Source organism: Acipenser ruthenus, chromosome 39 (genome assembly GCF_902713425.1).
Source record: "Acipenser ruthenus chromosome 39, fAciRut3.2 maternal haplotype, whole genome shotgun sequence".
Lineage (NCBI taxonomy): Eukaryota > Metazoa > Chordata > Actinopteri > Acipenseriformes > Acipenseridae > Acipenser > Acipenser ruthenus.
The window spans coordinates 7,990,653-8,104,307 of record NC_081227.1 but is presented as its reverse complement, the minus strand read 5'-3'; the positions used below and the strand labels follow the sequence as shown (position 1 = coordinate 8,104,307).

The following is a 113,655-nucleotide window of genomic DNA, read 5'->3' as shown; positions in this document are numbered from 1 at the left end:
ACATTTAATTTTTTCAGTGTACCGATGACAATAACAAATTTAGTGAAAGCCTACTTTGGAGATTTGCAATTCAGTTTTTCAACTTCAGAATTCAGCACTACATGGCAACGCCTAGAGGTTGGAATAATGGCAGAATAATGGCACCATTTCTCCACTGGCTTTTACCATGGCAATGGAAGTAATCATTAGGGCATCAAAATGGGTAGTAGGAGGAGAGCGCTTGGCTTCTGGAATGCGACTACCACCAATTCGAGCATACATGGATGACATGACAACCATGACTACAACAGTAGCCTGCACTAATTGGCTACTGGGCAAATTAACCAATAACATTGAATGGGCACGAATGCAATTCAAGCCCACTAAATCAAGGAGCTTCTCTATAATTAAAGGTAAAGTAGTAGATAAAACATTCCTCATTAACCAACAGTGTCTGAGAAGCCAGTGAAGAGTCTTGGGAGATGGTACGACGGGGATCTAAAGGACACAGTAAGTGTGGGAGAAGTTAGACAACAAGCAGTGGAAGGGTTGAAGAGCATAGACAGCAGTGCTTTACCAGGCAAATTAAAACTCTGCTGCTTTCAGTTTGGTCTACTGCCAAGGTTGCTGTGGCCACTAACTGTGTACGAGGTTTCTTTGACAACAGTAGAGAAGCTGGAAGCTTTAATCAGTTCACACATCAGGAATTGGTTGGGAGTTCCACGCTGCCTCAGCAGTGTGGGACTTTATGGTAAAGGAATACTGCAGCTACCTGTCTCCGCTCTAACCGAGGAGTTTAAGTGCGCCAAGGTCCGACTGGAAATGACATTAGTAGAGTCACGCGACAAATGCGTAAGGGAGGCAGCACCTGTGTTGAAAACTGGAAGTGGGTGGCAAAGAAAGCTGTGGAGAATGCAAAGACTGCCCTTCGAATTGGTGATATCATGGGTCAAGTTCAGCATGGAAGAGGGGGTCTTGGTCTCAGTTCCGCTCCTCCTACATGGCACAAGGCAGCCCAAGCTCAACGGAGGAAGATGGTAGTCAACGAGGTGCAAAAGCAGGAGGAGAGGATGAGGTGCATAAAGGCCATTTCCCAGGCCAAGCAGGGAGAATGGATGAGATGGGAGAGTGTGGAACAACGCAAGATTGGCTGGCAAGACCTATGGACAATGGAACAGAGCAGGATCAGTTTCCTCATCAGGTCAACATATGATGTTCTCCCATCACCACAGAACCTAAACCTCTGGGTAGGAGAGGATCCCTCATGTCCTTTGTGTTCATCAGCTGCAACATTAAGGCACATTTTGACAGGATGTAAGGTGGCTCTTAGCCAAGGTCGGTTTACTTGGCGCCATGACCAGGTGCTGCGATGTTTGGCCTTAGAATTGGAAGACAAGCGTAACATGACCAATAAGTTGTCACCTGTTCCATCAAAACATTACACACAAAAGACAACATTCCTCCGCCCAGGAGAGCAACCACCAAGAAAAGGTGTTAAAACCAATCCTCGCCCAGGACAACTGGAAGCTGCTAGAGACTGGAAAATGCTGGCAGATGTTGGTCAACGGCTTATTTTTCCACCTGAGATTACCACCACTAACCTTCAACCAGATATTTTCTTGTGGTCTGGATCAGCACGTCTTGTTCACCTGGTAAAGTTAACAGTGCCATGGGAGGATACTGTAGATGAGGTGTATGAGAGGAAGAAACTGCTCAACTAGCCACTGAAGTGGAACAGCGAGGATAGAGAGTCCGGGTTTACCCAGTGGAGGTGGGTTGTCGAGGATTTGTGGCACACTCTACAACCCGGTTTCTCAGAAACGTCGGATTCAGTGGCCAAGAGTTGCGTCGCACAGTGGAGAACTTATCTGAAGCAGCAGAGAGGAGCAGCAACTGGCTGTGATTGAGACGGAAAGATTCTGGCTGGGGATCTCAAGCACAATAGAAAGAAAGAAACGCTGATGTACAGGTAAGTAAGCTGAGCTGAGTTGAGTGGGGAACGGAAGGGGGTGATTCTGGGATGCCAGAATCACAGTCGAGCCCTCTTGAGGTGTCGTGGACTAGTCGACGAAACACCGAGGCTGGAAGGTGCCCACTTGAAGACCCCAGAGATGTACCCTACTTAGCTCAATCCAGACGGTTGTCATGCTGATGCGCTGGGGAGGCCGCACTGTGGTTGATCCCCGGAGCCAGCATCGCAGCCGTGTGTGCTGATGCGCCAGGGAGGCAAAATAAGCTGATCCCTGGAGCCAGCATTATTATTATTATTATTTGTTTATTTAGCAGACGCCTTTATCCAAGGCGACTTATAGAGACTAGGGTGTGTGAACTATGCATCAGCTGCAGAGTCACTTACAACTACGTCTCACTCGAAAGACGGAGCACAAGGAGGTTAAGTGACTTGCTCAGGGTCACACAGTGAGTCAGTGGCTGAGGTGGGATTTGAACCGGGGACGTCCTGGTTACAAGCCCTTTTCTTTAACCACTGGACCACACAGCCTCCATTACACTTCAGCCATCAACACCAGACAGAAGGATATCTACATCATCATATGGAAGGAAACGCAAATGGATGGAGACACAGATGGATCACATTAGTTTACTGTAAAGCTGCGTCTTAGTTGGTGCTTATCTTGGCGAGAGCCGAGTTCAAATCAGCATGAAGTTTTAACATCTACTCTCGTGTAATGGAAATAATTTTTTAATGTCAAGTGTCTGTCGTTTACAGTGTTCCAGTGAATTTATTTTGTTAGTTATTTCTTTACATGTTTTGTTTCGTAATGTTTTTTGGCCCTAACAGATAAATGTCGTCTTTGTGGAAATGTGTTTTCCTTTTCTTTTTGTCCTGTGCCATGTTTGCATCAAGGTCAGAGTCTGCAGAAGCCAAAGCTCCATCCTATTATATTTGCCTACTACTTCTTTCTGTTCACGATACTTATCTTTGCCAGAAGGAAGTTCTAAATCTTGACTTTCGGCGTTGCAAATCTATTTATAATGAGATGCAAATTCCGATCTCTCCTGTATAATGAGCAGTGATTTATGCTGTTTGTAAACTTGCGGTGATATTACTGCAGTTGTTCATGAAAAAGAGCTGTTTAGTACATCACACGTAAAAATGCTATGAAGGACGGAGGCTACGAATTTGCAGTATTTATGAACACGTAAATACTGCAAAAGATTAGCACCCAGTTATTTCCAAGAGCTGCTGATCCCATCCATTCCTAAGCGGAATGTCAGCTCTCAGGATGCAGGGCTCGTGGTTATTCCAAAGGTAGATACTAATAGTGTGGGAGGAAGGGACTTTTCTTATGAGGCTCCTACATCATGGAATGCTCTGCCTTTTTTAGTCAGAGAAGCACGGAGTCTTGCTGTTTTTAAGACAAGATTGAGACTTATTTATATACACAGGCCGTTTTATTATAGTCTTTATTATTACTGTTTTTTTTAATATGATTGGAAATGTATTTACTTTTATTTGAAACAGTCTTTTTATGATCTTTTTTTATGCTATTTTAATGTTTTTTTATGCTGTGTGTATTATGTTTTTTTGTAAAGCACCGTGGGGTCTATGACGTAAGGTGCTATATAAATGAAATAAATAAAATCAAATAAATAATAGTATTACATTGAGGCCATCAAGTGGACTCAATCTGGTACAGTGTAATTGACCCCTTGAGTCTGCCGTTTGTTCTCAGTTTGTTTAGAAGTCTGACAGGATGGTGACGTCACTGTAATCGATGACAGGCCACGGCAGTGACATCACAGTCTGATTCCACACACTCACATGGCAGTGGTAAGACTGTAAGCTTCACCAAGCTCTGTCTCCATATATAATAGGACTGTTAACTCTGAGACTTCTAACATAATGTATAGGACTGTAGACAGCTACTACTGATGATGATAATAATAATAATAATAATAATAATAATAATAATAATAATAATAATAATAATAATAATATAAAACCTCAACCAATATTTATTTAGAAAAATCATACATCTAAAAAAATCCACAAATCTGATGTTGAAAAATCAAACGACAAAACTGTCAGGTGGCAGTGCAGCACACACCATTATTGACATGCAAATACTAGAATTGAGGCTGCTGGTATTAATGATACAGGGGCCCTGGGGGGCTCTATTAATGATACAGGGGTTCTGGGGGTCTCTATTAATGATACAGGGGTCACAAAGGCTCTATTAATGATACAGGGGTCCTGGGGGGCTCTGTTAATGAAACAGGGGTCACAAAGGCTCTATTAATGATACAGGGGTCCTGGGGGGGCTCTGTTAATGATACAGGGGTCACAAAGGCTCTATTAATGATACAGGGGCCCTGGGGGGGCTCTATTAATGATACAGGGGTCACAAAGGCTCTATTAATGATACAGGGGTCACAAAGGCTCTATTAATGATACAGGGGCCCTGGGGGGGGGGGGGGGCTCTATTAATGATACAGGGGACCTGGGGGCTCTATAAATGATACAGGGGTCCTGGGGGATCTATTAATGATACAGTGGTCGTGGGGGCTCCATTAATGATACAGGGGTCCTGGGGGCTCTATTAATGATACAGGGGATCTGGGGGTCTCTATTAATGATACAGGGGTCCTGGGGGCCTCTATTAATGATACAGGGGTCCTGGGGGCTCTGTTAATGATACAGTGGTCCTGGGGGGCTCTATTAATGATACAGGGGTCCTGTGGGCTCTGTTAATGATACAGGGGTCCTGAGGGGGGGCTCTATTAATGATACAGGGGTCCTGGGGGGCTCTGTTAATGATACAGGGGTCACAAAGGCTCTATTAATGATACAGGGGTCCTGGGGGGCTCTATTAATGATACAGGGGTCACAAAGGCTCTATTAATGATACAGGGGTCACAAAGCCTCTATTAATGATACAGGGGCCCTGGGGGGGGGCTCTATTAATGATACAGGGGTCCTGGGGGGGCTCTATTAATGATACAGGGGTCCTGGGGGGCTCTGTTAATGAAACAGGGGTCACAAAGGCTCTATTAATGATACAGGGGTCCTGGGGGGCTCTGTTGATGATACAGGGGTCACAAAGGCTCTATTAATGATACAGGGGCCCTGGGGGGCTCTATTAATGATACAGGGGTCACAAAGGCTCTATTAATGATACAGGGGTCACAAAGGCTCTATTAATGATACAGGGGCCCTGGGGGGGGCTCTATTAATGATACAGGGGTCCTGGGGGGCTCTATTAATGATACAGGGGTCCTGGGGGGGCTCTGTTAATGATACAGGGGTCCTGGGAGGCTCTATTAATGATAGAGGGGTCACAAAGGCTCTATTAATGATACAGGGGCCCTGGAGGGGGGGGCTCTATTAATGATACAGGGGTCCTGGGGGGGCTCTATTAATGATACAGTGGTCCTGGGGGGCTCTATTAATGATACAGGGGTCCTGGGGGGCTCTATTAATGATACAGGGGTCCTGAGGGGGGGCTCTATTAATGATACAGGGGTCCTTGGGGCTCTATTAATGATACAGGGGTCCTGGGGGCTCTATTAATGATACAGGGGTCCTGGGGGCTCTATTAATGATACAGGGGTCACAAAGGCTCTATTAATGATACAGGGGCCCTGGGGGGGGCTCTATTAATGATACAGGGGTCCTGGGGGGCTCTATTAATGATACAGGGGTCCTGGGGGGGCTCTGTTAATGATACAGGGGTCCTGGGAGGCTCTATTAATGATAGAGGGGTCACAAAGGCTCTATTAATGATACAGGGGCCCTGGAGGGGGGGGCTCTATTAATGATACAGGGGTCCTGGGGGGGCTCTATTAATGATACAGTGGTCCTGGGGGGCTCTATTAATGATACAGGGGTCCTGGGGGGCTCTATTAATGATACAGGGGTCCTGAGGGGGGGCTCTATTAATGATACAGGGGTCCTTGGGGCTCTATTAATGATACAGGGGTCCTGGGGGCTCTATTAATGATACAGGGGTCCTGGGGGCTCTATTAATGATACAGGGGTCACAAAGGCTCTGTTAATGATACAGGTGCTCTGGCAGCTTTTTTAAGCTTACAGGGGGTGTGTTCATGGACAGGTATTTACTTTTATGCATACCCCTGTAGCATGATCAAAGCTGAGGGGATAATGGTCGTTGGATTCACTCCAGACAGCTGGCCATGGTAACAGACTAATCCAGAATTCCACTCAAATCACAGTGTGGTGTTCAGCTCAAAAGATGGACAATTTGCAGCTTCCGGTCACTGCAAATTCTGTGTGGTTTGCTGCTGCTACCGCTCAGTCTTTCCATCTGTCATTTTCACCAGCGAGTTCAGATTTATCATCAGATATTATAATGACCTCTTTTATACGAGATGTCTTCAAGAGCTTCCGACGTTAACAATAAACGATGTGCACAGCATTGCAAAAGCCTCGTGCAAAGATCCATCAAGCAAGTTAGAAAAGGGGTTCAAGCTGTATCTCCAGCTACCTCTGTGACTATGAAGCGGAGTTATTACATTTGTCAATGTATTTATTTATTTAATTCAACATTGCTCAACTGAATTGTAAACTGTTTCAGTTAGCATGTGTTACTTCTTGTCTGCCGTGGTGCATAATGTGTTTATAACTAAGTTGACAATCTGCAGGCCATTGAACACTCTCCCACAGGCGAGCAAAGACTCTGAAAATGTGGACATTTTTTAAAAACGTTTAAAAACATTTTTTGTCCGTAACGTGTGTATTTTTATTATTTCTATATTTGTCATTTTAATATTTTTTGAGAAAAAATGATATTCCTCATATTTTAAGTTGGGGTTTTCCATTTTGAAGCGACTGAAGGGGTGAAAGGGGAGGAGTCGTCTACACGCTAGCCTTGTTCAATACCAATTAGCAATGACCAGTTTGTGTTTCTTTCTTTAAACAGTATATGCTGCACAAAAAAAAAAAAAAATCAAACTGAAGAGCAGCAGTAGTAATTACAGAGTATTAGACTTAAGGATTGAAAACATAAATAAATATAAATAAAAAAATCAGTTATATCGGTCTAAGAGAAAGCCACTGAACGGCACAGCTGCAGAATGATCATAGTTAGTAACAGTGCTATCAGGATTACATTCTCATCCTCACTGTCACATTGAAGATCTTGTAAAACATTAAAAACAAAAGTGTTTTCAGTCATTGAGAAAACCAGAACTTTTGTGTTCTCACTGACGACTTCCATTTTCAAACCGTTTTAGGTCGTTCGAAAACTAAAGAAAGAATTGCCGCTCTGAAGCATTCGGAAGAGATTTCTCAGACCCTCAGAGCTTCAGATTGAGTTTACAAATGAGTGTGGTGTTGTGTTTTATATTGTAAAGATTATTATTATTATTATTATTATTATTATTATTATTATTATTATCTTTTAATAGTCTAGACATGCTTATATCTGGGATGTTGGTGGTTTTGAGTTACTTCAAGCCTAGATGTTATAAACTGGTTATGTTATCAGCACTAGTTAGTGCTTCACAAATGCTAGACTTGAACATGATGACTTGATTTTTATTGAAAGGTTGTTTTCAGTTAAAACAGCAGATCTTCAATTCAGAATTACTTTATTAAATCAGAGACGTGCACGTGTGGCTGAAGCCACCGACATTTAAGAAAGGGCGGGAGTAGGAGGAGACACAAAAGCAGAGAGGTTACAAAAATATAAAATGCTTTATTTACTTTGAACACACGAGTCCAGTTTATTATGAAGATTGAACAGAGGTTTACTAAAGACTAAACAGTAGGAGGAGACACAAAAGCAGAGAGGTTACAAAAATATAAAATGCTTTATTTACTTTGAGCACGAGTCCAGTTTATTATGAAGATTGAACAGAGGTTTACTGAAGACTAAACATCTCCACTCACTTCTACTATGAATGAAACAATGAATCACACAGCAAGCAATACACAATGCAGCAAAAGAAACATGGCAAGAGAAAGACAACAGCGGCCTCCTGTGAAGATACAAACAAGCAATATTAAACTACATATCAAATAACCACAAGTGCTCATAGCAAACAAACACATGCAGTAGACCTCAGAGTTATATACATATCAAATATACACACTACAAGAGTGTTCAAAGCAAACAAACACATACATGCAAGTCTACTCAAGTACTGCATTCAATTTATAAAGTTAGATATTGTGCAAACTGTTTTATTAGAGCCCAGATGAGATTTATTCAAGGGTGCGTAAGGAAACCAATGTAGACCACTGGCTACTATCATGAATTGCTCTATAGAAACATGTAGACCACTGGCTACTATCATGAATAGCTCTATAGAAACATGTAGACCACTGGCTACTGTCATGAATAGCTCTATAGAAACATGTAGACCACTGACTACTGTCATGAATAGCTATATAGAAACATGATGTCCCTGAAGATGGGAAGCTTGCAAAAAAGATTGCAGCTGAAAAACTATTGCAGCAGGTTATGAACAGGATACAAAGATTTGAACCAAGAAAATGAAGCAGGCAATGATCTAATGTGAAAAAAGATCGTCTGTGTTCCCCTTGGATTCTTAACTGTTTCCAAGAATTGAAGACAAACTTTGAATTGAAAAAGCAAGTTTTACTGTTCTTATCTAAAAAGAAAAAGGGAGTATATTTGAACATAAGGAAGAATTAATTGACAGAGCAGGTGTATACCAAATAACACCTCTCTTTATAAGCTTGTATCTTAATCACTAATGAAAAATGTGTTGCACATAAAATGTGTTAACAGAGGCGTAATGCTGGTCCGTCCCTTGCAGAGCTGTTCTGTGAATCTGCCTGACTGAGGCGCTGAATCCTAGAAAACCTGAACTAATAATCATTTGGTAAGCATTATGTTTAGCTTTTGTCTCTCATATACTGTGTGTTTGATTGGAATAGGATCTTTATTATACTTAGTTATTGAGAGTTGGTATATTGGCTGCTTTAGGACATACTTGTAACCATTTTTCTATATAAAATGTATGCTGTTAGTTTGTAAAGACACTGGAATGACCAGACTGTCTATGAGCTAGGATCTGATGTGGCCTGTAGCTGCCTGATCCAGTTATCAAGCGTTTAATAAACTGAAGGAGTACCTATATATACTCTGATTCGTTAAAGCAAAAATGCTGTCTTAAAAGACAGATGTTTCAGCTCAGCTGAATGCAGGGGCTCAAAGGGCAGCTTCATGAGGTCATTAAGCACTACCTTCAGCCTCCACGGAGGAACATTGCCCTTAAGGGGAGGGTGCAGCCTCTGTGCCCCTTTCAAACATTGACCCGCCAGGAAGTGAGCTCCTGGGGAGACCGAGTTAATTTTAACATGGCAAGCTGAAATAGCCTATCATCAAACAGGTCCTGCAAAAAATTGCAGCATAACTGCCATGGGACAGGTCGTGGGGTCAAACCCTTAAGCAAGCACCACGTCTGAAAAACGCCCCACTGGTACCCACACTGGGAACGCATGGACGCTGCTCTGGCATTCTGCAGGGTGTCAGTAACCCTGCTGGAAAACCCCAGACGGATCAATGTTGCCATTCAGAGACCAGAGCTGCAGGCTCGATGGGTTGGGATGCCTGTCCCCCGCGCCTGGCTGAGCAGGTCACGACGTTCAGGCAGGCTCCACAGCTGGCTGCTCCGGAGCTGCATCAGAGCTGAAAACCACACAGTCTCCTGGGCCAGTAAGGAGCTACTAATAGCACCCTGGCCCAGTCCTGTCTGATTTTCTCCAGACACAGTGGGAGCATGGGAGCAGTGGGGCGGCATACAGCAGCTGACTCGGCCACTGGTGTGTCAAGACGTCTATCGCTAGTGGGTCCCCGGCTCCTGTTATAGAGAATTAGCAGGGACAATGCCAAATGAGGCTCACCACCTCCGGGTGAAGCCTCCATTCGGAGGTACTGGGAACAGCAACAGCTTGCGGGCTACTCGAGGGAGACTGGGGGACCTGAGGCCACCCTGGTGGTTTATATAAGCCACCGCGGTAGTGTTGTCCGTCCGGACAAGCACATGTCTCCCTTGAACCTCCTGTAAAAATAAATAAATAAATAAAAGGCTAGTTAACTGCCTGCAGTTCCAAACCATTACGTGCTGGCTGGACGCGTTCATGGTGACGGCCTCCCTTTTGGTGACACTGCCAAACGCTACGCTGAGGCGCAGATGGGCAGGCTGTTTGCACCAAGAGAATGCCTGTAGACAGTGTGGCGGAGTGTCCCGCCCCTATGTATTATTATTTGTATTTTTGTTTGCGGCGCGGGTAAAAGCGCCGCGTCTTTTATTATATATTTAAAAACCCTGTGAGGATACATGGCTGATCAGCTACTGATTATTTAACTAGCTGACAGTCATGCATCCTTACCAAACGCGTGCAGACTCTGGCCGAGGGATAATAAGATCATTAACAACTAGTTAATCCCTCGGCCAGAATATATAAACCTGCAGCTCTCTGCACTCGGGGTGGAGTGTACAGAGGAGAGTACGGGGAGCGGAGAGAGCGAGCAACATCTAAAAACAATTGCTAAAACGTGCTGGAGTATCCAGCACGACACTTACTTGTTTGTTTGTTTATTCGTTTGGCCCTCGCGCCTTTTTGTTTTGTTGTTTGTTTAAGTATTTTATTTTTGTTTTGTTTATTAATAAATTATTATTATTATTATTTATTTCTTAGCAGACGCCCTTATCCAGGGCGACTTACAATCGCAAGCAAATACAAATACGCTGAGTGCAATGGCATTCAGCTTCACCCGCCCATCCACTGTTTTGGTGTCAGTTACTTCCTGGTCCGTGACGTCATCCACCTCACCACTGCGAGCCAGACTGCCACAACAGTGATGAACACTGTCAATGGGCAGTCACGGTTCAATGCAGGCTGAAAAAGCCCTGCTATTGGACCAGGCTTGCACAGGTCGCATGCGCAGGAGACCCAAAGGTAGGGTCTGAGAAGCTGCTGCCCTCAAGCCCAGAAGTTCTGGACCGTCATACCATGAGTGCTCTGCTGAGCTGAATACGGAAATAGGCACCGTGGTGAACCAATCGTCTGGCCTGAACGACTGCAACAGCTGTTGCATCGTCAACATTTTGAACCTCCTTCAGCTCAGAAGAGGTTGACCTGTCTGATGTCCAGATTTGGTCTGAGGCCACCATCCCGCTTGGGCATGGAGTAGAACCCGTCCTCCAACTGCAGGTAGTAGAACCCGTCCTCCAACTGCAGGGAGTGGAACCCGTCCTCCAACTGCAGGGAGTAGAACCCGTCCTCCAACTGCAGGGAGTGGAACCCGTCCTCCAACTGCAGGGAGTAGAACCCGTCCTCCAACTGCAGGGAGTGGAACCCGTCCTCCAACTGCAGGGAGTAGAACCCGTCCTCCAACTGCAGGGAGTGGAACCCGTCCTCCAACTGCAAGGAGTAGAACCCGTCCTCCAACTGCAGGGAGTAGAACCCGTCCTCCAACTGCAGGGAGTAGAACCCGTCCTCCAACTGCAGGGTGTAGAACCCGTCCTCCAACTGCAGGCAGTAGAACCCGTCCTCCAACTGCAGGGTGTAGAACCCGTCCTCCAACTGCAGGCAGTAGAACCCGTCCTCCAACTGCAGGGAGTAGAACCCGTCCTGCAACTGCAGGGAGTAGAACCCGTCCTCCAACTGCAGGGAGTAGAACCCGTCCTCCAACTGCAGGGAGTGGAACCCGTTCTCCAACTGCAGGGAGTGGAACCCGTCCTCCAACTGCAGGGAGTAGAACCTGTCCTCCAACTGCAGGGAGTGGAACCCGTTCTCCAACTGCAGGGAGTGGAACCCGTCCTCCAACTGCAGGGAGTGGAACCCGTTCTCCAACTGCAGGGAGTAGAACCCGTCCTCCAACTGCAGGGGGTGTACCATATGAGCAGCCTGTTTTTGTAAGTCGATGTGCATAAAGGTAATAAAAAAAAAGATTTGAAATGATTTTGTATTTTACTCATTTTATTTTCCTGATCAGCCTATGGAAGGAAGTCCAAGGAGGATGGGGTTTACAACCACATAATGTAAAACAAAACAAGACAATAACAATCAAGCAAAGCAAACATGCCAAATGTCTGTTCTGATCGATGTGTTCTTCAACCATTGCGTTAATGTGAAGTGGTGATTTTAGAGGTGCCCTGCCGTCAGGTGCGAGTGGTGTGGGGAACAAAGTGACAGTCCAGACAGTATTACTCCCAAACGATCTGTGTTTCATTCAATAACAAACAAAAGAAGCCGCCCCTCTACCAACAGTGGTATCGGGGGGACACGGCGGGCTTGCAGACCCAAACAAATAAAAATAATAATAATAAAGGACTCTATCCGTCCCACGTCCTCCATGCACGAAAGTGTGCGTGCTCAACCCCGGGGATCGTGGTGCGTGTGTGTGTTGTGCCGTGAAAGGAAGTACTCAGAGATTAATGCTGGCTCTGAAGTGACAGCTCCTGGACGCTCACTCCTCTTATAAAACACAAAAACAACTCATAACAAAACAACAAACAGTCCCGGCTCCGGCCGTGTGTTACGCTTCAGTGCAAGGGGCTGTACTCCCGTAGCTGCGTCCTCTTTGTACTGCCCAACTCCTCCCTGCAATCAGCCCGGAGCCCCGGTGTAACCAATCACTGCCTGGCCCGCAGCTGATCACATGGGAATCGCTTTGAGTACTTGCTGCTACGCGCTTCCTCCAAGATGGACGACTTCCTGTTTCCGCCCACCATCGAGTTGACCCGTCTGTGGGGAAGTGTACTACCATCCTTACACAGCGCCCCTTCAGGTCGGGAGGGAGATTTACAGCTTCGATTCGTTCTCTCTTTATCACATGCCCCCATATATCTACTTAACTGACCCCTATACCAGTTTCTGATGCTAGATTAAGTGGTCTACTGTATTGTCACAGCACGTTACTGCAGTCCAATTAAAAAGCCCTCATAAACTACTCATACACTAATGAGTTTGGTAATGAAGTTTTGTAGAAATGTTCAGGTGTTTTTCAGCTTCATTATAATATTGGAGTTCATGTTAGACTGGTGCAGAACCCTGAGAATAGAGCCCTAAATGTTCCAAGACGTTCCACACAGTCTCATAGTCAGGAACACACATCTCTTTAGGAAAGTTGTTTAAACTGTTACATTCCTGTTGACAGTAGCTTTCAGCTGACTCTTGTATATTTATTTTGGTTAACTGCTCTTTAGGAGTAGATCTGTGGCTAGACTTATCTGTGAAGCCATGGCTAAGGCCTTCCACAGCATGGTTTTTAAAATGCCCTTTTAACTGCTAATTGTAAAGAGATTTGGAATGCCTTTTCATGAAAGGCAATATATAATGCTGTTGTTGTTGAAAGGAGTCATCTTTAATTGGATGCTTGTGAATGCAGTGCTCATGAACCATGAGTGGAGATGGTAAAGTGATGGATACAGCCAGGCAGTTTCTCATCTGACTTTGAGATATATTGATGTATTTATTATTTACAAAAATATTACAGGTACACTGAAAAGTTCACATCAGCTACAGTCCCTCTAGAAAAACACGATTCTGCAATCGCGGAAAATAAACTACTATTGCTATTAGGTGCCACTAGAGTAGCGCATAAACCCAATCTGTAGTGTAGTGAGAAGTGTGGTGGGATTCATTGCAAGTGCCAGCGTGAAGCAACTTATTATATATACTGTACAACCTAATATAAATAAGCAAGGAGTCCTGATTCAGAGGGCATCACCAGGCATTATAGACTGTATGGGTAATCGCTATCACATCCAAACGGTCCTTAATGTCTGGTAATGCCTGATGTGGAGGGTCTCACTGCTTTTATACTTCAAGGTTACAGCACTATTATCATTTCTATTTATTTTAAATGTATTATTTTTTTAAAGTATTCTTCCACATAAGCACTCTAAATTGAATGTTCTACGAAATAGTCCTACATTATAACAGCATTGTCTATGAGCTTCTCTATAAAATGTGTACAGCTCTTTTAAAACTGTATACTTTTATTTGAATATTTTTTTTTAATAAAGTGTTAATTATTTTTATTATTCTTAGTGTTTTCCTTGGTAATTGTTTTGAATATTTCCAGATATTGAGCTGTTATTAAAGTGCTTCTGGGAAGCTGTCTTGTAATTGGACAGTAGATGGAAGTGGTGCTGCTTGCTGAAGATGCTGATGGACCGTCTCCTGCAGCACACAGAGTGTGTGAGCAGGTTTTGTGCTGCTCTTTGTTGATGGTAGGGTTAGGGTTTTTGAGCTCTTCTCTTCTCTCTTTGACCGTCTCCTGCAGCACACAGAGTGTGTGAGCAGGTTTTGTGCTGCTCTTTGTTGATGGTAGGGTTAGGGTTTTTGAGCTCTTCTCTTCTCTCTTCAATTGTCTCCTGCAGCACACAGAGTGTGTGAGCAGGTTTTGTGCTGCTCTTTGTTGATGGTAGGGTTAGGGTTTTTGAGCTCTTCTCTTCTCTCTTCAATTGTCTCCTGCAGCACACAGAGTGTGTGAGCAGGTTTTGTGCTGCTCTTTGTTGATGGTAGGGTTAGGGTTTTTGAGCTCTTCTCTTCTCTCTTTGCCCGTCTCCTGCAGCACACAGAGTGTGTGAGCAGGTTTTGTGCTGCTCTTTGTTGATGGTAGGGTTAGGGTTTTTGAGCTCTTCTCTTCTCTCTTTGATCGTCTCCTGCAGCACACAGAGTGTGTGAGCAGGTTTTGTGCTGCTCTTTGTTGATGGTAGGGTTAGGGTTTTTGAGCTCTTCTCTCTTTGATCGTCTCCTGCAGCACACAGAGTGTGTGAGCAGGTTTTGTGCTGCTCTTTGTTGATGGTAGTCTGCTTTCACACTGATGCCCAGTCACAGACATGACTTACCTGCTTTGTAAAGCGTTGTTGAATAACTGGATTGCTGTGGACCTAATAGAATGATGTTTGTTGTGACGGCTCAAACCTGCAGCAACACTCATCTTTGCCATCATGTTACCGATTTTATGTTTTCCAAATGGCCTGCAAGTATACCAGATATTTGATCGCTTCCATTGGCTGGCTCTAGTGTGGTTCATGGATAAAGACAGAAAGCTGGCAGATTCTTTGGGCATTATTATATATTTGGGCAGCAGTGTGGAGTAGTGGTTAGGGATCTGGACTCTTGACCAGAGGGTTGTTGGTTCAATCCCAGGTGGGGGACACTGCTGCTGTATCCTTGAGCAAGGTACTTTACCTAGATTGCTCCAGTAAAAAAAACAACTGTATAAATGGGTAATTGTATGTAAAAAATAATGAGTAAAATAAAAAATAATGTGATATCTTGTAACAATTGTAAGTCGCCCTGGATAAGGGCATCTGTTAAGAAATAAATAATATTTCTCCAGTGAATTTAGATCATCGGGGCTCTCAGACATTATTATATATTTCCACAGTGAATTTAGATCATCGGGGCTCTCATACATTATTATATATTTCCACAGTGAATTTAGATCATCGGGGCTCTCACACATTCTCCCTGTGATTTGCAGTGTGGATCATCAGGCTCTCACACATTCTCCGTGTGATTTGCAATGGGGATCATCGGGGCTCTCACACATTCTTCCTGTGGTTTGCAGTGTGGATCATCGGGGCTCTCACACATTCTCCCTGTGATTTGCAGTGTGGATCATCGGGCTCTCACACATTCTCCCTGTGATTTGCAGTGTGGATCATCGGGCTCTCACACATTCTCCCTGTGATTTGCAGTGTGGATCATCGGGGCTCTCACACATTCTCCCTGTGATTTGCAGTGTGGATCATCGGGGCTCTCACACATTCTCCCTGTGATTTGCAGTGTGGATCATCGGGCTCTCACACATTCTCCCTGTGATTTGCAGTGTGGATCATCGGGGCTCTCACACATTCTCCCTGTGATTTGCAGTGTGGATCATCGGGCTCTCACACATTCTCCCTGTGATTTGCAGTGTGGATCATCGGGGCTCTCACAGATTCTCCCTGTGATTTGCAGTGTGGATCATCGGGGCTCTCACACATTCTCCCTGTGATTTGCAGTGTGGATCATCGGGCTCTCACACATTCTCCCTGTGATTTGCAGTGTGGATCATCGGGCTCTCACACATTCTCCCTGTGATTTGCAGTGTGGATCATCGGGGCTCTCACACATTCTCCCTGTGATTTGCAGTGTGGATCATCGGGCTCTCACACATTCTCCCTGTGATTTGCAGTGTGGATCATCGGGCTCTCACACATTCTCCCTGTGATTTGCAGTGTGGATCATCGGGGCTCTCACACATTCTCCCTGTGATTTGCAGTGTGGATCATCGGGGCTCTCACACATTCTCCGTGTGATTTGCAGTGTGGATCATCGGGGCTCTCACACATTCTCCCTGTGATTTGCAGTGTGGATCATCGGGGCTCTCACACATTCTCCCTGTGATTTGCAGTGTGGATCATCGGGGCTCTCACACATTCTCCCTGTGATTTGCAGTGTGGATCATCGGGGCTCTCACACATTCTCCCTGTGATTTGCAGTGTGGATCATCGGGCTCTCACACATTCTCCCTGTGATTTGCAGTGTGGATCATCGGGCTCTCACACATTCTCCCTGTGATTTGCAGTGTGGATCATCGGGGCTCTCACACACTCTCCCTGTGATTTGCAGTGTGGATCATCGGGGCTCTCACACATTCTCCCTGTGATTTGCAGTGTGGATCATCGGGCTCTCACACATTCTCCCTCAGTAGTTGGATCTCAGGTTTCCGTGGGGTTGTTATGATTTTTTGTAGCTTCATTGAAAAGCAGATTTGCAAACTTTAAAGCATTTTCATGGGTTTCAATCAGGAAAGCATTAGGAGGTCACTCTCTTGAGCTTCTCTAAATGTATTTGAATCTTAAACCACACTAAACCACACTTTACAGCGAGTGAGTGTTCATATTTAAAACATTAGGAGACCGGTGGAGGGATATTGTTTGAGTTGTTTTTGTGATGCGGTTACAAACATTCTAAGGGCATTGTGACAGGCCAGGAACACAAACAAACACAGGCAGTACTGCAGTTCAAAAAGACGCTGTGGCGCCGTTTATTTAAACAACAAAACGACTTGCTCACAGAGCACAAAAGAAAAGGTGTAAAATAAAACAAGCCTCGAAACACAAAATAATCCTAAAGGTCCGGCTGGGCAGTAGCCTTCACGGTTCCTTGAAGCTTCAGCTTTGTTTTTAAATTTGCTCACTCTCTCCTCTTGCTCTTGTTCCTGCAGGTTTATATGCAGGTGACCATCTCCCGATTTAGCAACAAATTAAATCACTTAATTAATTCGGGAGATGGCCTCCTTCTGCACGAGGTTTTTAATTACTGTGGATGGGGCTTCCCATCCACGCTATTAAACAATACAAAAATAAAACAAAACTCGGCTTCTCCGTCAATACATTTAACAAAACAACACGGCTCTCGTCGTCATATTTACAAAACAATAAACTATAACAATAATAATAATACAACAATAATCATAATAATAATAAAAACCACAAATACAAAATAATAAACTGCACAGGGGCGGAGGGGGAGACCCCCGTTCTACAAATAAACAACAAATAAATGTACAGGGCTCTGTACCGCCCTGCTACAGGCATATACCAGAGAGTATATCCCTCCAGCTCAGCGAATCAGAGTGCAGGAAATCATTCCACTGAAGTAAAAGTAACATTATAAAATGGCTTGGATAAATCAAACGCTGTGATTAGCTGAACAAGATCACGTGACCGTGCAGTAAGAATTGTCTTATGCACGACTAGGGGCGAATCACCTCTGAAGATCAATGAATTTCCATTAAAATAACAAAATCTCGATCTCTTTGGCCTTGGCGATAGCTCCTGTAAAGCCCTGAGCTAAAGTACTAAATTCTGAATGCAGGATCGAAAGCAGTTAAACTAGTGTTGAGAAGAGACGCAGGCAGCGCGTCTGGAGGAATAAACAATGAAGCTGCACAGCGTGATTATTGTACCAGGGAAACAGTGACTTCAAACGTCTACTTTACTTACCAAAGTGTATAAAAAGTTTTTCAAACTGCACTTAAAAAAAATAACCTTGAATATCTAAAAAAAACATTTTAAAAAAGAAGAAAAACGCTCTCAGCAGTTATAAGTTTTTCCAGCAAATCTGTAGCTTCTAAAGACAAAGTATAGGAACTGTTCTGCACTGGCTGATGGATACATTACATCACACTTCAGTTTGAAATGTTATTGTTTTTTTGTATTCTTTTTATAAACATAGAGACATTTTATAAGTGCAGTAACCCACTCCAGGGAGTGTGGTAAGACATATCTTACTGCACTGCTCACAACACGCCCATGCATGTGGAAGACAGGCCTGTGACTTACACACTCCCTGTCGTGGGTTACTGCTGAATTAACTCAAGCTTACTTTTGCTTATTTATTCATATTTCATTAAAAAGTCATTGCTGCAGAATTAGACAAGTTGTTTGCAGAAAATATATTTTTCTCTTTGCAAAATGGCCTAAAGACAAAGTATAGGAAATATTAAGGTACAATGAAGTGTAAAAGATGAGTCGTTTATTCTGTCTGTCATCAGCTTCTCTGCAATGGAGTCACACCTGGAACAATACAGACATGGAACAAAGAGACTGTGGTTAGTAAAGCACATGGGTGAGAAAAGCACAATGGAGCCAGACTGTGTTTGTGTTTGCACCCTCAAAACTAGCAAGAAACAACTCAAAATCCTAACTGCTGCTCCCTGCACCTCTGTTACAGTCACACCGTTTCATCCTTACAGAAGATGGAGGCTCATTTTACTCTGCTGTGAACAGAATGAAAATTATACCCAATAATGTATAAGCTGTGATGGGATTAAAACAGATGAGATCAGTCAGAAGAGTCCGACATAGATTTTAGTCTCAATAACACAGAAATGTGTAACACATCCCTGTACTTTAGCAGTGGCCAAAACAGATGAGATGAAAGACTGTGAAAGGAATGATCCCAGAACTGTGAAGCAGCTCAGCTCTGAGTGTCCCCAGGACTGAGTGCAGCAGGAATGTGAGAAGCAGGAGCGCTCTCAGGCTCTCCTCTGAACTCTACCCTCCTTGTTGGTGTGCTGTGCTCTGTCCTATCAAGACAATGCTGGAGTATCAGTGAGAAGCAGGAGCGCTCTCAGGCTCTCCTCTGAACTCTACCCTCCTTGTTGGTGTTCTGTGCTCTGTCCTATCAAGACAATGCTGGAGTATCAGTGAGAAGCAGGAGCGCTCTCAGGCTCTCCTCTGAACTCTACCCTCCTTGTTGGTGTGCTGTGCTCTGTCCTATCAAGACAATGCTGGAGTATCAGTGAGAAGCTGGAGTATCAGTGAGAAGCTGGAGCGCTCTCAGGCTCTCCTCTGAACTCTACCCTCCTTGTTGGTGTGCTGTGCTCTGTCCTATCAAGACAATGCTGGAGTATCAGTGAGAAGCAGGAGCGCTCTCAGGCTCTCCTCTGAACTCTACCCTCCTTGTTGGTGTGCTGTGCTCTGTCCTATCAAGACAATGCTGGAGTATCAGTGAGAAGCAGGAGCGCTCTCAGGCTCTCCTCTGAACTCTACCCTCCTTGTTGGTGTGCTGTGCTCTGTCCTATCAAGACAATGCTGGAGTAACAGTGCACGTCACTGGCCAGGTTTACATGCAGTTCCAATTTTCACAAGCTGTTATCATCTTTCTCAAGTTTAGCAGGAAGATGTCACATGAAGCATGAGAATAGATTTACAATCATCACATTTGATTAAGAAGGGGACACACAAGCGTACTTTTGACACTGGTGTCCATTATTCATGTCAGACTCACAGGAAACACAAAATCTCATGTAGCTCAGAAGAGTCAGGCAGCTGTCAACTTAAATAACAAACCATAGGCTATAGAACCAATCTTAAACCACAGGTTACAGCTGGTTCTCAAGAGAATACTGTGAGTTCAAGTACAGAACTTTAAAAAGCCCTTCATTCAATTGAACAAAAACAGTACATATTTTGAAATGTAAGCAGTGCTGTTTTAATACATCTTTCTGGGGTGATAATTGATTGATTTAGAAAAAGAACAGAAATTAAAAGTGCATGAAAATGTATCTTCACCTGTCATTGGTGGAGTTGGATGAGTTGGATGAAGCATCACTTTGTTCCTTTGCTGAAATAATAATAATAATAATAATAATAATAATAATAATAATAATAATAATCAATAAAAGCAGACACCAGGAATGAGGAGATCTTTCATAGAAGAGCCTGTAAAGCCCTTCTCACTTGGGTTTATATTTGAATGTTACTGTAGTTTAGTATCTAGCAGGTGTGGCATTAGAAAACAATGAGCTCCTAAAAGCAGAGCAAACCAGGTAGAGACAGCTCTGCAGAAACACATAGATTACAACTCTGAACCATAGAAAACAATGAGCTCCTAAAAGCAGAGCAAACCAGGTAGAGACAGCGCTGCAGAAACACATACATTACAACTCTGAACCATAGAAAACAATGAGCTCCTAAAAGCAGAGCAAACCAGGTAGAGACAGCTCTGCAGAAACACATAGATTACAACTCTGAACCATAGAAAACAATGAGCTCCTAAAAGCAGAGCAAACCAGGTAGAGACAGCTCTGCAGAAACACATAGATTACAACTCTGAACCATAGAAAACAATGAGCTCCTAAAAGCAGAGCAAACCAGGTAGAGACAGCTCTGCAGAAACACATAGATTACAACTCTGAACCATAGAAAACAATGAGCTCCTAAAAGCAGAGCAAACCAGGTAGAGACAGCTCTGCAGAAACACATAGATTACAACACTGAACCATAGAAAACAATGAGCTCCTAAAAGCAGAGCAAGCCAGGTAGAGACAGCTCTGCAGAAACACATAGATTACAACTCTGAACCATAGAAAACAATGAGCTCCTAAAAGCAGAGCAAACCAGGTAGAGACAGCTCTGCAGAAACACATAGATTACAACTCTGAACCATAGAAAACAATGAGCTCCTAAAAGCAGAGCAAACCAGGTAGAGACAGCGCTGCAGAAACACATAGATTACAACTCTCAACCATAGAAAAGATATTAAGAAGGTACAGGCAGTTTCTACAGATCAGTTTTCATGTAGCGCAAGTTAAATTGTTCACAAGAACAGTATTTAAAGAACTGCATTCTAACCCCTATAACAAATTCAGAGTCGTCTTTTAAATTGTAATTCTTGAATTCAATTCTGTTTGTTTTTCTCCAGCCTTGATCTTCAACACATTAGAAGTGTTTTATTTCTTCTACTTAAATCTATACAATTAAAACACATCTAAAATACTCACTCTGCGCTGGTGTGTAGTCAGGGCTCCTGGCACCTAGGAGTGAATTACAAAACTCAGGGTTACTGTATTTACAAGTGAATCTATCAGCAGCTTCATATCATTGAGAAATGTATTGTCATTATTCCAGACACTGGAGAAGGTTGTGATTGCACTCATGTTATTAGAGCACACATGCCAGGGCTGGATTCACTTTCCCTGCACCCAGCCCTGCTTTATACAACTATAGGACCCTGTTGAGATTCATTGCTAAAAGCATTCCCTAAAATCACACAGAAACTCTGACCTCGTGCACTAAAACCACAGCAGATATTTTTCTGAAGATTCTGCCAGTTACTCTCCTTCATGTGCAATTTTTATTTTAAACGCATTAAAAGAACAAAAATAGTAGCCCAAGTAAAGTCATGACTGGGGGCTCCAGTCATTTCTGCTTTAGTGACCAGGGTGACCCGTCCAGCTTTGGACAAGACTGCCCTGAAATTGTGGGTCAGTGTCTCTGTCCAGGGTCTCCCAAAATATCCCGGTTTCCTTGAGTTCCACCGACTGCAATGAGATAAAGACTGAGAGAATGTACAGCAGGTCTAGCTATATGCTGCATTCAGCCTCTGTGTCACTGATGTGTGGGTTCTTGTTGTAAAGCACTTCTAAAATACTAGATTCATGTCCTTATCGGCACCTGGAAGAGTCCTGTTGAGCTTATAAGCACACATTATCATCATGTGGTTTTCCAAGAGCATAGCATGTGTGTTAAACTCATGTTGGGTAACGTTTCCAGTACTCTGCAAATCTGGATCCTTGGGTAGCTGTTTCAGGAGTTAGGGATCTATCCATCCTCACTGCCCCAGTGCTGGCAGCAGTTTATTCACCTAAACTTTAAGGCCAGCTGAAAGCTGAGTCCAGAGAGGACTGTGGAAGACATCTCTTCAGATTCCTACATGGAGGAATCAGCAGCCCAGTGCAAAGACTAGTACAGGCACCTTTTACACATTTACTGCAGGAGAGACCAGCGGCATTAAAAGACTGTGATAATCTAGAAATGGGAGTTTGTTCATGTTAATCTCATAAATGTGTATATTTCATGTCTCCATCATGTCTATTCTGTACATACAGAACACAATTCATAAAGGAATTAGAAATGCAGCATTAATAAAGCAGCTCTTAACCCCGCCTCCCTCTCTCTCACCTGATGCTCTTTTCTTCCAGATGAGAGCTCCTATGATCACTGCGATGATCAGACCCAGAGCAGCCAGCACACCAGCAGCAACAAACCCCATGTTGAGAGCAGCCTCTGGAACTGCAAACACACAGGAGACTGTTTAGCAAAAGCAATCAGTGAAGATAATGACCCACATCCCTGCAGCGGGAATCAGGCTCTATTTAAAGCACAGTAATACCAGTGCTGTGAAAGTTTACCACAGTCATTTAGCATTTCCAGTAAAACCAGTCTAATCCGGCCCCTCTACAAACCGGCATTCTGGGTAATTCAGCATGATTTACAGGTCCCGACCAAATCCCTTTTGAAATGAATGGTGTGCTCCCCTCTACAATCCCTATTGAAATGAATGGTGTGCTCCCCTCTACAATCCCTATTGAAATGAATGGTGTGCTCCCCTCTACAATCCCTATTGAAATGAATGGTGTGCTCCCCTCTACAATCCCTATTGAAATGAATGGTGTGCTCCCCTCTACAATCCCTATTGAAATGAATGGTGTGATCCCCTCTACAATCCCTATTGAAATGAATGGTGTGATACAGTCCTCTACAATCCCTATCGAAATGAATGGTGTGCTCCCCTCTACAATCTCTATTGAAATGAATGGTGTGCTCCCCTCTACAATCCCTATTGAAATGAATGGTGTGATCCCCTCTACAATCCCTATTGAAATGAATGGTGTGATACAGTCCTCTACAATCCCTATTGAAATGAATGGTGTGCCCCCCTCTACAATCCCTATTGAAATGAATGGTGTGCTCCCCTCTACAATCCCTATTGAAATGAATGGTGTGCTCCCCTCTACAATCCCTATTGAAATGAATGGTGTGCTCCCCTCTACAATCCCTATTGAAATGAATGGTGTGCTCCCCTCTACAATCCCTATTGAAATGAATGATGTGCTCCCCTCTACAATCTCTATTGAAATGAATGGTGTGCTCCCCTCTACAATCTCTATTGAAATGAATGGTGTGCTCCCCTCTACAATCCCTATTGAAATGAATGGTGTGCTCCCCTCTACAATCCCTATTGAAATGAATGGTGTGCTCCCCTCTACAATCCCTATTGAAATGAATGGTGTGCTCCCCTCTACAATCCCTATTGAAATGAATGGTGTGATCCTCTCTACAATCCCTATTGAAATGAATGGTTTGCTCCCCTCTACAATCCCTATTGAAATGAATGGTGTGCTCTCCTCTACAATCCCTATTGAAATGAATGATGTGCTCCCCTCTACAATCTCTATTGAAATGAATGGTGTGCTCCCCTCTACAATCTCTATTGAAATGAATGGTGTGCTCCCCTCTACAATCCCTATTGAAATGAATGGTGTGCTCCCCTCTACAATCCCTATTGAAATGAATGGTGTGCTCCCCTCTACAATCCCTATTGAAATGAATGGTGTGCTCCCCTCTACAATCCCTATTGAAATGAATGGTGTGCTCCTCTCTACAATCCCTATTGAAATGAATGGTGTGCTCCCCTCTACAATCCCTATTGAAATGAATGGTGTGCTCCCCTCTACAATCCCTATTGAAATGAATGGTGTGCTCCCCTCTACAATCTGTCTATTCTGGAATCCGGCATGATTTTTAAGTCTCTTCTTTCATAAGGGTGCATCCATGAGATAAACTAATCTAGCACCAGCTGTTCTTAAAGCAGACCCCTTTGTGAAGTGCTATCAGGAGGGAACTTCAGCTGGGAAATCCCTGTTGCAATAAAAAGCTTTTGAATTGAAGAGTGTCTGTACTGTTTTTTGATTTCTCGTTGTATACTTCAGGTACAGCCTCCCTCCCTCCCTCCCTCCCTGCTCACACAGTCTATTTCAGTACCAGGGTCTTAGGTACAGCCTCCCTCCCTCCCTCCCTGCTCACACAGTCTATTTCAGTAGTAGGGTCTCTCTCTCTCTTACCCCATTTCACATCCATCTTCTCATCCAGACTGGCGTGGTCCACCTGGCAGGAGTAGCTGTGTTTCTTCTGGTCCTCAGGACTCACTGTCAGGGTCTTTCTCAGCTGGTAGGTTGTGTCCCCGTTGGGTAGCACCTCTCCACTCCACACCCCCTCCTCCAGCAGAGCCTCACCGTCTCTGATCCAGTTTACCTCAACCTCTCGGGGGTAGAACCCCGTCACGTGGCAAATGACATCCGTTCCTGCAGATTCCCGCGCTTTCCTCTGTATCAGAGTCACTGCAGGGCGGACTGGTGAAGGAGAACATCAGTACTGTTACAGTTACACCCCAGGATTGTTTCATGCAGTATTCAATCACACTGCAGAAACATCCTGCACTCTGATTGGCTGAGAGGGTATATGTAAATGGAGCTAATGTATGGCTGATCTGAGTGTAGCTCTAGCCCTGGCATGCTGGTCAGTTTGAATTGGAACTGATCTCATCAAAACAGATCAGCTCAGCAGTGTCTTAGTTAACAGCAGAACAAACAGGCATTGTGTTTTTACAGGTACCTTTGTGTTTATAGTAATTGAATAGCACAGTCTGTGCATTATCAGTGATCTTAGCATAGCAACACATTTCTTTACTGTTTCTATAGAGGGTTTGTTCTCATGTTTCAGAATGCTCTCCAGCTGTAGCTAAAACACTTTAAAGAGAGTGAGCTTTCTAAAATGGCCCGTGTGATTAATATATGTTTATGTGTCACAGTGTTTGCTGTGATTTCATTCATTTCGATTTCGTAATGGTTGTTTTTTTGTATTTGTTTCCCAAGTGATGAGTAATGTAGCTTATTTCTTTCTGAGCTTTTCTGAATGCATACAGTAGTACCTCATTATGATCTAATTGAGTCACTTTCATAGCACTCAGGTTGTCGATATACAATGCAATACAAAAGCTCGATACATGTGAGCAACACGCTGGTTACCAGCTCAATGGATTATTAACATGCAGCAGTGCAGGTGAAAGCAGAAAGCTGAACATGAAATCAAATCTTCACAGTTTATACAGATGGGCAACATACAGGCCACATTCATCACATAACATCAGGGTTACTAGACTACTTTACCAAACTTCCCAAAGCTGAACAGCACAAATATAAAGAATACATTGTGTAGGAAGAGATGTGAGGAAACTGAATGAATGGGCTCTACACAGACATTTCCAAATAAAGCTCACTGAATAAAGACTTGTCATAGTAATGCAAACACCAGGCAGTGTTTACAAACTGGTTAACCCAGAATACAACTGCATTTGAACAACGGACAATAAAAAATACAAACTATAGATTATAGTTACAAAACACAAGGGAAATCAAGGACACAGATAAAGTCAGTGTGTAAGTGCTTTTTCAGATTGATGTTTGAGGGACCTTTTAAAGAAATCGCTTCCTTCTATCTTCTCAGAAGCTGCACACAATGATGTCACACTCTATTAGGAATATCACTGTATCTCTGCCATATCAACTCTATTAGGAATATCACTGTATCTCTGTCATATCAACTCTATTAGGAATATCACTGTATCTCTGTCATACCAACTCTATTAGGAATATCACTGTATCTCTGTCATATCAACTCTATTAGGAATATCACTGTATCTCTGCCATATCAACTCTATTAGGAATATCACTGTATCTCTGTCATATCAACTCTATTAGGAATATCACTGTATCTCTGTCATATCAACTCTATTAGGAATATCACTGTATCTCTGTCATATCAACTCTATTAGGAATATCACTGTATCTCTGTCATATCAACTCTATTAGGAATATCACTGTATCTCTGCCATATCAACTCTATTAGGAATATCACTGTATCTCTGTCATATCAACTCTATTAGGAATATCACTGTATCTCTGCCATATCAACTCTATTAGGAATATCACTGTATCTCTGCCATATCAACTCTATTAGGAATATCACTGTATCTCTGTCATATCAACTCTATTAGGAATATCACTGTATCTCTGTCATATCAACCCTATTAGGAATATCACTGTATCTCTGTCATATCAACTCTATTAGGAATATCACTGTATCTCTGTCATATCAACTCTATTAGGAATATCACTGTATCTCTGCCATGTTGAAACTTTATCTAGCTGCTTGTGAGATCTCTTCTGACATAAGCAGGCAGCAGGGTCTTCATGTAGTTGAAAGCGTGTGTAAATCCCATACCGTGTAAATCCAGGTGTGTGATTGTGGTTTAAAAAAACAAGGTCTGATTTCACCCCCTGCAGGTTCATTTATTAATGCAGTGTTTGCATCTAGAGATTGAGCAGCAATGCAAATAAGATGAACAAAACTAAACTATCTGTACCTGCACAATTGAAACTATAAACACTCAGTTAGTATCTGATGAGTTAAACACAAGGAATACTGTATGAGATTGTTACTTTACCTTTAAACTATAAACACTCAGTTAGTATCTGATGAGTTAAACACAAGGAATACTGTATGAGATTGTTACTTTACCTTTAAACTATAAACACTCAGTTAGTATCTGATGAGTTAAACACAAGGAATACTGTATGAGATTGTTACTTTACCTTTAAACTATAAACACTCAGTTAGTATCTGATGAGTTAAACACAAGGAATACTGTATGAGATTGTTACTTTACCTTTAAACTATAAACACTCAGTTAGTATCTGATGAGTTAAACACAAGGAATACTGTATGAGATTGTTACTTTACCTTTAAACTATAAACACTCAGTTAGTATCTGATGAGTTAAACACAAGGAATACTGTATGAGATTGTTACTTTACCTTTAAACTATAAACACTCAGTTAGTATCTGATGAGTTAAACACAAGGAATACTGTATGAGATTGTTACTTTACCTTTAAACTATAAACACTCAGTTAGTATCTGATGAGTTAAACACAAGGAATACTGTATGAGATTGTTACTTTACCTTTAAACTATAAACACTCAGTTAGTATCTGATGAGTTAAACACAAGGAATACTGTATGAGATTGTTACTTTACCTTTAAACTATAAACACTCAGTTAGTATCTGATGAGTTAAACACAAGGAATACTGTATGAGATTGTTACTTTACCTTTAAACTATAAACACTCAGTTAGTATCTGATGAGTTAAACACAAGGAATACTGTATGAGATTGTTACTTTACCTTTAAACTATAAACACTCAGTTAGTATCTGATGAGTTAAACACAAGGAATACTGTATGAGATTGTTACTTTACCTTTAAACTATAAACACTCAGTTAGTATCTGATGAGTTAAACACAAGGAATACTGCATGAGATTGTTACTTTACCTTTAAACTATAAACACTCAGTTAGTATCTGATGAGTTAAACACAAGGAATACTGCATGAGATTGTTACTTTACCTTTAAACTATAAACACTCAGTTAGTATCTGATGAGTTAAACACAAGGAATACTGTATGAGATTGTTACTTTACCTTTAAACTATAAACACTCAGTTAGTATCTGATGAGTTAAACACAAGGAATACTGTATGAGATTGTTACTTTACCTTTAAACTATAAACACTCAGTTAGTATCTGATGAGTTAAACACAAGGAATACTGTATGAGATTGTTACTTTACCTTTAAACTATAAACACTCAGTTAGTATCTGATGAGTTAAACACAAGGAATACTGTATGAGATTGTTACTTTACCTTTAAACTATAAACACTCAGTTAGTATCTGATGAGTTAAACACAAGGAATACTGTATGAGATTGTTACTTTACCTTTAAACTATAAACACTCAGTTAGTATCTGATGAGTTAAACACAAGGAATACTGTATGAGATTGTTACTTTACCTTTAAACTATAAACACTCAGTTAGTATCTGATGAGTTAAACACAAGGAATACTGCATGAGATTGTTACTTTACCTTTAAACTATAAACACTCAGTTAGTATCTGATGAGTTAAACACAAGGAATACTGCATGAGATTGTTACTTTACCTTTAAACTATAAACACTCAGTTAGTATCTGATGAGTTAAACACAAGGAATACTGTATGAGATTGTTACTTTACCTTTAAACTATAAACACTCAGTTAGTATCTGATGAGTTAAACACAAGGAATACTGTATGAGATTGTTACTTTACCTTTAAACTATAAACACTCAGTTAGTATCTGATGAGTTAAACACAAGGAATACTGTATGAGATTGTTACTTTACCTTTAAACTATAAACACTCAGTTAGTATCTGATGAGTTAAACACAAGGAATACTGTATGAGATTGTTACTTTACCTTTAAACTATAAACACTCAGTTAGTATCTGATGAGTTAAACACAAGGAATACTGTATGAGATTGTTACTTTACCTTTAAACTATAAACACTCAGTTAGTATCTGATGAGTTAAACACAAGGAATACTGTATGAGATTGTTACTTTACCTTTAAACTATAAACACTCAGTTAGTATCTGATGAGTTAAACACAAGGAATACTGTATGAGATTGTTACTTTACCTTTAAACTATAAACACTCAGTTAGTATCTGATGAGTTAAACACAAGGAATACTGTATGAGATTGTTACTTTACCTTTAAACTATAAACACTCAGTTAGTATCTGATGAGTTAAACACAAGGAATACTGTATGAGATTGTTACTTTACCTTTAAACTATAAACACTCAGTTAGTATCTGATGAGTTAAACACAAGGAATACTGTATGAGATTGTTACTTTACCTTTAAACTATAAACACTCAGTTAGTATCTGATGAGTTAAACACAAGGAATACTGTATGAGATTGTTACTTTACCTTTAAACTATAAACACTCAGTTAGTATCTGATGAGTTAAACACAAGGAATACTGTATGAGATTGTTACTTTACCTTTAAACTATAAACACTCAGTTAGTATCTGATGAGTTAAACACAAGGAATACTGTATGAGATTGTTACTTTACCTTTAAACTATAAACACTCAGTTAGTATCTGATGAGTTAAACACAAGGAATACTGTATGAGATTGTTACTTTACCTTTAAACTATAAACACTCAGTTAGTATCTGATGAGTTAAACACAAGGAATACTGTATGAGATTGTTACTTTACCTTTAAACTATAAACACTCAGTTAGTATCTGATGAGTTAAACACAAGGAATACTGTATGAGATTGTTACTTTACCTTTAAACTATAAACACTCAGTTAGTATCTGATGAGTTAAACACAAGGAATACTGTATGAGATTGTTACTTTACCTTTAAACTATAAACACTCAGTTAGTATCTGATGAGTTAAACACAAGGAATACTGTATGAGATTGTTACTTTACCTTTAAACTATAAACACTCAGTTAGTATCTGATGAGTTAAACACAAGGAATACTGTATGAGATTGTTACTTTACCTTTAAACTATAAACACTCAGTTAGTATCTGATGAGTTAAACACAAGGAATACTGTATGAGATTGTTACTTTACCTTTAAACTATAAACACTCAGTTAGTATCTGATGAGTTAAACACAAGGAATACTGTATGAGATTGTTACTTTACCTTTAAACTATAAACACTCAGTTAGTATCTGATGAGTTAAACACAAGGAATACTGTATGAGATTGTTACTTTACCTTTAAACTATAAACACTCAGTTAGTATCTGATGAGTTAAACACAAGGAATACTGTATGAGATTGTTACTTTACCTTTAAACTATAAACACTCAGTTAGTATCTGATGAGTTAAACACAAGGAATACTGCATGAGATTGTTACTTTACCTTTAAACTATAAACACTCAGTTAGTATCTGATGAGTTAAACACAAGGAATACTGCATGAGATTGTTACTTTACCTTTAAACTATAAACACTCAGTTAGTATCTGATGAGTTAAACACAAGGAATACTGTATGAGATTGTTACTTTACCTTTAAACTATAAACACTCAGTTAGTATCTGATGAGTTAAACACAAGGAATACTGTATGAGATTGTTACTTTACCTTTAAACTATAAACACTCAGTTAGTATCTGATGAGTTAAACACAAGGAATACTGTATGAGATTGTTACTTTACCTTTAAACTATAAACACTCAGTTAGTATCTGATGAGTTAAACACAAGGAATACTGTATGAGATTGTTACTTTACCTTTAAACTATAAACACTCAGTTAGTATCTGATGAGTTAAACACAAGGAATACTGTATGAGATTGTTACTTTACCTTTAAACTATAAACACTCAGTTAGTATCTGATGAGTTAAACACAAGGAATACTGTATGAGATTGTTACTTTACCTTTAAACTATAAACACTCAGTTAGTATCTGATGAGTTAAACACAAGGAATACTGTATGAGATTGTTACTTTACCTTTAAACTATAAACACTCAGTTAGTATCTGATGAGTTAAACACAAGGAATACTGTATGAGATTGTTACTTTACCTTTAAACTATAAACACTCAGTTAGTATCTGATGAGTTAAACACAAGGAATACTGTATGAGATTGTTACTTTACCTTTAAACTATAAACACTCAGTTAGTATCTGATGAGTTAAACACAAGGAATACTGTATGAGATTGTTACTTTACCTTTAAACTATAAACACTCAGTTAGTATCTGATGAGTTAAACACAAGGAATACTGTATGAGATTGTTACTTTACCTTTAAACTATAAACACTCAGTTAGTATCTGATGAGTTAAACACAAGGAATACTGTATGAGATTGTTACTTTACCTTTAAACTATAAACACTCAGTTAGTATCTGATGAGTTAAACACAAGGAATACTGTATGAGATTGTTACTTTACCTTTAAACTATAAACACTCAGTTAGTATCTGATGAGTTAAACACAAGGAATACTGTATGAGATTGTTACTTTACCTTTAAACTATAAACACTCAGTTAGTATCTGATGAGTTAAACACAAGGAATACTGTATGAGATTGTTACTTTACCTTTAAACTATAAACACTCAGTATCTGATGAGTTAAACACAAGGAATACTGTATGAGATTGTTACTTTACCTTTAAACTATAAACACTCAGTTAGTATCTGATGAGTTAAACACAAGGAATACTGTATGAGATTGTTACTTTACCTTTAAACTATAAACACTCAGTATCTGATGAGTTAAACACAAGGAATACTGTATGAGATTGTTACTTTACCTTTAAACTATAAACACTCAGTTAGTATCTGATGAGTTAAACACAAGGAATACTGTATGAGATTGTTACTTTACCTTTAAACTATAAACACTCAGTTAGTATCTGATGAGTTAAACACAAGGAATACTGTATGAGATTGTTACTTTACCTTTAAACTATAAACACTCAGTTAGTATCTGATGAGTTAAACACAAGGAATACTGTATGAGATTGTTACTTTACCTTTAAACTATAAACACTCAGTTAGTATCTGATGAGTTAAACACAAGGAATACTGTATGAGATTGTTACTTTACCTTTAAACTATAAACACTCAGTTAGTATCTGATGAGTTAAACACAAGGAATACTGTATGAGATTGTTACTTTACCTTTAAACTATAAACACTCAGTTAGTATCTGATGAGTTAAACACAAGGAATACTGAATGAGATTGTTACTTTACCTTTAAACTATAAACACTCAGTTAGTATCTGATGAGTTAAACACAAGGAATACTGTATGAGATTGTTACTTTACCTTTAAACTATAAACACTCAGTTAGTATCTGATGAGTTAAACACAAGGAATACTGTATGAGATTGTTACTTTACCTTTAAACTATAAACACTCAGTTAGTATCTGATGAGTTAAACACAAGGAATACTGTATGAGATTGTTACTTTACCTTTAAACTATAAACACTCAGTTAGTATCTGATGAGTTAAACACAAGGAATACTGTATGAGATTGTTACTTTACCTTTAAACTATAAACACTCAGTTAGTATCTGATGAGTTAAACACAAGGAATACTGTATGAGATTGTTACTTTACCTTTAAACTATAAACACTCAGTTAGTATCTGATGAGTTAAACACAAGGAATACTGTATGAGATTGTTACTTTACCTTTAAACTATAAACACTCAGTTAGTATCTGATGAGTTAAACACAAGGAATACTGTATGAGATTGTTACTTTACCTTTAAACTATAAAACACTCAGTTAGTATCTGATGAGTTAAACACAAGGAATACTGTATGAGATTGTTACTTTACCTTTAAACTATAAACACTCAGTTAGTATCTGATGAGTTAAACACAAGGAATACTGTATGAGATTGTTACTTTACCTTTAAACTATAAACACTCAGTTAGTATCTGATGAGTTAAACACAAGGAATACTGTATGAGATTGTTACTTTACCTTTAAACTATAAACACTCCGTTAGTATCTGATGAGTTAAACACAAGGAATACTGTATGAGATTGTTACTTTACCTTTAAACTATAAACACTCAGTTAGTATCTGATGAGTTAAACACAAGGAATACTGTATGAGATTGTTACTTTACCTTTAAACTATAAACACTCAGTTAGTATCTGATGAGTTAAACACAAGGAATACTGTATGAGATTGTTACTTTACCTTTAAACTATAAACACTCAGTTAGTATCTGATGAGTTAAACACAAGGAATACTGTATGAGATTGTTACTTTACCTTTAAACTATAAACACTCAGTTAGTATCTGATGAGTTAAACACAAGGAATACTGTATGAGATTGTTACTTTACCTTTAAACTATAAACACTCAGTTAGTATCTGATGAGTTAAACACAAGGAATACTGAATGAGATTGTTACTTTACCTTTAAACTATAAACACTCCGTTAGTATCTGATGAGTTAAACACAAGGAATACTGTATGAGATTGTTACTTTACCTTTAAACTATAAACACTCAGTTAGTATCTGATGAGTTAAACACAAGGAATACTGTATGAGATTGTTACTTTACCTTTAAACTATAAACACTCAGTTAGTATCTGATGAGTTAAACACAAGGAATACTGTATGAGATTGTTACTTTACCTTTAAACTATAAACACTCAGTTAGTATCTGATGAGTTAAACACAAGGAATACTGTATGAGATTGTTACTTTACCTTTAAACTATAAACACTCAGTTAGTATCTGTTGAGTTAAACACAAGGAATACTGTATGAGATTGTTACTTTACCTTTAAACTATAAACACTCAGTTAGTATCTGATGAGTTAAACACAAGGAATACTGTATGAGATTGTTACTTTACCTTTAAACTATAAACACTCCGTTAGTATCTGATGAGTTAAACACAAGGAATACTGTATGAGATTGTTACTTTACCTTTCCTCTGCAGGGTCTCCATCCCATACTGGAGGCACCACTCCAGCAACTGGAAACACTCCTGTTGATAATAGTTGAAAGTGATCTGTTGCCGCACTATGTCAGCTTCCCGCTTGTGTTTATAGAAGACAGCCTGTGGCACAGCAGCGATCCAGGTCAGGGTCTCCACATCAAAACTAATAAAATCCTTCCCATCATACGCATGATTCAAATATGCCCGCTTGGTCCCGTCATCATGCAGCTCACAGTAACCCGTGTACTGATAAGTGTGAACTGGAGTAAACACAGAAAGACAAAAGACAGACTAGGCATTAGTGTCTGTTCAAAGTAAATCTTTCTGAATTTGTAATGTAGAAGTTAGCGCTGGTATTCCAGAGAACACTGAAGAGCCTGCTACTCAATAAGCAGCCCCAAGGACCACATGTGGCATGAGAATACCTTGTGAGTGACCACACACTGACCCACGATCATTACACTCATGCAGTATTGATTATTAAAGACATGTATTACCAGACTCCTTATAGAATATATTATTGATTATTAAAGACATGTATTAACAGACTCCTTATAGAATATATTATTGATTATTAAAGACATGTATTAACAGACTCCTTATAGAATATATTATTGATTATTAAAGACATGTATTAACAGACTCCTTATAGAATATATTATTGATTATTAAAGACATGTATTAACAGACTCCTCATAGAATATATTATTGATTATTAAAGACATGTATTAACAGACTCCTTATAGAATATATTATTGATTATTAAAGACATGTATTAACAGACTCCTTATAGAATATATTATTGATTATTAAAGACATGTATTAACAGACTCCTCATAGAATATATTATTGATTATTAAAGACATGTATTAACAGACTCCTTATAGAATATATTATTGCAATAAGTGTAATTTACTCATCTCCTACTTCAAATATGCAACAATCTGGATGGTCTTGATTTGATACAAAATAGTTTGACAGGTGCATGTTTTTACCTTTTTGAGAAGTGATTGGCAGGGTTTTAGCTTATGTGAGTTAATGTATATGTAATGTAATCCAGTGGTTTCAACCGTTTCATCTCAAGTACCAGTATTTCCAGCAGGAACCACCAGGTGTACCAGTAACTACGTGCAATCTTAAACTGCTGTTGTAAAGCGGAGACCTGCCCCGTTACATTTAAATCTATTATATCTGGGACGCAAAACAAAAAAAAATCCATTTGTGTTGACTCAAAACTTTATTTAGGCACTCTAAAATTTGAGTGGCGAAAGACAAAATTGGTTTATTGGAGATAAAGATAACTTCTTAGCTTGGTACGGTAACCTTTCCACTTCCTTGTTTGTTTAATTCTTGCGCTTGTTGCTGCATTACAGCCCTTCATTAATTATTTTCTTTATTTTAAGTTTCCAGGGCATTTTGTTAATGGCACGTGTGCAATACACAAACCTTAAGTGTATTTGTATTTTGTTGCTGTTCTTGTTCTACGTTTCTTAAATGCAACTGTTCATTTTAAGCTACTTTTTTTATACAACAGTACTCACACACGTTTGTTCACCATCACAGCTGTTGCATGAAACTGGGGTTCCTGTATTCTGCTGTGTTAATACAGCACCTCTCTGCACTTACATCAATGGTAACATTTATCAACGTCTAAAATACTTTGAAAGACTTTTACACTATATTCAGTTTGTGGCCGCTGCAATATTAAAAAGCAACCAGCAGATGGCAGTATGCGGAATGCCTAATCCTTCCGCATTTATACAGTTTAACAGAAAAAGATTATTCTTAGTCCTAAACACGGCTTGTATGGTCTTAAAATATTCGTATTAAGCCAAATAATGTAGTGGTAACATTTATCAACGTCTAAAATACCTTTAAAGTGTATTTTAGATGACGTTGTAATATTAAAATCAACCATTAGATATAACCATGTGTATTATGGAATGACACAGTTACCTACTACGGCCTGGAAATCCAACAGAAATGTAGGGCCCAGCACATTCGACACCTACTATTACGAGTTAGTTTTCAGTGTAATATACTGAATGTGAAACTTTTTCATATGTTTATGGACTCTCTGTTTGTTAATAACCCTGGTTATTGTTACAGAAGGTCTTGAACATAGCCAAAAATGTTTAGAGACTCTCTGTTTCTTAATAACCCCAGTTATTACACAGAATCTCAAACATAGTCAAAAAAATGCACTACAATCCAACTTGTTTTCTTTCCTTTTTTTGTCTCTCTCTTTTCTTTGTGATAGTCTATAAACTAGGGGTATAACAGATTGCATTTTTAGGGGAAGGTTATTTTTGATGAATGTCCGGTTAATGTCAGAAAAAAAAGACGGGTCATAAATCACTCAAAAGCATAGGAAAAAGGGGCGAGGCTTTAGGACCATAAAACAATCAAAGTGTGGGGAAAGGGGTGGAGCTTAAGGGTCATAAATCACTCAGAGGTGTGGAAAGGGCAGGGCTTAAGGTCATAAATCAGCCAATAGGGGCAGGGTTAGGGTTATAAATCAATCAACATATGTGAAAGGGGCAGGGCTTAGACAAGTGACAGACTCTGTACCACCTTTACTACTAACTTCTTAAAAAAATCTTAAAAAAAGCTCTGCAAATGTCTGTGATGTTCTTTGAGTGCTGGATGCAGAAGCAGCTATCTTGTTTGTTTATTATTATTATTTATTTCTTAGCAGACGCCCTTATCCAGGGCGACTTACAATTGTTACAAGATATCACATTATTTTTACATACAATTACCCATTTATACAGTTGGGTTTTTACTGGAGCAATCTAGGTAAAGTATGTTGCTCAAGGGTACAGCAGCAGCGTCCCTCCACCAGGGATTGAACCCACGACCCTCCGGTCCAAAGTCCAGAGCCCTAACCACTGCTCCACACTTGTGTTATCTATGTGATGTCGGTTCTATCGGTATTAATGAGATACGCCCTTTATTTCCTGGCTTCTCTCGGCCATTGAATGGTTTTCTCGGCTTTTTCCGGAGAAAAAACGAATAAAAAAAAACGAGACCGTTTTTTTGTGTCTTTTTGATGATGTCGGACAGGGTCCGACATTGGACCAGATAGAGAAAATTGCGATGTCGGACCAGGTCCGACATAGGACCGCAAAGGGTTAAGAACGAGTAAACTTTTATGATAAGCATTTGCTGTTTCAGTTTTAAAACGGTGATTCACAACATAACACTGTGTAATGATCACAGTACTACCATGCAGTAATTGTAGGGCAGTATTGCCATGTGTGAAATCTTTAACAATAAAGCCCAAATGAAAATGCTTTTATTTGCTTCCAAATCACTTCAAACTGGTTAACAGACTAGCAAGCTCCGTTTTACAGGGTGCACCACGTTTTAGCATTGTATTTTGTTTCTGGACTTTGCGATACCTGCACGATGCCTGCATTAATAGTCGTATCTTAAATAACAATCAACCATTTTGTTAGATACTTTCAACAACTCTGACAAACAATTTTAGCTGTTAATAAGATCGTTCTAAAAAAGAACACAACAATGCTTAACATAAAAAAGAACAGTCCTACTAAAGTAGCAGTTTCTGATCGCATCATCAATTCCAGATTTTTTAAATCCATTGATGATCCATTGAAATGTCTGGTTTGTTTTTAATGTTTTCAAGCAGATTGGCTTCATCACTGCCACTCTCATATCCACTGTGATATCTCACACATTATTTCTCTTTAATCTGTTCTGTATACCAGTCTGACAGAGGGCGGGATCGCTACCAGCACTGTATGCAACCCTCTGATTGGTGGAAGTGTTATTGGCGATCCAATCAAAATAGCCAATAAAGCCCAAATAAAGTATCTGCCCGTTATACAGTACAGTCTAGGTTAAGATGCGCTGTAATTTACAAAAAAAAAAGCCCAAAAAACCTGAACCTTCTTACATGATTTCAGGATAAATTCAGCAGTTCCTGTAGGTTCCCTCTGCTGGGTAGTGCATTTCAAAGCAAAGACTCAACCATGAGCACCAAGGCGCTTTCAAAAGAACTCCGGGACAAAGTTGTTGAAAGGCACAGATCAGGGGATGGGTATAAAAAAATATCAAAAGCCTTGACTATCCCTTGGAGCATGGTCAAGACGATTATTAAGAAGTGGGAGGTGTATGGCACCACCAAGACCCTGCCTAGATCAGGCCAACCCTCCAAACTGGATAACCAAGCAAGACGGAGACTGATCAGAGAGGCTACCAAGAGGCCAATGGCAACTTTTGCAAGAGCTACAGGCTTCTATGGCCAAGACTGGTCAAAGTGTGCATGTGACAACAATATCCCAAGCACTCCACAAATCTGGCCTGTATGGTAGGGTGGCAAGAAGGAAGCCATTACTCAAGAAAGCCCACCTTGAATCCAGTTTGAAGTGTGTAAAAAAACACTCTGTAGCCATGTGGCAAAAAGTTTTGTGGTCTGACGAAACTAAAATGGAACTTTCTGGCCTAAATGCAAAGCGTTATGTTTGACGCAAACCCAACACAGCGCATCACCCAAAGAACACCATCCCTACTGTGAAGCATGGTGGTGGCAGCATCATGTTATGGGGATGTTTCTCATCGGCTGGGACTGGGGCACTTGTCAGGATAGAAGGGAAAATGAATGGAGCAAAGTACAGAGAAGTCCTTGAGGAAAACCTGCACGCCTCTGCAAGAAAGCTGAAACTGGGACGGAAGTTCACCTTTCAGCATGGCAATGACCCAAAGCACACAGCCAAAGCTACACTGGAGTGGCTAAGGAACAAAAAGGTAAATGTCCTTGAGTCAGAGTCTGAGCCCCGACCTAAATAAAAAATCTGTGGCATGACTTGAAGATTGCTGTCCATCAACGCTCCACAAGGAACCTGACAGAGCTTGAACAGTTTTGTAAAGAATGGTCAAATATTGCCAAATCTAGGTGTGCAAAGTTGGAAGAGACCTATCCCAACAGACTCACAGCTGTAATTGGTGCCGAAGGTGCTTCCCCAAGTATTAACTCAGGGAGGTGGAGACTCATCCAATTATGATCTTTCAGTTTTGTATTTTTAATATATAACTTTTTTCCCCTTAACAGTGTGGAGTATGGTGTGTAGATAAGTGGGATGACAAAAGACGTCATATCTCAGCCGTCCAACCAGCAATTTTGTTTTTTTTAAGTGTGGGTCATAGCCATGACTACGGGGCTTGTCATGATACGATTGGTTTAGGGCTAGGGTGGGCGGGACATATAATACTTTGATTACAAGGACGAGTCTCTGCCGGCGCTATTGTGACTGAGTGCACAGCAGATTCGAAGCTCTGTATCTCCGGTTTTACAATCCCAAGAGTGCTAATCTATATATCATCTAAACGGTAAGTACTTGGGCTAATTAGCCATATTGTTATTTTCTTTTCAACTTTATATTTGTTTTTTTTGTGCAGAGTACATCTGCAGTTTTTCTTTTTTATTTGTTTCGCTATGTCGTGTGTGCGCGCTTGCTTGCTTGCTGGGCAGGGCTAACTTTTATGACTGCTGCAGACAAGAGTAACTACTGTATCAACATCACACGGTTGTTTTTTTTTTTAAACATTTTTCTTAGTTAGTTTCACATACAGATGTGCTCAAATTTGTTGGTACCCTTACAGCTCATTGAAATAATGCTTCATTCCTCCTGAAAAGTGATGAAATTAAAAGCTATTTTATCATGTATACTTGCATGCCTTTGGTATGTCATAGAATAAAGCAAAGAAGCTGTGAAAAGAGATGAATTATTGCTTATTCTACAAAGATATTCTAAAATGGCCTGGACACATTTGTTGGTACCCCTTAGAAAAGGTAATAAATAATTGGATTATAGTGATATTTCAAACTAATTCGTTTCTTTAATTAGTACCACACATGTCTCCAATCTTGTAATCAGTCATTCAGCCTATTTAAATGGAGAAAAGTAGTCACTGTGCTGTTTGGTATCATTGTGTGCACCACACTGAACATGGACCAGAGAAAGCAAAGGAGAGAGTTGTCTGAGGAGATCAGAAAGAAAATAATAGACAAGCATGGTAAAGGTAAAGGCTACAAGACCATCTCCAAGCAGCTTGATGTTCCTGTGACAACAGTTGCAAATATTATTAAGAAGTTTAAGGTCCATGGAACTGTAGCCAACCTCCCTGGGCGCGGCCGCAAGAGGAAAATCGACCCCAGAGTGAACAGAAGGATAGTGCGAATGGTAGAAAAAGAACCAAGGATAACTGCCAAAGAGATACAAGCTGAACTCCAAGGTGAAGGTACGTCAGTTTCTGATCGCACCATCCGTCGCTTTTTGAGCGAAAGTGGGCTCCATGGAAGAAGACCCAGGAGGACTCCACTTTTGAAAGAAAAACATAAAAAAGCCAGACTGGGAGAATGTCCTTTGGACAGATGAGTCAAAACTGGAGCTTTTTGGCAAGTCACATCAGCTCTATGTTCACAGATGAAAAAATGAAGCTTTCAAAGAAAAGAACACCATACCTACAGTGAAACATGGAGGAGGCTCGGTTATGTTTTGGGGCTGCTTTGCTGCGCCTGGCACAGGGTGCCTTGAATCTGTGCAGGGCACAATGAAATCTCAAGACTATCAAGGCATTCTGGAGCGAAACATACTACCCAGTGTCAGAAAGCTCTGTCTCAGTCGCAGGTCATGGGTCCTCCAACAGGATAATGACCCAAAACACACAGCTAAAAGCACCCAAGAATGGATAAGAACAAAACATTGGACTATTCTGAAGTGGCCTTCTATGAGTCCTGATCTGAATCCTATCGAACATCTATGGAAAGAGCTGAAACTTGCAGTCTGGAGAAGGCACCCATCAAACCTGAGACAGCTGGAGCAGTTTGCCCAGGAAGAGTGGGCCAAACTACCTGTTAACAGGTGCAGAAGTCTCATTGAGAGCTACAGAAAACGTTTGATTGCAGTGATTGCCTCTAAAGGTTGTGCAACAAAATATTAGGTTAGCGGTCCCATCATTTTTGTCCATGCCATTTTCATTTGTTTTCTTATTTACAATGTTATGTTGAATAAAAAATCAAAAGCAAAGTCTGATTTCTATTAAATATGGAATAAACAATGGTGGATGCCAATTACTTTTGTCAGTTTCAAGTTATTTCAGAGAAAATTGTGCATTCTTCGTTTTTTGTGGAGGGGTACCAACAAATTTGAGCACATCTGTACGTTTTTATTTTAGACTTGTTTTTTCATTTTTTGAACTGGTTTCTCCTCAGGAGAGGCGGAAAAACTAATAGGTCTATCGCATGTGATGCCAAAAGTTAGGTGTTTGTGTACGTCTGTGTTAGCTGTTTTTTTATTTTAATTTTTTTTACTTTTTCCAGTCGATTCATTATTTATCTGTAGTCGTTATTATTATTTAGCGATGCATTTATTATTATTTTTTTAACTTAATATTTTTTATTCGATGTGTAAAAGAATGAGGAATAATTCTCGTTGTTTTTTTTTATTATTGGTTTAGTTTTTATTTTTACTTTGTGTATGTAGCCTATGTAAAGAACAAAGACATTTAGCTGTAGTTATTTAGCCATGTATTTTATTATTCGTTTACTGTGTGTAAAGAACAGAGACATTATTTAGCTGTAGTCACTATTATTATTTAGCCATGTATTTTATTATTAGTTTACCTTTACTGTGCGTGTGTGTAAAGTCATTATTATTAGTTTACTTTGTGTATGAAAATAAATATTATAAAAAAATATTATTATTAATAATAATAATGTTAATAATAATAATAATTGGTATTTATTTTAATGTTTTATGTGGGTGTGTGTAAGAAAATGGATGGAGACAATCAGCTCTAGCATGTGGTTCAGTCACTGAAGAGGAGGAGAGCCCCGACTGAGGAGGAGATCGAGGGCATGAACACCATGGAGGAGGACCTCCTTGATGAAGAGCTGCTGCAGGAGGATGCGGAGGAGGAGAGTGATCTGGAGGAGCCCCAGCCCAGCACTTCAACTGCAGGGTAGTTTGGAAGATAAATGAATACAGCACAATATGGAAGGGTTTTATTTTTGTCTCCCTCTCAAATAAAATTCTTAATTTCAAAGTTTTATTTGTAATATACTTTAAAAAAAAAAAAAATCAGCATTTTATTTGATAACTTGTGTGTTTCTTTATTTTTTATAAAGAAATATAATTGTATCTCAAACAGGACAATAATGTTTCCAGTCTCACTTTTTGGCAAGTCTTAACCCTGGTCTACCTTTGCCATTCGGAGGTTGATTTTTGTAAAATACTATGTATTGCAAAACCTTATCTAGCTCTGCAACTGTACAAGATATTAAAATTCTGATTTCAGATTTGAAATCCTTGACAAATTGAAGGTACAATATACTTTAAGTTTTTTTTTATATGAAACTTGGAAAGAGGTTGAATTTGGCAATTTAAAAAAATGTTATTATTTTACATTTGTTGATTTTTTTGTAAAATACTATGCATTGTAAAAGCTTATCTAGCAACTGTTCAAGATATTTCAATTCTGATTTGAAATCCTTGGAAAATTGTGCTGTAAGTTTTTTATATAACACTTGGAAAGAGGTTGAAATTGGCAATTGTTTTTAAATATTATTTTTCATATTTCAATAATCTTTTGGGAGGTGTAGCTCATATAAAAATAAAAAATCATCCCACAACAATTACATCACTGGAAAGATCGACTTCATACCTTTTAGGTGTATTGAGTTTTCATTTCTGATTTAAGGTTCCAAAACTACAAGCACTTAAACACAAAGTGTTCATATTTATGACCAAATATGGTCATTCCCCATAGGCAACATAGGTTTAATGCATGAAACTCTGAGGCACTGACACAACTAAATGTGAAAAAAGTTCAAGGGTGTGTAGTCTTTCTATAGGCAGCACTGTATAACCAGGGCTTGTTTCACATAACTAACATCTATAGAAAACTAAACAAGCAAAACTGTAACGTTCACAGGCTCATCTACTTCAGAATCTTCATAACAGTGTGAAGAAGTTTGTAATTAAGGGGTATATTCTTCTTCTGGCATTCATCCCATCAACATCCTCTATAAAAATGTCTTCTACCGTATTTCTTATGGATCATTAAGCGTTCTGGGTCTTGCAAAATGATTTGAAACCCCTCTGATTTGTGCTTTGATGCCATGGTCTACGGTAATCTCGAGTAAACACTGCAACCACTGATGTAACTTTAAAAAGAGGATGGTGAGTAAGTAGATTCAAGAAACTGCACAGAGTCCTTTTCTTCAGTCAGTTGTTATGTTTATTGAAATATGCAGGGAGTCTGGTCCCAGGTACAGGACACAGAATACTCGTTCTTACAATTGTTGCATGACATTAAATACCCTTCTGCATAGGTGTCTCTCTCCTCCTCTTTCTCTGACACTTAACCAATAGAAAAGGTACAACTCATTATCCTGTTAACATATATTTCATTTAGTGTGTGTGTGTGTGTGTGTGTGTGTGTAGTCCAGTGTGACGACCTCTGAACTCAGTGCATTCCTCAAACCCCTGGTGCCCCAAAAAGGTCCATACATCTGGTTTTTGTCATCTTCTCTCCGTTCTGCCTTAGACCCTTCAAGTCCAGTAGTATTATCTCTTACTCTCCCTGTGAACCTTTAGGTCCAACGGGAGTCCCTGTGAGCCTTTTAGCCCCTTTATGCTTTGTATTCCTAAAAGTCTTAGAGCCTAGCCCCTCCTGGTCCATAGCACTGTTAATCTTGTTAGCTTGCAGTCAATGTTGGACAAGAAGCTTGTAGAAACAAGGTCTCTTATCAATTGTTAGCAGTACATGCAATTTGAACCAAACAGTCTGCTATCTGCAATATTAGTTTCTTTTCAGAAAAGAACACCAGTATAGCTCTGCCAGTCCACATGCATAGCAAACTGCTAATCAATTCTCGATCCATGTTTTCCAACAACCACAGATACTGAAATGCTGCACTGCACCCAAAACTCAACTCTATTGGTTAGGGGCTTTAGTGGAGTACATTGTGATTGGTCATGCCTGAAGTTTGTCACACAGATATTTCACTACAGTAAAGGTTTTGTTTATAAACATTTTGGGTGATTTTAGCATGCTGTCAGGTAATTCTTTGTACTTGTAGAACACATTGTGGTCGCTGAATCGCTAAAAAAATGTTGCTAAAAAATAAAAAAAATATTGATTGTGAACTACAGACTGGACTTACTGTTTGTTTGTTAGTAAGATATCTGTGTTATAAAAGTGCCAGCGCAGCTTTTCTTCAGTTCAGATACTGTTTCAGAAGAGAAGTTGTTTATAGTTTGAGTAACACTGGTACTGTGTTTACTGTAGAAATATTGCATGAGTCACTAGTATAGGGAATTGGGGGACATGCTGTAGGAGTGTTATATCTGAGGCGTGTTAACAGACAGTCTTACAGCGAGGGAGCACTGAGGTTGTATATGCTGTAAAGATTACTGATTTACAGGACCTTAGTGACAAAATCAAAGCCTCAACTAGAACAGCCAGTTCTTCATCAGTAATTAGTGAAGACATTGTTTACTAAAGATAATGACAGACGGAAGGAAAGAACCGACAGCACCAGCAGGGTTAGCATGGTTGCCAGAAAAATACAATAAACACAAACACACTTGTGTTACGCAGCTAGTTGCTCAGGTGCGGACAAAGCAGCTGCAGGAGATTAAGAGCCGGCTTTACAGTGCTGATAGAAGAGGCTGTGTGTGTCTGTACTCAGTCCTATAGTCCCTGTGTCTCTAACAGTGATAGAAGGGACTGTGTGTGTCTGTACTCAGTCCTATAGTCCCTGTGTAACAGTGATAGAAGGGGCTGTGTGTGTCTGTACTCAGTCCTATAGTCCCTGTGTCTCTAACAGAGATAGAAGGGGCTGTGTGTGTCTGTACTCAGTCCTATAATCCCTGTGTAACAGTGATAGAAGGGGCTGTGTGTGTCTGTACTCAGTCCTATAGTCCCTGTGTAACAGTGATAGAAGGGGCTGTGTGTGTCTGTACTCAGTCCTATAGTCCCTGTGTAACAGTGATAGAAGGGGCTGTGTGTGTCTGTACTCAGTCCTATAGACCCTGTGTAACAGTGATAGAAGGGGCTGTGTGTGTCTGTACTCAGTCCTATAGACCCTGTGTAACAGTGATAGAAGGGGCTGTGTGTGTCTGTACTCAGTCCTATAGTCCCTGTGTAACAGTGATAGAAGGGGCTGTGTGTGTCTGTACTCAGTCCTATAGTCCCTTTGTCTCCAGCAGTGATAGAAGGGGCTGTGTGTGTCTGTACTCAGTCCTATACTCCCTGTGTAACAGTGATAGAAGGGACTGTGTGTGTCTGTACTCAGTCCTATAGTCCCTTTGTCTCCAGCAGTGATAGAAGGGGCTGTGTGTGTCTGTACTCAGTCCTATAGTCCCTGTGTAACAGTGATAGAAGGGGCTGTGTGTGTCTGTACTCAGTCCTATAGTCCCTTTGTCTCCAGCAGTGATAGAAGGGGCTGTGTGTTTCTGTACTCAGTCCTATAGTCCTTGTGTAACAGTGATAGAAGGGGCTGTGTGTGTCTGTACTCAGTCCTATAGTCCCTGTGTAACAGTGATAGAAGGGGCTGTGTGTGTCTGTACTCAGTCCTATACTCCCTGTGTAACAGTGATAGAAGGGGCTGAGTGTGTCTGTACTCAGTCCGATAGACCCTGTGTAACAGTGATAGAAGGGCCTGTGTGTGTCTGTACTGAGTCCTATAGACCCTGTGTAACAGTGATAGAAGGGGCTGAGTGTGTCTGTACTCAGTCCTATAGTCCCTGTGTAACAGTGATAGAAGGGCCTGTGTGTGTCTGTACTGAGTCCTATAGACCCTGTGTAACAGTGATAGAAGGGGCTGTGTGTGTCTGTACTCAGTCCTATACTCCCTGTGTAACAGTGATAGAAGGGGCTGTGTGTGTCTGTACTCAGTCCTATAGACGCTGTGTAACAGTGATAGAAGGGGCTGTGTGTGTCTGTACTCAGTCCTATAGACCCTGTGTAACAGTGATAGAAGGGGCTGTGTGTGTCTGTACTCAGTCCTATAGTCCTTGTGTAACAGTGATAGAAGGGGCTGTGTGTGTCTGTACTCACCTCCAGTATGATTGAAGTGCTGGACTGTATTTATCAAACTCCATTTTAAGGTTTGTTCATTTTGGAGAATATACCAGCTACGTTTTTCCCAGAACTCACGACCCTTAGTCTTATTCATCCAGTCTTTTAGGAGGACAGGTTCTTTCATGGTGCTGTTATAGTACGTGTATTGCACATCATCCACCATCCCCACATACACAGACTGTGGAAGCCCAGTCCCTTCGGAGGTCGCCATTCCAAAAAACTGCAGTGAATGAGTTCCTGGAAGAGGAATATAAATATGATTAGTGACACATTTCAATAATCCCAGAGTAAAACACACAGTGCCAGTGATCTGCTGACATGTACCAGTCTCTCCAGGATTCCACGATTCTGTGATGTCACAAAGCAATGCAGAATTCAGTCAAGGGTACAGAATGCAGTGATGACCTCAGAAAACCATTAATCACTGCAGAAATGTGCAGATATCTGTAATGTCACTGCCAAAAAACTACAAAAAAGTACTATAGTATACTATAGTACTACTACAATATACTATAGTATTACAGTATACTATAGTGCTTTTGTGTAATTTTTGGGCACAGAAAACCATTATCCTGTCAGAAATACAGGCATGCTAATTTGCTTTACTTAATTTTGGTTTCGAATGTTGAAAGAAAGGTAGGGTTTTCATAATATGTTTCTATTGTATGTTGCTCTGCTTTGTCTGTGGTACTAAACAAGGGATTTAGGGGAGCTCCCTAATAAAACCTGAATCTCAAAATAATTGTGTCAATATAGGAATTGTCCCAGCTGTGTATAATGGTATTTAAAACAGGATTCGTTTATGTGACTGTTTACACATCCGTCCTGACTCTGGTTCCAGCGCAGTCGGATACGCGACACACTGCTGCACTGAGAATATCAGATTCTTGAGATTCACAGGGGTGTCTATCTGTCCGTACAATTTATTACAATTCTAGTTTCTTCTAGAATAACGCTACTCCAAAAGTAGTTATTCCGAGTAAAACTGGGTGCATGAGAGAGGATTTACAGATGAGTCACTACTCCCAGAGAGAGGATTTACAGATGAGTCATGACTCCAGAGAGAGGATTTACAGATGAGTCACTACTCCAGAGAGAGGATTTACAGATGAGTCACTACTCCAGAAAGAGGATTTACAGGTGAGTCACTACACCAGAGAGGATTTACAGATGAGTCACTACTCCAGAGACAGGATTTACAGATGAGTCACTACTCCAGAGACAGGATTTACAGATGAGTCACTACTCCAGAGAGGATTTACAGATGAGTCACTACTCCAGAGAGGATTTACAGATGAGTCACTACACCAGAGAGAGGATTTACAGATGAGTCACTACTCCAGAGACAGGATTTACAGATGAGTCACTACTCCAGAGAGGATTTACAGATGAGTCACTACTCCAGAGACAGGATTTACAGATGAGTCACTACTCCCAGAGAGAGGATTTACAGATGAGTCACTACTCCAGAGACAGGATTTACAGATGAGTCACTACTCCAGAGACAGGATTTACAGATGAGTCACTACTCCAGAGACAGGATTTACAGATGAGTCACTACTCCAGAGAGGGTTTACAGATGAGTCACTACTCCAGAGAGAGGGTTTACAGATGAGTCACTACACCAGAGAGGATTTACAGATGAGTCACTACTCCAGAGACAGGATTTACAGATGAGTCACTACTCCAGAGAGGATTTACAGATGAGTCACTACTCCCAGAGAGAGGATTTACAGATGAGTCACTACTCCAGAGACAGGATTTACAGATGAGTCACTACTCCATAGACAGGATTTACAGATGAGTCACTACTCCAGAGAGGATTTACAGATGAGTCACTACTCCAGAGAGGATTTACAGATGAGTCAATACACCAGAGAGGATTTACAGATGAGTCACTACTCCAGAGACAGGATTTACAGATGAGTCACTACTCCAGAGAGGATTTACAGATGAGTCACTACTCCAGAGAGGATTTACAGATGAGTCAATACACCAGAGAGGATTTACAGATGAGTCACTACTCCAGAGAGAGGATTTACAGATGAGTCACTACTCCAGAGACAGGATTTACAGATGAGTCACTACTCCAGAGAGGATTTACAGATGAGTCACTACTCCAGAGACAGGATTTACAGATGAGTCACTACTCCAGAGAGGATTTACAGATGAGTCAATACACCAGAGAGGATTTACAGATGAGTCACTACTCCAGAGACAGGATTTACAGATGAGTCACTACTCCAGAGAGGATTTACAGATGAGTCACTACACCGGAGAGAGGGTTTACAGATGTGTCACTACTCCAGAGAGAGGATTTACAGATGAGTCACTACTCCAGAGAGAGGATTACAGATTAGTCACTACTCCAGAGAGAGGATTTACAGATGAGTCACTACTCCCATAGGATTTACAAATGAGCCACTACTCCAAGGAGAGGATTTACAGACGAGTCACTACTCCAGAGAGAGGATTTACAGATGAGTCACTACTCCAGAGAGAGGATTTACAGATGAGTTGATACTCCCAGAGTGAAAATGTATCAGTGGAGTACATTATGCAAATGAGAAGGTGTTCAAGTTTACAATCCAGCTTTTTTTAGTGCAGAGGTACGTGTCAAATGTAAATAAACTGTACTACACTGAGTTAATCAAAATGTTTGTATTAGAAAACAGTATATATAACAATGGCCATATATCCCTTGCTTTCCACACCATCGATCTCTTACCACCTTTCTCATGCTCAGCCCCTTATCAACTCGATATTTTCCTGTGTAGACTTTTTTTTTTTTTGCAAGGCATGTAACATTGGCAACACATAAATCCATCCTAATTGTGTGCTTTTTGAAACTTGTAAAGCCTATACAATTGAAATAACAATTTGACCCCCCCAAAAAACCCACTCTGTATAAATAAGAAGAATTACAGTGACCCTGGCAAGCTGCCTTTCTTTACTTTATCTAGATACAGGCGGTTCAGTCACACTCAAAAAAGGCCCTGGAGTAAGTCAGGTGCACCAAAAAAAAAAAAAATCACTCAAAATCGATTTTGCAGCATCTTGAAATGGGTGTCCTTTTTCATAACACTCTGGAGGACATTATAAAGTACTACAGAAACCATAAACACGCATCTCTTTTTTTCGACACTATATTTATTTTTGTATTATTATTATTATGTACTCTGCTTAGTGTTTTCAGAGACCTGAGGGACCTTACAATACTTCCTGAAGGTTTTGTTGTAGAATAATATTTTTAGTGAGTAAATGTTCCTCTTCAGTATTTGCAGTACTTGTGTTATTGCTGACAGGGTAATTGGTTGCTTCTTGGTTGTGCAGTAATTGGTGTAAATGGGTGCAATACAAGTATAAGCAATGCTAGGCGTGTGGGTTTCTATCATTGTTAACTTCAGTATGAAGGAATGCAGCATCCACTGTTTTAGTGGCACTGAAGCAGAACATACGTCAGTTTGTCAGACATTTCTACTCCAGATGTGCCTTGTTAGCAGCAGCTGGACAGTAATTCAGAACGGCCTCAGGTCCGTTTCACTAACCCTGTTACAGCAAATTCACTTTTATCAGCTGCAACAAAGTACCAGGCCCGCCGCCAGCCCCCCTAAAAACACACCGTTGTGTTCAGTATGCTGGTATATTAAAGCGCGTTACTATAATACATATGACTCCATGGATAAGCCTCTTACACTTGAATTAAATCAATGTACCGACAAGCAGCAACAAGCAATACAAAAACGAAACTGATTTCAATACATGCGCAGCAAACGAAACTACCGTGCTTAACAGAATAAACGGACGTGCTCACAGAAGCATTTCATTTAAAGCAGCTTCCAGATAGATATTTGCACTCGGCTGTCAGCTACACCGCGTCTTGAATCCTGGTGCTGATTTCTCTAATGATGGGACCGGGTAGTAAGCTCGGTCTCCATCAAAATACTATCTAACTGGTCCATGGACGCAGCTTCCCTTTCGCTTGTTTTGCAGCTTCGCCCGGTTCACTGCTTATTCCAGTTTCACGCGAGTTCAGGACCTCAATTAACACTTGATTTTCTTTCAATACTTTTGCATTTAGCTGTTTAGTCCGTTTGGCATCGTTGTTGTTTTGTTATTTGGTCTACACGCACACACAGTAACTCAAATAACAGCCGCAACAGACTCGTCAGAAGGGACGCCTTGTTAACATTCACACAAAATACGATTTAGTTTCAGAGTGGCGACTGCCAGTTTCAAACTATTTGATTTTACTTAAAGCAGGCACATCCTGCGAGGAAGCCTTGTAGTATTTGTAATGTATATTTATTGAAGACAGTAAATATTTCTAGTGTAAAAACTGACCTGCAGCAGCTGCATGAACCCAGCAGAGAATCCCGAGTACAGTCATCCGGATCATCTCCGATAGTCTTCACAAAGCAATATATTTAAATACCATACTCGGTTATAAACAATGGATTTGTTTGTGATATGTATATTTAATATTGAATATGTTTAATAGAAATATTCTACCTTTTGCCAACCAGCAACTAATCAAACTGCTTATCAGAAACTCTGTCTGGAAGTTTGTGATTGGCTATACAAATGTGGTTCAGCCAATAGGAAACGAGCGTTAGGAGTATCTGGGTAAAAACAGTGTTTTTCAGGTGTGTGTCTCTGAAATGAAAGAGAATTGTGTTGAAAATAAAGCAAACATACCTGTATGTGTGTCAGCAGCCGATCAGGTTTCACAACAGCGGGGTTTCTATACGGTATGGAAAGCCGGTATGGAACACGATAACCAGCAAGTGTAGATTTATCAAACCAGAATCAAGGATTGTATAAAAACAGCATGTTGTTTGCTTACATTAGTGTGATATTTAACAGCATAAACACACGAGCAGACGAATGAAATGCTGACACGCACACACACACAATAAGGAATAAACTACACCAAAGTGTGCATAATAAGTGTGCAATCGTATCGAGGCTTGTGGTGGCAAGATAAGTGACGAGACCAAACTACTGTACAACTAAAATAATCATATTGTAACTACAACTTAGAAGCAGGCTCTGGAGGCAGGGGAGCGTAGAGGAGGTGGAGCCAGTCTTCTAGTGCAGGCGGAGCGGAAAGGTCGAGTGGGGGTGTAGGGAGAGATGAGGGTCTGGAGGTAGCTGGGTGCAGTCTGGTCAAGGCATCTGTAGGCGAGTAGTGTCTTGAACTGGATGTGAGTGGTGATCGGGAGCCAGTGGAGTGAGCGGAGCAGTGGAGTTGCGTGGGAGAAGCGAGGCAGAGAGAACACCAGGTGAGCAGCGGAGTTCTGGATGAGCTGGAGCAGACGGGTGGCGGACACAGGGAGGCTGGCCAGGAGGGAGTTGCAGTAGTCTAGGCGGGAGAGTACCAGGGCCTGGCCGAGGAGTTGCATGGAGCAGTTGGTGAGGAAGGGTCGGATTCTTCGTATGTTGCTCAGGAAGAATCGGCAGGTATGTGCTAGAGTGGAGATGTGCTGGGAGTAGGAGAGGCAGGGGTCCAGGGTTACTCTGAAGTTCCTGGCTGAGGAGGAGGGAGAGAGCGTGGTAGATTCCAGAGGAATGGAGATAGAGTGATCAGAAGAGGGGGAAGATAAAGAGGGGAAGAAAAGGAGGTTAGATTTTGAGAGGTTGAGTTTGAGGTGATGCAAGTGCATCCACGAGGAGATAGCAGACAGACAGGTAGAGATACAGGAGGGGATGGTGGAGTCAGAGGTGGGGAAGGAGAGGAAAATCTGAGCATAATCAGCATAGAAGTGGTATGAGAAACCATAGGATGCGATGAGGGGGCCCAGGGAGCGGGTGTAGAGAGAGAACAGGAGAGGACTCAAGACTGACCCTTGGGGGACTCCTGTTGAGAGAGGGCGAGGTGTGGAGGTTGCTCCACGTCAGGTTACCTGGTAGGTGTGGTCAGAGAGGTAGGAGGAGAAACAGGCTAGAGCAGTGCCAGAGATTCCCAGGTCAGCGAGAGAGGATAGTGGAATAGAGTGATCGACAGTGTCAAAGGCAGCAGAGAGGTCGAGGAGAATTAGGACAGAGGAGAGAGAGGCAGCTCGGGCAGAGTTTAGTGAGTTAGTGACAGACAGGAGGGCGGTTTCAGTGCAGTGATCTGAGCGGAAGCCAGATTGGAGAGGGTCGAGCAGAGTGGTTGGACAGGAAAGCAGAGAGCTGGTGGTGTACAGCCTGCTCGAGGGTTTTAGAGAGGAAGGGTAGGAGGGAGACAGGATGGTAGCTCTGGAGGGAGGTGGGATCGAGGGTAGGTTGTTTGAGGAGGGGGGTGATAGAGGCTTGTTTGAAGGCAGAGGGAAAGAGGCCAGGGAGAGGTGTTGAGAACAGAGGAGATGAAAGGGAGTAGAGAGATATCAAAGCATGAAAAGGTATTACCAGTCTGGCATTGTGGCGGAGTGTCCCGCCCCTTTGTTTGTTATTTATTTATATTATGATTTATGTTTTATATTGCAGCGAAAGCCGATTTGTTATTTGTTATTGTTTTGTATTTTAAAAACTTTGTGAGGGTGCGTGGCTGATCAGCTACTGATTATTTAACTAGCTGACAGTCACGCATCTTTACTAAACTCGTGCAGACTGTGGCCAAGGGGTAATAATAAATTAATGGCTAGTTAACCCCTCGGCCAGAATATAAAAGCCTCCAGCTGTCCACGCTAGAGTGGAGGGTGTATTAGGAGTGAGTGAGGAGAAAGAAAACGAAACATAAAATAACTGCTAAGCATGCTGGTTTACACCAGCACGATACTTATTTGTTTGGCCAGCGCGCCTTTTTGTTTGTGTTTGTTTAAATCTTTTGTTTTTGATTTATTATTTAATAAAATATGCTGAACGCTGTAGTGGTTCAGCACTCACCCGCTACTTCCTGAGTCTGTGTTTCTGGTCTGACGTCATCACTGAAGGCATCCTGTCACAGGCACATGAAACTACCTGTCCTTATTGACCTGGACCAACCCCACTTGAACTTTCAGAACCAAAAATAGTGACCAAAAATGCATTGTATGTGGACTTATCCACACAGGTTAGTGTTTATTCCTCTTTCTCTATACATTAATAATGATGTATGTAGCATTTTCTTAAGATTGCTTGTGTTGGAATATGTAGGCATCCAGGTGTATGTGAAGACATGCCCAGTCTGTGAAACGCCTGTCTAACTTCAGGATTGCATTGTTTCACTGACTGGGTTTCCTAACCTTTCCGCTGTGCATTCTATAGTTTTTGGACAATAGTTATTCCTGTGAATGCCTTATAAGGAGATAAAATGTCAGAAAATAATTATAAAAAAGAATAACAACCAGAAAGCCAACAGTGGCCAACAGAAGCAAGAGATAGACAGGAGTGGAAAGGGTTGGGAGGCCTTCATCCTGCAGTGAACTGAAAATGGCTAATCAGGATGAAGATGATTTTTTGAATAAGCAGGAAAATTACTCTATGATCCACAATGCCAACCACAATTGAAGAGGCCAAGCTAATACATCTTCTTGAATCTGGAAAGTAAAATGTAAAATGCTGAAAAGGTAGGGATGGACTGAAATTCATTATAAGCAAAGATGCTTCTCTTTTATTACAACAAAAAAAGGATGATCATGTTTCTTGATGTTACTCCAAATATGACATATTTGACTATTTCTATTGCTATCCTTTTCCTCTCTGAAGGTGGAGTGTTGTACACGGGATGCATGCACTGTGGTATATTACTGCTCAAGAATCTGCTGGAGACGCATTACTGAGCTTCAAACACCCTCTGAACATGCACATCTCGCGCATCGCAGGTAGAGTTGCAAGACACACCTGCTCAAGCAAAAACATTAAATACAGTTACCTGGGCTAGCTGCATTGAAGTTCAGAGGTGTAGGTGTGCAGACAGAACATGCAGCAGCTGACCGATACACCAAGTGCATCCTTTCACTGGAACTGAAGAGCGTTATTCACTCGATGACCGTTTCCATGAAAAAAACCAAGAGACACCAGAAGAGGGATTGAGGAGCACGACATTGTTGCCAGAGCTCTCTGGAATTATTAATACTTCTGAAGCTGAACAGTTAAACAGGGAGCTTTTCATCCAGTCGTTACTTTACTTGTGAAATGAAAGACACTCATTTTATTCATTGAGGCTAATCTTTCACCTTCACAATGAAAAGATCAATCTGCAATTCCATAAACGTTTGAAGACACTAACATCGGATCCTCCTTTATGGAGCAGGTTACTGTAGCAACTCTAAAAAGTGTTATGCAGTTTTACTTAAATGTTCTACTTAACTTATAATGCTATACTTAACCAATTGATTTTATCAGTTTCTTATTTTATTATAACACTTATTTTGAAAGTATCTCACAAATACAATATATTTTAAGATGTGATAATTTATGAAATGTGACTACCATCATTGTGATGTATTTTGATTTTATAATTTTCATTACTTTGCTTGTAGAGCAATGAATGCAAACAGTAAAAAAGTGATCACCTTCACCAGGAGAGAAAAGCTTTAGGGGACTTCATGACAGGGTGAAGAGGCAGGCGGTATGACAGGGTGAAGAGGCAGGCGGTATGACAGGGTGAAGAGGCAGGCGGTACGACAGGGTGAAGAGGCAGGCGGTACGACAGGGTGAAGAGGCAGGCGGTATGACAGGGTGAAGAGGCAGGCGGTATGACAGGGTGAAGAGGCAGGCGGTATAACAGGGTGAAGAGGCAGGCGGTATGACAGGGTGAAGAGGCAGGCGGGTATGACAGGGTGAAGAGGCAGGCGGTACGACAGGGTGAAGAGGCAGGCGGTACGACAGGGTGAAGAGGCAGGCGGTATGACAGGGTGAAGAGGCAGGCGGTATGACAGGGTGAAGAGGCAGGCGGTATGACAGGGTGAAGAGGCAGGCGGTACGACAGGGTGAAGAGGCAGGCGGTACGACAGGGTGAAGAGGCAGGCGGTACGACAGGGTGAAGAGGCAGGCGGGTATAACAGGGTGAAGAGGCTGGCGGTACGACAGGGTGAAGAGGCAGGCGGTATGACAGGGTGAAGAGGCAGGCGGTATGACAGGGTGAAGAGGCAGGCGGTATGACAGGGTGAAGAGGCAGGCGGGTATGACAGGGTGAAGAGGCAGGCGGTACGACAGGGTGAAGAGGCAGGCGGTACGACAGGGTGAAGAGGCAGGCGGTATGACAGGGTGAAGAGGCAGGCGGTATGACAGGGTGAAGAGGCAGGCGGTACGACAGGGTGAAGAGGCTGGCGGTACGACAGGGTGAAGAGGCAGGCGGTATGACAGGGTGAAGAGGCAGGCGGTACGACAGGGTGAAGAGGCAGGCGGTACGACAGGGTGAAGAGGCAGGCGGTATGACAGGGTGAAGAGGCAGGCGGTATGACAGGGTGAAGAGGCAGGCGGTATGACAGGGTGAAGAGGCAGGCGGGTATGACAGGGTGAAGAGGCAGGCGGGTATGACAGGGTGAAGAGGCAGGCGGTACGACAGGGTGAAGAGGCAGGCGGTATGACAGGGTGAAGAGGCAGGCAGTATGACAGGGTGAAGAGGCAGGCGGTATGACAGGGTGAAGAGGCAGGCGGTATGACAGGGTGAAGAGGCAGGCGGGTATGACAGGGTGAAGAGGCAGGCGGTACGACAGGGTGAAGAGGCAGGCGGTACGACAGGGTGAAGAGGCAGGCGGTACGACAGGGTGAAGAGGCAGGCGGTATGACAGGGTGAAGAGGCAGGCGGTACGACAGGGTGAAGAGGCAGGCGGTATGACAGGGTGAAGAGGCAGGCGGTATGACAGGGTGAAGAGGCAGGCGGCACGACAGGGTGAAGAGGCAGGCGGTATGACAGGGTGAAGAGGCAGGCGGTATAACAGGGTGAAGAGGCAGGCGGTATGACAGGGTGAAGAGGCAGGCGGGTATGACAGGGTGAAGAGGCAGGCGGTATAACAGGGTGAAGAGGCAGGCGGTATGACAGGGTGAAGAGGCAGGCGGGTATGACAGGGTGAAGAGGCAGGCGGTATGACAGGGTGAAGAGGCAGGCGGTATGACAGGGTGAAGAGGCAGGCGGGTATAACAGGGTGAAGAGGCAGGCGGTATGACAGGGTGAAGAGGCAGGCGGGTATGACAGGGTGAAGAGGCAGGCGGTATAACAGGGTGAAGAGGCAGGCGGTATGACAGGGTGAAGAGGCAGGCGGTATGACAGGGTGAAGAGGCAGGCGGGTATGACAGGGTGAAGAGGCAGGCGGTACGACAGGGTGAAGAGGCAGGCGGTACGACAGGGTGAAGAGGCAGGCGGTATGACAGGGTGAAGAGGCAGGCGGTATGACAGGGTGAAGAGGCAGGCGGTATAACAGGGTGAAGAGGCAGGCGGTATGACAGGGTGAAGAGGCAGGCGGTACGACAGGGTGAAGAGGCAGGCGGTACGACAGGGTGAAGAGGCAGGCGGTACGACAGGGTGAAGAGGCAGGCGGTACGACAGGGTGAAGAGGCAGGCGGTACGACAGGGTGAAGAGGCAGGCGGTACGACAGGGTGAAGAGGCAGGCGGTACGACAGGGTGAAGAGGCAGGCGGTATGACAGGGTGAAGAGGCAGGCGGTATGACAGGGTGAAGAGGCAGGCGGTATGACAGGGTGAAGAGGCAGGCGGTATGACAGGGTGAAGAGGCAGGCGGTATAACAGGGTGAAGAGGCAGGCGGTATGACAGGGTGAAGAGGCAGGCGGTACGACAGGGTGAAGAGGCAGGCGGTACGACAGGGTGAAGAGGCAGGCGGTACGACAGGGTGAAGAGGCAGGCGGTACGACAGGGTGAAGAGGCAGGCGGGTATGACAGGGTGAAGAGGCAGGCGGTATGACAGGGTGAAGAAGCCGGCGGTAGCAGGTTTTCTTTTGACATGTTCCTCATACAAAAGGAAAATAAGGCACTGGAAATCATTTTAGTTTAAAATCATAAAACCATGTCACCTACTGAGTAAAACACACTTTAACGTGCACATAAAGTAGTGAGCCTAACGTGCACCATAAATCTAAATTTACTGTCCCATTTACTAACAGAGAACACATTAATTTACGTGCACAGTAATTTACATACCACAGCGTGCGCAGTACAGGTATTTTGTGAGCGGTAATTTAATGTGCACGATGATGTCAGAGACTTACCTATGACCCTGTGGTATAAAACGCCCCTGCAGTCCAGGCGTATCTTTTGGTCAGTGGTTTATTGTGAAGGTGAAGGTGACTTACATTGACTGAAAATGAGCGATCAAGAGACCCAGCCCTCCGCAGGAGACAGGCAGAGGCAACGCAAACTAAAACTGCACGCAGAGGAGTTAGACATTCTAGTGGAAGAGGTTGTTTGAAATTATAATACCTGTTTGGTCCAGTATTTTATTTAACCACGCTATTATTTATACCAATGTAATTAACTGTAAAATACAATCTAAGAAATTATAACATTCATTCATTCACGCTTAATATAACCTGTTATTTACAGGTCATTTTCACTGCTCTATATGAAAACTGCAATGCAAGTAACGCCTCCATGATGCCAGATAGATTTCAGCTGAGCGCAATTTTACAATTTTCCTCTTTTATAAAACAATAAAATGTTGTTAGCTAGTAGGGGTTCGTTCTTTCACTTACGTAACATTGATACTACTGCGCAAGTGCGTAACACAGTTCATTGCTGTAATGGGTTTGCATCAGTAGCATTTAGTAAAACAACTAGCGGTGCTTCCGTCTCGTGTGTCTTTATTTTGCTGTATAAAGAAAACATAACGCGATTTTAGAAGAGATTTATTAGTTTATTCCAGCAGTATCCTGCAAAAGTGGCCATGAGGTCCCGAAATTAGACCCTTGTTAGTTGATCACCGTAAACAGACTTAACATTTGATTCGTCAGCTTGGGTGTTTGTGTTTAATAATACAACAGTAATGTTAGAAAACAAAATACTCTCTTTAATTTTTTGGCTTTACATGCCGTATAGAAACCCCACTGCTGGGAAACTCGAGGGTCCGCTGTCATACAAAACCGTTTACTTTCTTTTCAACTCAATTCTGTTCAAACCAAAGACAGTTTTACCCAGAGCCTTCTGATGCTCGCTTCCTATTGGCTGAACCGCGGTTCTTGTAGCCAATCACGGAATCCTAGACTGAGACAGTTTCTGATAAGCAGTGTATTCAGTTCCTGGTTGGCAAAAGGTAGAAGATTTATGTTGAAACTATTTGTCACAAAAGTGTTCTTGTTTATAACTCTTGTTTATATTCTTGTTATTTAAATATATTGCTTTGTGAAGACTATCGGAGATGATCCGGATGACTGTACTCGGGATTCTCTGCTGGGTTCATGCAGCTGCTGCAGGTCAGTTTTTACACTAGAAATATTTACTGTCTTCAATTCAAAACTAGAGACGTCCTCGCAAAATTAGCTTCCTTGTGCCGAGCCTGTTGGTGTTATTAGTTACTGTGTGCGTGTGTGTAGACCTAATAACCCGAAAAATACAAAAATAAAAAAATGATGCCAAACGGACTAAACAGCTAAATGCAAGAGTATTGAAAGAAAATCAAGTGTTAATTGAGGTCCTGAACTCGCGTGAAACTGGAATAAGCAGTGAACCGGACGAAGCTGCAAAACAAGCGAAACTTAGGGAATCTGCGAGCATGGACCAACTTGACAGTATTTTGAGGAAGACCGAGCTTACTACCCGGTCCCATCATTGGAGAAATCAGCACCAGGATTCAAGGGGATATCGTAGCCTACAGCCTAGCGCAAATGTCTGGAAGCTAAATGAGATGCTTCTGTTCTGTGAGCACGTCAGTTCCTTTGTATTACGCAAGGTAGTTTCGTTTACTGTGCATGTATTGCAGTTAGTTTCGCTTGTTTATTTCGTGTTGCTTGTCGGTACATTGATTGAACTCAGGTATAATTTATCCATTTGAGTCATATGCAGCACAGGAACGGGCTTTAATATACCAGCGGGCTAAACGAGAACTCGGCGTGTGCCTTTAGGGAGACTGGCGGCTTTGTAGCAACTGATGCAAATTAATTTGCTGTAACAGAGTCACTGAAACGGGCATGAAGCCGTTCTGTGTTGCTGTCCTCCTGCTGCTAACAAGTCACATTTGGAATACAGATATCTGACAAACTAGCATATCTAAAGTACCTGCTTCTGTGCCACTAAAACAGTGGATGTTGCATTTCTCCAAACTGATTCTCACAATTATAGAAACCCACACACCTAGCATTGCTTATACTTGTATTGCACCCATTTACACCAATTACTGCACAACCAAGAAGCAACCAATTACCCTATCAGCAATAACACACGTACTGCAAATACTGGAGGAACATTTACTCACTAAAAATGACATGAGGTAAAAACAAATTTAATGTGACATTTAAAATCTCTTTGGGGCGTACATTTGTGAAACCCCTTAATTTCGGAGGTGAAACAGGTTTGACTGCTGTTTAACCCCTAGTCAGTTTCATGATTGTTGGATGCTGTTGAAGCAAAGGTTTAGGGCAGGGGTATTCAGTCTCGGAGGTGAAACAGGTTTGACTGCTTTTTAACCCCTAGTCAGTTTCATGATTGTTGGATGCTCTTGAAATGAAACAAAGGTTTAACAGACATGCTTTCTTCGCTTGTAGAAGAATGTGGATAATGGCAACAGAAAGTGAAATGAGAAGATGTATGATTATCCACAGTCCAATAACATCCTGAGGTTAACGAAAATGTCCATTTCAAATTGCATCTCTCTACCTCTATTCTACAGCTGGTTTCACAGACCCTCATTAGCACTCATTAGGTACCTCCTCTGCTGTGATCCCCATCCCTGGATCTGTCATTGCTTTATCCTCCTCTGCTGTGATCCCCATCCCTGGATCTGTCATTGCTTTATCCTCCTCTGCTCAGATTCCCGTCCCTGGATCTGTCATTGCTTTATCCTCCTGCTGTGATCCCCATCCCTGGATCTGTCATTGCTTTATCCTCCTGCTGTGATTCCCATCCCTGGATCTGTCATTGCTTTATCCTCCTCTGCTCAGATTCCCGTCCCTGGATCTGTCATTGCTTTATCCTCCTGCTGTGATCCCCATCCCTGGATCTGTCATTGCTTTATCCTCCTCTGCTGTGATCCCCATCCCTGGATCTGTCATTGCTTTATCCTCCTGCTGTGATCCCCATCCCAGGATCTGTCATTGCTTTATCCTCTTCTGCTCTGATTCCCGTCCCTGGATCTGTCATTGCTTTATCCTCCTCTGCTGTGATTCCCATCCCTGGATCTGTCATTGCTTTATCCTCCTGCTGTGATCCCCATCCCTGGATCTGTCATTGCTTTATCCTCCTCTGCTCTGATTCCCATCCCTGGATCTGTCATTGCTTTATCCTCCTCTGCTGTGATTCCCATCCCTGGATCTGTCATTGCTTTATCCTCCTCTGCTGTGATTCCCATCCCTGGATCTGTCATTGCTTTATCCTCCTCTGCTCTGATTCCCATCCCTGGATCTGTCATTGCTTTATCCTCCTCTGCTCTGATTCCCAGCCCTGGATCTGTCATTGCTTTATCCTCCTGCTGTGATTCCCATCCCTGGATCTGTCATTGCTTTATCCTCCTGCTGTGATCCCCATCCCTGGATCTGTCATTGCTTTATCCTCCTGCTGTGATCCCCATCCCTGGATCTGTCATTGCTTTATCCTCCTGCTGTGATCCCCATCCCAGGATCTGTCATTGCTGTATCCTCATCTGCTCTGATTCCCAGCCCTGGATCTGTCATTGCTTTATCCTCCTCTGCTGTGATCCCCATCCCAGGATCTGTCATTGCTTTATCCTCCTCTGCTCAGATTCCAATCCCTGGATCTGTCATTGCTTTATCCTCCTCTGCTGTGATTCCAATCCCTGGATCTGTCATTGCTTTATCCTCCTCTGCTCTGATTCCCATCCCTGGATCTGTCATTGCTTTATCCTCCTCTGCTCTGATTCCCATCCCTGGATCTGTCATTGCTTTATCCTCCTCTGCTCTGATTCCAATCCCTGGATCTGTCATTGCTTTATCCTCCTCTGCTCTGATTCCCATCCCTGGATCTGTCATTGCTTTATCCTCCTCTGCTGTGATTCCCATCCCTGGATCTGGCATTGCTTTATCCTCCTCTGCTCTGATTCCAATCCCTGGATCTGTCATTGCTTTATCCTCCTCTGCTGTGATCCCCATCCCTGGATCTGTCATTGCTTTATCCTCCTCTGCTGTGATTCCCAGCCCTAGATCTGTCATTGCTTTATCCTCCTGCTGTGATCCCCATCCCTGGATCTGTCATTGCTTTATCCTCCTGCTGTGATTCCCATCCCAGGATCTGTCATTGCTGTATCCTCCTCTGCTGTGATTCCCATCCCTGGATCTGTCATTGCTTTATCCTCCTGCTGTGATTCCCATCCCTGGATCTGTCATTGCTTTATCCTCCTGCTGTGATTCCCATCCCTGGATCTGTCATTGCTGTATCCTCCTCTGCTCTGATTCCCAGCCCTGGATCTGTCATTGCTTTATCCTCCTGCTGTGATCCCCATCCCTGGATCTGTCATTGCTTTATCCTCCTGCTGTGATTCCCATCCCTGGATCTGTCATTGCTTTATCCTCCTCTGCTGTGATTCCCATCCCTGGATCTGTCATTGCTTTATCCTCCTCTGCTCTGATTCCCATCCCTGGATCTGTCATTGCTTTATCCTCCTCTGCTGTGATTCCCATCCCTGGATCTGTCATTGCTTTATCCTCCTCTGCTCTGATTCCCATCCCTGGATCTGTCATTGCTTTATCCTCCTCTGCTCTGATTCCCTTCCCTGGATCTGTCATTGCTTTATCCTCCTCTGCTGTGATTCCCATCCCTGGATCTGTCATTGCTTTATCCTCCTCTGCTGTGATTCCCATCCCTGGATCTGTCATTGCTTTATCCTCCTCTGCTCTGATTCCCATCCCTGGATCTGTCATTGCTTTATCCTCCTCTGCTCTGATTCCCATCCCTGGATCTGTCATTGCTTTATCCTCCTCTGCTGTGATTCCCATCCCTGGATCTGGCATTGCTTTATCCTCCTCTGCTCTGATTCCCTTCCCTGGATCTGTCATTGCTTTATCCTCCTCTGCTCTGATTCCCATCCCTGGATCTGTCATTGCTTTATCCTCCTCTGCTGTGATTCCCATCCCTGGATCTGTCATTGCTTTATCCTCCTGCTGTGATTCCCATCCCTGGATCTGGCATTGCTTTATCCTCCTCTGCTGTGATTCCCATCCCTGGATCTGTCATTGCTTTATCCTCCTCTGCTCTGATTCCCATCCCTGGATCTGTCATTGCTTTATCCTCCTCTGCTTTGATTCCCAGCCCTGGATCTGTCATTGCTTTGTCCTAACCGATATAGAATACAGTGCAGCGTCTATCCAGTGTAGTGAAGATCACATGGGAAAAGGCAGTCCTAACTGACAGATAGGGAAGTCGGGACTACATTTCCGCGCAGGCACTGCTCTAGGTGTTGGAGCGGTAGGGATAATACCCCTGCTGGGTGTATAATGAGCACGAACACTGTGTACGGGCTGTCTGTGTTCAGACGAAGGCCTGAGAGGAGAGCTGTAGGGAACCGTAAAGAAAGGTATTGAATACAAGTATGTGTTTTGTTACCGGTTATAGGTAAAAACTGAGCAAATGAATAAATATACAGGCACTGCCCTGTTTTACTAAATATCTGTGGTCCAGTGTTCTTTTCCACAAGAAGACAGCGTTAAGATCCCAAAACAGTGACAAAATCGCCCCACTACCAACACATTTGTCACAATATTTATATGTACTTAAATATACACAGGCAGAGAGAAGCAAAATCTGAATGAAGAAGGAACGTCACGAGAAAGCATGAAGTCAAAGTGCAGTAACGGTTTCTTTTAGTTTCCCATCCTCTTTTCAATCAGGATCGACCAGCTTTATTTTTACAGAAACTTCGTCTGCGTTGTAAAACACGACAGGTCATGGTCATTTTTGGATATGGCATACTTGGTTTTCTATTCAGGTTCTATAGTAAACATGACTGTGCAGTGTTTAAGGAGCAATTTACTGTCAAATCTGCAGTTACAAGAGCTGTCCAGTTTTTAGCGGTCATTATTTAAGCAGTAAAATGTCCATATCTGGCTGTGGGAAGGTCATAGGTCAACGAAACCCGCTCTGACTTTTAGAGAACCAATGGGTTTCTATACATGTTCAATTGTAACTACGACCCTATCTTGCTCCTAAAAGGAGTTATAAACTGTTTAATTTTGGGGGGTTCATGACCTTTTACCCCCAAATCCACCAGTCCGATCGTCACCAAAAGTAATAGCAACTCAAATGGGATTGAGTGCAGTACTTGTGCAAAGTTTTGAATTGATCACTTCAAAGCTCTAGGAGGAGATGCGTGCTGAAGTTTTGACAGAAACATGGAATAATAATAAAGAAACCGAGAGAAAACAAGGTCTGGGTTTTACAACGCAGACAATAATAAAGAAACCGAGAGAAAACAAGGTCTGGGTTTTACAACGCAGACAATAAAGAAACCGAGAGAAAACAAGGTCTGGGTTTTACAACGCAGACAATAAAGAAACCGAGAGAAAACAAGGTCTGCGTTTTACAACGCAGACAATAAAGAAACCGAGAGAAAACAAGGTCTGCGTTTTACAACGCAGACAATAAAGAAACCGAGAGAAAACAAGGTCTGGGTTTTACAACGCAGACAATAAAGAAACCGGAGAAAACAAGGTCTGCGTTTTACAACGCAGACAATAAAGAAACCGAGAGAAAACAAGGTCTGATAAAGAAACCGAGAGAAAACAAGGTCTGGGTTTTACAACGCAGACAATAAAGAAACCGAGAGAAAACAAGGTCTGCGTTTTACAACGCAGACAATAAAGAAACCGAGAGAAAACAATCAATAATGATAATAGGTACAAGCACATTTTCCAGTTATATGGTCATTCACAATAGCTTGATTTATACTTATTTTCTTATTACTATTTTGGTATATTTATTATCTGTTGGATAATTATAATTTTTTGTTTAAGTATTTTAACAGGCATGTTAAAAAGAAAACTAAACACATTTTCTAGGGCATTCTGTGAGATGCAGTATTAACATAGAACTGTAAAAATCCATTTTATTGCTCAGAACGAAGGCAGAGACAGCGTAGCAGCAGGGTCAGGGGGCGTGGCTCCTGTGTGTGTGTCTTTATTTTACAGCAAGACCTTCCAACACGGAACACATTAAAATAAAGTATTCCAGGAGTGAAGGGCTTATTTTACCCAAGTGAGTGAATTACAAAACAAAGGACGCCAAATAGCACTTCAAGTTAAATGTTTTGTTTATTCCTGAAATAAATAGTATATAACGTTGACACCATTTTTTTTTCATTCTTTGCCATTGCTGTTTCTTCAAAGTAAACAGTGATCGACACGTTTTCATACAGTAATAACAAGAAGTTTACTTGTGCCTTTTTGTAGCTGAACAAGAAAATGAAAACTGAAATGTAACTTTAAACACTTGCAACAGAAATATATAATATATATAATCTATACAAGTATCACTACACAACATGTTCAGGAAGCTGGGCACTGTTTAAGCGAGGCATTTCAGAATGACGTGCTTGTCTTTTTTCTGTCCTGTGAGATTCTGACTCGCTCTAAAGCAGCACAACACCTTTTTGACCCAGATGGCTTTTTTTATATATTTAATCTTACATATCACACTGAGCTGTTTTTCATTTGCCATTTTTTAAACTTGCACAATTTCTGGTGAGGCGGTAAATAAGGGCAAGGAATTTCTGTCATTTTAGAGAATCCGTACGTCTGATTTTTGTATCTGAATACGTATAAAAAAATATTAGTTTGAATATTCAGATTTGTCCCAGCACTAAATAATAATAGTAATAACAATAACAAGTATGTCAATAACATACATCTCCTGCAAATTTGCAGCTGTAAATTCAAAATTAGAACTATCAGTACGATACAAAAAATGTACAGACAGACAGACACCCCTGTGTATCTCCAGAATCTGATATTCTCAGTATAAGTAAATAGTGTTTTTTATTTGCTTTGGCCTCCTCTCTCTCCAGCCTTGTCCTCCAGCAGAAAGGCTGTGTTCTGGTCTGAATTAGGTTATGTACGAGCGCTCTGCCCATGTGTATTTATTTGTGTTTGGTGGTGGTTGGCAGGGATGGGGTTAATGTCACTCCTTATCTCTGATGTAGTCTGCACGTTGTTCTGGGTATGTTAGATGTCAGCCCTTATCTCTGGTGCAGTCTGCACGTTGTTCTTGGTATTATAGATGTCACTCCTTATCTCTGATGTAGTCTGCACATTGTTCTGGGTATGTTAGATGTCAGTCTCATTCAGCTGTGGATCAGACAGCCACTGCAGCTTTTCACTTGCAGGTGTGGTGGGTGCAGCAACTGTCATCAGAACACTTCCAGATCTAGAAGATATCAAACAAAAAATGTTACGAGTCAAACCCAGCTGGCACATCACAGAATTAGATACGTTTTTAACTTTGTGCCATGCCTTAGAGAATTCTTGTAAAAACACTGCAGCAGCAGCAGCAGCAGCATTCATATTTAAAGTACAACTTTAAAACACTGAATACAATTCAATATCTGAAGGTATTTACATGAATAAAGCAGTGTAACCCTTTTATAGACAAGTGTCTGTATTGTCCTTGACGACAGTGTTTTATATATGGGGGTCTGTATTGTCCTTGACGACAGTGTTTTATATACGGGGGTCTGTATTGTCTTTGACAACAGTGTTTTATATACGGGGGTCTGTATTGTCCTTGACGACAGTGTTTTATATACGAGGGTCTGTATTGTCCTTCACGACAGTGTTTTATATACGGGGGTCTGTATTGTCCTTGACGACAGTGTTTTATATACGGGGGTCTGTATTGTCCTTGACGACAGTGTTTTATATACGAGGGTCTGTATTGTCTTTGAAGACAGTGTTTCTTAACCCTGCTAGGTATGTTTGAATTGGTGCTGCAGGTTCCCATAGTGGTGCAATCAGCAACCTCATTTCTTAATCGATTATCACAGACGCATTGGTCAACAGTAGTCGATGCATCAACAACATTTTATTTTTCAAAATCAAGAACAAACATTAGGATTTGTATCAGAAGATTCAATAACTAAAAACACTGCTGTGCAGAATAGTTAAATGATGAGACAATTATATTCAAATAAATATCATTATTTGTTTATTTAGCAGACGCCTTTCTCCAAGGCAACTTACAGAGACTAGGGTGTGTGAACAATGCATCAGCTGCAGAGTCACTTACAACAACGTCTCACCCGAAAGATGGAGCACAAGGAGGTTAAGTGACTTGCTCAGGGTCACACAATGAGTCAGTGGCTAAGGTGGGATTTGAACCGGGGACCTCCTGGTTACAAGCCCTTTTCTTTAACCACTGGACCACACAGCCTCCGTGAGAACACTTTTGAAGGGGGGGGGGGGGGGATGGAAACATTCCAAGGACTTGACAATTGAAAAAAAAAATCAATCTGTCCTTTAAGACATAATAATAATAATAAAAAAAAAATCGATACTATTTTTTAATCGATCTGAAATATCTCTTAATTAGCATTGCTCATAACATTTAATTTGAAAAGCATTTACCATCTACACAAAATCCAATACACTGCCAAACATCGCTCTTCCATCCTCCCTTTCCTTTACCCCCCAATTACTTCGTCAGACTCTTCTGTTTTTTAAATAAAATAATTGTGTAGCTTTAATTTATGTATCAGAAAAATAAAATATTTTAACTGATGTGCCTTGTCCAGGTGGACAGGTTTGTATCCTAGCAACATGATGATGATGCTGCCTACCCTACGAGGGCTGTGCATCGGCAGCGTCTTCACGATATGATTTGTATCACGATACAAGGGTCATGATACAGTAAACTGAGTTTGAAACATCAAAATTACACAGCTGTTGACCCATTTAATAGTGCGTGTTTAATCCAGTAAAGACTCTTTGCATGGAGTGCAGGATGTGCCCTCTAGTCTGGAGTTCGCAAGTTCGAGTCCAGGCTATTCCTTTGCCGGGCGGTGCTCAATTGGCCGAGCGCCACCCGGGGGGAGGGAGGGTTAGGTCGGCCAGGGTGTCCTCAGCTCACCGCACACCAGTGACCCCTGTGGTCTGGCCGGGCGCATGCAGGCTTGCCTGTAAGCTGCCCAGAGGTGCGTTGTCCTCAGACGCTGTAGCTCTGAGGTAGCTGCATGGTGAGTCTGCAGTGTGTAAAAAAGCGGTTGGCTGACGGCACACGCTTCGGGGACAGCGAGTGTTCGTCTTCGCAACTCCAAAGGCAGCGCAGGGCTGGTAGCGGTGGGCTGAGATTAAAACAATAATTGGACATTACTAAATTGAGAAGAAAACAATAAAAATAATTGGCGGCCACTAAAATAAATAAATAAATAAATAGTGCATGTTTAGAATAAGAAAGGTTTTGGTCCAGTAAGAGTCACAACCTGCTGTGCATTTGTTTTCTGATTCATTTTCAATAAAATGATTTAAAATAAAATTACAAATACTGTAAATAATAATAATACAAAAAAAATGTGTACAATTGCAGTTTTTGGAAACCAATTTTTTTGAAAAGTATTTTTTTTATCAGTTTTACAAAAAAATTCTGAATCAGTTTAAAAAGCAGGTCTGTAAATGAAGATTAATTTTAAACCACATACTGTAGGTGAATGCTGTCCTCTGCATGACCTCTTCTTGTGTTATGAATGCTGTCCTCTGCATGACCTCTTCTTGTGTTATGAATGCTGTCCTCTGCATGATCTCTTGTGTTATGAATGCTATCCTCTGCATGACCTCTTCTTGTGTTATGAATGCTGTCCTCTGCATGATCTCTTGTGTTATGAATGCTATCCTCTGCATGATCTCTTGTGTTATGAATGCTATCCTCTGCATGACCTCTTCTTGTGTTATGAATGCTGTCCTCTGCATGATCTCTTCTTGTGTTATGAATGCTATCCTCTGCATGACCTCTTCTTGTGTCATGAATGCTGTCCTCTGCATGACCTCTTCTTGTGTTATGAATGCTGTCCTCTGCATGATCTCTTGTGTTATGAATGCTATCCTCTGCATGACCTCTTCTTGTTATGAATGCTATCCTCTGCATGACCTCTTGTGTTATGAATGCTGTCCTCTGCATGACCTCTTGTGTTATGAATGCTATCCTCTGCATGATCTCTTGTTATGAATGCTGTCCTCTGCATGATCTCTTCTTGTGTTATGAATGCTATCCTCTGCATGACCTATTGTGTTATGAATGCTGTCCTCTGCATGACCTCTTCTTGTGTTATGAATGCTGTCCTCTGCATGACCACTTCTTGTGTTATGAATGCTGTCCTCTGCATGATCTCTTCTTGTGTTATGAATGCTATCCTCTGCATGATCTCTTGTGTTATGAATGCTGTCCTCTGCATGACCTCTTGTGTTATGAATGCTGTCCTCTTCATGACCTCTTCTTGTGTTATGAATGCTATCCTCTGCATGATCTCTTGTGTTATGAATGCTATCCTCTGCATGATCTCTTGTGTTATAAATGCTATCCTCTGCATGACCTCTTCTTGTGTTATGAATGCTGTCCTCTGCATGACCTCTTCTTGTGTCATGAATGCTATCCTCTGCATGATCTCTTGTGTTATGAATGCTGTCCTCTGCATGACCTCTTCTTGTGTTATGAATGCTATCCTCTGCATGACCTCTTCTTGTGTTATGAATGCTATCCTCTGCATGACCTCTTCTTGTGTTATGAATGCTATCCTCTGCATGATCTCTTCTTGTGTCATGAATGCTATCCTCTGCATGACCTCTTCTTGTGTTATGAATGCTGTCCTCTGCATGACCTCTTCTTGTGTTATGAATGCTATCCTCTGCATGACCTCTTCTTGTGTTATGAATGCTATCCTCTGCATGACCTCTTCTTGTGTTATGAATGCTATCCTCTGCATGACCTCTTCTTGTGTCATGAATGCTGTCCTCTGCATGACCTCTTTGTGTTATGAATGCTGTCCTCTGCATGATCTCTTGTGTTATGAATGCTGTCCTCTGCATGACCTCTTTGTGTTATGAATGCTGTCCTCTGCATGATCTCTTGTGTTATGAATGCTGTCCTCTGCATGACCTCTTCTTGTGTCATGAATGCTGTCCTCTGCATGACCTCTTTGTGTTATGAATGCTGTCCTCTGCATGATCTCTTGTGTCATGAATGCTGTCCTCTGCATGACCTCTTTGTGTTATGAATGCTGTCCTCTGCATGATCTCTTGTGTCATGAATGCTGTCCTCTGCATGATCTCTTCTTGTGTTATGAATGCTATCCTCTGCATGATCTCTTGTGTTATGAATGCTGTCCTCTGCATGACCTCTTCTTGTGTTATGAATGCTATCCTCTGCATGATCTCTTCTTGTGTTATGAATGCTGTCCTCTGCATGACCTCTTCTTGTGTTATGAATGCTGTCCTCTGCATGACCTCTTCTTGTGTTATGAATGCTATCCTCTGCATGACCTCTTCTTGTGTTATGAATGCTATCCTCTGCATGATCTCTTGTGTTATGAATGCTGTCCTCTGCATGATCTCTTCTTGTGTTATGAATGCTATCCTCTGCATGATCTCTTGTGTTATGAATGCTGTCCTCTGCATGACCTCTTCTTGTGTTATGAATGCTATCCTCTGCATGATCTCTTCTTGTGTTATGAATGCTGTCCTCTGCATGACCTCTTGTGTTATGAATGCTGTCCTCTGCATGACCTCTTCTTGTGTTATGAATGCTGTCCTCTGCATGACCTCTTCTTGTGTTATGAATGCTATCCTCTGCATGACCTCTTCTTGTGTTATGAATGCTATCCTCTGCATGATCTCTTGTGTTATGAATGCTATCCTCTGCATGATCTCTTCTTGTGTTATGAATGCTATCCTCTGCATGATCTCTTGTGTTATGAATGCTGTCCTCTGCATGACCTCTTCTTGTGTTATGAATGCTGTCCTCTGCATGACCTCTTCTTGTGTCATGAATGCTGTCCTCTGCATGACCTCTTGTGTTATGAATGCTGTCCTCTGCATGACCTCTTCTTGTGTTATGAATGCTGTCCTCTGCATGACCTCTTCTTGTGTTATGAATGCTGTCCTCTGCATGACCTCTTCTTGTGTTATGAATGCTAAAAAGAAGAAAATCCATTAAGGCCACACTGTTGATTTTAAACATGCCGGCACAAAGCTCAGATTTTGCCTTGTTACCTTCCATCATTAAACTAATAGCGTTGATCAACAAATACCCGCCTGCACTTCGCTCTCCGGTTCACTTCTAGTGGACTTGACAATAAACATTGTTTGCAGATCACTGCATGCAGTCTCACATTTAACTTTAAAAAAGGTATCGCAGTGTAGCGGTACAGGGATCACTATCGATAATCATATCATTAAGAGCAATGCCACGGTTCACAGTGTGTATCGATGAATCGGCACACCTCTATACCGTACTAGCACTGACAGAAGAGCAGAACTACAGAATCTATGTTTTAATGCACTCTAATTTGATTCATCAGTTCACCAATATGTTATCGAACCCCAGGAAATTTAAGGACGGATGATCAATACCGGAGGCCTGGAGATCAGCTTGCAGATGTCATCCATACAGTTAGTACGTGACAATAAGAACTCAACTTCTTCTGAGGATCTGTCCTTTTCCAGTGCGATGTTTTCGAGCCTGATATTGAGTATTGACATTACTCTTTCAGCAGTGTTAATGCAACGTTTACCTGTCACAAGGGGCTGTGATTGAAATGTCAAAGTCCGTTTCTGCTCTTGCTCCATTATACAGGCACTATCATTCACAGTTGTGGTTACTGTTCCTTGGCAGAATGGTTGGTTTGAATCTTGGGGTATGTCACACTGCAGATGAACACTTGGTGCAAGGTCTGCCTTGTGATACACATCATGGTTGGGCACTGATATTGTAGATTATCAGTGCACACCAATATACACACCAAGCAATAGACACACCAAGGAGACCTGCTTCACCAAGCAATAGACACACCAAGGAGACCTGCTTCACCAAGCAATATATGCACCAATCACTACTCGCTATAACTGCTGCTGAAACCTCAGTCTTAACTAGCAGGAAACTCGGTACACCTGTATAGCCGAACTCCCCAAGATGGCTGCCAGAACTGCACTCTATACCTACTGCGTGCGCCATCTTGTTGAGGTCACGTCTGTCGGGAGGCCAGTTTTTCCACCGTCTTTACTCTGCTGCAATGTTAATATCAAGTTTCATGACAATTGGATCAGCAGCAAAACCCTTAATTTTGCTGTGCACCTTAAGATTCTGTGACATAATCTTTGTGTTTGTATACAGTTTCTTATATGAGTGAGACCCCCCCCCATCTAGGAGTAGCTCCACCAGCTCTAAGAAACCGCCTGAGGTCACTCATGGACACTATTTTCAATGTTACTTCATGCAATAATGTCAAATATTTTAAATCATGGCTTAGTAGATGAAAACAGTTATACTAATGTGAATTCACTGTAATTGTATACAATAGTTTAGTTAATATGATAATATGGAACACAAACTCCACCAAACACACAATGAACTACTTTTGCCAGAACACCTCGGGTGAAAACCAGCCCTCAACTGTATGAGATCAAAACAAGAGGGTTTTGGGGGACTGTTGAGCAGTGCCTCTTGCAGTTATATTTTGTGCATGATTCATCCTGTAGTGTTTAGGGGCAGCTGTTGTAGGTGCTGCTGGGTACCAAAAGCAAATTAACATCCCTGTATTTCTGAGGGGAGAATGGTTTTCTGCACATTCCTCCAGTGATGAATGGTGTTCTGAGGTCATCACTGCATTCTGCACCCTTGTGTGAATTCTGCATTGCTTTGTGACATCACAGAATCGTGGAATCCTGGAGAGACTGGTACATGTCAGCAGATCACTGGCACTGTGTGTTTTACTCTGGGATTATTGAAATGTGTCACTAATCATCATTTGTATTCCTCTTCCAGGAACTCATTCACTGCATTTTGTTCACATAGCGACCTCAGAAGGGACAGGATTCCCAGAGTATATGTATGTGGGGATGCTGGATGATGTGCAAATCTCGTACTATGACAGCACCATGGAAAAACCTGTCCTCCGAACACACTGGTCAAATAAGACTAAGCGTGAGGAGTTCTTGAAAATACATACTGACTATATTTTCTATGGTCGTGAAGTCAGAAAATGGGGTTTGAGAAATTTAGTCCAGCACTTCAACCACACTGGGGGTGAGTACAGACACACAGCTCCTTCTATCAGCACTGTTAGAAACACAGTATTGTCATGGAATTCTGCATAAAACAGTTTAGAGGAAATTCATTCTACATGACATAATATGCATAGCTGTGTAAATCAATATTCAATATGAAGTTTAACTATTTTGAAGTGTTGTTTTAAATCACTCTGGACTGTGCAGTGTTGACAGCTCCATTCTGAATGAATTAATTAATAATATATTCTATAAGGAGTCTGTTAATACATGTCTTTAATAATCAATAATATATTCTATAAGGAGTCTGTTAATACATGTCTTTAATAATCAATAATATATTCTATAAGGAGTCTGGTAATACATGTCTTTAATAATCAATAATATATTCTATAAGGAGTCTGTTAATATATGTCTTTAATAATCATTAATATATTCTATAAGGAGTCTGGTAATTAATGTCTTTAATAATCAATAATATATTCTATAAGGAGTCTGTTAATACATGTCTTTAATAATCAATAATATATTCTATGAGGAGTCTGTTAATACATGTCTTTAATAATCAATAATATATTCTATAAGGAGTCTGTTAATACATGTCTTTAATAATCAATAATATATTCTATAAGGAGTCTGTTAATACATGTCTTTAATAATCAATAATATATTCTATAAGGAGTGTGTTAATACATGTCTTTAATAATCAATAATATATTCTATAAGGAGTCTGGTAATACATGTCTTTAATAATCAATACTGCATGAGTGTAATGATCGTGGGTCAGTGTGTGGTCACTCACAAGGTATTCTCATGCCACATGTGGTCCTTGGGGCTGCTTATTGAGTAGCAGGCTCTTCAGTGTTCTCTGGAATGCCAGCACTGACTTCTTGTTTTTTGTCTTTGTGTGTTTATTCCAGTTCACACTTACCATAACACGGGTGGCTGTGAGCTGGATGATGACGGGACCAGGCGGGCACATTCATCTCACTCGTATGATGGGAAGGATTTTATTAGTATTGATGTGGAGACCATGACCTGGATCGCTGCTGTGTCGCAGGCTGGCTTATATAAACAACAGCGGGAAGCTAACACAGCATGGCAACTTAAGACTTCTTACTATTATCAACAGGTGTGTTTCCAGTTGCTGGAGTGCTGTGTCCAGTACGGGATGGGAACCCTGCAGAGGAAAGGTAAAGAACAATCTCATACAGTATTCCTGATGAACAGCGCCGGCGCAGCACATCCTGAACAAAACCTTTTGAAAACAAATACATCTGAACGGCTGTATTCTGATGTTATGTTAAGATGACTGTAAACAAGACACTGTACTAGCCAAACATTTTAATAAATCGATTATGTAACAAGATTAATCAATTTGATTCATAACTCGATTTACTTAATATTGTAACCTATTGAGAGCTTCAAATTAGTCACAAAACGTATTCATTATAGACATGACTCAGATTTTTTAATTAATGGCCGAGAGCGATTTGGGGATGCTGTTTGTGCATTGCAATGATTTCTTTTCAAAGTTCCAAGCAGTCGTTACATCACATGTAATAAACTATAACATTAATATTATGGGTCAAATATCTAGAAAATCTCACTATACAGTACAGACATTGTAAATCGAGGCTGTGTTTATTGTGTTTTGCCAGTGTCGCATGTACAGTTGTAATTGATCTATTAGAATACAGTGAATTAGCAGTACAGCTATGGTCAAAAGTTTTTGCATCTCCCTATATAACACCGTGTAACAATTTTTAATTTTTTTTTGGTTCCTGGGTACAAAAAAATATTTCCTAATTGCTTATGCCTCAAAAGTATAGAAAATGGCTATTATTCCCCATAAACTTTGCTTTTGTGACCAGGACAGTGATATTTTGAAATTTACCTATTTTCCAGAACATTCCAGATAGATTCAGTGCTGAGTAAACTTGGAGTAACTTCTAGAACTTTCCAGTAATATAAATAGTAGTATAAATACAGGGGCCTTAAGCCTACCAGTTCCAGCTGCCTAAGTGGATACATATCTGCATTTTTCTGAGATGGCATCAAGAGGCTGCAAGCATCCGGCAGACGCATTTTGCTATGTCTGCGGCCAATTTATCAAGACAAGAGCGAAAAAGTACTCCGTGGAAGCATCTGCTAAGATGTGTGAGGCCTACAAGGCATATTTCGGCATGCCTGTCGGGGATCAAGACAAACCCTGGGCACCTCATTTCACCTGCGAGCACTGCAAAAAAACTCTGGAAGGTAAGATGGACAATTGTTGGTCGGAATTTTGTTATAAAATTTGTTAAAATTTTTTAAATTGTAAAAGTTTTTAATTTTAAAATGTTTTACAATTTTCAATGTTATTGAAAAAATATATCATATATGAAAAATGTTGCGAGAATCTCTTACACGTTAGTCATGGGTGAAATAAATGTATTTTTGTAGGATGGTACAGAGGGGAAAAGAGAGCCATGAAGTTCGCTATCCCAAGAATTTGGCGGGAACCCACTGACCACTCAAGCAACTGCTACTTCTGCATGGTGGACCCTTCCAAACGTCGGACTGGCAAGAATGCACCTGCTATCACGTATTCGGACCTTCCTTCATCCATCGCCCCGGTGCCACACTGCCATGAGCTCCCCATACCCACTCCTCCGTGGGGAGAGCAGCTGTCTTTAGAAGAGAGCAGCAAGTCAGAGAGCGAGGAAGACGTTGCAGATCCAGATGACAATTTCAGAGGTGGAGCTGAGGAGAGGAACCCATACTACCCCAACCAAAAAGACCTCAACAACTTGATTAGAGATCTTGGTCTCACAGTCCAATGCCGAGCTTTTGACGTCTAGGCTCAAGCAGTGGAACTTGTTGGATGACAGTGTGCAAGTCGCAGATCAGAGGAAGCGTCACCATCCTTTTTCCAGCTTCTTCACCCGTCAAGATGGGCTCTGCTTCTGCCACAATGTGACCAGTCTGTTCGAGGCAATCGGAATCGCCTGTAACCAGAATGAGTGGCGCCTCTTCATTGACAGCTCATCCAGGAGCCTCAAAGCCGTGCTGCTCCATAATGGTAACAAGTACCCGTCTCTTCCCCTGGCTCACTCGGTGCACCTCAAAGAGGATTACAACAGCATCAAGACCTTGCTGGACGCCTTGAAGTATGATGAGTACGGCTGGGAGGTCATAGGAGACTTCAAAATGGTGGCATTCCTGATGGGTCTCTTAGGCGGTTTTACCAAGTTTCCCTGCTATCTTTGCCTTTGAGACAGCAGGGACACCAAGGCACACTACCACAGGCGGGACTGGCCACAGCGGACCGAGTTCTCTGTGGGGAGGAACAACGTCAAGTGGGAGCCACTGGTGGACCCCCGGAAGGTGCTGATGTCACCACTGCACATCAAATTGGGCCTTATGAAACAGTTTGTCAGAGCTCTAGATAAGGAGTCGGCAGCCTTCAAGTACCTTCAAGACTTCTTCCCTAAGCTGTCTGAGGCAAAGGTCAAAGCCGGTGTCTTCGTCGGACCACAGATAAAGAAGATCCTGGAGTGCAATGAATTCCCCAAGAAGCTCACTAGTAAGGAGAAAGCGGCTTGGAACAGCTTTGTCGCAGTGGTTCGGGGCTTCCTGGGCAATCACAAGGCCGAAAACTATGTGGAGCTGGTTGAGACTTTGGTGAAAAACTACGGCACAATGGGCTGTAGAATGTCCCTCAAAGTCCATATCCTTGATGCTCATCTTGATAAATTCAAGGAGAACATGGGAGCGTACTCGGAGGAGCAAGGCGAGTGCTTCCACCAGGATATACTGGACTTTGAACGCCGCTACCAAGGACAGTATAACGAGAACATGATGGGAGGCTACATTTGGGTGCTGATTCGTGAAAGTGATTTACAGGATAATCGTAGATTTCGAAAAACTACTCACTTCTAAATCTTTTGTAGTCATTTTTGTATTACTTTAGTATAAATACATGTTAATTTGGATTCATATGTTTTTTTCTGACTTTATGTGAACGAAAAGACACAAATTCGCCCGTTTTCTCATTGGAAATAGGTACATTTCAAAATATCACTGTCTTGGTCACAAAAGCAAAGTTTGTGGGCAATAGTAGCCATTTTCTATACTTTTGAGGCATAAGCAATTAGGAAATAACACTTACTACCCAGGACCAAAAATTGTGTTACATAGTGTTAAATCATTTTGCTTCATAGAGTCCAATGAAGCCTGCTGAATAATGTTATGTTAACATACTGAATTACACACCGCTTTGTAGTTTTCCATATAGTCAGACTTTTGTGATATTGCTCTGTAGTTTTTGATTACATGATGTTAAATAAAACATGACAGGAAGGTGGAACGCTTTTGCAAATCAGACTGTCCAGTTCTGTTCGGTCTCTCGAAATTACGCCTTTAGTACCCGGCAGAGCAATCACATGACCTTAACACTGACCTATTGCCAGAGCGCTCGCTCTCCGTCCCGCCTCCAGAGAGACAATCTGTCATTTGTGTTTTGATTGACAGTCTGACAGTACTACCTTGCTACGGTTTATTTTTCCAATCCCAGTAGAGTAGACAGTCGGCAGCTGTATATTTTTTGCGTCTAGTCATTAAAGTGGGCTCTGAAAAAAAACGAAATGTACTGGGGGCTGCCGGACGCCGGCCCTGCTGTTGAATGACACTCAGTGTCTAAATAAACAGACACACAACATAGACACAAGGGGTTCTATGTATCATTTGTAAACGACTCGCACCCACTCCTTCTCTCTGGGTTCTGGCAGCGGCAGCTCCTCCCCCTCTGGCTCGGGAGGCTGCGGAGCTCCGCTAGCCTGCTCCCATTCCAGGATTAACCGCTCCAATTCTGTTGGCTCCCTCCTTTTCACTGGAGCCAACCCCATCTCTCTCTCCCATCTCTCATTTCGCTCTCTTTGAGCGGCTGTATTTCTATTGATCTTCTCGATCAGTTCCCATAAATCCATATTTCTCTGGGTCGTAGGGGCGCCCACACTCTCTGCCACCATACGTAAAAGACTCACCCTCACTCGGGTTCGTTGCCCCTTTAAGAACTTGACCCAGAGACGAGAAATTGGATTTTATCAGCGCGGTTGCGCTATATTTTTAATAAACACCAAAGTAAAACAAAATACACAAAATAAACACCTAGCTCTTCCTGAGCACTAACTACACACGCAGGAACCTCACTATCACAGGACGGCTAAGCCGTTTCCCTGTACCACAAAACTTAAGCACACAGGTTTGCACCGTACCTTTCTCCGGGACTGCTAGGAAGCAGAGCACTCCTTTCTGCCTCCTTCTCTTTAGCAGCCTCGAGCAGACTGCTTGCTCTCTTTTTAAACTCCGCACCTGGGCCTAATTTCCAATAACGCCCAGGTGCGGATGATAATTAATAATAAAACAATTAAACCAACACAAATCAAAACAGAACACAAATCAAAACAGTGCATTTCTCTCTAGCAGGGAGGTTTTAACCCCCTCCCTGCTGTTTCTCATACCCCGCTATGTTACACATTGTATTCTCATTCATTTCATTTTCAACCTCCGCAGCACAGCCCGTGATGTATTATGTGCTTTCATTTTGTCAGCGTCTTTCTAAAGTTCGCATTGTCAGACTCGTTAAACATAATCTACATGTGAAGTTTCGTTCCTCTTACTCGCATATGGATTGAGGGGTTTTCGTTGTGTAGCGTGATGTAGGATGTGCTTTTCTACCGTAAAGAGAGAATGTGAGCATGCTTGCGATTCACACCAGACAAGATAGGCACGCTCACATGGGATTAATGAAAAGATAGGCACGCTCACATGGGATTAATGAAAAGATAGGCACGCTCACATGGGACTGAAGAAAAGATAGGCACGCTCACATGGGACTGAAGAAAAGATAGGCACGCTCACATGGGATTAATGAAAAGATAGGCACGCTCACATGGGATTAATGAAAAGATAGGCACGCTCACATGGGATTAATGAAAAGATAGGCACGCTCACATGGGATTAATGAAAAGATAGGCACACTCACATGGGATTAATGAAAAGATAGGCACGCTCACATGGGATTAATGAAAAGATAGGCACGCTCACATGGGACTGAAGAAAAGATAGGCACGCTCAAATGGGACTGAAGAAAAGATAGGCACACTCACATGGGATTGAAGAAAAGATAGGCACACTCACATGGGATTAATGAAAAGATAGGCACGCTCACATGGGATTAATGAAAAGATAGGCACACTCACATGGGATTAATGAAAAGATAGGCACGCTCACATGGGACTGAAGAAAAGATAGGCACGCTCACATGGGATTGAAGAAAAGATAGGCACACTCACATGGGATTGAAGAAAAGCAATTTTTTCCCCCATCGTGTTGCCAATTGCAGATGAAAAGATGTAATGTACATTCAGAAAAGCATACTATTTTAATCATCCTTTATTATCATCGCATAGCTTGACCCAAGTAAAAAAAAATACAAAAAATCCCAGCTATGAATGATCAGCAAAGAAAAAAGCCTAAATAAAATGCTCAGAGACGTTATCTAATTAAATTCGAAGAGGCTTTCTCATTGTTATTGATTCGTACTGACAAAATACTTAAATTGAAAATAAAGTAAGTCATGAAATATCATCTTGCAATGAACAGGTTCCTACGATGCCTCGTGCAGTGTACTCGCATATTTCAGACTTTGCATATGATTCGTATCAAATTAGCTTTATACTGGGCTTGTTTGTATGTGAATATCTCATAAGGAGCTCAAAGCAACCCCACGAACACATATGAGTGAGTCTCAACGGGGCTGACGGACCATCCTGTAGTGTACCAACTGTCTAGAGTGCAGAAAATATCCACCGTGTTCATAGTGCTGAATTGGGGCATAAGGTTTTAAACTTGTGTGCAAACTCCATGGCCAAACATGCACACTCTGATCGTAAATTTATTTTCGTTTAGGTAAAAGCCTATGCCAGTCTGTTGCTGGTGCAACTGGTGGTAACTGGTCATGTTTCTCACATACATAAGATTTTCATGTTTACAGATTGTTTGATTTATTTCCATTAAATTTAAATAATAAAAATAAGTCCATATTAGGGCTGCACGATTTGGATAAAATATCTAATTGCGATTTTTTTGGCCAGATATTGCAATTGCGATTATGAATTGCGATTTTCAAACACTTGTGTGAAAACTTCAAAAATGCAATCAGACATGGTTAAAACAAGTGTCAGGGTAGAGAACATCGCTTCTAAAATGAGATCCTAGGAATAAATACATACTGTGCTAACTGAATACAAAACCAAATCTTTTCCAACATTGTTTTATTGAATTTCTTAACATCAAAATAATGTCCACCAGCTCCTGGTTAGTCAAACGTTTGTTTTGACTGCCCCTGAACTTCAGAGAACATCACGGACATTTGCAGAGCTTTTTGAGATGTTATAGTAATAAAATAATGACTTGGATCGCACTATTGAGGAGTTTGGTGATAAAACGAGTGATCAGGAGATGATTTATCAGTATGCACGACTATTATTATTGTTATTTATTTATTGGCATATGTGAAAAATATCGCGAACAAAAGGTGGGGCGGGGCTGAGTGTACTGTTGATATGCAGGGCCTTTTAAACCTGTTTTACTCTGGGGGGGAAAAAAAAATACTTTTAAACAGCGCGTCTAAAATAAACTGCGGTGAAAGTAAATTTAACCTGACGCGCCTGAGACGCGCTGAATAAATGGACCGCAAAGGGTTTAAACATTAATTAATTAATTAATTAATTAATTACATTTTGAGTTCCTTTTTTCTATTACTATTATGAGTTGAGTTCTTAAATAACCTAAGATAATATTATTGAGGCAGCCATAGGCTGCAGATGGAATAGGACGCTTATGATTGTGTAATTATGTATGAGTAGGCTCAATTATTATTATAATTGAAATGATAAAAGTGCCTTAAAAACATGTAGCCTAACACTTACCGATTGCAAGCTGCAGTCTGTGGTCAAAACATTGGAGCCTGGTCCAGTCATTCAACGCGATAGCCTTGACCACGTGTGCCCCGTTATCAGTAGTGATGCAAACTTGCTTCTCCTCTTTCAGGCCCCAGGTGGCTAAAGCCTCTCTCATTGAATAAATTAGTTGTGTTGCCTCTAGTTGTCGCAACAACTCGGAGGCACTTTTTGCACAAGACTTGCGTTTGGGTAACATCAGTTGGTTTGAAGCTGAAATACTGCCATACGACAAAGGATGCGCCCTTCTTGGCCACCAAATCAACGCTCTCCTCAGCAGCACTCATTTTTCCGACAAGCCCTTTCTCTTTGCTCCTCATCATGAGCGTCTAAAAGAGCGCTCTGTGGGGACGCTTGTGATTGGTTAGCATGTGCATGCCACGCAGAGAGTGAGAGAGCCCGCTTGTGATTGGTCATCACCCTCTGTGCATGTAGACACTGAATGAACAGAGTCTAGCGCATTTCATTGGAGGAGGTACCGTAGCCTAGTTTTTGTTGTTTTAACAGAGTGTCAAAGAAATGAGAAAATCTCAGCCTCTTGCGATATGGATATTGCACATGTCAATATCGCAATTCCGATCAGAATTCGATTAATCGTGCAGCCCTAGTCCATATATAAAATCACATTGAAGCTTAACTGACCATCTATGTGTTGCTGCTCAATCTCAAGATGCAAACACTGCATTAATAAATGAACCTGCAGGGGGTGAAATCAGACCTTGTTTGTTTAAACCACAATGACACACCTGGATTTACACGGTATGGGATTTACACACGCTTTGAAGACTACATGAAGACCCTGCTGCCTGCTTATGTCAGAAGAGATCTCCCAAGCAGCTAGATAAAGTTTCAGCATGGCAGAGATACAGCGATATTCCTAATAGAGTTGATATGACAGAGATACAGTGATATTCCTAATAGAGTTGATATGACAGAGATACAGTGATATTCCTAATAGAGTTGATATGACAGAGATACAGTGATATTCCTAATAGAGTTGATATGGCAGAGATACAGTGATATTCCTAATAGAGTTGATATGGCAGAGATACAGTGATATTCCTAATAGAGTTGATATGACAGATATACAGTGATATTCCTAATAGAGTTGATATGGCAGAGATACAGTGATATTCCTAATAGAGTTGATATGGTGGCCTGCCTGTGCTGTTTGCAGCTTCTGAGAAGATAAAAAGAAGCTAAACATTCCCCTTACAGTTTGTAACTATAATCTATATTTTAAATTACAGTTGTATTTGTTATTGTCTGTTGTTCAAATGCAATTGTATCCTGGGTTAACCAGTTTGTAAATGCTGCCTGATGTTTGTATTACTATGACAAGTAACGAAAATGAACGAAATCTATGCTGACTGTCTGACGCATGTGTGGTTCTGCAGGAAGGGGGCAGCAGCCTCGTAAGATCTGCCTGTCAATCATGGCAATGACACGGAGAGGTTGGGCGGAAGGTGTGTTGGCCGAGGGGACGTGTGTAGTGATATGTATACCGTTGCCTGTATACAGGCCACAGACAACAGCGCCCTCTGCGGGCTAAAATAATAATAATAAAAAAAAGAAAGTAAATAAAATCGGGCACCTGTTTGGTGATTTCAAGTTCTGTCTTCTGTGTCGCGTGTCAGCGAATAACCCCACCCTTCCACAGTCACTGATAATGCACACACTGTGCTATTCAATTGCTATAAACACAAAGGTACCTGTAAAAACACAATGCCTGTTTGTTGTGCTGTTAACTAAGACACTGCTGAGCTGATCTGTTTTGATGAGATCAGTTCCAATTCAAACTGACCAGCATGCCAGGGCTAGAGCTACACTCAGATCAGCCATACATTAGCGCCATTTACATATACCCTCTAAGCCAATCAGAGTGCAGGGTGTTTCTCCAGTGTGATTGAATACTGCATGAAACAATCCTGGGGTGTAACTGTAACAGTACTGATGTTCTCCTTCACCAGTCCGCCCTGCAGTGACGCTGATACAGAGGAAAGCGCGGGAATCTGCAGGAACAGACGTCATTTGCCACGTGACGGGGTTCTACCCCCGAGAGGTTGAGGTGAACTGGATCAGAGACGGTGAGGCTCTGCTGGAGGAGGGGGTGTGGAGTGGAGAGGTGCTACCCAATGAGGACAGAACCTACCAGCTGAGAAAGATCCTGACAGTGAGTCCTGAGGACCAGAAGAAACACCGCTACTCCTGCCAGGTGGACCACGCCAGTCTGGATGAGAAGATGGATGTGAAATGGGGTAAGAGAGAGAGAGAGACCCTGCTACTGAAATAGACTGTGTGAGCAGGGAGGGAGGGAGGGAGGGAGGCTGTACCTGAGACCCTGGTACTGAAATAGACTGTGTGAGCAGGGAGGGAGGGAGGCTGTACCTGAAGTATACAATGAGAAATCACAAACACTACAGCCACTCTCTTCAATTCAAAAGCTTTTTATTGCAACAGGGATTTCCCAGCTGAAGTTCCCTCCTGATAGCACTTCACAAAGGGGTCTGCTTTAAGAACAGTTGGTGCTAGATTAGTTTATCTCATGGATGCACCCTTATGAAAGTTGACTGGTATATCTTGGTATTAGCTAAGTGTAGCAGAGCACTGTGCTGTTGATTTTAACATATTAATAACAATGTTAGTTAATGTTCTTTTTTCCTCTGTGCATCCGTGAGTATAACATTACTGTGATTCCGAACTCCATTGTAGATTTCAACAAAGATATTTTATTCAGTACAGTACAGCATCTGGGTATTGCATTTTCCTGAAGCACAAGTCATGGAATCAAAGATGGATAGACATGCTTGTAATAATATAGCCTCCCTTGTGACATTACCCCTTTCTTCTTAACCTATCAGTTAATACTGATGCAAGTTTTACAATCCTCCTATCAACCAATAATATCAGTGACCACGTGGGTCCACTTTCATTTTATTGCTGTGATTGTAACATCAACGCCTCTTTGAAGTAAAGGAAGCAGATTGCCAGTCTTTGAAAGTCTTAGCCCCAGAATGTTATCTCTGTTATAAAGCACAGGGGCCCCTTTTAAATTGCCATGTGGTGCACTTCAAAGCTTCCTCCTTACCACCTGTCTTCCTGCTCCAGCAATCAGGATTAAACCCAAATTGTCTTCTGTCTAACTAACTTTAAAACCCAATACATTTCATAAATATAGTTCCTTATAAAGTGCATGCTACTCCAACATGTGCAACTATGGTAAAAGTAAGGTCAAGCACAGCATGGCAAAGCCCAGAGCATTAGGGTAAACTGCTAAAACAAGGTACAGTGAAACCTGTACAATCCAGGGTCGCATGGGACTGGAACATTGTGCCGGATTAGACAGGGTGCCGGATTCTAGAGTTACTGTAAAAAATCTTATACTGTACTTAAAAAAGGTAAAATGACAAAACAACTATTTGAATACTGAAAAAAAACCTTTATTACTGTACATAAACAATACCATAAACTCAGTAGTTCCTCAGCAAACAGTAAACACAAAAACGCCTCAGCAACATCTTAACCTGTTATTAGCACAAGTCTGTTTAACCCTCTCCTATAGAAAGATGTTCTCTCGTTCACTCTGTACCTGCATGTGGGATTCAGGAGCCTGTTTAACCCTCTCCTATAGAAAGATGTTCTCTCGTTCGCTCTGTACCTGCATGTGAGATTCAGGAGCCTGTTTAACCCTCTCCTATAGAAAGATGTTCTCTCGTTCACTCTGTACCTGCATGTGGGATTCAGGAGCCTGTTTAACCCTCTCCTATAGAAAGATGTTCTCTCGTTCGCTCTGTACCTGCATGTGAGATTCAGGAGCCTGTTTAACCCTCTCCTATAGAAAGATGTTCTCTCGTTCACTCTGTACCTGCATGTGGGATTCAGGAGCCTGTTTAACCCTCTCCTATAGAAAGATGTTCTCTCGTTCACTCTGTACCTGCATGTGGGATTCAGGAGCCTGTTTAACCCTCTCCTATAGAAAGATGTTCTCTCGTTCACTCTGTACCTGCATGTGGGATTCAGGAGCCTGTTTAACCCCCTCCTGTAGAAAGATGTTCTCTCGTTCGCTCTGTACCTGCATGTGGGATTCAGGAGCCTGTTTAACCCCCTCCTATAGAAAGACGTTCGCTCTGTTTCTTTTTAGTCGGCATCCTTTCTCTTCATAGTATTTCAAACACTTTGCCTTGCGTTTTTAATTTTTCATTTAGTTCTTAGTTTGTTTTGGTAAACATTCAGTGCACATTTTCTTTCAAGAGATCATTGTGCAGATGTTCAAGAGATAGCTCACTGTGTGAGGATGTTCAAGAGATAGCTCACTGTGAGGATGTTCAAGAGAGAGCTCACTGTGAGGATGTTCAAGAGAGAGCTCACTGTGAGGATGTTCAAGAGATAGCTCATTGTGAGGATGTTCAAGAGAGAGCTCACTGTGAGGATGTTCAAGAGATATCTCATTGTGAGGATGTTCAAGAGATAGCTCATTGTGAGGATGTTCAAGAGATATGTCATTGTGAGGATGTTCAAGAGATAGCTCATTGTGAGGATGTTCAAGAGATAGCTCACTGTGTGAGGATGTTCAAGAGATAGCTCACTGTGAGGATGTTCAAGAGAGAGCTCACTGTGAGGATGTTCAAGAGAGAGCTCACTGTGAGGATGTTCAAGAGAGAGCTCACTGTGAGGATGTTCAAGAGAGAGCTCACTGTGAGGATGTTCAAGAGATATCTCATTGTGAGGATGTTCAAGAGAGAGCTCACTGTGAGGATGTTCAAGAGAGAGCTCACTGTGAGGATGTTCAAGAGAGAGCTCACTGTGAGGATGTTCAAGACATAGCTCACTGTGAGGATGTTCAAGACATAGCTCACTGTGAGGATGTTCAAGACATAGCTCACTGTGAGGATGTTCAAGAGATAGCTCACTGTGTGAGGATGTTCAAGAGAGAGCTCACTGTGAGGATGTTCAAGACATAGCTCACTGTGAGGATGTTCAAGAGATAGCTCACTGTGTGAGGATGTTTAAGAGAGAGCTCACTGTGTGAGGATGTTTAAGAGAGAGCTCACTGTGTGAGGATGTTTAAGAGAGAGCTCACTGTGTGAGGATGTTTAAGAGAGAGCTCACTGTGTGAGGATGTTCAAGAGATAGCTCACTGTGAGGATGTTCAAGAGAGAGCTCACTGTGTGCGGATGTTCAAGAGAGAGCTCACTGTGTGAGGATGTTCAAGAGATAGCTCACTGTGAGGATGTTCAAGAGAGAGCTCACTGTGTGCGGATGTTCAAGAGAGAGCTCACTGTGTGAGGATGTTCAAGAGAGAGCTCACTGTGTGAGGATGTTCAAGAGAGAGCTCACTGTGTGAGGATGTTCAAGAGAGAGCTCACTGTGAGGATGTTCAAGAGAGAGCTCACTGTGTGCGGATGTTCAAGAGAGAGCTCACTGTGTGCGGATGTTCAAGAGAGAGCTCACTGTGTGAGGATGTTCAAGAGAGAGCTCACTGTGTGAGGATGTTCAAGAGAGAGCTCACTGTGTGAGGATGTTCAAGAGTTTGTGAGGATGTTCAAGAGAGAGCTCACTGTGTGAGGATGTTCAAGAGAGAGCTCACTGTGTGAGGATGTTCAAGAGTTTGTGAGGATGTTCAAGAGAGAGCTCACTGTGTGAGGATGTTTAAGAGAGAGCTCACTGTGTGAGGATGTTCAAGAGATAGCTCACTGTGTGAGGATGTTCAAGAGATAGCTCACTGTGAGGATGTTCAAGAGAGAGCTCACTGTGAGGATGTTCAAGAGAGAGCTCACTGTGAGGATGTTCAAGAGAGAGCTCACTGTGAGGATGTTCAAGAGAGAGCTCACTGTGAGGATGTTCAAGAGATATCTCATTGTGAGGATGTTCAAGAGAGAGCTCACTGTGAGGATGTTCAAGAGAGAGCTCACTGTGAGGATGTTCAAGAGAGAGCTCACTGTGAGGATGTTCAAGACATAGCTCACTGTGAGGATGTTCAAGACATAGCTCACTGTGAGGATGTTCAAGACATAGCTCACTGTGAGGATGTTCAAGAGATAGCTCACTGTGAGGATGTTCAAGAGAGAGCTCACTGTGAGGATGTTCAAGACATAGCTCACTGTGAGGATGTTCAAGAGATAGCTCACTGTGTGAGGATGTTTAAGAGAGAGCTCACTGTGTGAGGATGTTTAAGAGAGAGCTCACTGTGTGAGGATGTTTAAGAGAGAGCTCACTGTGTGAGGATGTTTAAGAGAGAGCTCACTGTGTGAGGATGTTCAAGAGATAGCTCACTGTGAGGATGTTCAAGAGAGAGCTCACTGTGTGCGGATGTTCAAGAGAGAGCTCACTGTGTGAGGATGTTCAAGAGATAGCTCACTGTGAGGATGTTCAAGAGAGAGCTCACTGTGTGCGGATGTTCAAGAGAGAGCTCACTGTGTGAGGATGTTCAAGAGAGAGCTCACTGTGTGAGGATGTTCAAGAGAGAGCTCACTGTGTGAGGATGTTCAAGAGATAGCTCACTGTGAGGATGTTCAAGAGAGAGCTCACTGTGTGCGGATGTTCAAGAGAGAGCTCACTGTGTGCGGATGTTCAAGAGAGAGCTCACTGTGTGAGGATGTTCAAGAGAGAGCTCACTGTGTGAGGATGTTCAAGAGAGAGCTCACTGTGTGAGGATGTTCAAGAGAGAGCTCACTGTGTGAGGATGTTCAAGAGAGAGCTCACTGTGTGAGGATGTTCAAGAGTTTGTGAGGATGTTCAAGAGAGAGCTCACTGTGTGAGGATGTTTAAGAGAGAGCTCACTGTGTGAGGATGTTTAAGAGAGAGCTCACTGTGTGAGGATGTTCAAGAGAGAGCTCACTGTGTGCGGATGTTCAAGACATAGCTCACTGTGAGGATGTTCAAGAGATAGCTCACTGTGTGAGGATGTTTAAGAGAGAGCTCACTGTGTGAGGATGTTTAAGAGAGAGCTCACTGTGTGAGGATGTTTAAGAGAGAGCTCACTGTGTGAGGATGTTTAAGAGAGAGCTCACTGTGTGAGGATGTTCAAGAGATAGCTCACTGTGAGGATGTTCAAGAGAGAGCTCACTGTGTGCGGATGTTCAAGAGAGAGCTCACTGTGTGAGGATGTTCAAGAGATAGCTCACTGTGAGGATGTTCAAGAGAGAGCTCACTGTGTGAGGATGTTCAAGAGAGAGCTCACTGTGTGAGGATGTTTAAGAGAGAGCTCACTGTGTGAGGATGTTTAAGAGAGAGCTCACTGTGTGAGGATGTTTAAGAGAGAGCTCACTGTGTGAGGATGTTCAAGAGATAGCTCACTGTGAGGATGTTCAAGAGAGAGCTCACTGTGTGCGGATGTTCAAGAGAGAGCTCACTGTGTGAGGATGTTCAAGAGATAGCTCACTGTGAGGATGTTCAAGAGAGAGCTCACTGTGTGCGGATGTTCAAGAGAGAGCTCACTGTGTGAGGATGTTCAAGAGAGAGCTCACTGTGTGAGGATGTTCAAGAGAGAGCTCACTGTGTGAGGATGTTCAAGAGATAGCTCACTGTGAGGATGTTCAAGAGAGAGCTCACTGTGTGCGGATGTTCAAGAGAGAGCTCACTGTGTGCGGATGTTCAAGAGAGAGCTCACTGTGTGAGGATGTTCAAGAGAGAGCTCACTGTGTGAGGATGTTCAAGAGAGAGCTCACTGTGTGAGGATGTTCAAGAGTTTGTGAGGATGTTCAAGAGAGAGCTCACTGTGTGAGGATGTTCAAGAGAGAGCTCACTGTGTGAGGATGTTCAAGAGTTTGTGAGGATGTTCAAGAGAGAGCTCACTGTGTGAGGATGTTCAAGAGAGAGCTCACTGTGTGAGGATGTTTAAGAGAGAGCTCTCTGTGTGAGGATGTTCAAGAGAGAGCTCACTGTGTGAGGATGTTCAAGAGAGAGCTCACTGTGTGAGGATGTTCAAGAGAGAGCTCACTGTGTGAGGATGTTCAAGAGTTTGTGAGGATGTCTTGCCGTGTTGTTTTTGTTTTCTATTTTACACTTTGAAATGAAAGATGCCATGACCCTGTGCTGGATTGCACAGTCAGATTCACATTGACTGTAGAGGGGAGCACACCATTCATTTCAATAGGGATTGTAGAGGAGAGCACACCATTCATTTCAATAGGGATTGTAGAGGGGAGCACACCATTCATTTCAATAGGGATTGTAGAGGGGAGTACACCATTCATTTCAATAGGGATTGTAGAGGGGAGCACACCATTCATTTCAATAGGGATTGTAGAGGGGAGCACACCATTCATTTCAATAGGGATTGTAGAGGGGCCCGTAAATCATGCTGAATTACCCAGAATGCCGGTTTGTAGAGGGGCCGGACTAGACTGGTTTTACTGGAAATGCTAAATGACTGTGGTAAACTTTCACATCACTGGTATTACTGTGCTTTAAATAGAGCCTGATTCCCGCTGCAGGGATGTGGGTCATTATCTTCACTGATTGCTTTTGCTGAACACTCCTGTGTGTTTGCAGTTCCAGAGGCTGCTCTCAACATGGGGTTTGTTGCTGCTGGTGTGCTGGCTGCTCTGGGTCTGATCATCGCAGTGATCATAGGAGCTCTCATCTGGAAGAAAAGAGCATCAGGTGAGAGAGAGGGAGGCGGGGTTAAGAGCTGCTTTATTAATGCTGCATTTCTAATTCCTTTATGAATTGTGTTCTGTATGTACAGAATAGACATGATGGAGACATGAAATATACATATTTATGAGATTAACATGAACAAACTCCCATTTCTAGATTATCACAGTCTTTTAATGCCCTGGTCTCTCCTGCAGTAAATGTGTAAAAGGTGCCTGTACTAGTCTTTGCACTGGGCTGCTGATTCCTCCATGTAGGAATCTGAAGAGATGTCTTCCACAGTCCTCTCTGGGCTCAGCTTTCAGCTGGCCTTAAAGTTTAGGTTCTGAATAAACTGCTGCCAGCACTGGGGCAGTGAGGATGGATAGAGCCCTAACTCCTGAAACAGCTACCCAAGGATTTGAACCCCTGATGGCACTCCAGATTTGCAGAGTACTGGAAACGTTACCCAGCATGAGTTTAACACACATGCTATGCTCTTGGAAAACAACATGATGATAATGTGTGCTTATAAGCTCAACGGGACTCTTCCAGGTGCCGATAAGGACATGAGTCTTGTATTTTAGAAGTGCTTTACAACAAGAACCCACACATCAGTGACACAGAGGCTGAATGCAGCATATAGCTAGACCTGCTGTACCTTCTCTCAGTCTTTATCTCATTGCAGTCGGTGGAACTCAAGGAAACCGGGATATTTTGGGAGGCCCTGGACAGGGACACTGACCCACAATTTCAGGGCAGTCCTGTCCAAAGCTGGACGGGTCACCCTGGTCACTAAAGCAGAAATGACTCGAGCCCCCAGTCATGACTTTACTTGGGCTACTATTTGTGTTCTTTTAATGCGTGAAAAATAAAAATTGCACATGAAGGAGAGTAACTGGCAGAATCTTCAGAAAAATATCTTCTGTGGTTTTAGTGCACGAGGTCAGAGTTTCTTGGTGATTTTAGGGAGTGCTTTTAGCAATGAATCTCAACAGGGTCCTATAGTTGTATAAAGCAGGGCTGGGTGCAGGGAAAGTGAATCCAGCCCTGGCATGTGTGCTCTAATAACATGAGTGCAATCACAACCTTCTCCAGTGTGTGGAATAATGACAATACATTTCTCAATGATATGAAGCTGCTGATAGATTCACTTGTAAATACAGTAACCCTGAGTTTTGTAATTCACTCCTAGGTGCCAGGAGCCCTGACTACACACCAGCGCAGAGTTAGATGTGTTTTAATTGTATACATTTAAGAAGAAATAACTTATTTTTCAAAATAAAAAACACTTTTTTTGCAGATCAAGACTGGAGAAAAACAAAGAGAATTCAATTCAATAATTACAATTTAAAAGACAAATCTTAATTTGTTATAGGGGGTTAGAATGCAGTTCTTTCAATACTGTTCTTGTGAACAATTTAACTTGCGCTACAGGAAAACCGATCTGTAGAAACTGCCTGTACCTTCTTAATATCTTTTCTATGGTTCAGAGTTGTAATCTATGTGTTTCTGCAGAGCTGTCTCTACCTGGTTTGCTCTGCTTTTAGGAGCTCATTGTTTTCTATGGTTCAGAGTTGTAATCTATGTGTTTCTGCAGAGCTGTCTCTACCTGGTTTGCTCTGCTTTTAGGAGCTCATTGTTTTCTAATGCCACACCTGCTAGATTCTAAACTACAGTAACATTCAAATATACAGACGTGCTCAAATTTGTTGGTACCCCTCCACAAAAAACGAAGAATGCACAATTTTCTCTGAAATAACTTGAAACTGACAAAAGTAATTGGCATCCACCATTGTTTATTCCATATTTAATAGAAATCAGACTTTGCTTTTGATTTTTTATTCAACATAATATTGTAAATAAGAAAAATGAAAATGGCATGGACAAAAATGATGGGACCACTAACCTAATATTTTGCACAACCTTAGAGGTAATCACTGCAATCAAACGTTTTCTGTAGCTCTCAATGAGACTTCTGCACCTGTTAACAGGTAGTTTGGCCCACTCTTCCTGAGCAACTGCTCCAGCTGTCTCAGGTTTGATGGGTGCCTTCTCCAGACTGCAAGTTTCAGCTCTTTCCATAGATGTTCGATAGGATTCAGATCAGGACTCATAGGAGGCCAGTTCAGAATAGTCCGATGTTTTGTTCTTATCCATTCTTGGGTGCTTTTAGCTGTGTGTTTTGGGTCATTATCCTGTTGGAGGACCCATGACCTGCAACTGAGACAGAGCTTTCTGACACTGGGCAGTACGTTTCGCTCCAGAATGCCTTGATAGTCTTGAGATTTCATTGTGCCCTGCACAGATTCAAGGCACCCTGTGCCAGGCTAAGCAAAGCAGCCCCAAAACATAACCGAGCCTCGTCCATGTTTCACTGTAGGTATGGTGTTCTTTTCTTTGAAAGCTTCATTTTTTCATCTGTAAACATAGAGCTGATGTGACTTGCCAAAAAGCTCCAGTTTTGACTCATCTGTCCAAAGGACATTCTCCCAGAAGGATTGTGGCTTGTCAATATGCATTTTAGCAAATTCCAGTCTGGCTTTTTTATGTTTTTCTTTCAAAAGTGGAGTCCTCCTGGGTCTTCTTCCATGGAGCCCACTTTCGCTCAAAAAGCGACGGATGGTGCGATCAGAAACTGACGTACCTTCACCTCGGAGTTCAGCTTGTATCTCTTTGGCAGTTATCCTTGGTTCTTTTTCTACCATTCGCACTATCCTTCTGTTCAATCTGGGGTCGATTTTCCTCTTGCGGCCGCGCCCAGGGAGGTTGGCTACAGTTCCATGGACCTTAAACTTCTTAATAATATTTGCAACTGTTGTCACAGGAACATCAAGCTGCTTGGAGATGGCCTTGTAGCCTTTACCTTTACCATGCTTGTCTATTATTTTCTTTCTGATCTCCTCAGACAACTCTCTCCTTTGCTTTCTCTGGTCCATGTTCAGTGTGGTGCACACAATGATACCAAACAGCACAGTGACTACTTTTCTCAATTTAAATAGGCTGAATGACTGATTACAAGATTGGAGACATGTGTGATACTAATTAAAGAAACTTATTAGTTTGAAATATCACTATAATCCAATTATTTATTATCTTTTCTAAGGGGTACCAACAAATGTGTCCAGGCCATTTTAGAATATCTTTGTAGAATAAGCAATAATTCATCTCTTTTCACAGCTTCTTTGCTTTATTCTATGACATACAAAGGCATGCAAGTATACATGATAAAATAGCTTTTAATTTCATCACATTTCAGGAGGAATGAAGCATTATTTCAATGAGCTGTAAGGGTACCAACAAATTTGATCACGTCTGTAAACCCAAGTGAGAAGGGCTTTAAAAACTCTTCTATGAAAGATCTCCTCATTCCTGGTTTCTGCTCGTATTGATTTTATTTATTATTATTATTATTATTATTATTATTATTATTATTTCAGCAAATGAACAAAGTGATGCTTCATCCAACTTATCCAACTCCACCAACAATGACAGGTAAAGATATATTTTCATGCACTTTTAATTACTATTTGTTCTGTTCTTTTTCTTAATCAATCAATCATTAACCCAGAAACATGTATTAAACAGCACTGCTTGCATTTCAAAATATGTACTGTTTTTGTTCAATTGAATGGAGGGGTTTAGAAAGTTCTGTACTTGAACTCAGTGTTCTCTTGAGAATCAGCTGTAGCCTATGGTTTGAGATTGGTACTGTGGCCTATGGTATGTTATTTAAGTTGACAGTTGCCTGACTCTTCTGAGCTACATAAGATTTTGTGTTTCCTGTGAGTCTCACATGCATAACGGACGCCAGTGTCAAAAGTACGCTTGTGGGTCCCCTTCTTAATCAAATGTGATGATTGTAAATCTCTTCTCATGTTTCATGTTTCATGTGACATCTTCCTGCTAAACTTGATAAAGATGATAACAGCTTGTGAAAATTGGAACTGCATGTAAACCTGGCCAGTGACGTGCACTGATACTCCAGCATTGTCTTGATAGGACAGAGCACAGCACACCAACAAGGAGGGTAGAGTTCAGAGGAGAGCCTGAGAGCGCTCCTGCTTCTCACTGATACTCCAGCATGGACTTGATAGGACAGAGCACAGCACACCAACAAGGAGGGTAGAGTTCAGAGGAGAGCCTGAGAGCGCTCCTGCTTCTCACTGATACTCCAGCATTGTCTTGATAGGACAGAGCACAGCACACCAACAAGGAGAGTAGAGTTCAGAGGAGAGCCTGAGAGCGCTCCTGCTTCTCACTGATACTCCCGCATTGTCTTGATAGGACAGAGCACAGCACACCAACAAGGAGGGTAGAGTTCAGAGGAGAGCCTGAGAGCGCTCCTGCTTCTCACTGATACTCCAGCATGGACTTGATAGGACAGAGCACAGCACACCAACAAGGAGGGTAGAGTTCAGAGGAGAGCCTGAGAGCGCTCCTGCTTCTCACTGATACTCCAGCATTGTCTTGATAGGACAGAGCACAGCACACCAACAAGGAGGGTAGAGTTCAGAGGAGAGCCTGAGAGCGCTCCTGCTTCTCACTGATACTCCAGCATTGTCTTGATAGGACAGAGCACAGCACACCAACAAGGAGGGTAGAGTTCAGAGGAGAGCCTGAGAGCGCTCCTGCTTCTCGCATTCCTGCTGCACTCAGTCCTGGGGACACTCAGAGCTGAGCTGCTTCACAGATCTGGGATCATTCCTTTCACTGTCTTTCATCTCGTCTGTTTTGGTCACTGCTATAGTACAGCTTTATACAGGGATGTGTTATACATTTCTGTGTTATTGAGACTGAAATCTATATCGGACTCTTCTGACTGATCTCATCTGTTTTAATCCCATCACAGCTTATACATTATTGGGTATAATTTTCATTCTGTTCACAGCAGAGTAAAATGAGCCTCCATCTTCTGTAAGGATGAAATGGTGTGACTGTAACAGAGGTGCAGGGAGCAGCAGTTAGGATTTTGAGTTTTTTCTTGCTAGTTTTGAGGGTGCAAACACAAACACAGACTGACTCCATTGTGCTTTTCTCACCCATGTGCTTTACTAACCACAGTCTCTTTGTTCCATGTCTGTATTGTTCCAGGTGTGACCCCATTGCAGAGAAGCTGATGACACAGACAGAATAAACGACTCAGCTGAGGCTTCATCTTTTCCACTTCATTGTGCCTGATGTTACCACACAGAGCGATCGCACAAACCAATAGACAAGGAAGCTGTGTGGCAGCCGTCTGTGTCAAATTAAGAATGTGAAGTCATTTGTAGAATTATTATATGTCATGTATTATTATTTTACGGAAGCTTTGAGATGTACAGAAGATGTTCACTTTTCAGTGTACCTGTAATATTTCTGTAAATAGTAAATATATATATATATTAGTGTCACTTCTTTAACTTCTTTCAGTCTTAAATAATGTAATGAGTCAAACTCTCTGAAAAAACATTCATTAAATAACTCAAGTGAAGCTTTTTGAGAAGCATCTTGAAATGTGATCAAGAGTATCATGTGAAGCATAAATGTGTTTGTGAGGGCTGGGAGCCCCGCACATGAAAAGAGGGCAGGGCACAGCCCTGTGTAAAATGTATTTGTTTTGATTTAAATGTATTATTTGTTTACTTTAGAACCGGGTCACCCCTCCGCCCCTGTGCAATTTATCATTTTGTATTTATTTTGTGGTGTTATTATTATTATTATTATTATTATTATTATTATTATTATTATTACTGTGGTGAGTTATTATTATTATTATTATTATTATTATTGTGGTGAGTTATTATTATTATTATTATTATTATTATTATTATTATTATTATTTGTTAATGTGACAGTGAAGAGTCGTAGGTTTTGTTTGGCAGCGTGGATGGGAAGCCCCATCCACAATTTTACAACCTCGTGGTAATGTGTGGCTGTCGCTAGTGCGTTGTTAAACTAGCCGGCAGTCGCACGTAATTAATAAACTGGTGCAGATAGTGGCCGAGGGGTAATAGAATCATTACTAGCTAGTTAAACCCCTCGGCACGGTATATAAACCTGCAGCGCTCTCAGTTGGGGGTGGAGAGTAGTGGGGAGAACACGAGCGAGAGAAGACGTCTGAAATCAAAAGAAACTAAGAAACCAAGGATCAGTGAAGGCTGCTGCCCAGCCCGACTTGTCTTCCTCAGTGTTGGTGATGTTGTTTTGTTTGATTTATTTTTACTCTGTGTGTGTTTATTCTTGTTATTTAAATAAACGGCGCTGCAGCGTCTTTGTGCACTGCAGTATTTCTCTTTTGTGTTTCTTCCTGCGTCTGGCCTGACGTCACCACACGGCTACCCTGTCACAGTCTTTATTGTACAGTCAGCAATACAGCAGTAGATATATGGGGGCACCTCTAAAATCAACACTTTGCATTCATGTAATGGTAAAGAACAAACAGATCAGAACAGGCATTGGGTTTCTTGTTTTGTTTTGCAGTATTTCATATATTATGTGGTTGTCTGACAGACATTAGCATTGTGGTAACTACATTCTAAACCCCATCCTCCTTGGACTTCCTCCCATAGACTGATCAGGAAAAATCCAAGATGACAGCACATTAAAATACAGAATCCATAAAACTGTAAAATAAAACCATTCCAATATGTAAAGCACATGCTCAGCTGGTACAGTATAAACCATTCCAATATGTGAAGCACGTGCTCAGCTGGTACAGTATAAACCATTCCAATATGTGAAGCACGTGCTCAGCTGGTACAGTATAAACCATTCCAATATGTGAAGCACGTGCTCAGCTGGTACAGTATAAACCATTCCAATATGTGAAGCACGTGCTCAGCTGGTACAGTATAAACCATTCCAATATGTGAAGCACGTGCTCAGCTGGTACAGTATAAACCATTCCAATATGTGAAGCACGTGCTCAGCTGGTACAGTATAAACCATTCCAATATGTGAAGCACGTGCTCAGCTGGTACAGATACATTCTGAGTTGATGAAATGCATTCATACCCATCTCATCCAAACAGCATTGTTTATAATGATAATTAACAGTATATTTCAAACTGATCTAACAAGCAGCATGTTTTAACAGAAACATCTTTAAAAGTGCAATCCTGTAAGCTTTTCAATGCTTTCTCTTTTGTGATTCGTTTCCATTCTCTCGGGATATCAGCTTGATTTGCATTGTAGTCCTCAGCAAACTGTTCATTAAATGTGACCAGGACATGCTTCCAGTAGTCAGAGGCTTCAATGTTTGAATTTTACAGTCAGAGGCTTCAATGTTTGAATTTTACAGTCAGAGGCTTCAATGTTTGAATTTTACAGTCAGAGGCTTCAATGTTTGATATTGTTTCTATGGATAGAAATTCCAATGTGTATCTTTGTTCTGGAATGTACACCTACTATTTGCATTGGATCAGCACCTGGATTCTAGTGGTTTCCTTGAGTCCTCGAATGCATACCTGGCAGTCCATTCGCTTGATGCACTGAAGCAACGTGGTCTTTGTGACCCGCTCCTCCAGCCATCCCTCTACAACTAAACACTCTCTCGACCAATTCATTCTGTGGTTTAAAGGGCAGATCAGAGAGTGTGTGTTTGATGTCACACTCTTCAGAAAATTCAGCACTCGCCGTCTGCTTCAAATCCTCAATAAAATCTATGTTGCACAAACTCCTCGTTGTTGGCATTGATTTAAAACAGAATGGCTCCCAAAGTGACCCTGGGAATCGCAATGTCTTTATAGTTCTGCAGAAGATCTCAAACTCAGAAATCGCAATGTCTTTAAAGTGCTGCAGAAGATCTCAAACTCAGAAATCGCAATGTCTTTAAAGTGCTGCAGAAGATCTCAAACTCAGAAATCGCAATGTCTTTAAAGTGCTGCAGAAGATCTCAAACTCAGAAATCGCAATGTCTTTAAAGTGCTGCAGAAGATCTCAAACTCAGAAATCGCAATGTCTTTAAAGTGCTGCAGAAGATCTCAAACTCAGAAATCGCAATGTCTTTATAGTGCTGCAGAAGATCTCAAACTCAGAAATTGCAATGTCTTTATCCAAAGTGCTGCAGAAGATCTCAAACTCTGAAATCGCAATGTCTTTATAGTGCTACAGAACTGATAACTGGAAAAATGTCCAAGAGGTAAACTCCAAAGCTTTTGCTTCTGTCAAAATGTCATCTACGATTTCTATTCCATGGCCCCGGTTTACATATTGCTTGACAGCATGCGTCAGGGCGATATCTGTTAATTTCTTAGCTTTCTTTTGGCACTGATCTATCTCTTGATAAAGGTCTGTAAAAGTAGACAAGTACTGAGATTTGAACTTCTCCAGACACAACCACTTTAGCTCAAGATTGAACATGGACTTGGTCTTTAGACCCTAATGTTCTTACACCCACTCATCTACAGTGTGTAGCAGCTTTCTTGAATAGGTTTCATGGTGATCTGCTCCATTTGCTTTTTTCTCAGTGTCAAACTCACAACAGCATGCTATTATATGTGTTGCCAACTGATTTTCTGCTTCTTGTAATCAGCTTTCAAAGACAGTCTGATTCCCTGGTACCACTTGAGATGTGTTTGTCACTAAGATAAAATACTTTTTACCATAGTGAGTCAAATCCGGGACAGTTTGTAAAATCTGATTAAACGAACTGCCTTGGCTGCTTTAGTTCTGTCTCAGTTCATTAGATATGTCTAACGCAACATCCCGTTTCTCTAATCCTTTCAGCTGCAGTTCAGATTGCGTCTGTTGCCGCATATTTTCAAATTCTTGGTTTAGCTGAACATCAGACATCACTGTTTCTTTTACTACAGCTTTCAAGCAGCTTCATAACTCTTCGATTTTGACTAAGGGCTGTTCATGAATGTGGTCTGGTTTTCTTTGAGGTAGTTCGTTTGCTACCCAGGAATCCACGTGTCTATGAAAGGACCACTCCTAGTTTGAAAATTCAATACACAGTTTAGTTTACTGCCACCGGACTGTTCCTGAAGCTGAAAATGAAATTCTCCTGTTTAACTGCACTCCCCAAACCTGTCACTCACTTCAGGAATTCTGTTATTTGAGTTTCACTGTAGCCTGTGTTCACAGGTGCGCTGGTGGAGTCCATCCCACAGACCAGGGATATATCGATTATTCCTCTGCATTGTACAGCATGACATCTGTGAATCATCTGTGGATGCTTGATTTTCTATTCTGACGGCTGCCTCTGTCATCAACCAAACTTTTATCACGGGCCGCATATCCAGAAAACTAGTTTAACCTAATGTGTGTAGCGGGCCGCACATTACCAAAGAATAATCCGAGTTTAACCCTTAGCTGCAATATACATAGGCATACACATAGAGGCAATTTCCTTTAGAATTACTGTTCATTTGATTTCATACTGCACAATACACATCACAAACAAAAACATACAAAACAATTAAAAACAAAGCATTAATATCGTTACCATATACACACGCATTGCACAATAACACAGAGCAAATTAAATATCTACTTGCTGAAGCGGTTTTTATTTTAGCCAACGAGTTGTTCAGTTGTAGCAGCAATGCACTAGCAAAAGCCACAAGGCAGTGATGTCAGCTCCCTAGCAACAAGCCTCCTATGTTGGGAATGGGTTCTTTCAATGCAGCGGGTTTGTGCATTTCAGAAAGGAGAGGAAGACTCGTGAAATGAGTTGGAGACAAGCTGATGAGAAACGGTTACGCTCCGCAGTACGAATTAAAATGGTGTGCTGCTTTTATGTGAAAAATTTGAAAAAGCAAGTCAACAAAGTTTAAAAAAATATTCCTTCAGTGAAATGGAATGAATTCACTGGGCCGCAGTCAGAGGATAAACAGGCCGTGGATTGCGAGTCCCGGCTCTAAAATGATTTCCATTACACGAGAGTAGATGTTAAAACTTCATGCTGATTTGAACTCGGCTCTCGCCAAGATAAGCACCAACTAAGACGTAGCTTTACAGTAAACTAATGTGATCCATATGCGTCTCCATCCATTTACGTTTCCTTCCATATGATGATGTAGATATCCTTCTGTCTGGTGTTAATGGCTGAAGTGTAATGCTGGCTCCAGGGATCAGCTTATTTTGCCTCCCTGGCGCATCAGCACACACAACGGCTGCGATGCTGGCTCCGGGGATCAACCAAAGTGCGGCCTCCCCAGCGCATCAGCATGACAACCGTCTGGATTGAGCTAAGTAGGGTACATCTCTGGGGTTTTCAAGTGGGCACCTTCCATCCTCAGTGTTTCGTCGACTAGCCCACGACACCTCAAGAGGGCTCGACGGTGATTCTGGCGTCCCAGCATCACCCCCCTCCGTCCCCCACTCAACTCAGCCCAGCTTACTTACCTGTCCCCAGCCAGAATCTTTCCGTCTCAACCACAGCCAGTTGCTGCTCCTCTCTGCTGCTTCAGATAAGTTCTTCACTGTGCGACGCAACTCTTGGCCACTGAATCCGACGTCTCTGAGAAACCGGGTTGTAGAGTGTGCCACAAATCCTCGACAACCCACTTCCACTGGGTAAACCCGAACTCTCCATCCTCGCTGTTCCGCTTCAGTGGCTAGTTGAGCATACCGCAGTTTCTTCCTCTCATACGCCTCATCTACAGCATCCTCCCATGGCACTGTTAACTCTACCAGGTGAACAAGGCGTGCTGATCCAGACCACAAGACAATATCTGGTCGAAGGTTAGTGGTGGCAATCTCAGGTGGAAAAATAAGCCGTTGACCAACATCTGCCAGCATTTTCCAGTCTCTAGCAGCTTCCAGTTGTCCTGGGCGAGGATTGGTTTTAACACCTTTTCTTGGTGGTTGCTCTCCTGGGCGGAGGAATGTTGTCTTTTGTGTGTAATGTTTTGATGGAACAGGTGGCAACTTATTGGTCATGTTACGCTTGTCTTCCAATGCTAAGGCCAAACATCGCAGCACCTGGTCATGGCGCCAAGTAAACCGTCCTTGGCTAAGAGCCACCTTACATCCTGTCAAAATGTGCCTTAATGTTGCAGGTGATGAACACAAAGGACATGAGGGATCCTCTCCTACCCAGAGGTTTAGGTTCTGTGGTGATGGGAGAACATCATATGTTGACCTGATGAGGAAACTGATCCTGCTCTGTTCCATTGACCATAGGTCTTGCCAGCCAATCTTGCGTTGTTCCACACTCTCCCATCTCATCCATTCTCCCTGTTTGGCCTGGGAAATGGCCTTTATAGACCTCATCCTCTCCTCCTGCTTTTGCACCTCGTTGACTACCAGCTTCCTTCTTTGAGCTGGGGCCGCCTTGTGCCATGTAGGAGGAGTTTAACTGAAACCAAGACCCCCTCTTCCATGCTGAACTTGCCCCATGATATCACCAATTCGAAGGGCAGCCTTTGCATCTTCCACAGCTTTCTTTGCCGCCCACTTTCTTCCAGTTTTCAACACAGGTGCTGCCTCCCTTACGCATTTATCGCGTGACTCTACTAATGTCATTTCCAATCTGACCTTGGCGCACTTAAACTCCTCGGTTAGAGCAGAGACTGGTAGCTGCAGTATTCCTTTACCATAAAGTCCCACTCTGCTGAGGCAGCGTGGAACTCCCAACCATTTCCTGATGTATGAACTGATTAAAGCTTCCAGCTTCTCTACTGTTGTCAAAGAAACCTCGTACACAGTCAGTGGCCACAGCAACCTCGGCAGTAGACCAAACTGAAAGCACCAGAGTTTTAGTTTACCTGGTAGAGCGCAGCTGTCTATGCTCTTCAACCCTTCCACTGCTTGTTGTCTAACTTCTCCCACACGAACTGTGTCCTTTAGATCCCCGTCGTACCATCTCCCAAGACTCTTCACTGGCTTCTCAGACACTGTTGGTATTGCCTCACAATTAATGAAGAATGTTTTATCTACTACTTTGCCTTTAATTATAGAGATGCTCCTTGATTTAGTGGGCTTGAATTGCATTCGAATTGAATTGAATTGCAAAAGATGCTTCCTGCCCCTCATGTTTTTCTAATGCACAGATACATCTCCCATGTTTCGCTGCACAGAGACGATTTGGATTCTTCCCGATTTCATTTCTTCTAAGGAAGGCATGCTCCTCTGTCTGTAACTGTTCTCTGGTGTTTTCCATTGACATGTTTATTATTGTTTAGCCCAGGGGTTCCCAAAGGTTTGTTCAAGGAGGACCGCTTAACATGTGGGACATTGGGTGGTGGCCGCTTAATAAAATGCACCTATAATTAATAACCAATATGTGCAATAAACACAATATACCTATACCTAAGACGGACATCTTTTCAGCTGCCTTCTTTTTTGGTTTTTGAAATATGATTTTTCATTTTTTTTTTATTTAGGTTTGATTTGATCATGTTTGTATTTCTACTTTATTGGCTGGTTTCACAGACCCAGATTAGGACTCATCTTAATTTACTTTACCTATATTAACACTAGGTAGTCCAGGACTAGTATCAGGGTCTGTGAAACCAGCCATTATGTGTTTGTTTATGGGGACATCCTAAAATGCTTACTGTGGCTTAATGTGTTTAAATGGAAAACAAATGCTTACAAACTTTGCCAAGATCAGGCTTAACAATTCCCAATACTATCCTAAAACAAGTCGTGGTTTTTATTAATATAATAATGTTCAGTCCTAACAATAACCTGGTAATGTGAACTGCTGGTAATGTGAACTGCTGGTAAAGTGAACACATTGTAATGTGAACTGCTGGTAATGTGAACTGCTGGTAATGTGAACACATTGTAATGTGAACTGCTGGTAATGTGAACACATTGTATTGTGAACTGCTGGTAATGTGAACTGCTGGTAAAGTGAACACATTGTAATTTGAACTGCTGGTAATGTGAACTGCTGGTAATGTGAACTGCTGGTGATGTGAACACATTGTAATGTGAACTGCTGGTAATGTGAACACATTGTAATGTGAACTGCTGGTAATGTGAACTGCTGGTAAAGTGAACACATTGTAATTTGAACTGCTGGTAATGTGAACTGCTGGTAATGTGAACTGCTGGTAAAGTGAACACATTGTAATTTGAACTGCTGGTAATGTGAACTGCTGGTAATGTGAACTGCTGGTAATGTGAACACATTGTAATGTGAACTGCTGGTAAAGTGAACACATTGTAATGTGAACTGCTGGTAATGTGAACAAACTGTAAAGTGAACACATTGTAATGTGAACTGCTGGTAATGTGAACTGCTGGCAACGTGGACTGCTGATAATGTGAACTGCTGGTAATGTGAACACATTGTAATGTGAACTGCTGGTAATGTGAACACATTGTAATGTGAACTGCTGGTAATGTGAACACATTGTAATGTGAACTGCTGGTAATGTGAACTGCTGGTAATGTGAACACATTGTAATGTGAACTGCTGGTAATGTGAACTGCTGGTAATGTGAACTGCTGGCAATGTGAACTGCTGGTAATGTGAACACATTGTAATGTGGACTGCTGGTAATGTGAACACATTGTAATGTGAACTGCTGGTAATGTGAACTGCTGGTAATGTGAACACATTCTAATGTGAACTGCTGGTAATGTGAACTGCTGGTAATGTGAACTGCTGGTAATGTGAACTGATGGCAATGTGAACACATTGTAATGTGAACTGCTGGTAATGTGAACACATTGTAATGTGAACTGCTGGTAATGTGAACTGCTGGTAATGTGAACACATTCTAATGTGAACTGCTGGTAATGTGAACTGCTGGTAATGTGAACTGCTGGTAATATGAACTGATGGCAATGTGAACTGCTGGTAATGTGAACTGCTGGTAATGTGAACACATTCTAATGTGAACTGCTGGTAATGTGAACTGCTGGTAATGTGAACACATTGTAATGTGAACTGCTGGTAATGTGAACTGCTGGTAATGTGAACACATTGTAATGTGAACTGCTGGTAATGTGAACACATTCTAATGTGAACTGCTGGTAATGTGAACTGCTGGTAATGTGAACACATTGTAATGTGAACTGCTGGTAATGTGAACTGCTGGTAATGTGAACACATTGTAATGTGAACTGCTGGTAATGTGAACACATTCTAATGTGAACTGCTGGTAATGTGAACTGCTGGTAATGTGAACACATTGTAATGTGAACTGCTGGTAATGTGAACTGCTGGTAATGTGAACACATTGTAATGTGAACTGCTGGTAATGTGAACACATTGTAATGTGAACTGCTGGTAATGTGAACTGCTGGTAATGTGAACACATTGTAATGTGAACCGCTGGTAATGTGAACACATTGTAATGTGAACACATTGTAATGTGAACCGCTGGTAATGTGAACACATTGTAATGTGAACTGCTGGTAATGTGAACACATTGTAATGTGAACTGCTGGTAATGTGAACTGCTGTAAATGTGAACACATTGTAATGTGAACTGCTAGTAATGTGAACTGCTGGTAATGTGAACTGCTGGTAATGTGAACTGCTGGCAATGTGAACTGCTGGTAATGTGAACACATTGTAATGTGGACTGCTGGCAATGTGAACTGCTGGTAATGTGAACTGCTGGTAATGTGAACACATTGTAATGTGAACTGCTGGTAATGTGAACACATTGTAATGTGAACTGCTGGTGATGTGAACTGCTGGTAATGTGAACACATTGTAATGTGAACTGCTAGTAATGTGAACTGCTGGTAATGTGAACTGCTGGTAATGTGAACTGCTGGCAATGTGAACTGCTGGTAATGTGAACTGCTGGTAATGTGAACACATTGTAATGTGAACTGCTGGTAATGTGAACACATTGTAATGTGAACTGCTGGTAATGTGAACACATTGTAATGTGAACTGCTGGTAATGTGAACTGCTGGTAATGTGAACACATTGTAATGTGGACTGCTGGTAATGTGAACACATTGTAATGTGAACTGCTGGTAATGTGAACACATTGTAATGTGAACTGCTGGTAATGTGAACACATTGTAATGTGAACTGCTGGTAATGTGAACACATTGTAATATGAACTGCTGGCAATGTGAACACATTGTAATGTGAACTGCTAGTAATGTGAACTGCTGGTAATGTGAACTGCTGGCAATGTGAACTGCTGGTAATGTGAACTGTTGGTAATGTGAACACATTGTAATGTGAACTGCTAGTAATGTGAACTGCTGGTAATGTGAACTGCTGGCAATGTGAACTGCTGGCAATGTGAACTGCTGGTAATGTGAACTGCAGGTAATGTGAACACATTCTAATGTGAACTGCTGGTAATGTGAACTGCTGGTAATGTGAACTGCTGGTAATGTGAACACTTGTAATGTGAACTGCTGGCAATGTGAACTGCTGGTAATGTGAACTGATGGCAATGTGAACTGCTGGTAATGTGAACTGCAGGTAATGTGAACACATTCTAATGTGAACTGCTGGTAATGTGAACTGCTGGTAATGTGAACAGCTGGTAATGTGAACTGCTGGTAATGTGAACACATTGTAATGTGAACTGCTGGTAATGTGAACACATTGTAATGTGAACTGCTGGTAATGTGAACACATTGTAATGTGAACTGCTGGTAATGTGAACTGCTGGCAATGTGGACTGATGGTAATGTGAACTGCTGGTAATGTGAACACATTGTAATGTGAACTGCTGGTAATGTGAACTGCTGGCAATGTGGACTGATGGTAATGTGAACTGCTGGTAATGTGAACACATTGTAATGTGAACTGTTGGTAATGTGAACACATTGTAATGTGAACTGCTGGTAATGTGAACACATTGTAATGTGAACTGCTGGTAATGTGAACTTCTGGTAATGTGAACTGCTGGTAATGTGAACTGCTGGTAATGTGAACTGCTGGTAATGTGAACACATTGTAATGTGAACTGCTGGTAATGTGAACACATTCTAATGTGAACTGCTGGTAATGTGAACTGCTGGTAATGTGAACACATTGTAATGTGGACTGCTGGTAATGTGAACACATTGTAATGTGAACTGCTGGTAATGTGAACACATTGTAATGTGAACTGTTGGTAATGTGAACACATTGTAATGTGAACTGCTGGTAATGTGAACACATTCTAATGTGAACTGCTGGTAATGTGAACACATTGTAATGTGAACTGCTGGTAATGTGAACTGCTGGTAATGTGAACTGCTGTTAATGTGAACACATTGTAATGTGAACTGCTAGTAATGTGAACTGCTGGTAATGTGAACTGCTGGCAATGTGAACTGCTGGCAATGTGAACTGCTGGTAATGTGAACTGCAGGTAATGTGAACACATTCTAATGTGAACTGCTGGTAATGTGAACACATTGTAATGTGAACTGCTGGTAATGTGAACACATTGTAATGTGAACTGCTGGTAATGTGAACACATTGTAATATGAACTGCTGGCAATGTGAACACATTGTAATGTGAACTGCTAGTAATGTGAACTGCTGGTAATGTGAACTGCTGGCAATGTGAACTGCTGGTAATGTGAACTGTTGGTAATGTGAACACATTGTAATGTGAACTGCTAGTAATGTGAACTGCTGGTAATGTGAACTGCTGGCAATGTGAACTGCTGGCAATGTGAACTGCTGGTAATGTGAACTGCAGGTAATGTGAACACATTCTAATGTGAACTGCTGGTAATGTGAACTGCTGGTAATGTGAACTGCTGGTAATGTGAACACATTGTAATGTGAACTGCTGGCAATGTGAACTGCTGGTAATGTGAACTGATGGCAATGTGAACTGCTGGTAATGTGAACTGCAGGTAATGTGAACACATTCTAATGTGAACTGCTGGTAATGTGAACTGCTGGTAATGTGAACTGCTGGTAATGTGAACACATTGTAATGTGAACTGCTGGTAATGTGAACACATTGTAATGTGAACTGCTGGTAATGTGAACACATTGTAATGTGAACTGCTGGTAATGTGAACTGCTGGTAACGTGAACTGCTGGCAATGTGGACTGATGGTAATGTGAACTGCTGGTAATGTGAACACATTGTAATGTGAACTGCTGGTAATGTGAACTGCTGGCAATGTGGACTGATGGTAATGTGAACTGCTGGTAATGTGAACACATTGTAATGTGAACTGCTGGTAATGTGAACTGCTGGCAATGTGAACACATTGTAATGTGAACTGCTGGTAATGTGAACTGCTGGTAATGTGAACTGCTGGTAATGTGAACTGCTGGTAATGTGAACACATTCTAATGTGAACTGCTGGTAATGTGAACACATTGTAATGTGAACTGTTGGTAATGTGAACACATTGTAATGTGAACTGCTGGTAATGTGAACACATTGTAATGTGAACTGCTGGTAATGTGAACTGCTGGTAATGTGAACTGCTGGTAATGTGAACTGCTGATAATGTGAACACATTCTAATGTGAACTGCTGGTAATGTGAACACATTGTAATGTGAACTGCTGGTGATGTGAACTGCTGGTAATGTGAACACATTGTAATGTGAACTGCTGGTAATGTGAACTGCTGGCAATGTGAACTGCTGGTAATGTGAACTGCTGGTAATGTGAACACATTGTAATGTGAACTGCTGGTAATGTGAACACATTGTAATGTGAACTGCTGGTAATGTGAACACATTGTAATGTGAACTGCTGGTAATGTGAACTGCTGGTAATGTGAACACATTGTAATGTGGACTGCTGGTAATGTGAACACATTGTAATGTGAACTGCTGGTAATGTGAACACATTGTAATGTGAACTGCTGGTAATGTGAACACATTGTAATGTGAACTGCTGGTAATGTGAACACATTGTAATATGAACTGCTGGCAATGTGAACACATTGTAATGTGAACTGCTAGTAATGTGAACTGCTGGTAATGTGAACTGGTGGCAATGTGAACTGCTGGTAATGTGAACTGTTGGTAATGTGAACACATTGTAATGTGAACTGCTAGTAATGTGAACTGCTGGTAATGTGAACTGCTGGCAATGTGAACTGCTGGCAATGTGAACTGCTGGTAATGTGAACTGCAGGTAATGTGAACACATTCTAATGTGAACTGCTGGTAATGTGAACTGCTGGTAATGTGAACTGCTGGTAATGTGAACACTTGTAATGTGAACTGCTGGCAATGTGAACTGCTGGTAATGTGAACTGATGGCAATGTGAACTGCTGGTAATGTGAACTGCAGGTAATGTGAACACATTCTAATGTGAACTGCTGGTAATGTGAACTGCTGGTAATGTGAACTGCTGGTAATGTGAACACATTGTAATGTGAACTGCTGGTAATGTGAACACATTGTAATGTGAACTGCTGGTAATGTGAACTGCTGGTAATGTGAACACATTGTAATGTGAACTGCTGGTAATGTGAACACATTGTAATGTGAACTGCTGGTAATGTGAACTGCTGGCAATGTGGACTGATGGTAATGTGAACTGCTGGTAATGTGAACACATTGTAATGTGAACTGCTGGTAATGTGAACTGCTGGCAATGTGGACTGATGGTAATGTGAACTGCTGGTAATGTGAACACATTGTAATGTGAACTGTTGGTAATGTGAACACATTGTAATGTGAACTGCTGGTAATGTGAACACATTGTAATGTGAACTGCTGGTAATGTGAACTTCTGGTAATGTGAACTGCTGGTAATGTGAACTGCTGGTAATGTGAACTGCTGGTAATGTGAACACATTGTAATGTGAACTGCTGGTAATGTGAACACATTCTAATGTGAACTGCTGGTAATGTGAACTGCTGGCAATGTGAACTGCTGGTAATGTGAACTGCTGGTAATGTGAACACATTGTAATGTGAACTGCTGGTAATGTGAACACATTGTAATGTGAACTGCTGGTAATGTGAACACATTGTAATGTGAACTGCTGGTAATGTGAACTGCTGGTAATGTGAACACATTGTAATGTGGACTGCTGGTAATGTGAACACATTGTAATGTGAACTGCTGGTAATGTGAACACATTGTAATGTGAACTGTTGGTAATGTGAACACATTGTAATGTGAACTGCTGGTAATGTGAACACATTCTAATGTGAACTGCTGGTAATGTGAACACATTGTAATGTGAACTGCTGGTAATGTGAACTGCTGGTAATGTGAACTGCTGTTAATGTGAACACATTGTAATGTGAACTGCTAGTAATGTGAACTGCTGGTAATGTGAACTGCTGGCAATGTGAACTGCTGGCAATGTGAACTGCTGGTAATGTGAACTGCAGGTAATGTGAACACATTCTAATGTGAACTGCTGGTAATGTGAACACATTGTAATGTGAACTGCTGGTAATGTGAACACATTGTAATGTGAACTGCTGGTAATGTGAACACATTGTAATATGAACTGCTGGCAATGTGAACACATTGTAATGTGAACTGCTAGTAATGTGAACTGCTGGTAATGTGAACTGCTGGCAATGTGAACTGCTGGTAATGTGAACTGTTGGTAATGTGAACACATTGTAATGTGAACTGCTAGTAATGTGAACTGCTGGTAATGTGAACTGCTGGCAATGTGAACTGCTGGCAATGTGAACTGCTGGTAATGTGAACTGCAGGTAATGTGAACACATTCTAATGTGAACTGCTGGTAATGTGAACTGCTGGTAATGTGAACTGCTGGTAATGTGAACACATTGTAATGTGAACTGCTGGCAATGTGAACTGCTGGTAATGTGAACTGATGGCAATGTGAACTGCTGGTAATGTGAACTGCAGGTAATGTGAACACATTCTAATGTGAACTGCTGGTAATGTGAACTGCTGGTAATGTGAACTGCTGGTAATGTGAACACATTGTAATGTGAACTGCTGGTAATGTGAACACATTGTAATGTGAACTGCTGGTAATGTGAACACATTGTAATGTGAACTGCTGGTAATGTGAACTGCTGGTAACGTGAACTGCTGGCAATGTGGACTGATGGTAATGTGAACTGCTGGTAATGTGAACACATTGTAATGTGAACTGCTGGTAATGTGAACTGCTGGCAATGTGGACTGATGGTAATGTGAACTGCTGGTAATGTGAACACATTGTAATGTGAACTGCTGGTAATGTGAACTGCTGGCAATGTGAACACATTGTAATGTGAACTGCTGGTAATGTGAACTGCTGGTAATGTGAACTGCTGGTAATGTGAACTGCTGGTAATGTGAACACATTCTAATGTGAACTGCTGGTAATGTGAACACATTGTAATGTGAACTGTTGGTAATGTGAACACATTGTAATGTGAACTGCTGGTAATGTGAACACATTGTAATGTGAACTGCTGGTAATGTGAACTGCTGGTAATGTGAACTGCTGGTAATGTGAACTGCTGGTAATGTGAACACATTCTAATGTGAACTGCTGGTAATGTGAACTGCTGGCAATGTGAACACATTCTAATGTGAACTGCTGGTAATGTGAACTGCTGGTAATGTGAACACATTGTAATGTGGACTGCTGGTAATGTGAACACATTGTAATGTGAACTGCTGGTAATGTGAACACATTGTAATGTGAACTGTTGGTAATGTGAACACATTGTAATGTGAACTGCTGGTAATGTGAACACATTGTAATGTGAACTGCTGGTAATGTGAACTGCTGGTAATGTGAACTGCTGTTAATGTGAACACATTCTAATGTGAACTGCTGGTAATGTGAACTGCTGGTAATGTGAACACATTGTAATGATGACTGCTGGTAATGTGAACACATTGTAATGTGAACTGCTGGTAATGTGAACACATTGTAATGTGAACTGCTGGTAATGTGAACACATTGTAATGTGAACTGCTGGTAATGTGAACACATTGTAATATGAACTGCTGGCAATGTGAACACATTGTAATGTGAACTGCTAGTAATGTGAACTGCTGGTAATGTGAACTGCTGGCAATGTGAACTGCTGGTAATGTGAACTGTTGGTAATGTGAACACATTGTAATGTGAACTGCTAGTAATGTGAACTGCTGGTAATGTGAACTGCTGGCAATGTGAACTGCTGGCAATGTGAACTGCTGGTAATGTGAACTGCAGGTAATGTGAACACATTCTAATGTGAACTGCTGGTAATGTGAACTGCTGGTAATGTGAACTGCTGGTAATGTGAACTGCTGGTAATGTGAACACATTGTAATGTGAACTGCTGGCAATGTGAACTGCTGGTAATGTGAACTGATGGCAATGTGAACTGCTGGTAATGTGAACTGCAGGTAATTTGAACTGCTGGTAATGTGAACACATTGTAATGTGAACTGCTGGTAATGTGAACACATTGTAATGTGAACTGCAGGTAATGTGAACACATTGTAATGTGAACTGCTGGTAATGTGAACTGCTGGCAATGTGGACTGATGGTAATGTGAACTGCTGGTAATGTGAACACATTGTAATGTGAACTGCTGGTAATGTGAACTGCTGGCAATGTGGACTGATGGTAATGTGAACTGCTGGTATTGTGAACACATTGTAATGTGAACTGCTGGTAATGTGAACTGCTGGCAATGTGAACACATTGTAATGTGAACTGCTGGTAATGTGAACTGCTGGTAATGTGAACTGCTGGTAATGTGAACACATTCTAATGTGAACTGCTGGTAATGTGAACTGCTGGTAATGTGAACACATTGTAATGTGAACTGCTGGTAATGTGAACACATTGTAATGTGAACTGCTGGTAATGTGAACACATTGTAATGTGAACTGCTGGTAATGTGAACACATTCTAATGTGAACTGCTGGTAATGTGAACTGCTGGTAATGTGAACACATTCTAATGTGAACTGCTGGTAATGTGAACTTCTGGTAATGTGAACACATTGTAATGTGAACTGCTGGTAATGTGAACTTCTGGTAATGTGAACTGCTGGTAATGTGAACTGCTGGTAATGTGAACTGCTGGTAATGTGAACACATTGTAATGTGAACTGCTGGTAATGTGAACTGCTGGTAATGTGAACACATTCTAATGTGAACTGCTGGTAATGTGAACTGCTGGTAATGTGAACACATTGTAATGTGAACTGCTTTTAATGTGAACTGCTGGTAATGTGAACTGCTGGTAATGTGAACACATTGTAATGTGAACTGCTGGTAATGTGAACTGCTGGTAATGTGAACACATTGTAATGTGAACTGCTGGCAATGTGAACTGCTGGTAATGTGAACTGCTGGTAATGTGAACTGCTGGTAATGTGAACACATTCTAATGTGAACTGCTGGTAATGTGAACACATTCTAATGTAAACTGCTGGTAATGTGAACTGCTGGTAATGTGAACTGCTGGCAATGTGAACTGCTGGCAATGTGAACTGCTGGTAATGTGAACACATTCTAATGTGAACTGCTGGTAATGTGAACACATTGTAATGTGAACTGCTGGCAATGTGAACTGCTGGTAATGTGAACTGCTGGCAATGTGAACTGCTGGCAATGTGAACTGCTGGTAATGTGAACACATTGTAATGTGAACTGCTGGTAATGTGAACTGCTGGTAATGTGAACTGCTGGTAATGTGAACACATTGTAATGTGAACTGCTGGTAATGTGAACTGCTGGCAATGTGAACTGCTGGTAATGTGAACACATTGTAATGTGAACTGCTGGCAATGTGAACACATTGTAATGTGGACTGCTGGTAATGTGAACACATTGTAATGTGAACTGCTGGTAATGTGAACACATTGTAATGTGAACTGCTGGTAATGTGAACACATTGTAATATGAACTGCTGGCAATGTGAACACATTGTAATGTGAACTGCTAGTAATGTGAACTGCTGGTAATGTGAACTGCTGACAATGTGAACTGCTGGTAATGTGAACTGTTGGTAATGTGAACACATTGTAATGTGAACTGCTAGTAATGTGAACTGCTGGTAATGTGAACTGCTGGCAATGTGAACTGCTGGCAATGTGAACTGCTGGTAATGTGAACTGATGGTAATGTGAACTGCTGGTAATGTGAACACATTGTAATGTGAACTGCTGGTAATGTGAACTGCTGGCAATGTGGACTGATGGTAATGTGAACTGCTGGTAATGTGAACACATTGTAATGTGAACTGTTGGTAATGTGAACACATTGTAATGTGAACTGCTGGTAATGTGAACACATTGTAATGTGAACTGCTGGTAATGTGAACTTCTGGTAATGTGAACTGCTGGTAATGTGAACTGCTGGTAATGTGAACTGCTGGTAATGTGAACACATTGTAATGTGAACTGCTGGTAATGTGAACACATTCTAATGTGAACTGCTGGTAATGTGAACTGCTGGTAATGTGAACACATTGTAATGTGGACTGCTGGTAATGTGAACACATTGTAATGTGAACTGCTGGTAATGTGAACACATTGTAATGTGAACTGTTGGTAATGTGAACACATTGTAATGTGAACTGCTGGTAATGTGAACACATTCTAATGTGAACTGCTGGTAATGTGAACACATTGTAATGTGAACTGCTGGTAATGTGAACTGCTGGTAATGTGAACTGCTGTTAATGTGAACACATTGTAATGTGAACTGCTAGTAATGTGAACTGCTGGTAATGTGAACTGCTGGCAATGTGAACTGCTGGCAATGTGAACTGCTGGTAATGTGAACTGCAGGTAATGTGAACACATTCTAATGTGAACTGCTGGTAATGTGAACACATTGTAATGTGAACTGCTGGTAATGTGAACACATTGTAATGTGAACTGCTGGTAATGTGAACACATTGTAATATGAACTGCTGGCAATGTGAACACATTGTAATGTGAACTGCTAGTAATGTGAACTGCTGGTAATGTGAACTGCTGGCAATGTGAACTGCTGGTAATGTGAACTGTTGGTAATGTGAACACATTGTAATGTGAACTGCTAGTAATGTGAACTGCTGGTAATGTGAACTGCTGGCAATGTGAACTGCTGGCAATGTGAACTGCTGGTAATGTGAACTGCAGGTAATGTGAACACATTCTAATGTGAACTGCTGGTAATGTGAACTGCTGGTAATGTGAACTGCTGGTAATGTGAACACATTGTAATGTGAACTGCTGGCAATGTGAACTGCTGGTAATGTGAACTGATGGCAATGTGAACTGCTGGTAATGTGAACTGCAGGTAATGTGAACACATTCTAATGTGAACTGCTGGTAATGTGAACTGCTGGTAATGTGAACTGCTGGTAATGTGAACACATTGTAATGTGAACTGCTGGTAATGTGAACACATTGTAATGTGAACTGCTGGTAATGTGAACACATTGTAATGTGAACTGCTGGTAATGTGAACTGCTGGTAACGTGAACTGCTGGCAATGTGGACTGATGGTAATGTGAACTGCTGGTAATGTGAACACATTGTAATGTGAACTGCTGGTAATGTGAACTGCTGGCAATGTGGACTGATGGTAATGTGAACTGCTGGTAATGTGAACACATTGTAATGTGAACTGCTGGTAATGTGAACTGCTGGCAATGTGAACACATTGTAATGTGAACTGCTGGTAATGTGAACTGCTGGTAATGTGAACTGCTGGTAATGTGAACTGCTGGTAATGTGAACACATTCTAATGTGAACTGCTGGTAATGTGAACACATTGTAATGTGAACTGTTGGTAATGTGAACACATTGTAATGTGAACTGCTGGTAATGTGAACACATTGTAATGTGAACTGCTGGTAATGTGAACTGCTGGTAATGTGAACTGCTGGTAATGTGAACTGCTGGTAATGTGAACACATTCTAATGTGAACTGCTGGTAATGTGAACTGCTGGCAATGTGAACACATTCTAATGTGAACTGCTGGTAATGTGAACTGCTGGTAATGTGAACACATTGTAATGTGGACTGCTGGTAATGTGAACACATTGTAATGTGAACTGCTGGTAATGTGAACACATTGTAATGTGAACTGTTGGTAATGTGAACACATTGTAATGTGAACTGCTGGTAATGTGAACACATTCTAATGTGAACTGCTGGTAATGTGAACACATTGTAATGTGAACTGCTGGTAATGTGAACACATTGTAATGTGAA

The 113,655-nt window shown here is 41.5% G+C and overlaps 2 protein-coding genes across 4 annotated transcripts; one reads left to right on the top strand and one right to left on the bottom strand.

The window, feature by feature from the left end:
- Positions 1-16,959: 16,959 nt before the first annotated feature.
- Positions 16,960-50,369, bottom strand: LOC117397446 (major histocompatibility complex class I-related gene protein-like). Of its 2 annotated transcripts, XM_059009621.1 has the most exons (8): positions 50,147-50,369; positions 45,779-46,039; positions 33,673-33,945; positions 24,357-24,644; positions 22,414-22,524; positions 21,234-21,266; positions 20,023-20,074; positions 16,960-18,522 (listed from the first exon to the last, which is right to left on the bottom strand). In XM_059009621.1, exons 1-8 carry the CDS (start codon positions 50,199-50,201, stop codon positions 18,426-18,428), a joined length of 1,170 nt encoding a protein of 389 aa, XP_058865604.1. In that variant the 5' UTR covers positions 50,202-50,369; the 3' UTR covers positions 16,960-18,425. The 2 variants fall into 2 exon arrangements, with proteins under 2 accessions (XP_058865604.1, XP_058865605.1); XM_059009622.1 differs by lacking the exon at positions 21,234-21,266.
- A 7,541-nt stretch (positions 50,370-57,910) lies between these two features.
- LOC117397448 (major histocompatibility complex class I-related gene protein-like) lies at positions 57,911-94,937 on the top strand. 2 transcript variants are annotated; one of them, XM_059009631.1, is made up of 7 exons: positions 57,911-58,135; positions 71,847-72,107; positions 73,009-73,281; positions 82,065-82,352; positions 88,588-88,698; positions 89,867-89,899; positions 93,766-94,937. In XM_059009631.1, exons 1-7 carry the CDS (start codon positions 58,081-58,083, stop codon positions 93,789-93,791), a joined length of 1,047 nt encoding a protein of 348 aa, XP_058865614.1. In that variant the 5' UTR covers positions 57,911-58,080; the 3' UTR covers positions 93,792-94,937. The 2 variants fall into 2 exon arrangements, with proteins under 2 accessions (XP_058865614.1, XP_058865613.1); XM_059009630.1 differs by lacking the exon at positions 89,867-89,899 and adding an exon at positions 92,112-92,166 and having other exon boundaries at positions 57,912-58,135.
- The last annotated feature ends 18,718 nt before the right edge of the window (positions 94,938-113,655 follow it).

Bases quoted from the DNA above. Each gene is read 5' to 3' on its own strand.
- LOC117397446 (XM_059009621.1), bottom strand. From the start codon at position 50,201: ATGATCCGGATGACTGTACTCGGGATTCTCTGCTGGGTTCATGCAGCT. The intron at 46,040-50,146 runs GTCAGTTTTTAC...TTCCTCTTCCAG, and splicing joins GGTTCATGCAGCTGCTGCAG to GAACTCATTCACTGCAGTTT. The intron at 18,523-20,022 runs GTGAAGATACAT...GTATTGTTCCAG, and splicing joins TCCAACTCCACCAATGACAG to GTGTGACTCCATTGCAGAGA.
- LOC117397448 (XM_059009630.1), top strand. From the start codon at position 58,081: ATGATCCGGATGACTGTACTCGGGATTCTCTGCTGGGTTCATGCAGCT. The intron at 58,136-71,846 runs GTCAGTTTTTAC...TTCCTCTTCCAG, and splicing joins GGTTCATGCAGCTGCTGCAG to GAACTCATTCACTGCATTTT. The intron at 73,282-82,064 runs GTAAAGAACAAT...CTCCTTCACCAG, and splicing joins GGGAACCCTGCAGAGGAAAG to TCCGCCCTGCAGTGACGCTG.